The sequence below is a fragment of the Necator americanus genome, chromosome I (assembly GCF_031761385.1).
Source record: "Necator americanus strain Aroian chromosome I, whole genome shotgun sequence".
Lineage (NCBI taxonomy): Eukaryota > Metazoa > Nematoda > Chromadorea > Rhabditida > Ancylostomatidae > Necator > Necator americanus.
The window spans coordinates 17,428,446-17,553,142 of NC_087371.1; the positions used below are offsets into that span (position 1 = coordinate 17,428,446).

Sequence of the window (124,697 nt, forward strand, 5' to 3'; positions counted from 1 at the left end):
CCTTTCTCTCACAACCATACTTATTTCGATTGAACCACCATAAGTCCAACATCGGAAGCCGTCGTTTTCCAAGCAAAACATTTCCATTCGTGTTACAGTAATCCAAATAGTGCTGATAGCCCGTCTGACACTCGCCCTTTTGCAGGATTCGGCGGCTGTAGCGTCCACCTCGTTAAACTTGCCATCGTCACGTGATTTTACCAATTTGTATCAAGCAGCAGCAGCACGTCATACCGTACCCTAATGTATCAAAGTGGACATGCACTTCTACAGTAATCTAATATTCCTGTTATATTTATTACCATACAATGTGCTACCGGTATCGACTCCACGACAATTGCCATTGCAAGGTAGGTTGTTTTCTTTCTGAAGGAATTTGTATAGATATTTTTATGTATTCAAAAGCAATAAAAATGCATCTCGAGAGAGAATTCAGTGCCGATAAACCTCTTGCCCAAAATGGGAGTTGGACCCACATCTTTCATTTTATCTCAATATCTCAATATCCGAGAAGAATTCCTGGGTGTCTCCTAGTTTTTTCTGTCTATTAGACACCTTCTGCATCAACACCCAACTCTTAGGCTCTCAAGGTAATTCCTGCCTTTGTGGAAGTGGAAGAATCCTGCTGCTATTTGCTTAATCTTCCACCTCTCCTCTCTCCTCACCCAACATTCCATTTCTTGTAAATTTTCCAGAAATTCTCCCGTCCTTCTTCAGTGCGGATAATCCGAAACCATTCAGCGATCCTACGTTTTTTTCCACCTTAATGCTCGCTATTTCGTCGCACCGGTCAAGGTTACAGCCGGGTTTGGTAATTACACAACGATATCGATCGTCGTGTCTGTTCCTCAGTGTGGATTCGAATGATTACTGGACATTGATCGATCGATAACGTCGAAAAGGACATTTTATGCGGGCGTTTAATGTGGTTCCACTTGAATTCGTTTGGTGTCGAATGGGCAGAGGTAATTGACCGATGTGGGTGATATGGGGCGAAATCGACCGCTACTGGATTTTGGATGGATATGACTCTTTGATAAGGTGACTATAGTGGTGGGGTAGCAGAAAAAACAAGCGAATCAGAGAACCACAAATATGCCCATTTGGCGGAGGAAGAGAGAACGGTCAATGCGGTTGTCTTTGAAAGCACATTCAAATAGTAGTAAATTTTGTGGCCGAAACATTGTCTCCTGCTAAAATGAGGTTTTATGGTTTCATTTTCTCATTTGAGGGCGGATGTGGCGCAGTCGGTTAGAGGTCCGTTGTAGCTACACGGTCGAGGGTTCGGAACGCCCTTGTGCAAACCAAGCCTCTCATCCCTCCGGGGTCGATAAATTGGTACCAGACTTGTCTGGGAGGATAAAAACACTGACTTGATCATCGGCTGGCCCCCGCAAGTCATTGTGTAGGCCAACACGCGTTCCAAAACCTCAACGATTACGAATTCCAGTAAAACGCGTTGGCGCATCCCAAGTGGATTGATACGTCTGTGACTTTATCCTTTTCATCTTTTCTCATTTGAAATCGCTGAATTGCTCATTTCATATATTAATTTTCTTAAAAAAAAATTTTAACATATTTTTGATAGTCTTATATGCAGAACTAAAATTCTAATTGTTTCCCCGTACTCCTCTGGTTGGTTTGGAGACCATCTCATATGTTCCAAAAATTGTTCAAGAACTGAAACCGTGACTCCTGCCTGGAAATCATGTACTAACAAGGAGCTACTTCCTCCAACTCATCAATAAGTTCTAAAAGGTGTCTCTGACATTGCGATTATTCAACAAATCAGTGAAAAAAAATGTTCCCAGTTTTTTTTTGCTGTGTCCTCTGTTTTTTGTTTCTGTACTTTCAATTATTTTCCTTTGCGATTTTGTGTTTTGCACCTCTCAGCAGTAATTTCAAGTAGTCTAGGGCCATAAAACATGATAAAATTGAGCACGCAGCCGTCTTTCTCTAGTTATGCGAATTCTATTTGAAAAATGATTTTGGAATAAATCCTCGGAATGCTACAGAATACTGCTTTTTCGTGCGGTTCTTCACTCAGTTTTCTGCAAAGTTTTCTGTTTCTTGCGAAGTATGGAAATTTCTGAGGGATGCTACGTTTGGTATCACAGCGAACAGTTAACGTACATTTGTATGCAGCTGCTGGCAAGTCCCATCAATTCGGCAGACAGGCCCACTGCTTGTCGGCACTACTTGCAGAGCTTGGAGAAAGTAAATGTGAAGACTTACATACTTCCACGTTTGACTTTGTCTAAGGTTGGAACATTTTCCCCATCAATCTTATCGATGAAGCACTTCCACCTTTCTTTTTTGATTTTCTTCTCTTTATTCTTTAATTAGACGAACTTGATGTTTTCTTTCTGTGTAGAAAATATCGAGTTCGTCTAATAATCGAGCAGGTAAAGACCAATGTCTTATGAGAACAGTTCTTTTAGTACGGTTACACCATTTAATATAACATCTCGTAAATTTCACTTGTTTGAAGACTAAGCTCGTACAAAGCAGAAGAAACCGGTTGTGAGAGAACTCAGTCGAAAAAGTATTCCAATGCACAGTTTTAGGCCGTTCTGCGCAGTTTCAAGTACGACCCAATGAAATTTATCAAAATTACGAAAAATAATTATGAAAATGTATGAAAAAATGGATGCATATTTGTGAGATATGTAGTGCAGGAAGTTGAAATATTTTAAGATTCCTTATGCGAGCTTATACGTACATCCTCAGTGCTGATTTCTCAAAATTGAATGAATTCACAAAATTTTACAAAGCACAACCATATTAACGAATTCGTCACAAGAGAAACGTTGACTTGCCGCACTTGCCGAGTATCCCTTTGCATTCATTCACTGCACTGTTCATTGCCTCCTACCGTAACCCCTGTGTATTTTTTACAAGGTTTTTTTTTCACTGATGGGGTCCTGAAGGAAAAATCAATCTTCTATTTCGACACCATAATAAACAAGTAAACTACGATGAACACGGCATGAAGTCGAAAGATCTCATAGTCCGACTGAAGGTGTTATTCATGTTTAGATGATGTAGAGACGAAAAAGTCGAGTCGGCTTCATACTACCCTATTTGATTTCCTGATCTCTACGTCATTTAGTCTGCAGTCCAACAGCGGTAGCCGTATCCAGCACGATGAACTCGTTTCGTCTGTGATTTCTTCGTGCTTTGTTTTTTCCACTGTTTACAGGCTCAGTTAGAGGGTTTTAACGTACAGGGTTGATCCACTAAAGAAGAAGAACGCGGTGTAAAGAAGTCAGGCTAGTCGATGTTGGTTCCGACGTGAATAATACCTGCTAGTTCTTAGAAAACGTGCTTCTAACTACCAAACGATTGACTACTGGCCATGTTGTGATTATGACTGAAGAACAGACAATAGCCGGTCGACAGGTGATCCGTCATCTTTGCATAACTGGCTTGGATCTTTTTATATTGCTTTTGCTTTTGGCCTGTTTACGGACGCTCATAGAAAAGTAACCGTGGTGCTCTCAAGAATATCTCATAAGAATAATGTGCAGCATCCCTGTTTGTAGCGCAGTCGGTAAGAGGTTCCGTTGTGTCTGCACGATCGATCGGTGGTTCGAATCCGCGCTAGTGCTCACTAAGCCTTTCATATCTCCGGGGTCGATAAATTAGTACCAGACTCGTCTGGGAGGATAAAAACGCTGACTTGACATCGCAAGCCCCCGCAAGTCATTGTGTAGGCCAGTTACACGTCCACAAGAATCGTTATGAGCAGGATTTGAGTAGGACGGGCATTTTATGTTGTTTTTGAGACACATTTCTTTTCCAAAGACTTCCTCTGACTTCCACTTATATTAAATTATCTTTAGACAGAATGATTGCGATTTTCCTGCCTTTTTTTTCGCATACTTTGGAATTTAACTGAAAATAGACAACTGATTAGGAGGAAGCAGAACTCCTCGGCAGCAACTCAAGATTTCCTAATTTTAAAAACATGCCCTAGGCCCAACTGCACATGGATCTTCAAGGACATTCTCCTTTAATCGAAGTTTTGGTAATTTTTGCACAAATAATTCCAAAGATTTCTCCTTTGACGGGAATTCTTTGTTATGTCTATTTCTTACCTAATCAATGGTCACAGTAGGCACAAGCAGAAGTACAAGTTGGTATTTTCTCCAGTTATTTTTCGTCAGAGTGCAGAAAAGAGAATTTTTTCAAAATCTTCGCGTTAGGTTGATTAGTGACTTCGTTTATTCCTTTAGTTGCGTCGTCACTCTTTCTTTCGGAGTATCAGTCAAACACTGACGTCAAAAGAATTTCCTTGAGAAATCTCCGAACGCTACGTAGAAGTTAATCAATGTAGAGGGGCAAGAGAGGATTTTTGGCTTGGGAATTTTTGCCCTGCAATTTCTATTTCCATTCTCTACCTGAAACTATTTGAAGGGACAAACAGTTTCTTTGCCACGTCCTCAATTTCTCCTCATTTCGTATACATTTCTTCGATGAAAAACAATCTTCTCCCCTTCGAGATTGGCAGCAAAATGTCGAAGCCAAAAGAGAACACTTGTCAGCACGTATCTTCATTAGGAACACCTGAAGTCTTAGGCGCATCTGGTTTTGAACAGCAGAACAAATGCGTCGAAGCGGGGAAAAAAATTGATACTAAGGATTTTAAGCCCTTACCAAGGCCTCATTTAATTGTCGTTGCGACATTTTTGTACCAGCCCACATGAAACTGCACCATTTCGCCACTAACTCGTTTCTCAATGGACTTAAGAGCTTCCCACATGCTGTGACCGGTGCATAACCTGGAAGTTACGCGTAGAACATGGGAAATGTCAATTCCCATGTTCTACGCATAACTTCCCACGGAAGTCTCGAGGTTTTGGCGAGCATGTAAGGTCGTTTCCCGCGTTTCTCGCCTCACAACGTTCACGTTCATATCGAATGGGAGATGATCAACCTAATATTTGGATGCTTTAGATGAAGTAAAGCATGGATATTAAAGCTTAGATTTCCGACCATGCAGTCTTTAAGCTAGCGTAATATCGGGCACGTTCTCGTACCTTAGCATCTTTACAAAAAAGTAGTCTTCCTAGATTCTTCCTTCAAGAGCGTCGTTGTGTAATTTCCAGGAGAAAAAGATGTTTGGTGATTTTGTTTGTATTTAGTTTGAGTTTGATTACACCGTAGAATTGATCACACTACAGTTACGAAATTACCAGTTTTGAGAACGTCGTTTCCCTTCCGGAAGACATGTTTTCAAGGTTAGAAATGTCTACAAATAACATTCAATCGCGTGATAGTGGTGGAGACCTTTGCCGAATCACATGCATTCTTACCGCATCATAAAAATAAACACAAATCATCGCTTACAAATCGTAGGAAATAACAAATTCTATCGAACGCACGATTGACTCGCGGCGAGTATGGGACAGTTCGTCAGTGCGCAGCATGTGGTCATTTTTTTCCTCGTTTTTGGAGTGGTCGAATTTGAGCGCTCACAAACGCGCTGCGAACAAATTCAACACAAGAGAGGAAGGAAACGATTGCATACGTATGGGCATACATACACAAACATTGTCGGAGTGAAATTTGAACTTCGGAGATGAAAAATGCTCGCGTCCGGATAGATAGAAACAATATTTTTGAACACTCGTTGCAAACGAGACTGGAGAGAGGCAATAGATTTCTGTTACACAATTAAACTCAGTGTTAAATTACAGATGCAATTTTTCTTCCATCACTCTCTTTCCCAATAGACGAAGCTTCATTAGAACTTCTGCCCTTCATTAGAACTGCTCGTCTGGCTTCTTGCTTTTTGTTGATCAAAGTATGTGCACAAGTCGATGTTCACCTTGCTGCCAGCCGTCGGCTACATGTTCAACGACGTTTACTTGCTTTTGCTTTTGTCCGTCTCACCCACTTCATTCACTTCTTTATGACCATTCGTTTTTTTCCCGTCTGTTTTCTCCTCTTTTTATCTTCTTTCTAATTTTGCTTGTATTTACTTTCCCTGATACTTTCAGTTCCGAACAGCAATATCGTGATTTCTTATTCTATCTACTTTAAAGGTTTCCCGTCTTTTGCTTATTTTTTAAAGCAGTTTGTTTATAATTGTTTGTCCACTATCTTCTATTTTTGAACAGGTGTCAGTCCACTGCTTATTTATTGTTCGCCCACAGTTGTCATCTTGTTAGTTTTTCGGTCTGTTTGTCGTTTTACTACACTTTCTCTATATGTACGAACATCCATCCTCTACAGAATATCTATGTCTGTCGATCGACTTTTAAGTATACCTGTCTTTAAAACACCACTTCACACTGTTCGTCTTCACCCACGCAATTGACACAACTATCGCCCAGGGATTTTGTAACTAGACCACTGTGACCGTAGACGTTTATTTTGCTTAGACGATGCATAAATACCTCCTATATAAACATTTGTTTATTCAAACGCATGCCCACTTTCTGTCGCTTCCCGCCTCTCCAATAGGATTCGTTCTTTCGATGCAAAGTCATCCCGAAACGGGTTTCCACGACACAATACAACATCGCGCAGTGCATGGGTCATCCATCCATCTCTCCATTCCCCGGTTGTTCGTTCAGCAGAGGGATCATTTGAAGTGGGTCTTACGAGGAGCGAAAAAGGATTCAGAGGTTCTATGTGGTGCTATCCAGTATCGGCAGGGACACTAATTAAACAGCTTATTCGACCGTAGTCAGGTCGCCGATGGGTTCCAGTCTTAGGACTTTTTCTGCGCACGTCATTCATCATAGCTCGCGCGGACATTTCCGGGCGACGAAACTTTATTGAAGCGTTGTGGACGGACGAGTGGGGATCTTATGGCTTTGTCAGATCACCTTCCAGGAGGCTTGAAGTAAACCATCTAACTCTTTTGAAGTCCAGAGAATAGCTAGGCAATCACGTTGATAACCATGACTCCCATTCTGCTGTAAATTGATCGAGTGGGGTCCAGCAATTCTTTCATGATCAATGTCTAAAGGTGTGCTCAGAAACAGTCCAAAATTAATAACACTATCACTGTTTTCAGTCGACTCTCCCCCATCGATCTCGACGCGAACACGCTCACAACCGTTATCCGCATCGGTGAACAGTGCTTCGACCGTATGCGGGGAGAATGACTTTCGTTGCAATGATGGGAAGTGCATCAGAGCAGAATGGAGGTTGGCGACATAAATTGAGATACTTTTCTCGATCTTTAATGGTGATTCATGGAGGTGCCTCCAACCGTTTGGAGTATGTAGTTCCTCGGAAATGCAGAAATTTTTGAGCAGGAAAAAACCGCTAAATTCCAACGCCGGTAAAGAACCTTATCGATGAATTCCTTATTAGATTTTAGCTCCTTCTTATCTTCTGATTAATGTATATACAGCGAAATCCTAGAGGGAATTAGAAGAGAGAAACGACACTTATTTTGCTTTTTGCAAGAGTACGTGAAATGTTACGTAGAATTTAGTGCTTTAGATGTTTGTTGTTCTGTTGTGTACCGTCGCAAGTACAGAAAAGCGTTCTAATCTGTTTGATATGAATCTAGTTCTACAGACTTTGTGTGGTATGCGGGCACGTCCAAGAAAGAAGTCCACAAAAAAAGGCATTTTAGTCAACAGGGCTGCCAGAAATTTTAGTGGAACCATACACCCTTTATTTTCGATTTTTGATTCTTATTTTTTTAGATTTTTTTTTGCTGCAAAATTAGGTCCAACCACATTTGTAATCTCGGTAAGGCGGATTTCAACGTAACTTTAGCAGAAAGTCCACATTATATTGAAAGAGAATTTCTATTCCTGAACGGATAACTGGAATTCACCTTCTCCTTCTCCAAAAAATCGCTCAAATACTCAGTTGCAATTCACCTTCCCACTTTAGGTGTGACGGATCCGGTGATTGTTCGGACGGGGAGGACGAGAAAGACTGCCGTGAGTTACGATTTCTCCATTTCCATTTCATTGTCAACTCCTCTTCTCTTTCGTTGTCTTATAGAGCATTATTAGCGCAAGGATATTCCACTCGTTAGTGCTTACTGCTCGTGACTGTTCAGTTTTCTCTCCCAGACTTTCTAATAAATGTAATTATGAAGTGCGAGTAACTTATAATGCTCCCGTCTAATTCCTTTATTAGCCGTCCAAAATCTCCTACATAGTAGTAATTTGAATCATTGGAAACTTTACCTTTCTGTTTTACACAGAATCATCCAATATTTCACTGACCGATGAAGGCTTCCAAACGAATTTGATCCACATAACTTTCTCCTAGCACTGAATTTCGCTCCAAACATTTTCTTCCACTATCTGTGTTCGATCTACAAACGGGAAATCTGAAGAAGAAAACTCGAGCTGGTTGCACCGTTGACCTTCAGAACCACCATGTGAATAGCTATTATTCACTAGATATGCTGCAGTATTACTGTACATTTTGGTGTGAAATAATTTATGACTACGTGGTTACGGGCAACAGTTAGTGCAGGGATTGAAAGGTGACCTCATTAAGTGGTTTGCGAGCAACGAGCGCTACTATGGGATTATCGGGCGCTTCAAGAGACTCTCAAAAAAGTGACCTCCATAAACTGGTTAGCAACTTACCATGCATGGTTTAGCTCATCCCGGATGTAAGGCTGATCAATGGCAATGCGATAAATACGAATGGCATAGTGTCTCGTGTATCGCTGAATACCAACGATGTGACAACATTACCGATTGCGCGGATGGATCTGATGAGAAGGATTGCCGTGAGTTTGTTGGCAGCACCATCGTAGCACAATCTCATAACAGTAGCAGCCTTTCCGAAACATCAATACTGTCCGCTCTGCACCACATAGAATTCTGGGTTTCTGTTCCTCAAAATTTTTAGAGGCGATACATTCATAAACCGTTATAAACCTCTAATAAGTTAGTGCATCCCAATTTCAGCAGCCAACCCTGTAGACTGCGATAATCACGACGGAAGTGTGTTCATGTGTGCAGATGGACGTCAATGCTTCGATGTCTCCAAGAAATGCGACGGGAAATACGACTGCCGTGATTTGAGTGATGAAAAGGTAATCACACAATTTTTCCACCTAGAAGACCTGGACCGGCCGATCTAAAGGGATTAGAGGATTGAAGGATGAGTGCAGCTCTCACTTACTTCGTCGTCACGCAGGCTAATGTTTCACATCTCTATTGGCAAAATAGTAGATGAGCAACACAACCGCATGTGATAATAGCAGAATGGGGATAGGGAAAAATGTATTTGGGGGTGGCACTCAGTGGCGCCGTTATTTCTGGAAATCAATAACCAAATCAGTTGGAGCGCTAAGACCTAAGCATTAGTCTTATAATATCTATATAAGCTAAAGTTACTAAGAGAAAAAAATAAGAACTAGAGCGTACAGAAAGAAGGGCACTACTGAGTGCCCTCCCGCTCCCCAACTACAATTACCATGGGGATCTCAGGAACAAGTCTCCTGGTGTGCACCACGACTGATAGACGGGAATGTTTGGCGATTTTCAAAATTGTCAATATAAGTTGTGGAAAATAACCATTTCCATCTGCGATTCTCTATGTTCTAAAGAATTTGGGTGCTATCCAAATAATGAAGTTTGCTTAGCACCTGAAAGAACTAGGAGCACCTTGTTGTTCGTGCTAAACTACTACATACTGTTATAATTTGCAAAATTTTTACGTAGCTTGGCAATCGACGTGTATAATTTTGTGCTTAGTGATTACTAATAGAACTCCTTGGCGTAGAATGCCGGCTGGGTGTTGATCCTACCGTACCTTCGCTACTCAACAAGAAAGACTCCCAGATCTAAGGAGCACAACAGATCTAAAGAGTCTGAGTCGTGTACTTATCAAAAACCTGTTTGCTGCGATGTTATTTATGTTCTTCAGCGAAGTAAGTGGTAGATTGAGAAGCAGTAGCAGGAAGAGTGTTATCTTGATGCTTCCGAGGGAGCGGTTTGACAGAGAAAACCTCATTCAGTATTTTGTCTTCCTTATCCAAAATTTCTGGATGTATGAACTACTTGTAAAATTTTTCTGGTCCTTGAATCATTTTACAATTTCCCGGAATGATTTGCACTCCTAGGATTCATGCTCTCGAAATCACACAGCCTGCTTCCAATACCAATTCCGATGTGCCGACCAATCACAATGCGTCCAGAAATCATGGGTTTGCGATGGATCTAAGGATTGCGCGGATGGGTCGGACGAACCCGATACGTGCGGTCAGCTCTAACATTCTCTTCTTTCAGTTTTCAAATAAAGGCCGAGACTTCTCATTTCAAAAACTTGTAGCACTGGTGGATCAAATCTATGGTTGACAATTTTTAGAGTTCAAACAATGCTCTGCTAGCGAGTTTCAATGCAAAAACAAGAGATGCCAACCGAGGAAATTTAAGTGCGACTACTACGATGACTGCGGTATGTTTATACCTAAGAACATTAGGCGACATCACATTTCTAGAAATCTTAGGAAATTAAATCACTTGGATTATATTGGATTTTTCATCCAGTACATTCCGGTTTACTCCCATTTCTTCACCTCTCAGCGATCACCACCATCCCAACCCTCAACAAAAGGGCTAGTTAACAATAGTCGACTTTATGTACGCGTCCACATTCGCATTTTGAAAACCACACAATGTCATCCCTCTCCTATAACCATGTTGCTCTCTCCACTTTTCGAAGGCTCTTGTGAGGAAATTTCATTCTAGGTGATAATTCGGACGAAGAGGACTGTGGCGAGTACCGCTGCCCACCTGGAAAGTGGCACTGCAATGGAACGGGACATTGCATCGACGAGTTGCGTCTCTGTGATGGTGTCAAGGATTGCGCTGATGGCGCCGACGAGGAGCACTGCTGTTAGTACTGCGATCTTAAATTTCACAATTTTGCAAGGCTCTTGATGAGGTTTTAAGGATTCTAACGGCTTTCACGATCTTACGAGTTACATATTTCATTTTTTCAGTAGTTTTTCTTCTAGTATTAGGCATTACTTGCACATAATTTTCCACATCGATGTAGGTAGAAAACTACTAGCAGTTATTTTTCTTATAACTAGAAAAATGTTGTACTGATTTCAGCCCAGAATCTCTGCCCTTCCCTAGGATGCCAAGCAGGCTGCCATGCTTCACCGCATGGAGGGGTCTGCACATGTCCAAATGGGTATAGGCTGGATGAGAGGTTCCACAGGACTTGTTCAGGCAAGCTATACATTCACCTTGTTTGTTTACCTTATTGCCTTCTTTATTTGCTCATTTATTCCTTCTCTCGTCTCTGCACTCACTCTTCTTGGATTATTCATTCTTTCCATTCATTTGTTTATTCCGCTACTTGATAACTCTAACCAAACTCGCTGTTCGTGGCAGCAGTTACCGCTGCTATGCTGAAAGACTTTTCCTCGTGAAAACGGAGGATTTGCGAGTAGAAGACGACAATCAACGTGTAGCTTCTTACTGTGTTTGAACCAGATGAATATTCAGGGAAAAATCGATCGCGAAAATTTCCCTTTTTTGTCATATACAGTGTCCTGGTAAGTCTTCTTCCTACACGATCTTTGATCTTGTTCAGACATCAACGAGTGCGCTGAATTCGGCTATTGCGACCAGCTGTGCGCCAATCACCGCCCCGGCTTCACATGTTCCTGCATCGGAGAATGCTACACATTGATGGTAAACGAGTGCTGTCGATGGCGGACCGACGCAGTTAGACTCAGTGCTCTGCTCATTCAGATGCTTCACGGGCCCGGTCAAGATAATCTCACAACGCGAGGCTACTGTGTGTCCCAGAATGCTGAGAAGATGAAGCTGTTCGTGGCACGAAGAGAGGGGCTTTACAAGTAAGCGAATAACTTCCCGTGTCCGATTTACCAGACAACAATCGATATCCGTTCAGGCTTGATCCTACTGGACCTAACACTGAGCCTAAACGATTGGCTTCCGGGGAATTTATTTATGGCATCGATTTTGATTACGGAGATCGCAAAGTAGGATGTGATAAATATTCTCTCTTGAAAACTTCAGCTTTCTCAATTCGTCTTCAGTCCTCTCAGTAGTTCTCCTGCTCAACCTGACAGAAATGTACACATCCCCTACGTTTTTTTGAATGAAGGAGAGGAATTGGAAATGGAAAAGCTACACAAACAGATTTTTTCAAAGGACCTACAATTTTTTCTGACATTTTTCCTATATAAGAGTGAGACATTCAAAATTTATTTTTGAAATGAAAACCTGACCTTTTTGCACCGATTGCCCTAAATCTTTAAATTGTATATTTTTTGGCAGACCTGAACAGAAACTACTGCACTGGTTTTCTTTCCAGCAAAACCGTAGGACGCTGACTTAAACTCCGTTCATACGTGTCATATTCAAATCGGGTATTGGACGATCGATTCGCACTCACAAAAGACAAAAATTTCCCCCCCCCCCCCTCCGGTCATCCATATCGGATGTGTCGCACTCCTTCCCGATGCTTTCTGCGCCCCACCAACGTGGATGCATGTTTTGATGGCGGATTCTTTAAAATCAGCAAATCCTAATACTTTAAGGAAACTAGGTCTGAAATCATTGGTATATCCCCGATCTCTGGCGGTGGATTGGATTACCAACACGCTGTACATAATCGAATCTGGTAAGCTTTTTGCCCCGCAGTTTTATTGTAAGTCACAGCATCGCAGTGGGTTCACCACTTATAGATTATAATGAACAAAAAGCCACTTCTCCACTTTTCCAAGATTAAAAATCACGGGGAATTTTCCAAACAGTAAAATTGAAGCAGAGTACAGTTTTGAGTGGGAGCACACAACAATGGTGAACAGTAATCTGCACAAGTTGAGCCTCTGAGGTTGCTGCACCTCTTCAAATTCTCACACTCGGCCAGATTTGGATGATATCCAGGCTTCTTCATCTTTGGTTATGCCACAAATTCAGTCAGCTCTTCCTGCAGCACCGTAAAAGCTAAAATTCCGATGTCTCCCGGACTAGAATTGTATACGCTGGCATGCTTAAATGCCTAAATTCTTCTTTTCTGACTTCCACTTTTCCCGATTTTTGTGAATGTTTAGGATCACGAAGAATCGACGTCTCTTCCTACGACGGTGACCGTCGCACGGTCCTTCTCGCCGATGGCCTCACCCTGCCCCTGGATATCGCTTTGGATCCACTGAGAGGGTGAGGCTTTTGCTTTTTCGCGATTTTGTAAAATTAATGCGTTTTTAGAGAGAAAAAACTCTAGTATGTCCGTGAGTTTTCTTTCGAGTTGTTACCGTTTTTGTTGTTGTGGTATTTTGTTGTTGTTGGTGGTGAAGTTCTTATTTCTCCTAACATTTTATTAATTGAATGGTATATTGCAGGGAAATGTTCTTCACGAATCAGTTCAAAGTCGAGGGTGCTGCCATGGATGGATCGAGACGGCGTACTCTTATTAACACTCACACTCATCAGGTATGTAGACAAGTGCTTTTTTGATTTCTGACAGTGTGTACCACCCTTGATTCATAACCATGATTAAAAGACCCAAATTCGTAGGTCTCTGGAATCGTTGTGGATATTCCGGCAAGACGAGTCTACTGGGTAGATCCGAAAGTGGACAGAGTGGAGAGTATGGATTATCAGGTGAAAATGTCCTTCATAACAAATGTCTAGGAAATTAAATGAAATGAAAAATTAAATGAAAAAAGGAGACAAAAAATGTTCTCTCCATATCTTGTTTTTCCTCCTGTTTTAAAATTTCTGAAAGTATAAGTGCTTCAATTCGTCGTTCTAAATGATCTTCTTTTTTGCCTGCTTGTGTAAGCAAAAAAAGAGAAATTACAAATCAGGGAAATTTCTTAGTGATTTTTGAAGACATTATTATTAGACAGAATATTTCTCTGAGAACAATTTTTGAGCGTTCTTCCGAAAATCTTATCACAAAAAATGTTTTGAACCTACCACGCAGTTAGATTATGGTAATTTTGCGTAGTGGATTTCCCACGCAACGTTCCCGTCGCTATATCCTCTTACGCTCTGTATTTTCTCCATCATTTTTCTTCTAACTTTGGAGTCCCTACTAGCTTGGGGATCACAATTACTGACTAGATATTTCTTGTTTATTCTTATAGGGTAACGACCGTCGTATCGTTTCTCAAGGCATGAACAATGTCCCCCATCCATTCGGATTAGCCCTTTTCGATCAATACTTGTACTGGTCAGATTGGACTCGCCTCGGTGTGGTAAAAATCGAGAAATTCGGTTCTCCATCAGAGATTATTTGGTAAGTGCTTACTCCTATTCAAATAAATACTCCGCATTTCCTGCGTGCAGAACAAATTGCTTGTGTAGTCTTGCTCGTAGTGTCGCGATAACCCACATGTAGATTACGTATTGATGCTTGAAGCAATTTAAAGATTACGTTTTTTTGGAGCAGTTCTGTTGATCCAATTAACGAAAAATTATACATCTTTTCCTTCTTCAGTTGTTACGAATTTTGCAGGTCCAATAAGGAAAACAATGTGTTCCCTATGGGTATTTCCGCCTATCATCCTATGGCTCAGCCAGGTGAGCAAAACTTTTTTGGACTTTGTTCTTTGCTGTATTCTATGGACACCGTGGGCAACTTCGATTGCATATTTTACTAGCCATTCTATGAACTAATCCAGTACAAAGTCTAGGTCAAGTGAGAATCTTTGAATAGCTTGTATCCTCAGAGGAATGAGCACTGTAGCGATGGTCAGTACGTACATCGTAGAGATATTTATTCTTAATGTTGTAGCATAGTCATTATGTTCGGCACCATCCATGGTTGTGGGAACCCAGCGCTACATAAACATGTAAATTACGGATTAGAACGATTACTGTAGAGCACTTTGCCGAATCGTGATGTGTTCTGCTAAGGATGCAAATACTGCTCTTACGAAAACATTTCCTACAAAACTAACAGTTCAACAATTTTGAAGGGCCAGGCCAAAGTGACTGCCTAGCACAAAAAATCGAAAATCCATGTGCAACAGCTGATTGTGAGGGAATGTGTGTGTTGTCAAAGGATGCCGGTGGCTTTGGAGTCGGCTATAGATGTACCTGTCCCATTGGCCAGGTGCTGTAGATATATTTATTCGATGAAACTTATCATTGCTTTATCTATCGGCGTTTTTGTTTTCAGAAACTCGTAGAAGGTAAAAAGTGTGTTGATTCTATCGATTATCTTCTATTCTCGAGCAACAAAATCGTGCGGGGAATCTTTCCTGACCAGGTGACTTCTATGGAGGACCTGGAAATTTCTTTATTTCCTTTTGTCTTTTCCATGCATTCTTCTGCCTATGCTTTAACATTCACATCGCTTCCGTTTAGGTTCAAAACTCGCTTTCTGAGGCGATACTCCCTATTTCGCCGATATCCCAACGAAGAATTGGCATGTACTTTGAGGTGGAGTGTGATGTTCATGGAAATAGCTTCTTTTATGCTGATATAATGGATAATACGGTATATCGGTGAGTTATTGAGCAGTTCTACTCGCAGTAACTACTTTATGAAGCACACTGAAATTTTTCCCAGTAATTTCCAGCAATTTTCTTAAGCGAAAGAAATGGTAGGTAGCTGAGCAGAACGATAGACGCGCAACAATTGGTTAAATAAGGTGCCGTACATAGTTGAAGTGACTTTGCTGGGGAAATAAACTCCTGTTTTCTTCTTATTTCTGACTCTTTTCATTATTCTCATGTCATTATTCTTTCTTAAATCCTTATTTTTACGAAAATTAAATTATTCTCTAGTTTATAAAGAAAGCTGTTGGACTACGGATCTAATTTCAACAATGGTTTGCTAAAACAGATTAACAATCAAGTCTTGAGATTTTTCAAGATCTGCGAAAGTTGTTCTCAATTTCTTCTTTCTTTTTTTTATTCCTTTCCTTTATTCTTTCTTTTCATTTGTTCTATTTCCTTTTATTGCTGTCATCTTCTCTGTTCCTATATTTTCCCAAAAGATATCGCTCTGCTAGCTCAACGTTCGTTGTCTTTGGAATAGTATCCACATTCTCGTCCGTTGAAAGAGTTTTTTTCATCGAAAATAGTTTCTGATCAAGCTTTGCCACGTGATTTTGAAGACTCCCAATGAAACTGCTACTGCAAAAAACCAGCCAGTAATTTCACTGATTTTCAGCATTCGCCCTGATGGTGAAGGAGCTGCCCCAGTTCTTGTGACCCACAATGATGGCTTAGTCTCCATGTCATTCGATTGGATCAGCAAACAACTCTACTACATCGACAATATTAGAAATAGCCTTGAGGTATTTTTGACTACTACGGCTTGCCGAAGTTGCAAGGTGACCAACACCACCTATTTGTCAGGTGGTGAAGATCTCGGACACCGGACTCGTTCATCCGGATCAACTAACTCACCGGCAACTGTTGAAAAACCTTCGAGATCCTGTATCAGTGGTCATACATCCATGGAAAGGTTATATGTTCTATGCAGAGGCGCAGAGACCGGCTAAGATCTACAGGTAGGAAGATCAATTAGTGCATTTTCTCCCTATGTCAAACTACTTCATCTTCTCATTAACGACAGAACTTTCCATTATAATTGTAGGTATTACAATGTTACACTTCTTCGCTTATTATCTAGCTAGCCTAATTATCCCTTTTTCTTTCTTGATTCTTCTTTTCTCTTTTTTCTTTCCCTTTTTTCTCTGTGTCCCGAAAAACACCAACGCATTTATTTTGAGGAATCTAACAGTGCTGAGGTTTGTTTTTAAATTCTTTACATCTGAAGGTTGCTAATTTCCATTTAGAATAATTTTTTTCTGCAAAGAAAATGTGAAAAGGTAAGAATTTTCAAAAAAAAAAAAAAGCCGGTACTCATAGCTTACATGCAACAAGTTTTCTCTGAAAAACTATATTGGAAACATTTAATGAAGTCTCAGATAAGAATATCTATGACACTATTTTCGAACTGAAAAAACTAAAATTACCGACTGCGTATTGTAGCACTTAAAGGCGGTTCTTTCAAGGAAACTGAAGTAGAAGAAATTCATCACGAAGTCGTAAATCTTTTATTTTGTAGGCCTTTACATCAACAGAAACAATGCAGCGGTAACCACTCGTTTGTTACTTCTTTTCCTTCTTTTCTATGAATACACAGTTGTCGAACAAACCAATTCTGCACTTGGGCCACTCTGCAGACACGTTTCTCTTTAAGGCTTACACTGTTAAGTCGGCCTGAAGCTCCTCTCCATTCCGCGAGGAAAGAAAGAAACAAAGAGATAGAGCTATGAAGAATATCATTCCAACAATCCTGTATCTTTCCCTTCCTAGAAGGAAGTACAATTTTCTGCTTCGCTGTCCTATTGTAGTTTCTCGAATAGCAATTGCTTTAGTTTTGAACGCAGAGTTTCAGATGTCATATGGACGGCACAAACTGTGTGATGATCCGTAACACTACTCTTGGGAGACCGTCAGAGATGGCAATCGATTTCGAACAGGATCGATTATGCTGGGGAGATACGCTCCTAAAAATGATTAGTTGCATGAATTTTGATGGATCCAAGGTAGTGCAGCCTGTAGTTTTAGGTTACTACTTCTGAGGCGACCTTTCCTTCCAGGTTGCTGTTCTACCTGTCGATAATCCTATCCCCGTGGCGCTTGCTGTTATGGGAGACCATCTCTACTACGTGCATCAGCGCCCGTATTCAATCCGCCGCATCAGCAAACGTAACGGTGGTACTGGGCGAGTTATCCGTGAATTTTCTGGAGAGGAGAGAAGTATATTTAGTCTGAAAGGTGAGTGTGAACGCGAATTATTTCGATTTCTTCAGCCATCAGTGGGACATTCAGCTTGCACCCGATCGAACCAACCAATTCCGGAGGACTCACAAGATCATCCGTGTCACGCCTCGAACTGTGCACAGCTCTGTTTCGCCGTCCCGAACAACTCGTCCTCAAACGACGCACCAGCTTTGGTGGCTCAGTGTGCTTGTCGACAGGGTTTGTATTGTTGCGTAAGAAATTCCAGTCTGCGAATTCCTTATTTGGGTTTGGCAGGAAGTACATTTTACGTAAATTCTAGGGCTAAGAGCATGTTAGCGTTTAGCATATAAACGTATGTAGCTTGGTTACCCAGTTGAACACATGCTTGACTTCTGCGTTCACAACATTCTAGTTACTCTTGCACTGTTACAGCAAGCAGTATAACAGTAACTAGGAAGCTTTTTCTAAAGGCGTGGCCAGGTACCTCGAGTGACATCAGTTGCTAAGCGTCTATTCTTCTTACTGTGCCTATGATTCTGCTCACTTTTTTAAAGTGGAAAAATGTTCAGCAAGTTGAATTTGCATTTTCCAAGAAAAATTATATCTTCCATGCAGTCACATTGACGATAAGACCGCAACATATTGTTAGGTTAGGGTTTTAATTCTTCAACACGTCTTTGTATTCCGAAACGAACTATTATTGACCCGAGTAAGAAATGTAAAAAAAAAATACTTTTTTAGGATTCAAGATCAATCCGGAAACTGGTCACACTTGTCAAAAAGATAGCACTGAACAAGTCGAACCACTTTGCACTTCGAATGCGACACAATTCCAGGTGGATTGTCTTAACTAAAAACTACTCTGTGGTTCTTAGAGGATAAAGAAAGCGATTTGTTGTAATCCCGTCAAGCCACGACAGAAAGAATTGGTTTTAGTGCAAAAACGGACGTTGCATACCAAGAGAATGGAAATGTGACGGCGAAGACGACTGCTTGGATGGCTCGGATGAAGTGGATGCGGCTGGTAACAAGTGCTACCATGAGGTAAGCAATACTGTGAATAAAAATTTGGTTTTGTTCGTACTGGAAGAGGTATAAGAATTTCGTGCAGTGCCTAGGTCTTCTACTCAAATCTTGAGGACGTTCTTGGAACTTGAGGAGAATGTTTTCTTTTCTGACTCTTTCTGAGGTTTCAGACGGACTGCCCAGAAAACACAATCCGCTGCAAAAACACCAAGAAATGCATCCCGTCACAGTACGGATGTGATGGCGACAACGACTGCGGTGACTACTCTGACGAGGATGCGCAGTACTGTAAAGATGGCCAGAAACCTGTATGCTCAGCGAAGAAGTTCCAGTGCGACAATCACAGGTATGAAAAACTACTCCAACACTGCAATGATGATAAGCCTCTCCATTTCAGATGCATCCCAGAACAATGGAAATGCGATTCGGACAACGACTGCGGCGATGGTTCCGATGAAAAGCTTGAATTCTGTGCGAATTCTACGTGTGCTGTTAACCAGGTTTGACATTGCCGGTATACTGTGAAGCGTAGTAGCTAAAAGCGCATTCATTTAGTTCTCGTGTGCAAATGGGCGCTGCATACCGATTTACTGGCTTTGTGACGGCGATAATGACTGTTATGATGGCACTGATGAGGACAAAGAGAGATGCCCACCGATGCAGTGCAGAAGCGATCAGTTTAGGTACGTTTTTCAGTGGAATAATCACAAAACAGGATCTCTTAGGACATTTCTATAAGCCGCATACGTTTTTTTGTTGAGAACTTAGAACTGTTATACATGCAGCAAATGATAATTTGTCAGTTCACATTTGATCTCCAGATGTGCTAGTGGACGTCAATGTGTTGCGCTACGTAATCACTGTGATGGCCAAAGTGATTGCGAAGATGGCTCCGATGAGGATAGTTGCCTGATACAGGTTCGACAAGCTTCTTTTCTTTACAATTTTTGTCAGTAATATCCCAACACTAGATTTATTTTTTGTTTTTACATTCAGTAATAGTGTCCATCTTATGTAAAACTCTTTTTTAGAAAATTTTTCGTGATAATTTCGTAACAGAGATTCCAATTCATTCAAATCTTAAATACTGTGTTCAAATTTCCGAAGAAAAGGACATTTATCTGAATTATTGCTTGAGATTTGCAGCCTAACAGCTGCACTTCTGATCATTTCCAATGCAAATCTAGCGGTCTTTGTATACCTGCTTCGTGGAAGTGTGACGGACAGAGGGTATGATATTCAAAGAGAAACCTCTCAGAAGGTTCTAGAAAATTCTTCAATTTGTTAGGATTGCGATGACGGATCCGATGAGCCAGCGTTTGGATGCAGCGCAAACACGTGCAAGGAGGATCACTTCAGGTGTAACAACGGACGGTGCATTCTTAATGTTAGTAGTTGGTTCTTGTTAGTTTTCGCTGATTTATTTACTGTATTATACCTTTTGCTATGATATACTTCTTTGTGTTCTACTTATTGAATTTAAAAAAATAGTCTTGAAGTTGCTCTCAGAGTCACATTTTGTTATCTTGAGGTTCAAAATTTTGGCTTCTGAAATTTGCAGCTGCGCATGTTTACAAATGAAAACCAGCTGTGTTCATGTCAATTAAAGGAAAACGCAATGCTTTGTCATATACAAACTGGATTAGCCAGGGAATTAATGCTTTCAGCCAAATTCTCTTACGTCTCTCGACATTTCTTCCCTTTCGGGTTCTTCCTTTGCTGGAATTGCAGATTCAGATTTTGGAAACAATTTCTTATAGTCGTGGTTATGCGATGGCGAGAATGACTGCGGCGATGGCTCAGACGAGTCTGCTGAGCATGGATGCAAGAGATCGCAACCAGCAAAACGATGTCCGTTTGAGCACGTGAGTTCTCGCATGTTCTATTTTGCGTTTACTCAACCTTTCGTACTCCCTTCAACAAATACTTGTTCAAAATCTATATTTTACCAAAAATGTTCATCCCATGTTAAGGTAGCATGCGAAGACGCACCTGAAACCTGCATACCAATTCATGAGCTTTGTGATGGGAAGGAGCAATGTCCAGGTGGTAGCGATGAAGGTGGAAGGTATCCTATTATCCCTGATTACGTTCTATACCTATATTGCACACTATCGTCTATAATGGTGTAGATGCGCACGGGATCTGTGCTCAGCTGATCGCGCGGGTTGTGACTACAAATGCCATAATAGCCCGAATGGGCCGTTGTGCAGTTGTCCATACGGAGAACAGGTACAATCATCGATCTCTTCAAAATAAGTCAACAACTGCTTGCTTCTGTAAACATTCTGATTTCAGCTAGTGAATAAGACCAAATGTGAGCCTGAAAATGAATGTTTGGATGCTAGTTCATGTTCACAAAGATGCACAGATGAGAAGCATGGCTTTAGTTGCAGGTGCGTTGTTTTTCCATAGGATCGCAACTAGGGACCTAATGGGACATTCACTTTACTCGTTTTTTTTTAACAAACCGCTTTTCCCTTTTCCAGCTATTTAACATTTTAATAAGTGGTTTGGGAATTTTCTCCCAGTAGTATTGCTTTTTAGTTGTGAAGACGGTTACACCCTTGATGCTGACAAGAGGACGTGTAAAGTTACTGATGGCAGTCAAGATATGCGTGTCTATATTTCAAATCGTAACAGGTAGAAATATAATACTTTTGAAATCAAATATTGCACGACCGTGGGGATTTTCTGTGCTTTATTTTAAAAGAAGAGATATAATTATTATGGATGAATAAGAACGCTTATTTTCTAGCATCATGAAATATTTGATTTTTGAAAAGTGACTTCATCTGTTTCACCATGCTTCTGAGAATATCTTCATCTTTTCCGATCCACCCTTTTATCCCCTAAAACACACATCCCAAATAGTTTTGGAACAGTAAGTACAATGAGTGTTAAAGGATTTACTGGAGCGACAACCACCTGGACAATTGGCGAACTTTTGCTGCGGCAGTAGAAAATGCCATAGCTATTGCTTGGGACAGCGTGACGGATAGGATATATTGGTGAGTTTATTCACTGCTTCCAAATAATTTGCTTATTATTCGCAACCTTCTACTTACATTCTTTTGTAATTGCACAGTAGGGGCATTCTGCAATTTTCTTCTTTTTTCCTTTTATCAATCCAGACTATCAAAGCTCGCCTAGATTCAACCGACCGAATATATTTAGGTCCGATATCCGTGAAAAGAAAATCTTCTCCGCCACCAGAAATGGAACCAACGTCACTACATTCGTTGGCGACGGTCTCGATATTACCGAAGGAATCGCTCTCGATTGGGTTGGAAGAAACTTGTATTGGGTGGATTCGAGCCTTAACACCATTGAGGTAGGTGTTGTGACCCAACTATCTTTTTCCTTGAGTAAATTTTTATTTTAGGTTGCAAATCTTGAAAATCCATCAGCTCGCGCTTTGTTGGTGCACGAGAATATTAGTCAACCTCGCGGTATTGCTGTTGACCCAAGAAAAGGATTAATGTTTTGGACAGATTGGGGGCAGGTACTGTAGCCTCATCCTGTTACTTCTATTAATCTAGTATTATTTGTTGTTCAGAATCCTCACATCGAAAGAGCAAATATGGACGGTACGGATCGTAAGATTATCGTGAGCACCAAGATCTACTGGCCGAATACAATAGCTTTGGATCTAACTACTGATCGAGTGTACTTCGCAGATTCCAAACTGGATTACATCGATTTTGTCAACTACGACGGAACTGGTATGTTTCGCTGTTATGACGTACACTACTTAGTGAGGCCCGGATTCTTTTCAGGACGTACACAGGTCTTATCATCCTCCAAATTTGTCCAGCACCCCCATGCGTTAGCGATTTTCGAAGACTATATGTACTATTCGGATCGTCGCCTGCAACGGTTACAAGTCTATCCTAAATACGCGAATGGAACAACTGGAGATTATCCAAGCCACACATTTAGCAAGGTAAACGCAGAGGCAAGAAGGGGCTTCCAGGGCTTCCTTCTAGCGCTGACGCGCACCTGCGGGGTATAAAACCCCCGGTGCGCATCAGCGGGGTATAGAACTGAATTATATTGGTGTGGTGGTAGATGATAAATTTTAGGCTCTTGGAGTAGCTGCAGTTCATCCAGTTCTCCAACCCAAAGTAGATAATAATCCATGCGGACACAATCCATGTTCGCACATTTGCTTGCTCTCTTCTAAGGTTCGTGATTTTCTGTAATTCTGCGGAAAAAGTGAAGTTGTCCGGATCTCAGTAAGTCTCACTGATCTCATTGAAGGGTTTCTCGTGTGGATGTCCTATGGGCAAGCGGCTGGATGCTTCTGGAAGAAACTGCGTTGTCGATCAAAAACCGTTCCTGTTGTTAATCCAAAAGACCAATGTATTCGGCGTGGAAATGACACAGAGGTAAGGTTTTCTTCCGGAAACAATCAAATGTACCTATTGGTTCTGGACATCGAGAATCTTTTTAGTTGATCTAAAACTCCCTTGATCGGCTTCTGGTCATATCTGTAGACGTATTTTTAAAATTTCCTTACTGTGTCTGTTTAAAAAACTCTGAACAATTAATCAGCGATACCAAAAACAACAACGTCAAAAATGCCATATATTTAGAAGAAGTCAAGTTGTTCCCTAAGTTCATCTTGAAAATCACTATCTTATTGTCAGACAGTTAAGAAAATTGATATTTTGAAACAGCAGGAAGCTTATTCAACTTTTATAAGTTTGGAAAACTGCTGAGTTTAGAGGAAACAGCACGCCGTCGCTATCCGGAATGATCCCGTTGGCTGGACTAGCAAATGCTTTCGATGCTGGTTATGATGCTGATTCGGGAGACGTAAGTTTTACTAATGAATCTGTCAAGATATATGGTTTACGTTGAACTTGAAAAACAATCATAGTATCCGTTCTACCACAATGTTCTCTGTTTTTCATGAGCCTATTTCTTCTGCAAGAAAGTATTTGACTAATTTAAAGGTATCACCCCACGAAGTCAAGTTTCAAGTGGGTTATGCCTATATGAGGTAGTAGATTGTGGGGAAGAGGGTGATTCCGTCCATTTTTCCTAATTGCCGTAAAAAACGGTCTGGAAGATGCGGCGCGGGCGCAAGGCTGGCGCGCTGCAAACCAACACTTCGTAGACGAAAGCGCCCTGGAACGGTCGAAGCCGCTTCTTCCGGACCGTTTTTACGGCAGTTAGGAAGAAGTGGACGGAATCACCCTCTTCCCCACAATCTGCGAACCCGTATAGGCATAACCCACCTGAAACCCGTACCACCCCAGATTCGTGGGGTGATACCTTTAAAACAAAAAAGTGCAAAATCAAATATCAAAGCATAAGATAAAATATAAACTATCAACCAGGAATTACCATACCACTCTTCCAGCTGTTCGTTCTGGAGCACACTAACATTGCTCGAACACTCACACAAGTGTCCACAGATGCAGCCATCTACAAGTCATCGGTCAACGCTGGAAACAAGGTGAGTTGACTCTCAACCCGAACGTAGTTTTGGGCGAAGTAATTCTGCTCAGACTTATTAACAACACTGTTCGGACAACTACTTGAGCAACCTAAAAGTGTTCAAAACCTGAGTTAAGACCCAACTGTACTCTTCGCAAATTCCCGACGATCCTTACTGTATGGCATTTGACTGGAATGGTCGTAATCTTTACGTGGGAAACAAGATCTCACAAACAATTGAAGTGGTGCGCACGATGGGAACTCAGGTTGGTCGCTTCTGCACCGCTCAAGGCGCCGGAGTTGGGACGGTTTTACAAGTTTTTTACAGTATCGCGCAGTAGTACTATCGAACGATCAGACACCGACAGCAGTTGTGACACCAGTTTCTATTGCGGTGGATTCTGACAGAGGATTGTTGTTTTGGCTGGACAGGTCTGCCTATGGAGTCCTTTGTTATGTTTTACCCTTTGTTTGGTGTAAATTTGTTTTTAATTGGGTTCATTTTGGCATATAGAGGAATTCTTACCGCATAGGAAAACACACTCCCGTTTGCTATTACACTGAAATTTTCCAGATGGAAACGTTGAAATCGTCGACTTAAGTATAAGGGAAAGTTGTTCTAAGGCTAGAAATAGCGTAAATCAATTCAATGATCCTGGGAGGCCATTATTGATATCTTCCTGATTTTTCAAATTTGTAGGAAATTAAGCAAAACTTATCGCATTTTTTTTTACTGGGAAAGTGGCGTATTTCTGGTCATTGGGCGATCAATCTGATTTTAATTGTTTCCACATGCACCCACATATTTCACGTAGATGTAAGATTGTGTCATATTACAGACGTTCGTTCGAGATCATGGACTTCGCTACTGAGCTTGATGAGACTCTTTCATTTATTAATTACCAGCCACAACACTACAAGCCTTAAACTTCAGGCTTTTTCGTGTCCGCTTCGCTCGCCTTCACGGTCAATAAGAAATAACAGCAGCCACATTTTTTTTAGAAATTTAGAATTGCTTTTTTTTCTATCAGCGCTTTCTTCAATTTTTTTTACCCGAAAATTTAAGCATAGATGAAATATTTTATAGTTTTTTCCTAAACGCTCAGTTCTATATTTGGAGAGCAATCCAGCTTAATTTTACATCTATGTGTTTCTCAAACCTCCACAATTTGGAAACATTATTCGAAGTATGAGTTTCCTTCGTTCTCAACTATTAACTACCAACACACACACACACACACACACACACACACACACACACACACACACACACACACACACACACACACACACACACACACACACACACACACACACACACACACACACACACACACACACACACACACACACACACACACACACACACACACACACACACGAACTAAGCGCGTTATTATATACCATGGTTTTAATATACGTTACAGAGGAGGTGGTGCTGCTGACGTCAAAGTAGCTCGAGCTAATCTGGATGGAACAAATGTCTTGGTAATTGCTAGCAATGACCTGTCCGAGTTGGATCATATCGCTCTTGATATCACCAATCAGCGAGTGTATTTTAGCGAAGCAAAGGCTGGACGAGTGAGTATGGTTGCTTGAGCAGACATCCCCTGCAACATCCGCTACATTGAAATGAGTGCGTTCTTTAGATCACATCAGTTACTTATGATGGTCAAGATCGTCATTATGTCTTGAACGATCCTGGAAAACAACCAAATGGCGTAGCTTTCTTCAGCGACAGGTATGTCTGCTGAATTTTTCAAGCTCCACAGCCGTCTTGCAAAGAACGTTCATAACCTTTAGATTATTCTATTCTGACTCCGCCTTCGACTCGATTGACGTGGCGACCATTGTAGGCGATGGACAGCCACCGCAATTCATCCATTTCAAAAGAGATGTGGAGAACCTAGTAAACATCAAAGTGTTGCAACCTAGAGCATGTCAGTACACCCTACAGTTTTACTATTAAATTGGGGGTGGTTTCCACATCATTCACCGTCGGTATGTTCCAGTCGTTATCACAACTCTAGTATTCCAAAATTTAGCATCAGTCAGCCATCCATGCCGAACGGATAATGGCAATTGCAAACACATATGTGTACCGCAACAGTTCAGTCAACATACTTGCATCTGCGCTACAGGATACGCAAAGGTACGATTGAACTTTCGGACACTTTTGAAGACGCACTCCAGAACTTCTTTCTAACATTTCGTTTTCAAAACGTCAAATTTAGGATGGCCCAACAAGCTGTAAACTTTTTGATGAGTCGTTTGTAATGATTGCGACAAAAAACAAAGTAGTTGCGTATCCGTGAGTTACCGGATTTCTTGCCACAAAGACATCAATCTTTTATTGATAGATGCTTTAAGACTGGATGAAACTCATCAGAAAGGTGTAGCAATGGACCCCATCGGTGGACTATCGATTACATCTATTGACTTCGAATTTGAAAGTCGGTCCATCTTCGTGGCTGAAGCGTCTGGCATCAATAAGGGTATCACAGGGTGAGTGTACAAGTGTATTCAAACCTGCTTATTTTGCCAACTTCGCTTATTTTATCTATGTTTTAGCTACACAATTGGCGAATCAGCGCCACGTCCGATTGTCCGTGATACATTTGGGTCGATGACGATTCGCAGTATCGCTGTCGACTGGATCAATTTCAACTTATACTTTATTAACCAAGATTCTGAAAGAACAAATATTGAAGTTTGCAAACTAGACGGACAGTACAGGTTAGAACAACTGCTTGATAATTATGGATACTCAGCGGGTTCGCACCACCTCGTAATATCCAGATCCTGTTGTGGCTGCCATCTGCCCCAAAATGAGAGTTTTGGATACATTTTCAATCACTGTTTTTTTTAAGAAAGATTCTATTCACAACTAAGACGGAAACGCCAAGCTCAATTGCTGTTGATCCAATTGGCCGATACATTTATTGGGCGGATCAAGGGCAGAAGCCTAGCATTCAGGTCAGTATTTCATCGCCCACACAACTCCTTTTTGAGTTACTCGTAAAGGCACCATACCACAAATCTGACGTGGTGAAAGAATCAGCGGGAAAATCTAAGGTATGGGTTGTAGATTGCTGGATGAGGGGTGGTTCAGCCCATCCCTCCTGATTGTTGTGAGGAACGGCGTGGAAGACGACAAATAAAACCGCTGAATAGGCTGCTATGGGGACTGGGACGTGCGCATAGAGGAGCATTCTAACCTCATAACAACCGAAGTGATTCCCACGTCGCTTCTTACGACGACTAGGGAGAGATGAGCGGAACCACCCTGAACTCACCATCTACACACTATCTCTAGCTTTTTCCGCAGATTCGTTCACCATATTCAGATTCGTGGTATGCTGCCTTAAAAGGTGATATATTTCATGTGCAGCACTTTACCATATTAATTATTTTTGACTCTTGCTCTTAAGCGCGCATTCCTGGATGGGACCCGCCGAGAGCTTGTAGTTGGCGCTGAACATGTCGCAGAACCTACGGATGTTATTGTCGATCCATCCAGCCGTATGGTGTACTGGGCGGATGCAAAGAAGGATGGTATTTATAGGTATGCACATTTATCGATTACATTAGGGATAATGTTAGGTTGGATGAGTTATCAGAAGTTCTCTCCCTATTGTTGTTTTTCTTTTTTTCCCAGCATGAGTTTAAGGATTCGTCCTAGCGGTGGAGCGCCAGAATTAGTGAGACCAGATATTGCCTCTGCAGCGGGTATATCGCTGATTGGCCAACAGATGTATTGGACCGACAACAGGCTCGAGAAGGTGTTCCGAGCATCAAGGTTAGTTCCTGCCAATAACTCCGATGATACCCTCTCCTCTACGTTCTGTTCAGTAAACCAAACCAGACTTCGTTGCTCTTGTCACCAACCACGGTAGCAGCTGCTCTCAAAGACCTCGGCGATGTTGTGGTGTTCGCCTCAGATAATCAGCCAAAAGGATCATCACCTTGCCAAATTACAGATAATCTTAGAAAGAGTCCATGTCCACAATTGTGCTTCTCCTCTCCAGGCACTCAGAGTCCAAGTTGCGCATGTGCTAGAGGTGAGACGTTTCCACCTTTCAGAAAGTTGTGTTTTTGGGACTTACACTACAAAAAAGACGAATTCTCGATCCTAGGTCACTCATAGCGACTTTACTACCTTCATATTTCCCATTATATACTTATACCAGTCTGAACGTCCGGCTAAAGCCGGACTTCAGACTTTCTATAGTGTTCGCTTCGCTCCCCTTCACTGATGGATAGAAATTTATAGGTGTGGTATTTTCTGTGAGATTAGATTTGTATTATTAAAACAACGCTTTCTTCCTCTTTTTAATAACGAATGAAGACAGTTACGTAGTTTTCTTTCTAAACGGGTCAGTTCCACATTTGGAAAATATTCAAAATTTAGTTCCAAACACTCTTTCAATACCAATGTAATATAGACACGAATTGAGAGCATTTCTCGAAGTCTGGGTTTTCCTCCTGATTTCCCCCAACAGTTATCACAGAATGATGTTTTGACATAAAATGACGTGAACAACATTATCGTACTGATAAAGATAACGCTCCACATTACACATGTAAACTGTTGGCTACTAGTTAAGCAGCCGTTTGCATAGGTTTTTCCACTTTTTGAAGAAGGCGTGTTACGAAACTGAGGCAAACGTGCAAGGAGATAGGCATGCAGAGTCATAGAGGTGAAATGGAACGCCGGCAGTGGCCACCGCTACGAAACAGCTGTAACACCATCCACCTTTCGCGACATACACACGAAGTTATTGCGCAACAATCCGACGCCATTGGACCCGTCTCAACCTATTTTATAGCTATATGGCGTCGACGCACCAATCCGACGCCGTGGAACTCTCTCATCCTATTTTATAGCTATCTGGCGTCGTTGCACCAATCCAACACCATAGGACCCGTCGCAACACATTTTATAGCTATCTGGCGCCGGCGCACCAAACTGACTTCGTGGACACGTCGCACCCCCTTTGTCGAATTTCGTGACACGCAGAAACACGCAAACAAACAAACAAACAAACAAACAAACAAACACACACACGGACTAAGCGCGTTATTATATAGCATGATATTTAAAATGGATATGGAAAAGAGAAAGAAACCATAATTAACGCTGTAATGAAAAAAACTATAGCTACATTGTTTCGGCAGCCAGAAATAACCTCCAGCTGTCTCTTGTGGAACGTAGGCCAATCCTAAACATGATGAGGAAATAGGAACTACCATTCGTCCCAATCTATGCCCTTCTGAATTACAGGTGTCTTGAAAGGAAGAATCTGTGAAGAACCTGATACATATCTGATGTTTGCCGATGGCGACAAAATAATTGACACCTCGATTGAACCGGACATCAAGGCTAGCAGACCGCTCAAAGTATGGTTTGTCACTTGTACGAGTAATCCTGCGCTTTTACTGACTGATTTCACTGCAGGATCCATTCCCAGCGATCGATAACCTACAAGTATTCGATGTAGATGTTAATCTAAGACGTATATACTACGTGACGGAATCACCTATAGGAGTGAATATCAGTTGGTTCAGCATGAACAACGCAGAGAACCCAAGAATGATCCTGGGTGGAGCAAAGCAAAAAGTTAGATTCTGATATTTCTTAGATAAACTGCGAAATGATAAAGTAATCAAAGACAAATGTGCTCTAAGAAATACGTTGCGTTTCAGCATGCCACCGAAATACGCCACATTTCCGACATGAAACTCGACTGGATCACGCAGAAAGTATATTTCACCACTGGCCGTGCCGGTAAAGTGATGGCAATCGATTCACAAGGAGAACACCTAAGCACTGTAATAACCTTATCGATTTCGTCATTCATATTTGACCTCTGCGGCGGTTTGCTTTTCTTCAGATCGCTACCGGTGATTGGACATACGCCTTAGCTTTGGATCCATGTAGCGCCTTGATATTCTGGAGTGACAGCGGGTACAAGACATCAGGAGGTTCGTTATTGATAATGTATTTGATTTATTCTTTGACTTTCGGATATCTTCTGATCCAGGACTCTATGAACCACGAATTGAGCGGTCAAATATGGCTGGTGGGAACAGAAAAGTCATTGTTAGTGAGAGCGTTTCTTTGCCAGCTGCTATCGCGGTGGATTTCAGGTGAGTCTGATTCATCTCTACTTCAAAAGTTTTCTGCGTAACGTTCGAGCGAAAGGAAATTTTTAGAGAAACGAGAATCTATTGGGCGGACGTAAATCGTTTGAACATAGAGAGTAGTGACTATGATGGAGGTAATAGGAAGGTGAGCATCGAATAGCACTTCCTTCTATTACTGATTTATTGGTTAGTTCTACTAGGTGATTGGAGTCGGTTATCGTGCTAAATCGCTGGATCTTTGGGACAATTGGCTGTACATGACTGATCCATTAAGCAATGGAGTATTCAGACTTAACAAGGTAGTACATGCTGCATTCTTTGACCTTCTCAGCTTCTGAAGATCTGTCAATCCCAGGATTCTGGCGGTAGCATCGAAACAGTGGTTGGAGATCGTCGTGTGCCTGGAACTCTCAGGGTGTTCGCATCGGAAAGTGACGTCAGAACCAGGAACCAAATCTGCAATGCTATTACGTCGTCATTGTGTAAGACTGACAATGGAGGATGTGATCAGGTAAGGTCTTTGACACGCATTATTTAGTGTCTCGAGATATGATCTCAATGGAGATTTGAAGCACGATTCTACAGCAATTGATGCGGCATGATTATCGCACAATAGTTCACGTGATTTAAATATTGACAAGCACAAGGTTTTCTTTTGCTTCACAGTTATAGTCGGGTCAAGACGTCTTGAAGATCGGTGCAGTTGTAAACATAGGCGCGATTGGGAAAAGCCGGACCCTGCTCAGGTCGCAGCTCAAGTGAAGGGGGTCCCTTCGCCAACCGTCCAAAAGTGAAGGGGGTAATTTCCCTAACCGTTCAAAAGTGAAAGGAGTCATGGCAGCGGCTCCAAATATCGCATCTATGGTTGCAAAAGCGGCTGGGGAAATTTTGGTAGCACTATTCTTCTTTGCAATTTGCGATGTTCTCGCCTCGACTTCAGCTCCACCGCGCCGCCTCGATCGTAACCGCTTACGTAACTGCACGGAGTGTCATGTCGCATTGACCCGGGTGTATACACATTACGGTGCGTGGCATATCATGCTGAAAGTGCCGTAACGCTGGCTCAAAAATCCTTGCATTACTACTATTTCCGTATGACGGAAGCAGCGTTTGACTGACAGATTGTCACATGTATTATGGTAAATAGCGGTTACTTTAGTTAGTTTTTGAAGGAAAAAAAAAGATTCAATTGGAACCGCACGTGCTCTCAAGGTAAAACAAAACCCTAGGGTGGAGGATAGTTGGAGACGGAAAAGTGAGCAGACCAAGGCACTGGCCAGCCATTATTCAGCAGCTCGTGGTAAGAATTCCGAAGTCATGGGTGGGCCCTTGACTATCACAACGTTTGCCTTCAGTAGTAAGCAGTAGGTATCGGTAATAATAGTGCGCAAACATAATCAGCAACACCACTCTTTATGTGTTCAGAAGAAATGTACACAGGGATGAGACATAATAAAGTTAACAAACAAATAATTCAGATAAAGAGACCATGTATGAAGTTTGAAAGACGATGGGGTCATTCAATGTATTGGAGCTGTCGTAACTACATTAAATGTCACAAAGTTATTCGCACCAAAAACGTATAGTAAGGTCAAAACCACATGAAGCACGTACGCAATTGCGCTCGAAGCGTTGGAGCATAACAGCTAGGATTGAGGGAGTATCCTTAATAGAATCGTTCCTCTCTGCGATTCCAAACGCTTTCTCAACCGCGCTGCTACCGTGATGCATGTCGTTTTAACCCTATTGTATGTCCCCAGCTGCACAGGTCGGTTGGTGGTTGCGGTTTAGATTTCTCAATGTAATTATTACTATTTTGCTACTCAATAGTTTGGTAAAATGTGGGACCTTTCGGAACACTGAACCTGGTGCGAACTGTCCTAAGAACATATCTGACACAGCACCTACATTTTTTGACTGTGTTGTAACTGCGGGGAGACGTCTCATTGCGGTGCTAGGCGGATTTTATATCTTGACAAAATAAGTGTGTTTTCCAGATCTGTAACGTGGTTGCTGATGAGGTCGGTCTTGCTGCCAGCCGGGTTCAGTGTTCATGCAATGACACCTATGAATTAGTACAAGAACCAGGAAAGGTGAGTCTTTCCGTCAGCTAGAGGTGGTCCTTAATCAACTAGTAAATGGTATTATAGGACATTCCAACTCAATGTATCCTGCGGATCGGCTCGGACTCTTCAATGCCTAAGGACTGTCAGCCTCCTTACAACTTCCAGTGTGGTGATGGCTCTTGTGTGTCACTTGGGGTCACATGTAATGGGAAACCGGACTGCACAGACGCTTCAGATGAAAACCCCAACTATTGCAGTGAGTTGCTAATTTAGTGGTTTCCAGGTTTGCGCTCTATTTTGTTCCTTCATGTCAATGATGGTTGTTTCTTTCTTAGGGTTGAAGAAAATGAAAGGCATTTTTAGGTGGAACTGAAAGTGACAACCTGTAAGTTAGGGAGTAAATGTGACCGCTACACTGCTTGGAAACTTATTCGAAATATTAATGCGAATAGAGAACCATAAGTAGATCGTGCACACCACCTTTGCCAAACTACTGCGAAAATTATTTTCTTTTGAACGCGTTTTTTTTCAGCTTTCCGGAATCAAACCATTCTGTCGGTGCCCCCTGTTCTCAGAGCACAATTTCTGTTCTCAGCCTGGCGGCATTTCCTAGGTTGATGTGGGGGGGCATTCGCAGCACTGCGTGACGAAACGGATGTTAATCGCCAAAGATTTAATGTCCTCTCATGGACCTGGACCTATCAGGTCCATTGGCTGTGCTACTGCACTAAACAACAACTTCTTGCGATATAGGGGACTTGCCGCCGTACAAAAATGCAGGTTATGTAGCTCTTCCGCTACCAAAGCGCATAACCGACTGCCTGATTGTGTTCAGTATAAGCAGGCTTCTATACCTGCTCCTCGTATGACTTTAAAAATCAAGAAGATGGTGAAATAATGCATTTTTTGTTTGCATGTAATAATATAAAATCGAGTCACAAGATTTTTCTATGGTGAAAGGCGAAAGCGGTATGTATAGTATTCACCTGTAGATATCTGGCGTCGGTGGATTTTTCGGAAGCTCACATACTGCGTTGATTCTGTGGCAAACAGGGAATGCTTCATTGACTGATGATGATACTTGCTCCTTTTCAGACACACGCTCTTGTCCTGAGAACTACTTTCTCTGCACAAATAGAAGATGTATCGATGATGTTAAACGGTGGGTTGCATTTGCTGTCACACTGTATTAGACTGCTGTGAGAACTTACTGCATGTTTTTGCTTCAATTTCCAATCGGTAACTTTATCTATCTTATAGCTGCAACCATATTGACGACTGCGGGGACGCTTCAGATGAATTGGACTGCGCCGCTTCAGTCACATGCGCTTCGGGATCGTTCGCTTGCGGAAATGGGCATTGTATTAACCAAACTAAGGTGAGAGATGTACAGGTTCACAAACGTGCGAACCAAATTAACGTGCTCATTTGAATACTGCTCGATTCATCGCCGAATGCACCTGAATATCTAACATATTAGATTGTTGCAAAAATCATCAGCGTTTTTCGTTGCCTTATCTTGACGATTTTTTTTTCAGTTACACTCTTCTTTAATATTAGGAACCGTATAGCGTTCCGTAGCGTATTTCGTTGTGGTTATTAGTGCTGAAGTGATTCTTAACGAGAATCAGTATTTGGTCAGTACCAAGACTTAGAAGATAATATGTCCAGGCATAATTTTATCGTTGCGGGCGTGAGAAATGGATCCTTCACGACAACAGGAAAGAGTGGTCAGTGGAAAGACAAGGATGAAGGATCCTGCTCAGTGGAAAGACAAGAATGAAGTTCTACTGTAGTACTGCGAGGAAATGGACGAAATGCACCGGTAACTTCTCCGCCCGGCGTTAGTGAACAGAAAGGGCATGGTTCTCCTACATGACAATGCTCAGCCGCACATTTCAAAGATGACGCTGCTGAAGTGGAACGAGACCCTGTCACACCAACTATATTTGCCAGAAAACCTACTACCAATTTTTAAACCATCTGGGCAGCTGCCTAAGTGGTAAGATCTTCCAAAACCAACGTGAAAACCACTTCCGGAAGTTCGTGGAATCCAAAAACTCGGACTTTTATGCAGCGGGAATAACCAAACTTGCGTTTCGTTGACACAGATGTGTGGGCTGTAATGGTTTTTTTTTTTTGGTTGATGAGGTTGATTTCGAAGCGAGTTATAGCATCTCGAAGTCAATGTTTGAAAACGCGCATTATTTTTGCACCAATTTAATGTAATTCTAATTCCCTAGGTATGTGACGGCCACAATGACTGCCATGATGAAGGTGTCTCTGATGAATCTAAGGAAACTTGTCCTGGTCTGCCAATAGATTGTCGTGGTGTTAAGATACGGTGAGATCGTTTTCCTTTAGTTGCGCTGCGTAAGTATTGTTTTCTGTTTCGAACTCGCAGTTCTGAAAATCTTTTCTTCTATTTCTATAACTCTCACTGTTGTGGATTTTATTGGCACCTTTCCTCTTTTTTTTATTCGTTCTTACATGTCCATCTGCTATGCAGAATTTTTTTATTTTCATTTCAGTTGTCCCAATACAAACATCTGTATTCAACCAGCTGATCTTTGCGATGGGTACGATGACTGTGGTGACAAAGCTGACGAAAACAAGTTGTTCTGCATGAATCAGCAATGCGCCCAACACTAGTGGGTTTGCTCTTAAATTCAGTTGCTTCATCCCTTCGATGCCATCTTTCTCTCCATTCAAACTGACAAATTATTGTTAAGCATTTTGCGAGAGCACATTTCACATACATGTACCTAACTATGAGAGGGCTGGCTAAAGAATGCGCTTCTACACATTTGCACTATCAAAAGTTCATGATGTACATAACTCTTTTTGAAGTCTTTCATGAGACTACTTTTCGCACAATTATGGAAGCGGTTCGCTGGATGATGTTCGAAGCATTTTAGTGTGCGTTGTCCTTCTGGGAGGTGCATACCAGAAACATGGCAATGTGACGGTGACAATGACTGCTCGGATGGTTGGGATGAGACGCACACAAATTGCACAGATCCTACTGGAAAACGTATTTGTGTGGGAGAGTATTTGTTCCAGGTAAGTTTCTCCTGTATCTATTCTTTATCATGGTGCAGATCATAATGAGTACTCTGTTTCCCAACAGCTCACTATTTCCTAAAAAAATCATTTTAAAACAATTTTGGAGCATTACTTCCTCGAAAAGATTCTGCTTCTTCAGTGCGACAATGGCAAATGCATCTCCCGCGCTTTCATCTGCGATGGCGAAGATGACTGTGGAGATAGTTCCGACGAACACACGAGGCACAGCTGCGGTAATCGCACATGTACTGACCAGGAATTCCATTGTATTTCAAATGCACGACTCGCGCAACCGAAGTATGAGTGTATCCCGAAAGCCTGGCTTTGCGACGGTGATGTCACTTGCGCAGGAGGTGAAGATGAAGCGGCTGATCTGTGCAAAACGGAAAAGAAGGTAAAATTCATATCGACGTAATTCTGCGAATCATTTCATTAGATATAGGAGACTGCAAGAGGAGGATGGCAAAGTGTTGGAAAATTAATACGTTGTAGGAATGCAACAAGGGTGAATTCCGCTGTCAGAATCAACACTGTATTCATCAAAGTTGGGAATGTGATGGTGACAATGACTGTCTGGATGGCTCTGATGAACACGCTAACTGCAGTGAGTCGCAAACTCGGATGTGCTTCTATATTGCTGTGAAATTGAAGGATGGAATATCCAGTGAAAAAAAAAGACGCAATTCCTAAACATTCATGGACAGCTGTATGTGAACGATTAAAATCTACCAATTGCTAAAGAAAAGTGTTTCCTTTCTGTCTTTCTGCAACTGAGCACCAACTTACACTCTTTAATGGATGAATTGGTAATCCACAAATAATTCTTGTTCGCTTTCGTGTTGTTCCTGTTGTTGCTACTCGGTACGCATAGATTTGAGAATGCAAACATTTATAGTAGTTCGAATGTTCTTTTTTCTTGAAACCTCGGCATATTCTGTCTGTGTTTTGCTATAGTGTGCCTGCGAGGTTTTTAGATGGAACCTTTATTTGCCTGACGTTTCGGCTTTTTCGCCGTCTTCAGAGGCCTAAATAGAGGATGACTGGAACAATGCTACGTTTATCCCGTCAAGTGCCACACCACCCTGGGTCAGTGTTTCGATAATATTATATTATCAAAACACTGACCCAGGGTGGTCCTCTATTTAGGCCTCTGAAGACGGCGAAAAAGCCGAAACGTCAGGCAAATAAAGGTTCCATCTAAAAACCTCGCAGGCACACTATAGCAAAACGCAAACATTTATGTTTCTTTTCACCATGTTTTGAGTTCAGCCCAGTATTCAGCAAATGAACATCCCAAATTTTTGAACTGTTCAATAACACTTATTTTTAGCCTACTCGTCCTGTCAAGCAGAGTTCTGGCAATGTGCCAATCATAAATGTATTCCTAATTCATGGCGCTGCGATGGAAATGATGATTGCGATGATGGCTCTGATGAGAAAGAATGCGCTCAGTCTCAAAAGGTAGTTTTTTTTTTTTTTTTTTTTTTTTTTGAAGGTAGGACGGCTAAACACGTCGAAACTAATTGTGTCTACATGAGCTATGATCTTTCTCTCTTGTTCCAGGAAATGGGTACAGGTCATGCCCTCTGTCCGAAAGGCCAATATCAGTGCCTCTCAGGACAATGCATCGACGAGAAAAAAGTTAGTGGTCACCTCTGACGACTTTTTTTCATTACTCACTCACGTCTGCTCGTTTACAGGTTTGCGACCGCAACTACGACTGTCCCGACCGAAGTGATGAAAGCACACAATGCTGTGCGTTTTTGTGCAGAAAAGTACTTTTGACAAGTAAAGAAGTGTTAAAGTCTATTTGTGAAGTTTTTAGTCATTGATGAGTGTGCTCAAGCAGACAAACCACTCTGTGAACAGAAATGCGTAGATTTACCTATCGGCTATCGCTGCGACTGTTTCGAAGGATTTGCGATCGACATGGATGACAAGAAGAGCTGTCATAATGTCAATGAATGTTACGGTAGGTGTTATTTCTCTGCTCTTTCTTTCCCTCCCTTTTTTCCTTGCAATTTTGTTATGTTTTAGAAGGCATTTCTGGATGTAGTCAAACTTGCGAGGATAAAATTGGGTCTTACAAGTGTGGTTGTGTGGATGGTTACCAACTAAGCAGGGACGATCATAGTTGTAAGAGGACCCAAGCAGTGAGTTTCCGACCTGCTTTTCTCTCTACCTGGCAGCTCCTGTTCCAGTTATCTATCATCAGCGCTTATTCGTACATCTTTTCAGGAACCTGAACCTTGGCTTATGCTTGCCAATAAGCACTACATTCGTAAGATATCCATCGATGGGAACAAGTACGAGATGGCAGCGCAAGGATTTGATAATGTGGTGTCCCTCGATGTTGATCTCACTGAAAATAAGGCAATATTATAATTCCGTTACCATTATTAGTGGTCAACACAGCGACCATCTTGGATTTCAGGTGTATCTTGTTGATCAAGGAAAACTGAGATTGCTCCGTGTTGATATCGAAGAGATGGATGATCCGGTGTCCGGGTATGAAACTGTTCTGAGGCATAACATTTTCGGCATTGAAGGTATGTAGTGACAACAAACAAATAAAATACAGATTCATATCAATTTATTTGCGAAAAAAGCATAAACGTTGGAAAGATTACAAATAGATGGAGAAACAAATATTTCTACACACGAAGAGAGCCATTATGGAGGACCGAGAATTTATTGGTCTTACATGCTTGCAGTATATAGCGCAAGACAGTTTTGAGCTGTCGAGAACTGCCAGCGCATTTAGCTCCAAGCAGCAGCTCCCGTAGCCGAATATGTTAAGCAAAGAGCAGATTTTCTGCAGGTAGACATTAGAGATGGTGAATAGTTGTCAACGTTGCCGTTGAGAAGAAATTTACTTAGTACTTGACCAGAAAAATTGGGTAACGCGATCAAAAGGGAGCAAGGTGTTGACGACTATTTGTAATGCTCAAGCAAAGTAAAGCGATAAATATCGTCGTTGCTCTATAGGTCCTTAGTTTTAATCAAACCGTTATACTTAAACAGTTTTGTCACAGTTCCTGTTGGATTAATTTACTCCATTTCATTGTTGGCACGAAATCTTGAAGTTAATGGTGATAGTGAACAAAATCACCAGTTTTTGTAACTCTCCATACTCTTGTTATACTTCGCGTATTCTGCTAATAAAATCACTCTCCCTTTCTATTTCTCTCTTGTTGTACTTCATGCCCAACATATCTACCCTCTCTATTAAATCAGCACACGTAATGGTGCACGATCTGTTCTTTGGAACTACAACCAAATTCCATCATATCAGTGATATTCAACATATTCGAAACTTTTTTTTAGGATTTGCCATTGACTGGGTCGGCCGTAAGATCTACATGTTGAACCGCCAAGAGAAATCAATTCGTGTATGTGAACTAGACGGCCGTTTCTGCAAGACCCTGATTAGGGATAGGATTTCGCAGCCGAAAGTTTGTGTTCCCCCTTTCTTTGTTCTTTCATTCCGTTATTTTTTTTCCTGATTGAACTCATTTGCTTTTAGAAAAAATAATTTGCATCTCTTCAATTGATTGTTGTGTAGGCTATCGTTGTCCATCCTGGGAAAGGTTACCTGTTCTTCACCGAGTGGAGTCTCCAGCCATACATCGGACGAATGGCATTGGATGGCTCTCCAGAGCTAGCAGATCCTGTAGTAAAGTTGGCTGAGAATGATCTCGGTTGGCCAAATGCGCTCACCATCGACTACTACTCTAACAGGTAAATGATCTCTGATTTCTCTTTTTTCAATCCTTATCGATTTCGTTAGGCTGTTCTGGGGAGATGCCCATCTGAATGAGATCGGCTTCATGGATTTGGACGGCGGAGGTAGACGACATATACCTGCAATGAGAACCAGTCATGTATCCAGCATGGTGAGAGATGCATTGCTTCAAATGCAAATCCTCAGTAGATAATTCAGACATTTAGGTGGTATTCGACGACTACTTGTACTGGTCTGATTGGAATTTGCGCGAGGTTATCCGCTGCGATAAATGGACCGGAAAGAATGAGACGGTGCTGAAAAAGACAATCCAGCTGCCTAATGACCTTCGGGTTAGTGGATAGAATGAAGGGTTTTGAGCGAGGGTAATATTTCTAATAATTCAGTCTAATTTAAGGTAATTCATCCTCTGCGTCAGCCAGCGTATCCAAATCCATGCGGTGCGAACAACGGCGGTTGCTCTCATCTTTGCCTGATTGGAGGTGGAGGAAATGGCTACTCATGCGCTTGTCCGGACCAGTTTGTCTTGCTTGGAGATAATAAGGTAGAGGATTTCAGCACTTCATTCTACTTGGACTATTGTTGTTAATCTTTTCAAATAACACTAGCGAGACTCACTTCCTCAAGAGTTTTTTTTATTTGCCCTTTTTCTTGTGATAAAGCTATGCTAGATTCATCGGGGAGTAGTGTACTTTTTCTTTACAATTATCGTTATGTGGAAGCTTGTTTTTGTGAGAATACTCTCAAGCGAATAGTCACACTTGAAAACTCTTCCTAACGATTGTAATGTTCTCGATTTGAAGTTAAGAAAGTTTGTTGAATGTTGCGATACATACCTTTGAAACCAAAAATCGTAAACGCAGCTTGCTTTCCGAACAGCCTAATATTTTTGTTCTTTCTTTCCAGACATGCGAGCCTAACTGCACGGATCGCCAGTTTGCATGTGGCGGCGACGATGCTAAGTGCATTCCTAAACTTTGGTACTGTGACGGAGAACTCGACTGCAGAGATGGCAGCGACGAGCCAGGAAAGGACATCTGCGGTAAGTATCCACATTTCTTGTCATGGAACGATCTTTCTGTCATTTTTTCTGTGTTTCCTCTATCTTCCATCTGCTCTTTTTCTCTTACATACTGCTCTACTTATTTCACCAGGCTCTGTATGAGAAAATAAATTGGTTCTAGTTTTTTCTCTTCTAAAGGTGTCTTTTCGAACTGAGGATGTCTCCATTGTGAGCATTGGTTCAACACGGTCGTTTTGCTAATCATATTCGTGAAGTCTTGATTCCTTGCAGGAGTCCGCATATGCCCAGTCGGCGAATTCCAGTGTGCGAATCATAACTGCACAAGGCCATTCCAACTTTGTGATGGTTCGTATTCATTTCCTTCCTCCAATTGTTACAAATTTTATTTTGAAGTTCAACATCACCTCTCTGTTTCAAGTGATGTTCTCTTGGGAATTTTTATTATTTTGGAGCGTTTTGTTCGGGATTATTCACTGAAGTTCAGGAAATGATGACTGTGGTGATGGCTCTGATGAACAAGAGTGCGATAAACCATGTGATCCGTGGATGTTCAAGGTATAATAAGTCACTATCAACTTTGTGCTTTAACTTGAAAGAACACAGCCTAAGGATTACTCTGTAACTTTGTGTATGTTTTAAACTGAACTTAGAATTTAGTGCGCTGCAACTGGCAAATGTATTCCAAAGAGATTCACGTGTGACGGAGATGACGATTGCGGTGATAGGTCGGATGAGGCTGATACTCTTTGTAGTAAGTTAATAACTAGTGTATGGTGTATCGATACTCCCGATCTCTCTTCTACTCCGAGAAAAACCTGATTTATATTCGTTTAGAAGTCTCTTCGGTGACATATTTTTTTGTATTTAAAAGACTTTTCGTCTTAGTGAGCCCCGATCGCAACTGTACGGCTGAAGAGTTCCGTTGCAATAACAACAAGTGTATTGCGAAGGCATGGCGTTGTGATAATGATGATGATTGTGGAGATGGTTCGGATGAGACACCGGATTGTGCACAGATGGATTGCCGAAGAGGGTGGACCAGATGTGCCAGTTCCTATAGGTCAGCTTTTCTCCTTTTTTGGTTGGTCTAGAGTTTGTGTAATATTCATATTCTGGAATGGGTTGGTTTTCTCTTGGATATGCTTTTTGTCAACATCTTTGGCGGCTGTATCATCTTGCCTAAAAATTGTTGCTCATTTGACCATCCGACACTTCTTTTGCTTACCTTAACAAGCTGTATCATTAATTTTTCTGCCGTTCCAGCATTTTTTTAACATTCTGTTTCACTGGGATTCATCTGATTTGAAACACATCTCATCTACTTGCACTCGTCCCTTTATTTTATATTATCTGGTTAAAGACTAATTACAGCTTAGAATGTTTCTTTTTTTCCGTTTCAATTCTGCGTAAGACTGTCACCTACAAGAATAACATGAATGTATCTCATCCTATCTTCTGTACGTTTAGATGCATACCTAACTGGGCGTTCTGCAACGGCCAGGACGACTGCCGCGACAACTCGGATGAAAACAGAGAACGATGCCCGACTTGTGACGACATTGGTATTTCCTAATAGCATCTTGCTTCTAATAAATATTTCTAGATTATCATTCCTTTTTCAGGAGAGTTCCGGTGTGCCACCACAGGTAAATGTATTCCACGACGATGGATGTGTGATAGTGAGAACGACTGCGGTGATAACTCTGATGAAGTCGATCCCAGCTGCGGTGGAACTAGTAGACCATGCTCAGAAAGCGAATTCCGCTGTAACGACGGCAAGTGCATACCGGGCAGCAAGGTAATTTTTTCTCCTCTTTTTTCATCCTCTGCTGGGGTGGTCACACTTTGAAATTAAGGTCTGTGACGGTACGGTGCAGTGCAGTGACGGATTGGATGAGTCGCAGTGTACCCTCCGGAAGTGTGCGTCAGGACACCGTCAGTGTGATGATGGAACTTGTATTGTGGAACATAAGTGGTGCGATCGGCGCAAGGATTGCCCGAATGCAGCAGATGAAACTAACTGTTCACATGTGGTATGTTTGCAACTGTTTGCATCGTGTTTTTCGTCGTTCGTTCTTCCTCTTGTTAATCTCGACGAGCTTTTATTGGCCTACTTTTACATCTGCTCCCTACACCTCATTCTTTTTTTCTTTTGCACTTTTCGTCCATTTTATGCAGCTTTATACGTCTAATTGATCGCGAAAGAGACATTTGCTTTCAGCATTGAGAACTTCTGGGAAATGATTCATTTTTTCTTGATTTTAAAATGAAGGGAGTTTGGAGGAGTCTTATCAGGGTGTTCTGAAACTACATGCGATGTCATTTGCTTCTTTAATCAAATGTTAATTTAAGGAGCGCCGTCCTTGCTCACCGTTCGAGTTCGAATGCGCAAATTCCGTATGCATTCCACGCAAGTTCATGTGCGATGGAGATAACGACTGTGGTGACAACTCAGACGAAACCTCGACCGAATGTCGCTCTGCCCAGTGCGACCCACCTCTTCGATTCCGTTGTGCTCATTCAAGGCTTTGCCTTAATATTCTGCAGGTAACCACGTCACCTCTTCGAACCTGTTTTGTTTGAGTAACTCTCTTCTTTGTCAGCTTTGTAATGGTTTCAATGACTGCGGTCCGAACGATTATTCTGATGAACATCTTTCGATGTGCTCGAGCTTCTCCGAGTACGGCGACTGCACTTTGGATCAATTCAAAGTGAGTGTTGGGTCAGATATCCAGGTACCACATTTCTTGCTCATTGTTAAATACCTAGTGTGCAAATGGAAAATGTATTAACGGAACGTTGGCTTGCGATCGCAATGACGACTGTGGTGATGCTTCGGATGAAATAGGATGTGGTGAGTTTCTGTGTCTACAAATGCTTATTGTAATCAGAAGAATTCAAAATGAGTAGCTCATTTGGGCCACATATTCCCAGAATATAATCAGTTGTTTGAAAGATTAATTATTGAATCTTAAAGGAAGTGGTGGGGTATCACCACACTACGCATGTACGTAACATACATAATAACATGATGCAGACGTATATATCGTATTCATAAATGTATATGTATATTCTTCTATTTTCCTTCTAGCTCTAATAACGGAAAAAGACTTGTAGTATCGTGTTATTGCTACATGTTATTTTCACTTTTCAGCCAAGAAAAGCGGAAAAACTTGCGAATCCCACAGTGATAATGGAGGATGCAAACATCTCTGCACAGGTTCGTTTAGGTACCCTCGTTTTTTTGGTACATGAATAATGGAAAAACTTAATTGCAGATGTGCGTGAAGGTTACTACTGTCACTGTCGCGACGGCTTCAAGCCAGATCCTCAGAATCCCTTTGACTGTGTGGACATCGACGAATGCGCTGGAAACAACACATGTACCCAACTGTGCCTTAACACTAAAGGGTCATATTTATGCAGATGTCATGAAGATTACGAGAACAACGTCGTTGTTGGAGCAATGACTGGAAAAGATTGCAGAGCAAAAGTCAGTGTAACGTATCCATGGGAGTCTTCGGGGTTTCTTTAAGCTTCCATCAAAATATTACTAGAAGAACCCCATTGAATCATATTCTCGTCTTGAGGATGGAGAAAAGAGAACTTGTATGCTTCTGGTAGGTACAATAAAGTTTCAAAGATTTCAGGGAGATCCAGCTAATATTATTGTTGCATCTGACGACGAATTGGTACAAGTTTCCTTGCACGGAGCTGGGGTGAATAGACATGCTACTGCACACGTAAGTTCCAGAAATGTTCACTTATAGCTGTTTGATGCACGCGAATATGATTCTTTGTTTCGGATTCCGTGACGTAATTATCCTGAATTTTCTCTATATCTTCGCAATTCTAGGCGGATGAAGAGGACAACGATATCATCGCAATTGCATTTGATCCAAGACGTGCCCTGCAATTCTGGATCGATGGAAGCAACTATGCAGTGTACAGGTCATCTGAACCAAGCGGAAACCAATCTCATGTTGGGCAAAAGCTTGATCTTGACTTTGAATCAGCTGGCGTTACGCCAACTAACCTGGCTGTCGACTATTTGACAGGGTGGGTATCAGTTGATTTTTGTCTTTGCAACTGTCATCCTTATCGTGCCTTACAGCAATATCTTCATTACAACGGTCGCAAATATCGAAACCCTTGGCATGCCGGCAGCAAGAAAGAGACGAATGAGCGAGCCGATTCATAATACTAACACAGGAGGAGTTTATGTGGCGCTCTCTGATGGTCGATATCTGAAGAAAATCATTGGCGGTAAATATGTTACATACTCTCTGAAAGGGAACTTATTCCCAATGATGGATTCTTTCAGGTCATCTACAAATGCCTACGGCAATAGTAACCTTACCATCTATCGGAAGGATTTGCTATGCTGATGCTGGTCTACACGCAAAAATCGAGTGTGCCGACATGGACGGAACTCATAGAGAAGTTAGTGTTTATTCACTATGACAAACTTCTGTGGCTTCTGAGATTTTCTCCATTACAGTTTTCCAAAATTTTGTCGCAGTAGATTGGCTGAGAGTGCATTGTCCAGTCTTATTTCCTCTGTTAAGTCTTTGCGAGTAAAAGAAGCTTGAACGCAAATCTGCATATTTGCTGCAGTCATGTTGCTTTCAACACCAGTAACTTTCTAAGTGAAATCACAAACGTTTGTAAAATAAGATTTTTGTGAATGTCACATATTATTAGGACATTCGAAGTGATTTTCTTTCACTTCTTGGTCATTTCGAAGTTGTTGATGTTAAAATGTTTCAGATAATCGTGAAAGACCTAGTTTTCTCGCCCTCTTCTATGGCTGTCGACGAAGGCAAAGGCAATCGCATCTATTGGGCGGATCCGAAATACCGAAAAGTGGACTCAGTGAATCCAGACGGTATGTTCTGCTAATTTCTTCCTTCAATTTCATTCATAAAACTGTTAACTATCGCATTTATTTGATGTATGGACCTCTTTAGGCTCTGACAGGCAGACTGTGGTTCGGGACAGAAATACACCGTGGGCCATCGATGTCTTTGAAAATCATCTGTACTGGGTGTCGCGCGATACGAAGACGCTCTACGTGCAGGACAAGTTCGGCCGAGGACGCGTGTCCGTGCTTGCATCGAATCTGGAGGATGTACACGCTGTGAGAGTTAGTCAAAGGTAAAATTAATTTTTTTCCCCCAGATTTACCTCTTATACGATGTGGGTTCTTACGGATTAGTTGAATTAAATAACTATTAGCTCGAGAAGTCCATAAGATAAAGCTGATGTTTTGAGATATGCTCGAGATTCCACAAGGGCAAAAAGCTCGTGTTCGGAGGCACGATGCAGCCACATCTGCGTGCAGTTGCCCAATGACGGTTTTGCCTGCCTCTGCCCCGATAGTGCATTCCCAGGGACTGTGAGTCTATGGTTTTTCTTGTCAAATATCTTTTCTTTTTGTAATGTTTTTTTTTCAAATGGAAGAGTGACGTAAGTGTGTCAAATACTTCGTGTTTTTCCTTTACTTAGTAGATTAGTTTTTAGGTAGTTATTTTGCTACCTAAAAATTATGAAAGATGAATCCAATTACAGTATAAGGATGGAATTTGTCTGCAATAGAGTCGACAAATCAATGATTTGCTACTGATTTCTAACTCATGAGAAAGTTTTAAGGATGGTTCTTGTGGATCTGCCCGTGTGGACGCACTCATTATGCCCAAGCAATGTAAATGCACGAACGGCGGCAAATGTAGGTTAGATGGAAGCTGTGAGTGCGCTCCCGACTTTGAAGGAGAAAATTGCCAGAAGTCGAGTACTGTGAGCAGAAAGGTGGGCTATTGTGTCTCACTCATAATGGGTTACCATTGCTAGGTCAATGTCATTTATGCTTCAGCTGATTGGCCGAATATCCGAGAATCTCCTCTTGGCATTGTTCTTGTTGTTGGTGTTGTTTGCCTGCATTGGATTGGTTGCGTTCTTCGGTGTTAACTTGTATAGGTGAGCGGTTTTTTTCCTTCTAATTTCTATTGACTCGCAAAAAAAAATCGTCTTTTTTTAAGGAAGCGGGTTCTTTTGTCCAAGAAGAACGAAGCAGCTGACAGCAGTGTGTCATTCCATGGAAATGTGATATCATTCAGTAACCCAGCTTTGGAAAATAAACAGGTGAATCCACTTAAACTTGGAGCAACCCTTATGAACGAACTCTTTCTCTCAGTCCAGGATCCCCACCCAATCGAATATAACATGCACCAAATCAATGCAGTTGATGCGGGATCAACAACATTCTCAAATCCTGTGTATGATCTTGAAACGGACGGTACAGAGATGATGACACTTGAGAACACACCATCCACATCGAGAGCAACGAGCTTTCACTCACAACGGACCGGTGATGACGTAATAGGTAAGCGATTAATGTTATTCATCCGTCCATTCATTCATTCATTCAAATGTTTGTACTCCAGCTACGAACGCGGAGATCACAATGAAGCCCGCTGTTCCTCCGCGACCGAATAAGGCCGAGAAGGACAAGAACATTTTAGTTGAGAATCCAGTGTTCGAAGTTCATCCAGACGAAATCTCGGATGTATAGAGTCGTAAATGTTTCATTTTTGCTAACATATTTGCCTTTCCACATCATCCCGGAGTCTTGAAGATATGTGATAAGTAGAACTCTATAGTGCAACTACTTAATTTCTATTTGCTGTTTCTGTAATGTTAGTACATATTTTGTCCGTTTTCCTGTGTTTATCGTTTGTCCAACAAATAGTGCCTGATGATGCATGTTGCTCACGCCGAAAGTCAATTTTCTTTGTGGTTAATTTTTTAATTTATGAGTCTTTTTGAACGGTACGATCGTATTATCATTGGATCGTACCGCGTGAACGTGCATTGGTTGTGTATGTTCGCGCTCTCCTTGTTTATGCTCTAGTGATTCGCGTGCATGTTGTGTAGTTCTGCTGTGTCTGCTCTGAAATGAGCACGGTTGTCCATTCCAAACGAGTATGATAAAGATTTCTAAAATCGTCATTTTCTTCTGCATGCAGCGTTCAATCCTATATTTTCTAAAATCTGAAATTGCAGCGTAGTAGCTGCTGTGAATATGTCGTTCAGTTTCTCCGCACCCATGTGAGAGCATTTTGCAATGTCTTCCAAGGGTTTTGATTGGTTGAGTTGTATCCAAGATTCGTAATGATCCTTATCAATTAACAGCTAACTTTGAAGTCTATTGACTTCAAAGTTACGTTGTAACGTCTATACGAATATTTCGAACGATGTCGCGTTGCGGGCTGTTCACGAACTGCTCACACAGCAGCGTATAGGCTTCATTAAAGGCATCACCCCACGAATCTGAGGTGGTGCAGATTTCAGGTGGAGTATTCGTATACGGGATGAGAGACTACGAAGAGGGAGGTGATTCCGTCCATTTCTTGCTAATTGCCGTAAAAAACGGCCCGGAAGATACGGCTTCAATCGTTTTGGCGCACCATTTTGTACAAGAGGTTCGATTGGAGCGCGCCAGTCTTGTGCGGCGCCACCTGAAATCTGCACCACCTCAGATTCGTGGGGTGATGCCTTTAAACCTATACGGATTGAGCATTAGTATTGTAAAATCATGGCGCTGACAAATAAGTGCCTAAATTCCTCCGTTATTAGTGGGTCGAAACAATACTAGCTACAAGTTAGAAGTGTGGTTCTGGGACAAGGGCTGGGACCAACTCTGGCCATTGTCTTCATGTTCAAAATCGAAAATACTATAATAGACGGCAAACAACTGGTGCAAAAGCCTGTAGATGACTGATTTATTATCTTGGATGTGCACATCTATTCGGGATGGGATCTGGAAGACTACGTGATTTCGAAAACTCAGTAGCAAAAATATCTTAGTCCACTATCTTTCAGCACATCCCATCAAAATGAAAAACATTATAGATAACGTGTATAGGACGGCAAGTTTCGCATCGAGCAGCCAGTAAAAAACATGGTCTGTAAACCTGGCTCACAAAGCGGTTATATGTCATGGGTACTAGAGATGGTGTTACTTGACAGACATTACTTCCCTCACGAAGACCCAACTAGGTGGTCAACCCTGAAGAGATTCCAGTCTGTCTACCTTACATATCTGATGATATGAGCAGAGCAGTTCGGAGTTGTCTACACCGAGGGGGTCCACAGAATGACGAGAGGATTGTGGATATACCACCAGCGAACCTTAAAGGCATCACCCCATGAATCTGAGGTGGTACGGTATTCACGTGGAGCATTCGTATACGGGACCGTAGATTATGAAGAGAGGGGTGATCCCGTCCATTTCTCCCTAATTGCCGTAAAAAACGGCCAGGAAGATACGGCTTCGGGCATTCCGGCACGCTATTTTCTACAATGAGTTCGATTGGAGCGCGCCAGCCCTGTGCACGCGCGCATCTTCCGGGCCGTTTTTTACGGCAATTAGGAAGAAGTGGACGGAATCACACCTCTCTCCATAATCCACGACCCCATATATACTCCATCTGAAATCCGTACCACCTCAGATTCGTGGGGTGATGCCTTTAAACGAGAGAGAGAGAGTTGATTCTTCTCTAGGATGTGTTGAAATTTGAATAGGAAGGGAGGTAAAAGTGAATACGGAAAATTACTCGACTAATAAAGAAGGGTACAGTCAATGTCTCACGGCGCAACCTCGCCGTATGACTCATGCCCACTGCTGATCGATCGACGCGTGTACTGAAAACAAGTCGTTCATAGCAACACTTTCCACATCACTTTCTCTTTTATTTTCACTTCGTTTTTCCTGCTAGCAACTCACTCGATCTAGTTAATTGTGATCCAATCATTCTGGTGCTGTTCGAAATATTGAGGATCCTCTCCACGTTTGCGAAGAGAACCATTTTTTTGGATACGCGCACTTGCTAGACGTAAAGGATGCCACATTGTTGAAACAATGATAATGGAAAATGAGGGAAGATAGGGACAATGATCCAGGAGTATCGCGTTGTGCAAGCAAGCAGTGTGCATCGCTTTCGGTTTCTTGGATCCTGACCGCCACGCTCCTCCGCGCCGCTTCGAGCCAAACAGTACAACTGTCCTCATGTCGTTTTGAGCCGATTTTAACCACTGAAAATGTGCCAAAATCGCCGAGACGCAAGTTTGCGCAAGAATTTCGTTTTACGTTTTCGTGAAGGGAGACGCACAGGAATTTTTCCCCGTACCTAAAGTGCGTAATTCTTCCATACTAGGAGTGAAGGTTTCTAAAGAAAAGATTGCAAAATCAAACAGCTTATCTACCTGCTTTCTTGACCTAAAGCCGGCATACGGTTTTGCGAGCCGCTGATGACTAGGCATGAGGTGGCGACGTCGCTTGAGAAAAAGTACAGCCTTCTCAGACGTTTACCGAGTGAATCGCGCTCTTGCATCGACGAGTCAGCGGATAGAGTTAGAGGAGGGCAAATAACTACTGCTCTTACTCTCGCTCACGGTTCACAGTTTACATTCGCATCAACACGAACTATTTTAATAATAAGCCGAGCAGTAAAAAAAATCGTTCTAGACCACATGAAGTGGAATTAATCCGAATGACGTCACTCAGCCGTTAAATACGTATTGCTTATGTTATTATTCTATTGGTGAGGTGCATGTGTAGTATTGTATTTTTCTTCCCTTCTTCTTTCCTCTCTCCATCAGCCTTTGCTTTTTTTCAAGTATTTCTACCCATATCCCCCTGTTCACCATATCCGATTTCTATTTATGAGCTTTCATATCTTTTTTGAAGCGGATACTCCTGATCTTTTTTTGTCCAGGAAAACTCTGCCCTTATTATTTCATGCCATAATGACTTTTTTCCTTTACCATAAACTCTTCTTTATCTAATACTGCCTTTGGCAGCTATTGGGTTGGTGCTGGTTAAAATATCTGTGTTGTTGAAATCAAAAATGCCCAAACTACATAGTTTGGTTTTCCTTCCACATCATTCTGCTTGGTCTAAGTGGAAATTCCACTTCTTTCCCTTTTTCGTACATTTTCAAGTATTATTTGTGAGAAACATTTGATCTTAAAGACGAATACTTTATTCATCTTCTTCTTTTAATGGATTCTTTTCTGTAAAAATTGAGAAGCAATTGTTGAGTAATGTGGTCAGATTCCGTTCTTTTCGGCTCATAAATTCCTCGAACTCTTTTTATTTAGGAAAAGAAATTATTTTGCTGTGGATCTTCTGAAAGGATCGAAACTTGAGCTTAAAAACTCGATTTGCTGAGGAAGAGTTTTCTTTTTGCTGAGGAACTATAAATATGAACTAGATCCTCACAGTCGGTCCAAGGTCAGATAAGCTAGATTCAGTCATCTGCACCCTTTCTGCCCAGTTGCTGCACAACCGAATGAGAAAATTGCGAATTTATCGATAGTCCTTTCGATTTCGTGAACTTTTTTTTTAAAAATAACTTTGACATAAACGTTTCTTCAGTCGAAATGCGCAATATGAAACTATGTATAGAGCCGATAAAACTTTGTACCTCCGACTACATAGTTTACATGTAAGGAATGATTTTTTAAAAGTCAAACTGTCTTTTTTTCTTTCAGTCACTACTTCATGATGTAATTCAGACTCGTTAACGGTTAATTTCAGAAATTATTTCGTGGAAAGAATTTTTTACTTTACAGTTATGGAAGAAGAAGCGGACCCTATGGAGTGTTTCGATGTTGACGTGTTTGAAAGCAAATTCATTCGTTGGGGTGAGCTGCCGCCGCACATAAAAATCACTGTTCTACAAAATCTTCCATATCCAACACTCAGAAACTTCATGTTCCTCAGCAAGGAAAGCTATGCACTAGCATCGACTGTGGTTACAGATGCTTACGGTGTTTATCTTCTCGACATGAACTTCCTCGCCGGTCTGCGAGATGATGTACGTCGCTGTTAAATCCATATTCTGGTAGAGTTGACGTCGTATTTATTCACCGCGATGCTTCTGTCGCAACGCATGATCCCTCTCTGTTTGACACACATTCTTCTCTCCATCTTCCTTTTCTTAATCAGCTCTTTGCGGTCGTCCGGTGACGTCACCTGCAGCACATGCCGATTTTTTATTCAATTCGGTTTGTTCTAAGCATAATGAAATGTTTTGAGCAACGATCAATGCCACCGTATCACGAAGATGTTGGGATATCTCAACGAATGGGTGAAGGTAAGTGTGCAGTTCAAGCTAAGGGTATGAGTGCGATCACACATTACTCCCCGTTTCTTCTGTCGTGAACTTCACGTTTCCAGAAAAAGACATGTGAAACAGCTTTCGTCTCCCCTGCGATACAACTTATCACGGGTAGTAGAGCACTGGCAATCAGCAGTGCGTTCATGATTTTGTATGTTAGGCAGTTTCTGCTTCTTATTTGAGTCATATCAGTTGAATTTCGGACGATGGCGGACGACCAAATCGCCCGCGTTCTATCTCGTGCTAAGTCGCATCGTTGAGAAGATAGGGTCACAGGCTGTTTGATACGGTGGACTTTTCTGGATTGTTCTGAGGTAAATTGATTGTGGTCACGCACATTATCTTTAACCACACCTTCACCCATTCATAGAGAGTTCCCAACACCGCAAATTTAGTGATATGCTTCCTCTGGAGCAAAAAAAGCGCACATACCTTTGTGCTGTTTGGATCAGATATTGGTTTTGAAGTGACTGGATTTTGCATCTATAGCAGTATATTCAGCTCAGCTAGGTATTGTTCAACCTCTTCAGCGCACCCGCGAGAATTCACATAATTTTTACGCTCGACCAGAAAACTCCATGTATTAGCAAGAGATTAATGGAAAGTGGCATACTAGGATACTGTCGATATTCCCACGGGCTACGTTAAGAAGCACGATCGTAGTTTGGCCACGGTAGCTCAGAAAAATTCATGAACACCAACCCAGTGTGAGGATACGTATACCCTATAGGATACGATACGTCTCCAACTCTCTAACTATGAGAACTGCGCAGGCTTCTTCTGACCTAATTAGGATCTTCTATGCATTTTTAGACCCACTATATAGCCTCTGGGAGAGCCTTTATAGCTTCAGCTGTACTACGCATAACCCTAGCGATTGGATGCTGATACGTAGTTCCCATCTTCACCGAAACCTTGCCTATGTCGAAAGCGCGCATCGGTCGCCCAGGAAAACCTAAGCGCTATCATTTGTATTTCACCATCTCGTTCATGGGCATTTTAGCAGTATTTTTCGCGAATCCGTCACTCCAGCATGAAGTGCTACTCCTTTCCGTCGCAGCCAGTACTAGCATCTTTTTGAATTAGTAATAGAGGTGTTAAAGATTGCTGCAGATGCCTTCGAAATACATAGCAGCTCAAGACTTGAAGAATGAAAAAATTGTTGAAATAAGAATAAAGTGAACTTTGAATTGTATCAAACTGCGGTAATGAGTCAACGACAGACGAATGACAGCAGTAATTTCCGCAACATTTTTCGGCAGGATCCAGAAGAAAATTCTGTGGAACTTAATATTTACTACATACCACCTGAAAAGAAAGGTATACCGAATTCCCATAAACCATACCGTATATCTTTTGTGGAAGATTCGAACGGAGGATGTTCAGTGAGAAGGTATGTAAGAGGAGAGTTGCCCTCTTAAACAATCAGGATACGATCAGACCACGTTTTCAGGCTAGTAGAAAAGAAAGGAAGGAAATACGACAGGAATGGGGTACGGTACACTGATGAAACATATGCTTGTGCTGCAACGCGTGTATTTTTCCAAATTACAAAATCTATCAAAGCAAAAGAAATAACATTCGAAATGGTAATTTGAGTTGTCCTTTCTTTCAGATTTTTTTTCAAGTTGAGTGGTTTTAGTAGCCTACGACGGAAAATGACTTTACAGAATCCTATGCGGCCAGAGGTCGAACGTGTGCTAAAGGAACACCCAACAACAAGGAAATTTTTATGCGAAGAATTTCTTATTCGAACAGAAGATCGAGCGCTGCCTCCGCTTTTGTTGCGTTTTTTATCCCCTGGCACTAAGTTGGATGTGTACAGTAACCCATTCCCTGAACCTGGTGATATTTTCATTGATACTGCGTTTTTCGACTCCGATGTGGTAATATTTCCATCGTTTCTTTGATGAGAACTACAAAGTGCATTTTTCCCGTCAGGTCCGAGCAGCACCAAAATTTGACACAGAGGCCCTCACAGGAGTCACAGAGGAACAATTCGTTTTACTCCAAGCAGATGAGCTTTCTATGAAAGCTCCCCATATTTCATCCAAAGCCATTAATCGGATACTTCTGGTGTGTATAATTACTCATTCGCAGTGTACCTACAGCCGGCACAAAAGTGTTGCTTCTGCGTGACGCATGGCGTCCACGGTGGATGCATTCAGCGCCACATGCTCGTAGGAACTCCCTTCTTTTTTTCGTAGTTCTCCTTCTTCGTATAATAAAGCCTTGGCAACAGGTAAGACTAGTGGAAAAGCCCCTGTCTTTTTTCACTAGTCCTACCGTTTGCTTCGGTGTTAGGACGCCTGCAGGACTTTATTTTAAAGGAGTTGAATCTTGGGCAAGTGAAAGTGAGGAGGGGGCACTCAACACTGCTCGTATCGAACTTCACTGAAACTGCACTTAGACCGCAAAAATCACTGTTAGAGCACAAAAACTGTTCTTAGTTGTCAAGTGGTATCTTCTTCTGAGAAAGCGATAGTTCACCAATCGACTGATCATCACCGGAAGTGAATCGCTGTTTCAGTCCGAATCCAATAACCTAAAGATTAGTCTCCAAGGATCCATGACATGTAGACTAAGGGTACTAGGAGAAAAAAGGAAGACAGAACTAGAATTACAAATGTTTTATCATCACCAAACGTTCCAAACCGGCTTACTAGAGTTGAATAGGTACCTAAGTCATATCATATAGTACTCTCAACTAATAAAAAAAACGAAAATGGCCTGTGAGATTGCTTTCCCGGAATCCGTATTTGCCGGTTAAGGACGGCTATTGTGCTCTAAAAGCGATCTTTGCTCTCCAGGTGCAGTTCGATTAAAGCAGTGTTGAGTGCCCCCACCTCCACCCACCCTAACTAATTTTTAGAATTTAATATCTCTGAATATATTTCTATGTGACTTGGTAGCACAACTCATCGCTGCATTTCGCGATGGTCTCACGTCGATGTAAGTCGCCATCTCCACGTGCCGCTTACACAATTGCACCGCGTTTCATGCCGCTTTGACCCGACTATATTTGGCGTTTTCTGTAGTCGTAGACGTAGTGAACCCGCAAAATATTTGTCAAAAGAATGCTGGATATACATGATTTCACGAAAAGTGGTGGCAGAAATCTAATCGCTATAAGATGTTGTCTTCGAAAAAAAGAAAAAGAAAAAAAAAGAAAGATTAACAGCAATTACACATGAAGTAACGGGACAGAAGTTAGATTCGCACAAACAAAGATTTTAAAGGCGCTCTAGGAGAAAAGATAGCGCCAGATTTAATGGAAAATTACTTCATTGGTCGTGGTTGTTATACGAGACCACGGATCTCCCTCACTAGAGGGATCACAGCCGGTTAGTCGCGAGACTACATGGCGCGTCCCCGGGTGGCGGATAGGGGGCTAATCGCGGACCAAAAGCGACCTTGTGCTTGCCCAGAGACGCAGGTGGATTCAGGGGATGGACTCCCTGTTTCTGCTGAGCCAGGACTGACTCATGACAACCTTGTATCCCGCACGTCAGTTCGGCCAAAAGCCTGTAATCAAGTGACTGGGAGGTACAAGGGAGGCGGTTTGGAGTCGCCTCCAACAAATAAGCTCCACATGTCCACTCCGGGAGAGCGGAAGTTCTCCCAGAAACTCATAGGACTAGAGGCTTGCAACCTGCCCGTGGGTTTTAAAATTTTATGCAAAACACAGTAATAGAAAAGAGTCTCCTGATTCCGAAGGAAAGCCTGGTACGGTAGCGCCAGGTGGGACGGGGTTGCAGGAGTCATGTAGGCTGCCGAAACGGAAAAGGACTAGGATGACGATCTGTACTTATAACGCACGTACGCTTGCATCGGAAGCAGCCATCGAAGAGCTGATGATGCAAGCCAAGAAGATCAAGTACGACGTCATCGGACTGACCGAGACGAGACGACGTCACCCTCTCAACGCCGTATATGAAACTGGAGAAGAACTGTTCTTAGGAACATGCGACTGTAGAGGTGTTGGTGGAGTTCGCGTCCTCGTCAACACGAGAACGGCAAAGAACATCGACTCTTTCGAACAACTTACGACCCGAATCGGACGTCTGCGGATAAGAAGATGTGGTCCAATACCAGCTTTGACTATCTTCGTCGCTTACGCTCCAACATCAAGCTACGAAGAACAAGAAATCGAAGCTTTCTATATGGACGTAGAGAAGCTCTACAGAGAAGATCATACTTTCTATAAGGCCGTAATTGGTGATTTCAACGCCAAAGTTGGCCCCAGAAGAACGCCTGGAGAATTTCACACCGGAACACATGACCTTCAGTGGGATGAGCAGGGAGAGAGGCTTTCAGAGTTCATCATGACGAATAAGACCATCCATGGGAACTCGCAATTCCAGAAGCCCTCCTCTCTACGTTGGACGTGGGAGTCACCCGGTGGAGGGTACCGTAATGAAATAGACCACATCATTGTCAATAAAAGGTTCTGCCTGACGGACGTCGCTGTTGTACCAAAGTTCAATACGGGATCGGACCATCGCCTCCTTCGAGGCAGATTTTCCTTCACAAGGAGAGCAGAGAAAGCCGCCAAGTTCAGAGGGAGAAATCCCAGGACTATCATCAACTGGGATCTCTTCGCTACGTTAGCCGGCTTTTGGGAAGATTCTGCAATGGACAACATCGACGAGGAATGTGACCGGCTCGTTGAACACCTTCACGACTGTGCGAAGAAGGCTGAGAGTTTTAAAACCACCAAGAGACGCCTGTCTCTTGAAGCTCTTGAGCTGATACGCCAGCGTGGAGCAGCACGAACCGCAGGGAACCAAGCACTCACGTACGAGCTCGCAAGGCTTTGCAGAGAGGCGATAAAGGAAGACCTTAAAGAGAGAAGAGCAGAAGTGCTGGCTGAAGCTGCAGAGGCGGGGAAAAGCGTCCGCTATGCCCGTCGGGACTTCGCCAGTCACAAGACGAGGATGACTGCTCTCCGGAACCCAAAGGGAACAGCCATTGCGTCGAGAAGGGGGATGGAGAAAATCATCTACGACTTCTACTCTGATCTCTTCGACAGCCATGTCCACTTGCCTCCTCACCGCCTGAGGGAAGATGGACAAGTCATTCCAGAGGTTCTCCCGTCCGAAATACGACATGCTATCATGTCGGTAAGAAATCGTACGGCACCCGGTCCCGACAGAATAAGACCAGAACACCTGAAGAGCCTTCCGCCAGTACTCACCAACACCCTGGCGAGGCTCTTTACACGTTATCTGTCGGAATGCAAGGTTCCTAAACAGTGGAAGACCAACAAGACCGTGTTGTTGTATAAAAAAGGAGATCCACATGACATCGGCAACTATCGTCCAATCTGCCTACTGTCCGTCATCTATAAGCTCTTTACAAGAGTGGTCCTTAATAGGATTGAAAAAGTCCTGGATGAAGGACAGCCATGCGAGCAAGCAGGGTTTCGAAAAGGATTCAGCACGATTGACCACATTCACACTGTTTCGAAACTCATCGAGGTATCACGAGAGTACAAGATGCTGCTCTGTCTCACCTTCATCGACTTGAAGAAGGCCTTTGATTTAATTGAGACGGAAGCGGTCGTGGAAGCCTTGGACAACCAAGGCGTCCCTACTCAGTACATAAAGGTACTTCGAGAGTTGTACAGTAACTTCGCGACCGGAATTTCGCCATTCTACAAGAACATCATCATTGACGTGAAGAGGGAGGGTCCGACAGGGTGATACGATTTCACCCAAAATATTCGCAGCCACCCTCGAGAATGCGAAAGTTGGAATGGGACAACATGGGAGTGAAGGTTGATGGTCGGCAGCTACACCATTTGCGCTTTGCTGATGACATCGTACTGATAACACCTAGCATCAGCCAAACGGAAGCGGAAGCGGACCGAATTCGACGAAACATGTGGATGCATCGGTCTTCAGCTGAAGACCATGTTACATGGCTGGCTACAAAAGACCATGTTCATGCGGAACGGATGGGTCTCGGATGCCCCATTCACGCTCAACGGAACGAACATATCCGAATGCACCAGCTACGTTTATTTGGGTCGGGAACTAAACATAATGAACGACCTGGCCCGCGAGCTGGGCAGGAGGAGACGAGCAGCTTGGGGAGCGTACAAGAGCATCGAGGATGTAGTAAAGAAGACCAGGAACACCCGGCTCCGTGCTCACCTCTTCAACACCACCGTACTTCCTGCACCGACCTATGCTTCGGAAACCTGGGCATTTCGCAAGCAGGAAGAAAACGCAGTGAGCGTCATTGAACGCGCAATTGAGAGACTGATGCTAGGAGTATCCCGTTTCACGGAAGTGAGGGACAGGATTCGAAGTCCTCTCCTACGTCAACGATCGACGCCGCCGCGTTTGCCAAGGAAAGTACAATAAGTGTGCCGGACACGTGATGCGCTTTAATGACAACCGTTGGACCAGAGCCGTGAGCGACTGGGTTCCCCGCGATATCAAGCGCACTACAGGAAGACCGCCGACCCGATGGTCAGATTTCTTCACGAAGTCCTTGAAAGAAAAATATGATGCTCTTCGTGTCCCACGCGAAAGGAGGAACCACTGGGCTACTCTGGCACGCGATCGGGACAAATGGAAGAATTACTGGCGCCCGCTCGACCAGTTCGAAGATCAACGGGTGTCAAGGTAATCAAGGTAATCAAGGTTATACGAGAAGGAGTGAAAGACCATGAAAAAGAAGAAGAAGACAGTTCGCTGGAACTTGTCGCGCGTTGCTGAGAAGGAGAAGTCAATTCTGGAGAATATTCATGCAAATGTAACACACTTGCTCAAAATTCATCGCTGATATCTCAAAACAGTCTATTACTGTGCATAGATATGCAACATTTCAATGCGTTTTTCGAAAACACTTTAGCTTTGACCAAGTTTGTAGCTTGTGTAATTCTCTTGTGGAATTACGAACGGCGACTTAGCATCATACACCTACAGTTACAACAAAAGAGTCATGAATAACTCCTTATTTGATGCGGTAGTAATCGAGGGGAATTTTTGGGTTTTTTCACTGAAAAAAGATCACTAAAACGTCATTCCAGTTAGAATTTTCATTCTCAAGGTATTGTTAAATTTGGTGAGACTTTTCTACGTAATGCTATTCCTGGAGTTGGCAAAGATGAGATTAAGAGGGGAAGAGAGGGAGAGAAAAAGGCCATTAAGCGCTGTAGATATGATCACTCTTGAACGTGTGCAGCCGGACGAGCGCAACGCGTCTGCGGCGCTCAACGCGCTCTCTCTCTTTCTCTCAGCGCTTGCGAGCACTTCCTTTCCTCTCCTCTATTCTCCAATCAAAAGTAATGCGGTTAAACGCGTTCGGCGCCGACTTCATTTTGGAAAATATATCAAATGCACCACTCAATGTAATGCTTTGATACTCTCTGACCGTTGTTTTATTTATTAGGTTATTAGGCTGGGGCGTAATTAATTTCTTAAACGGACCGCATGCTTCAAATTGCTATAACTCAGCTTAAACCCAACTCTATTAATCGGAATAAAATGTATCAGGATCCACATATCTTTTCCAGGGAAATTCTAATAAACTTAAGCCTTTAATATAAAAAATGAAATTACAGGAATCAACAAAATTATGGAAAGCACTTTCAACATCGTCTGAATTAGTGAACTGTCGCTGACACAAATGTGAATCAAGAGCTCGAAAAAAGCGATGATTTGTTGGGGAAACGTCTGGGGAATACGTTGAGTGAGGGAGAACCCAAATGGGTTAATTTTTGCCGGGTTATTTGTGCGGTATGTGGCCTTGCGTTGTCTTACAGCAGAATCGGCCCTCCTCTGTTCACCGGCCACAATTTTTGCAACTTTTCACATATATGCTCTAAATCACAGCAGAAGAAATCTGCTGTAATTTCTGGCCTCCTTGCATGAAATTGTAGCATCATCAAACTGTAAGCATGACTTTTTGGGGTGAAGACCGGGGTCAGGAAAAGTGTTTGGAGGAGCATCTTCATCTATCCACACAAATCCACGTTTCCTATTATCTTAAAGAACCCACTTTTCGTGACATTTTCACCTAGCCAATTTCCGCCAAATGTCTAACTGCTGTATTGTGATGCACCGCCCAGGTCTTCTGCTAACTTCCGTTTGTTAGTCTCCGGATTTGCTTCCACGGCTCTCTCCAGATCTTCATTATCAAACGACGACCTGCGACCGCGACCTGGTTTTCCTTCGAGATCAAAATCGCTAGGAGCGAATTTTTTAAATGAGAGCTCCACTGTCCGTTCGCAAGGACAGTCTGACCCAAAAGCTCCGCCAAGGTCACGAGATGCTTCTGCCGCTTAGTGTACCAGTTTAAATTCGGAAAGCTAGTAAGACTCGATAGTCACGTCGGTCGGAAAAGGCCGCTGAAAAAATTAGAGCGACAGCTAAATATATATTTGAAGGAGCAGAAAAAACCTACAAAACGGTATGTGTTGTCTGCCTTGAGATGAAATAATTTGGGATAAAAAATTGTTTTATTTGCACATACCTCGAAAGTGAAATTAATTTTGCACCAACCTAATATTATTCACTGATTTTAAAGAAATGTTTTCAAGTTATTTGTTATACTTGAGGTTTTTACGATTTCGTTTCCTTTCAGCAGTGGCTTGAAGGTAAACGTAAGATCGAGCTTGTATCGCTGAGAAAGACGCAACCTCTTAGCCACAGTGTGGTTCTTGAAGGTATAGACCCCTCAAACATTATTTCTCGGGATGATGCGCTAAAAATGTAAGCTGCTCCTTTTGGTAATAATGACATTAAAGTGAGCCGCACGAACAGCTGCTGACTTTCAGACCGTCTATCCGAGAATGGTGGGAAGGTGACACTATGGCTGGATTTCATACTGTAATTCGTAACAAAGAAGATATTTTGGTTCTGATTCGGATAGGTAGTGACTTTTGCGATTTGGTGGATGCAATAAGTCTAGAGTGACGAGTTGTTTTCTATGTACATTTGTTTCAATAGTTTTTTTGAAGGATCTTGCTCAGTAAGTTGTTAACTATAAACATCTGTTGAATAAATTTGAAACATAACCGATGTATGCAACTGTTCAAAATATAAGATAGGTGGATACTGAGGGAAAACGACACGTCGTTACTTTGTCACCAACATTGCCCATTATGTATGTTGTGTTGCTGCAATATAGGATAGGTAGTACAGAGCAGGAACTGCGTTGAGCAGAAGTTCCGCTCTGATCTTTGTGGGCTCGTCGCAGAAAATTGTAGAAACTGTGACGGTGTTTGTAGTCTAGGAAGATGTCAAAATTAATGAAAGATTTCGCTAGTACAACATAACAATATTTATCTACCACATACTAAAAAAAATGAAGAAAATTGATCCAAGGCGCTTTTTGCTTACTGTAGAGGCGAGTCAGTGCATTCCGTCACTGAAGACGCGTCGCTTCAGTACGATACAACCCACTCGACGCCGACAGCAGCTGTTTTAGGGTCAAAACAACATGAAGCAGGCTGCGGCTTCTTTCGATGTGGAGCGTCGCGATTACGAGCGCACTGGAACTCTTGCTGGCACCATCCACCGCTGCAGTTTTCGATGGTCCCACCTTTGTTCCAACTGCTGTCTCCACAGCAGCGTTTCGAGCGCGTACGCAAATGCACAGTGCTTCATGTCGTTTGGACCCAACTAGAATCTTATTTCTCGTAGAGTTAGAAAATTGAGGGATTCTTGGAGCACTTGTGATCTACAATACAAGGTGGAGACTTTGTATTAGTGCATAGTCGGACCAAAACGACGTGAAGCACGGTGCACTTGCGTAAGCAACTGAACTCAAAGCAGTGAAGCGTAACGGTTGGGATCAAGTGATTACCCCTGCCACTACCGTTCATTGCTGCACTTCGCGATTCGCATCTCGATTCCAACCGCCATTTCCACTGCGCCGCTTAGAGCACAACTGAACCGTGGTTCATGTCGTTTTGACTCTACTAAAATGACTATGCGTGCTCTATATGCAAACTACTGATTTCATCCAAAGCGCTGGTTCGTTTATGGATTGTATCAGGCTAATGCACTGTACTCGTACTCCAGACGTGCCAAAACCTAGCCGTCTGCGACCTTTGGATTTTCGATTGTAATAATGTAATAGAATACCGGTTCTATCTATTCCTTGACATTGACTTTTGCGCACTTTCTGCCTAGTGTTAGCAAATAAAGTTCTGAAAACTAAAACAACACTCGAGGTTGGGACATCGTTCAAGTAGGATCAAACCGACATACAGCACGGTGCAGCTGCCGGTGTAGCTCGTGTCAGTGCACTGCAATCTACCTACCACCTACGGTATTGTACAAGCCTAAAGTACTATGTACGACCCCTGCAACGGACCAATCAAGTTGCTGCTTCTCCACCCACGAGCCATCCCCATTCCTACTGCGAACCATCTATCAGTCACGCATCCTACAAGCATAATACCAAGTAAAATTTTCTTTTATACGATTATACAACCTGGTGGAGGAGTTTGGATCAACGTCGTCAAGATGTGAATTTGTACGATTGCGGGATCGCAGAAGACTCGAAATCTGGATCCCTGTTCCGACCCGCATCCCTGATGTCTTGCGGAGACAGCAGAGGACCACAATAAGAACGCGTTTTATGATGAACTCAATACGTTGGTATCAAAGATACCAAACCAGCAGGCGGTAATTGTCGGAATTGACGCAAATGCAAAGAAGGGACCTGAACAACAATCCGATGTGCTTGGAAAAATGGCTCTCTCACATAGATCAGACATAGGACAACTGAAATCGCCTGAATGACCTTGCGAACAGACGAATCTCATCAATGCATCCACGTTTAAGATGAATCATTGACGTCACCAGCTCACCGGCGAAGGACAACACCGTTAACGTCAGAAGAGTAGCGAAAACGGAAGATGCCGACTCTTACGCTTCACCTAGATTACGTTCTAATGAAGAACATATTTTTGTAAGATATCCGAAAATCCAGAGCTGTCTGGGACGTCGCATTCGATTCCGACACACCGCCCAGTTCTTCTCAGCTTAATGGTACAGTTCCAGAAAAGGTATCGGGGAGCTCAACATCAACCGAAGTTCGATTTGGCAGGTCTGAAAAACGAGGAATGCAGAAAGAAGTTCCTCCATCGAATGTCGATCAGTGGACCAATAAACGAGGGAACAACGCTAACTCTTTCACCTAATGCATGCAGGATGCTGAAAAGAAAACGGTCCCGACTTTGCACCGAGTTTGCAGAGTTTACACACTATTTGCATCTGCGGACATTCAAGCACTTTGCTGAACCAATAAGCGCCGTCAGTCCTTGAACTCGTACACGCCCAAAGACAGACATACATCACGGTCAGCGAAGAGTCACCGACGGAGTCGAGGGGCTAGTCTGTATTCCAAAAATGAAGAATGGAAAATCTGGCGGAGGCGATGGAGTTAGTGCAGAGATGCTGAAATCTCTTCCTCCTGGGATTTGCGAGATGACGAAGATCATTCGTTCAATATGGATTTGCGAAAGGCTTCCTGAATCGTGAAGACCCGTTATTATAACTCCTCTCCACAAGAAGCTATTCGTTGCGGAACCCGGTGATTACCGAGAAATATCACTGCAGCGTGCAATGTGCAAGGTGTTGGAGCGGATCATCCTAGATCGACTAATCCGACATCGCGAAGAAACGACCCGTGACGAACAAGCCGGCTTTCTCTCCTCGACTCTCCTCACCGAGGAAGTCTACTCAATGCGCTTCGCGCCGATGGAGTTCCAGAAAAATTCATACGCCTAATAAACATAATGAATAGAAGAACAACTGCTGCGGTCCGAACACCAGCTGGATGTACTACACCGTTCGAAGTGGAATATGAGACAAGAAGCCGTGGCGACACCCTATCTGTTCAATTTTGCCATCGATGACATAATGCGGAGAACAGTTGAGCAGTGTCCCACTGATGTCATTTTAGCACGTTCCGCACGTCCCTCGGTGGATCTCGAGTACGCTAACGATGTAGTAACATTCGCTTCTAGCAGTGCGAAGTTACAACATGTTGTGAACCTTGTATCGAAATTAGCTTCAGCATACGGACTGTGACTCCGCCATGATAAATGCAAGCAGTTGAGGGTCTCGAGGAGACGGGAATCAGGGTGGACGGACAACCTATCGAACTCGTGGATGAGTTCTGTTATTTGGGCTGTATGCTGAAAAACGATGGCAACTACGAGAGAGATATTCAGCAAAGATTTGCTGGAGCTAACTCGGCATTCAACTCACTGACCAAGTGCCTGTGGTCGACCTCCATCGCTACAAGTCAAGCTACAAGTCTTCCTATCCGCAATTCGACCTATCACATTGTACAGATCGGAGACTTGGGCAGCGCCGGCGACAGTGATGGAGAAGCTTGATTGCGTAGAGAGAAAACTGTTTAGACGACTGGTAGGCTACTTTTGACCGTTTTATGCCATAACGAACGAACGCTGACACGTGAAAAACGTCAATATCTGCCCGGCCTTCTAAAGTAGTCATGGAAAACCGTCTCCGCTTCTTTGGCCACGTTATGAGGAGACCGTCTGATCGTTTTGTCAAAGTTGTCCTAAGGATCCTTCTAGATCCTAATTGGAAGAGGCCTTCTGGTCATAAATGAACGTTCTGGGGGGGGGGGGGGGGGAAAGGTGGTGGTGAAGGAAGATCTGAGGATGCTTTTCGTTGGTGGGCAGTTCAGACTAGACGTGAAATTCCGCCGCTTATGATACAGCGACGGATGAGTAGATTCTGTGCAATCTCTAGCTGAAGATCGAACAGGATGGGCTCGGATATGTTCAAGGACGACATACCCGCGTTAGGCCGTAACACCCGGCCGCCGGTCAAGTCAAGTAAGTAAAACTCTTCTTTTAAAAACCACAATTCCCAGCTTCCGAAAATTATTAACGAAAACCTCTTGACTATGTTTGTCCAAAAATTGCGGGCTGTTTTGATACCATCTTCGAAAAACTATGGTGTTCCCCAGACTGCAAAAAACTTCATACATTTTTGGAAATAATGGAAGTGAAGGTCTTATGAATTTTCTTGAACAATTTAATGAGGCAAAATCATTAAGTTGTTCAAGAAAATTCATAACACGTTCGGGCAGAATTACCGGCTCAGTTAAAGGGAGTGGCAAAAGAGGTTTAATAGTTTCCCTAACCTTGAAAAACAAAACAGATGTAAGAAGTCGATAAGTGGACAGTTATAGTCTTGTGAAAACACCTGAAGCTTGGTGAAAGCAGTTATGCTTTAAGCGATGTGGTGAGTTGACTTTTGTGGCTGATTCATATCTGCAGTCCGAATGGAGTTGTAGTAGCGTCAAAACGACATGAAACACTATGCAAATGCGTAAGTGGCCGCGCTCGCTCGAGATGTGTAGGTGTTCAACCATCATGATCCACAGGTACTAATGCTGGTAGCAAGGGGCCTTCCTCGATCTTAACCGCGCCGCTTCGAGCGCAGCCGCTTATGCAGCTGTACCGTGCCATGTGTCGTTTTGATCCTACTTGAACGATGTCCCAACCTCGAATGTTGTTTTAGTTTTTAGAACTTTATTTGCTAACACTAGGTAGAAAGTGCACAAAAGTCAATGTCAAGGAATCGATAGAATCGGTATTCTATTACATTATTATTATGATCAAGATTCCAAAAGTCCCAGGCGGCTAGGCTTTGGCGCGTCTAGGATACGACTGCAGTGCATTAGTGTGACACAATCCATGAACGAACCAGCACTTTGGTTGAAATCAGTACTTTGCATGTAGAGCACGCATAGTCATTTTAGTAGGGTTAAAACGACATGAACCACGGTTCAGTTGTGCTTTGAGCAGCGCAGTGGAGGTAGCGGTTGGAGTCGAGATGGGACCATCGCGAAAAGTAGCGATGGGTGGTGCCAGCAAGGCTCGTTACCGCGACGCTGCACCGCACCGCCTCGAGAGAAGCCGCGTACGCAATCGCACCGTGCTTCCTGTTGTTTTGACCCTAAAATAGCTGCAGTCGGCTTCAAGTGATTACCTTTTGTTTGAAATCGTACTGACGCGACGCGCCTTCAGTGAAGGGATGCACTGACTCGTCTCTACAGTAAGCAAAAAGCGCCCTGGATCGCTTTTGTTAATTTTTTTTGATGCTAGATAAATATTGTTACGTAGTACTAGCAAAATCTTCTTCCATTAATTTTACCTTTTGTTTTGAAAAGAGTGTTTCGCTAAGATCTTAGCTAGCGAGGATTTAATCTCTGCCAAGTGTTTTGTGTTGTGGAGATGGCTAATTGTGCGCAGCTACACAAAAGAGTTAGGAGGAAATCCAAGTAGTACAAACTGAAGTCTTTAAGCAAATGCCCCAAAACCAGAATTAACCATTAAATAGGCGAAAAGGAATTTTCTTAGTACTACACTATGAAAGATAGCAATCGTGCATAAATACACAAAAAAATGAGACAGAAATTAAATCTTTACAAACCTAAACCTTAGTGGTACTGTAAGACTAAAACAAACGATGAAAGTGACGGTAAAGGAATTTGATAATTCTACATGATTCTTTCTGTGTAATACATAAGAAAAACTAATGAAAAGTGCAACGAGCAACAGTGTTGCAATTCCGGATTGTATTGAACGATGCAAAGTCAAATGAGTCTATTTAAATCCCCAAACAATAAGAGTCTCTTCTTCGTTCACTTTTGATCCCCTTTTCATTAACAATGTGGTTAAGATCTTCAACCAGTCGTCCAGATATAAACAGAAAAAAGGGTCCGACGCTTCAGACAGTCCGCCGTACTCCATATTTTCCGACCTGCATACCTTCCCTCGAAAATGAGAACCTTATGAATCCAAGAAAGAATCGTGGGAAGTATATTTTTACTAAAGCCGATGGCATTTGAATTTCGCAAGATCCGGGAGAATTTCGCGCTCCACAACAGCGTGCGCGCAATAACCACCAAAACCGCAGAGCTGCCAAACAGCGCCCGCGCGGCTTTGGACTCTGCGGGCATCCTAATGCGCCGCGAAATTCGAAATGGTACAACGGAGGACGAGGTACAAAGTTGTACTTGGTACAAGTACAACGATTATGAAGAGAATTTGGTTTCCCTTTCTGTTTCTCCAACTAGTTGAACAATAGCAGAAAACTGCTCTTCCAAAGACACCAAAGATTTAGTTTTTTAGTATTATATTTTAGAAAATATTTAAGAATTGAAACTTCAAATGTTTTTTAGTATTATATTTCAAAAAATATTTGCGAGTTGAAACTCCAAGTAAAGTCTGAAAACGCTACAGTAGGCACGATAATTCTTCTAAAAAAAAAACAAGAAAACGCGGATCCGCGCTTTTTTCGTTCTTCTATTACTCGCCTCAATGTGATCTCTGTTATTATATCTGGGCATCAATCATCATCAAGTGAGGATGTGCTCTTTCGATTGGATATAATTGGAACTCTCAACACTTACCATTGAGAAAAGTCCTGAAAAAATTACTTGCTTCTAGAACAACGTTAAGAAGAAAGAGTGAAGAAAACAAAGAAATTGAGGCTAGAACCTAAAATAGACATAAAACCTAGAAAGGACACAAAAATACAACTTTAAAAGACAGAGGAACAAGATAAAATGATCACAGTCATGATAAGAGAATAAGGGAAAACAATAAGACAGAGAAACAATAAAAGTATAGTGGAGAAACAAGACAAGTAGGACAGAGATGATGCAAAAGATGGAAGAAAATGAAAATTAAATTAAAGGCACAATACAACGACTCTGACGCAGTGAGAAAACCACTGGACAAGCTAGAAATGAGGTTGTAAAATGCGAGATCAAGGGTGGTTCCGCTCATCTCTCCCTGATCTTCGTAAGAGACAGCGTCAAAAACTCCTTTTTTCACGACGATTTTAGTTGCAACACGCCACCCTTGTACACGCGCCGCATCCAGCTGCGCAGCCGTCGAAAGCCAGTGAGTTGTCCTCGATTTCCTATTCAAGTGAAATTAAGGAATAGGTCGCTAGACGACCAGAACGTATACACAGAGGAGAGTTCCAACGTTCTTCGTGGGAACTAAAGCGATTTCCACGCTTTTCTAGGACGATGCGAGACGGAGGGGCGGGACCTTCCTTGATCCCGCAATCTACAGCCCCATCTCTAGCTTTCCTCACCCGTCAGATTCGAAGTATGCTGCCTTTAAATAAGGAAAGCAATGCAAGAGCGAACGGAAAAAGAGAAGAAATCTGAAAAGGATAGTAAAAGATGTTACCTATGCACTTACCTGAGGTAATCGTCGTTAGCTGCATGATAAGGATCAAAAACCCCAAATTCCACTTTCATCCCTTACACAGTTTAAAATTTGGAGACCATTCTTCCTTTCTTTCTTGGATTACGGTTTATTGTGATATTCTCTTCGTTTGTTTTATGGTAAGAGATCGTGAAGCTCGTGAAGCACCGTAAAGCACTGGTCTTCTAGCTTTTCCTAAGGTTAACTTTCTGATACAGCACAGAAAGTAGTTACTCACTTTACTTATTTAGATACTTAGATGGCCCGTCTTCACTGGGCGTGCGGGCTCCAGCATCTTTTTCACTCTTTTGGTTCCTTCGTCATTATCATCCAAGATATTCTCAAAATTCGTGAGTGAAGTTGACGAGGTCCTCGAGCCGTATCCACTGAGCTCTTAACAGCACAGAGGTCTATTCGAATGGCGAGCACACCACCCCATCTCGTTGGCGGCCTCCTTCGAGGGAGTTCAGCATTTCTTGGAGCCGCTCTAGCGTTCTTTTAGTACATCGGCGATTCTTCTCAAAATGTGACCGGCCCATCTATGCTTTGCCTCGATATATATTCCGCTGAGTCGCGAAAGCGGGTCATTGCTTTTAAGTCGGAGAGGCTAGGTGTTGTGTGCCCCGGTTAGACTTCGAAAGACATCTCTCAAGGGCTCTTTGGGTAGTAAGTAGCTTCCTAGACGTGGGAACAGTGTCTGCCTAAGTCTTCACTGCGTAACAGAACGCAGAAGAGTTGTGGAGTCAAACAGATGGGCACAGAGGTTTGAGTCTATCAGTTGATCCTCCCTGACAGGTGAAATGCTGCCCACGCTGTTCTCATCTTTCTGTTCACTTCTCCTTTTTAATCGTTTTCCATACACATAGAACATTCAAGGTAGACGTACGACGAAGTTTCCACGATCTGGGGCCTTCAAGTTGCACTCCTCCTCGAAGAAGACGTTCTTCATGAACTGTTTCTTCTTTCGGTTTATTTGCAATCCTGTTTCCTCATCTGCTTCGTTCAAATCCTTGAGCGTCGTCTCCTCTTCATTGATACTTTTCTAGAAAGGAACGATGTCGTCGGCAAAGCGAAGGCTTGAGAGGAATCTTTCGTCAACACGTACGCCCCTTTCTCCTCAAGGAAAAGACTTCATTGCTCATTGTAATGCACCCACGAACAGCGTCGGGGACACAGTATCGCCTCGTCGTACTGGATTTCCAATTTTCCTTTTCCAATATCCAGTGGGTATGGTGAAGATGGTGGAAAAGTTGTACCGTAGTGGCGCATCGATCATAATAGTTGGCTAATGTCCTCACATATGACGCGTCGACTTTCGCTCAGCTTGATCGACTATCGCTGACAGTATTGAATTCGTCTCTACGCTGTCGAAAGCTTTCTCATAGTCGACGACGTTGGGACAAGGGCAGGAGGTATTCGCGGCAAACCTCTGACCCTCGATACGGTCTATATGTGGTCAACGCAGCTAAAACTTGATGGAATCTAGCTTACTCTTGTTCTTGATTGGCATTTCGGACGGTAGTTCGCCGCTAGAATTACGTGCAGCCCATGAACCACCATCCTGAAGAAAGTAACCTGCTAACGGAATATGATATTTGCGGAAATCCGTGGGCCACTACTTTAGAATTGATCTTCTTTGCGCTGTTTCCAGAATATTCTGCCTGTGTTTAGGATGGTCCTCTTCCAAAAGTTTTCTGCAGCTAGTGCTTGCTGCTAACCACTCCATGTGCAGTGCATTCGGATCGACCCTCAAAGTCCTTCTTCTTTCCAACAATTTCTTGGTGGTCTTCGAAATTCAGGATTTAAGTCCGTCGTGCGCGGCCTCGAAGCACGTTCACATAATCTCGGAATCCTCTGAGCAGCAGGTCGTAGCCCACGTTTGGGTCCTCATCGACATGCCAGTCACTTTGGGATAAAAAATCCTCGATTATGCAATCGTCATATACGATTTCTTTCTTTCTTCGCTGCCGACAGCACATGCTCTTTTCGCGCGAAGGAGGCGGTGATCAGAATCACTAGAGAAGGTTTTTACTACCGAGAAGTCAAGTAGACAGCACTTCCGGTTGGTGAGTATGTGGTCGATCTCTGCGCGAATCGTGCCTTGTACGATTCCCATGATTCCCGATGATCTTTCTTTATGGAAAGAGAGTTCTCATGACCGAAGCGAGTGGCAGACAACAGTACAGCGAGGCTGTTGTTGTTTTTATTGGAAGGAATAAACCTGGTCAATTCTCTAAACTGTTCATTTCATTAATCATTGCTTTGAATGAGATAGAATACAACTTGGCTGAAAAATGCCTGCCCTTTGCAGCTAAGTGTTCGGGAATATTTTGATGATTTTCCCTTCCTTCACTATGTGATGTTGATGGAGGGCTCGTATTCGGAAGTTACCATTATTTTTAGTATACTTCCCATACTGGGCAGGCCAAGCAAGAGCTGGTTTCGAAGTCTACTCTGATCAAACTACGATCTGACTTGAATTTTCTGGTACCTCGTCTCACTTCCATGTGACTCGTAACATTGACTTTCGCTACAGCCCATGTAACAGGCGGTTTGTTTGTGTTTCATCGCAATCGCTACTTCAGAAGTGTTTTGCTTTTTTTAAATCACACTACTCTTTTCACTCGGCATTGTTCAACTACAATTAGGCTGTGTTGCTTCGTTTTAATTGAGTTGGAAGAAGAAACAGCAATGTGCAGCATCTATAAAAAGTAAAGATAGTGAATGGAGAAGAGGATAGAGTGATAAGGAGCAAGTGAAAAAGGAAGAACGAGAGAAAGAAAAGGAAGAGAGGGTGAAAAGAAAGATTGTTTTGCCATACATTTTTTGGAAGTTACTTTGCTACAGCTACTATAGTTTAATGTTAGTTCCCTATCGTTCTGTGATGTGAAAATCGTGATGCGTTCTTTGTGGCATGTTTGAGAACACTCCACTGTCTGCTTATAATGAATACAAGTTATTGGACTTCAGCGATATTTCTAACGTTCAGGGCAGAAAATCAGTAAGCGGATATGCTAAAGCGTTGCCAGGTGCTGTCCACGACGCATTCTTTTCACGTCCTTTCTGATTTCCTTGGATATTACGCCAAAGACAGAGAATTTCGCTCCAAGTTTGTTCGTAAATTGTTGCTTCAACACGCATCCTGTGCTCAGTGTCGCTCAGGTTGGCCGGATCCAATTAGCTTCCCTATCATAGCTAGAGAAAATATCGAGTAAAGATGAAAATTCAGCTGTTATTGTTCTCCACTGTTATTTAACTACATATTTTATATTCTCTTTTTTTCATATGTATTTACTATCAACAGATCTTTATTTCCATACTTTAGAAGATTTAATGTAAACTAGATTTAATGTAAATTGAGATTTATAGATAATATTATGCATACTGCAAATTTTATCACGTTAAAAAGTGGCTATTCGTATAAAACATTGTGCACGATATCATCTGCATAGCAAATTCGAAAGAACGCAGGCTTTCCTGTTTTGTTTTTTTTTTTGTTTGGCTACACAGCCTAACCTTCGTTAGGGTGCCGATATTTCCAGTTCCTTAGGGACCTTACCCCTAGAGTTGTTTAGGTGTGCACTTAACGCCTTCTAATTTTTTCCGGCGTGGATCAATGTTCAAAACGTTCAAAGTTAGAAAATATTTTCCTGAGGTACTTCTCCTCTTATTTAGATAAGACCGATAAACAAGTTCTCTGATTTAATCGAGTGCTTATTTGGAAAGTCAGCGAGTTCAGACTTCTCTCCTTACTTCCACCGTGTTTTTCGAGGAAGACGGCAGTTTGGTGCCAAGTCTACGTCCTGATGGTCAAATGCAACTCGACAAAAAGAACGGCTCAATTAGTGCTGGGTTTTTCGGCCGTCTATTCAAACGTAATTACTTATCGAAATCTTTTAAGAGACCTCCATACCCGATATGATTGTTTATGAACTGTTTATTTGTCAACAACATGGTTTTTTTCGGCAATAGGACGTTTTATCTTGCATTCTCTGGCCCATTTCACATACATTCTTGATACTATGCGCTCCTTCGGCCATCTTTTGTAGAAAAAGTGTGCCACCTTGTTTTTCGATTTTCCCTGCAATCAAAATCACATTTATGGTCACAGGAGGATTTGAGGAGAGCAGAAATGAGGGCGAAACATACCATTAAATGATAAAATGACACCATCTTATGTTGAAGATTCGTAAGCATATATCCTTCTATTAACAGTTTGAATTCCTGTGATCTCTGAATTTGAGCATTTCAGCACAAAAGCTTACGTAGTTTTTGTGAGATATCTGAAGTGTTCGTTCTCGGGGAACTTAGATGACTAAACAATTTTTCTCCAGCTAGTTTTCTTTCTAAAAACAAAGTAAAACTTCTACATAGAAAGCACAAAGCGCAGATACAAGATTTATGTGGACATTTCTGAATCAGTCACTAGAGTAGTTTGTACATTAAAGGCATCACCTCACGAATCTGAGGTGGTACGGATTTTAGGTGGAGCATTCGTATACGGGGTCGTAGATTATCGGGAGGAGGGTGATTCCGTCCACTTCTTCCTAATCGCCGTAAAGAACGGCCCGGAAGATGCGGCGCGTACGCAGGGCTTTCGCGCTCCAATCGAAATCGTTGTAGAAAGTAGCGCCGGAACGCTCAAAGCCGTATTTTCCGAGCCAATTAGCAAGAAATGGAATCACCCACCTCTCCATAATCTACGATCCCGTATACGAATACTCCAGCTGAAATCCGTACCACCTCAGATTCAAGGGGCGATGCCTTTAATGTGTTGGTGGTTGTTAAGCGGTTTAAGTGGATTTTTCATAGCATTATTTTAATAATTTCGTTGTAGCCGTTTTAAGAATTTTTAGGTTGAAGTCATAGTATTAGTCTGTTAGAAATTCTAATGCACTTCGGAAACAAAAATAGGTAATGAATCCACATTGCAGGAGCATTTTCATAGTTTGTTTAGAGTTTGTGCTGGTCTCACCTTCAAACTTGTGTCATCTTGAAAAAAAAGAGAAACGTGGACGTCTAAACCGAATTTTGTCAAACCTTGGAGAGTGTGTGACATCCAAAAACGTTCTTAGGTGAGGCAGAGATCCAAAAAATATTATGTCAGATCATGCAAACTTTGGAAGGAGAAAAAAAAACAGCATGGGTCTGATCTGTCATAGGGCCAAAAAGTGATGAGTGCTGTCAAATTTTGAGCAGAATTAACACCAACCATGACGTGCGCGAAAGTTTCTCTCTCGAACGGGGATCCGAGCCTCCTCAAGACTGCGATATGTTCGTCCCATGGTGGTTCTATCAGCCTTGTCGACTTAAACCTAGCACCGAACGAAAACAGTTGCGTCCTTTGACATTTCGGAGCTGATTTAATGAGGACAACCAATGTTGAGATGACAATAATCTTCATCTGCAAAAAAGTGTCAAATTAAAAGGTACTGGAAAACTAAAGTGAACATTTGTACACAATTCCATCGATGGGATACAGTAGTGGGCACGGCTTTTTTGGAGAGAGAAACTCAAGGAACATAAGATTGTAGTATTATAAAGGATAAGAAGGATCAAGCGCTCAGCGTTGGGTGACCATTTTCAAATACGTCAATGCGCTGGACCTCAATGAATGAAAAATCGTAGAGGTTCATGAACGCTTGCGTGCCTGTGCGCTTAGGTGAGTCTGCTACCAATTTATTTGGACCTTTGAGGGATGAAAAGTTTGGTTGATGTTTGGTGGTATATAAATTATAAGGGCCAGTCTTGTTGGATGCAAGACTGGGGAGCCGAGAGGAGAAAACGAGTGTCTGACTGCAGTGACGCAGCGACACTTAAATGCTGACAGCTACTGCGCGGAATGCCAAAGTTGTCATGAGAAGAGTTCAGAGCTGCGACAATGATTACATCTAAGATTTCTTAGAGATTTCAATGGAATGACAAACTATCGAAAGTTGTTGATAGACGAGTTCTTCGAGAACTTTTGATCCTCTGGTTCCTCTACCTATCATTTCGAGAAATGATGAAGTGTTTTCGTGACTTACATAGCACGCCTGCACATATGTATCTTTTTGAATGTAGACGCAATTTTAGTTTTTGTTCTCGTCCTACATATGCAACTAATAACGGAGCCTTCATAAGTAAAATGAGAGTTGTTGTTTATACGAAACTGGAGGGGAATTCTCAGAGTGCTACTTTTTGCTATGGCAAGTACAACAGATGAAAATTTGCCTCAACGATTTTCAGTGAAACCACTTTCTTTTAAGTGTCAGTTCTAATCGTCTAAGGGAAAAAAGGAACTGGTTCTTTTTCTGGCTTTGAACAAAACTGCAAGGACACCAGTGGAAAGAAAATGGCGCTTCTCACGAGACGCCACACGAGCAGTAGGAAAAATGTCCTGGAAGTGCGAAACTTTCCAGTGTGAAGTGGCTTTCAAAGGTCAATTGAATGTGGAACCCCTTTTATAGTTGTAATACCGTATGAAACTATGGGCGTGCTTATAACAGTCGTCTCAAAAAGAGGACAGTAATAAATTCATCTTCCAACATGAGTATTTCACACTTACAGACCAAATACCCCTAACAAATAAATAGCTGATTAGTGTAAGAGCATTGTAAATAACTTCTACTAGGTCAAAAACTTAGTTATTTGCATGTGTAATCACGGCTATTCCTAGCTTTCTTGCGGTACTTATTACCTGAAAACACTTTCGAAACCTACTTTGTCGGAAGAGAAAAGAAGTAAAGCTGCATTGCGTATTTAACATTGCCGAAAGCGAATCGAATCGAGTAACGAATCTTCAGCTAAATGAAGTCAATGGGTCACGATTTAACTTTGTTCTAATCGTAGTTTCAAGGAGAGTAAGAATGACTGCTGTTCTTAAACTGCTTCCTTTGACTAGAAAATCCTATAACAAATATTCTTTAGTACTTTTAAATAATATTATATTTCTTCCATAGGCTCTATAAATAAGGCAGTTCTTCTAGTTCTAATTCTTTAACATATGAGGTTGGTGATGGATTCGTTGCTTTGATGTTTCGAAGAATTCCGATTCTTCAACCTTAGTTTGCTTAGTCGAAGGCCGATATGAATTTTTAAATTCTTTCCGGGCTCCTGGGCAGAAAAAGTTTTTGATTCTCTTTCAATCTGTAGCTGTGATGTAGCCAACCAACAAGCATAACCTGAAATTGATCGGAGATTTGGGTGAGCAGTAAGGGTAACATCGACACAAAAACATTATTATTTGCTACTACAGATTGATTTCTCCTCTCCGATGCAGTAGTGTATCTTCTACTCCTTGAAACCCAGGGAAAACGAGATGGTGAAGCAGTAAGCAAATAGTAGTGCAGATTAAACTACGGTATACTGAACACTACTCCACCGATCTATAGTAGGGTCAACGCTGGAAGCACGGTGCAGTTGCGTAAGTGTCTGCGCTCGAAACGGCGTGATGGAGCATAGCGGTTAAGATCGTGGTAGAGTCCTTGCTGGGACCACCTATCGCTGCAGTTCGCAGTGGTCCCACATCGATTTCAACTGCTGAGTCAACCGCGCCGCTTCGAGCGCCGCTTACGCAATTGCACCGTGCTTCATGTCGTTTTGACCCGACTATACTTCATAAGAAGCACGATATTATCGTGAACTTCTCTATTATTCGCCATTGCGTTTCTCCTTTTCGTTCGTCTTTCGAAACTAATGGTTTTTTTCTGTTTCTTAGGAGCGGGTGATCTCTATGCTCACGACTGTGGCCGGAGTGGGAAGGGTAGGTGTGGTGGTGGGCACGAGCGTCTTGGATACGACTCCCCTCCCTCCCTCACTTCCTCCCTCTCTCGTTTCTCTTCTCCTCTTCCTCCTCTTTCAACGTTCCTGCAACAGTTCTAGGTTGCTGCCAATTCAATATGTATATTCAAATGTGAAATTTGGTAGCTGACAGAATAAAAAAACACCAAGTAGTAGAAGAAACAAATTTCTTTTTTCATTTTTGTTCTATTCTATTTTCATTTTTCTTAAGATGAAATTCTACTTTTGTTCCAAAATCTATGAAATATTTTCAAATACTGACTAAAAGACAAAATACGACGAAAAAAAAGAGGAGTCAGATGCATACGTTGAATTACAGAGGAAAGTCAAAAAAAAAAACACACGAGAAAATCAACATTTTGTTACTACAATGTGACAATGGGACGACGACGTAGGTTCGACACACCGCTGAGTCAAAACTTTGTAAAAGAGTTAGAAAATTGAAATCACTTCTTGCTTAGTTTGCAGCAGTTTAAAAGTGGATTTTATGGAATTCAATGAGCAAAAAAGCTCAGATTCTGTGTACACTGTCTGAGAGATCGCGAATAGAAAAAATTCAGGTAGTTTTTCAGAGAAGAGGGTTTGCCCTAAAAACAATCATATCGCTGTTTTTTTTCCATCTGCTACCTTTTTTGGAATTTTGATGGGACACAATATACAATGTCCCGACTATTTTTGGATTTGTCCCATCTAAATTTTAAGAGAATCAGGCGGTTCGGGAAGGAGAAATTTTGCTCATAAGGGTTTCCTTAGTCCCCTTATTCGATTACATGAGTGTTCTTGAAACACCGTCTAATGTTTCCGAAATGGAAAAATATGCCAAAATCCCAATTTTTGCTCGCGCGTCGAAAAGTGTGATCTTGAATAAAACTCAACAACTCAGAGTAACTTGGAGTGAAGCAAATCATCTTCCAAGGGTTTTTTTTTTGAGGATTTTCTCAATCGGATGGTACACCACTTGACTTCCAAGGCCTCGCAAATTATCGAACCGAACCGAATCAATTTACCGAACCCGAAAAAATGAAGGGCTTGGTTTGCACAAGGGCGGTTTCGAATCCTCGATCGTGTGGCTACAACGGACGTCAAACCCACTGCGCCACACCCACCCTGTAATATTTTATATATTATGTAATTACCTAGTACTATTTAATATTTTGTTCTAGTTATCATGCTATCCTTCACTCAGTACAGCCCACCGTACTCCCCCTTGCGACCCCATTCCCTTGCAATCCCCTACCTTTAGGAGCCCTGATTGGAAAATCCTATCACACACCTGGCCGTCGGTGCCGGCCGTTGGTGAGTCTGTAGGAAAGAAAAAGACTTTGTCGTGAGAAAATCAAGTAATCAACACTTCTCTCCTGATGCTTACATTATTTTATGTGAACAGAACAAATTCTTCGAGTTCGTCAACGAACTACTACTTATGAAAGTGGAACAGTCAGAATATGTCACGGCATTAATTTAAATTCATTATTCTTCCTCGGACACGCAAAATATCGTCGTAGATTGTGAGAATTTTGATACTTATCTCATCTGTTACATACATGCAAGAACTTATACGGCTGGCTGCTTCAGATTCCTCCCAAATACAATTTATCACGACTGTTCCAGTGCACGCAGCATGTTTTCGAAGAAATAGTGCTGCACACCGTCTACACTTTTTTTGATAAAGCGGGTGCAGTTCTGGTGTTAACTTTGCTGTTTGGGCGCGTCTAGGATTTTGGTTTGTAGGGCATGAGTTTCTCTTCAACGTCTAGGTGTAATTGCAACACGAATACCGTTTTTCTTAAGTCATACCTATAGTGGACTCCCTAAATCAGTCTTAGAAGTGCGCTAGCCATGAACAGTTATATGAAAGTGCCACAGCAATTCAATTCCTAAGCACTCGAGTTCTTGAGATGCTCTGACATCAGAGGAAACTATCAGACGAGGGAAAAAGGAATGTCCTCATTATTAGGACTATGAAGAGTTCTAGTCGTGCATAATCACACAAAAAATGGGGGAAATATTAAATCCCTACAGGTTAAAATCTTACAGCCTGTCTTATAGTCATAGTAGGTTCAAAAGGACATTAACCAGGCTGCAGTTGCATAGGCGTCTGCGCTCGAAGCGAAGAGGTGGAGCGTAGGTAGCGGTTAGGATCGAGGACCCTTGGTAGTTGAATCATAATTTTTGCTGGTAGCTTCTACACCAAAGTTATTATCAAATAATTCAATTATAATCAATCAAATTTGATTAAAGATTTGAATTTTGTTCCCGATAATCCCGGAAAACTTCATTCGCTTCTTTCTCATTTTTATGGATAAGACAAATATTCATTTCCTGTGGTAAGTTGTGGTTGGAGTTTGTTGTTGAAGTTCAGTAATGGAGCGAAATTTGATCACGTATAAGTGAACGTAAAGGATAATATGATATGATTCAAATGTCGTTTTAGACTAGCTTACCACCGCCAGTGCTCATGAAGCAAACTCATTGCCAGTGATAGCTCAAAGCAGGCCTGAGAACCTCAAGTCGTTCACGACAACGAAAAACATTCTGCACCGCCTGCAAACACACTGCCTGCAGGGAGAAATACTAGATCATGCACGGAAGTTTCCTGTTTTTTCTTTACATCTAGCTCTTGTACCTACAGCACCGCAATTTCCATCCACTTGTAAATCACTGGAGGCACATAATTGCAGTGGAGATACGTAGTTGGCTAGATCCGTTCTTATGGGCGGAGTCAATGGAGGATCCTACTGTAGACTCGTCCTCATTTTCTAGACCTTACTAAAACTATAAGGATGTTCCTGGGTTCTGTTCGCAAAGATGTTCGCAAAGATTCTACGCCACATTAATTGTAGTGATAAGCGAAGGTCATTGGTCTGGCATATTGTATCACTGCTGATCAGGATACTCCTGTGTGTATGTGAGATATACAACCTTCTAAAATCAGAAGTACTTCACAGAACACTTCATTTTTGAAATAACCGGCTATAATGTTTATGAAGGTGTGAGAATTTATATCATCAGTAGTGAGAAGTTGTAGAAAAAATTAAGGCAGCTCATATCAAGGAAATGAGTATGTACAACATGTGAATGAAAGACAAAATAATACGAAAGCTAGAACTTGGAAGCTCTGTAGGAGTCAGGACGACGATCCCCTGGTGTGGCAGAAGATGAATAATAACGGTCTTCAGCAGTATAGATGACATTCCCGCCGCCTGAGTAGTCGCGGCTACGAGATGGGAGAGGCGATTCTTGGACGTGGATAGGATGAGAAACCACATTTCCGTTAAGAGGTGGAGACGCTAAACTGAAGTTAAAGTGAATACAAGGTTAGTCCAAGTTAATCACTCGTCAAAGCACACCTTGATTGCTGTGGCGCATGCTGGTTGCTGCTCGTTGACGACGACGCTGACGAATTCCAAACCATCCGAGGAACCAGATGCCGGCGATGCATACGCATGGAAGGCAGCAACACAATAGCAGTAGTGACACACCCAATATGATACCGAGTATACGGCCTGCGTACCAGAAATCTCCATCACTGAAGAGCTCAGGAAAATCGTCGAGAAACTTCCGTAAAAACTTGTTACTCCTTCAATACTATACTTAGAAGCCTTGTAAACCCAAACTTAGAGAAGGGTGGGCAACTTTTGTACGATAAATTTTGGGAGTAGGTCAAACATGGAAAATATAACTTTATAGTTGGGTCAAACCGCATAAAACACGGACAACACGGACGGTTGCGTTAGCGGCTGCGCTCGAAGCGGCGCGGTGAAGCGTAGCGGTTGGGATCGTGGGAGGATCCCCGCTACCGCTACCTACTCTGCAGTTTGCCACAGTCCCATCTCGATTTCAACCGCTTTTCTAGGGCAGCCGCTTACGCAACTGTCAGCGCTTCATTTCGCTTTGATCCGACCATGGAAAAAGAAAGAATGTGCGTTTTAGTGATGTTGTATAGGAATCATGAGATGTCAAATCATTCTATATAATAACGCGCTTAGTCCGCGTGTCTATGTGTGGGTGTGTGTGCATTTGTCCGTGTGTTACCAAAATACTCCACAATGATGCAAAATCTGCACCGTTGAGGTACCGAACCATAGCCATGCACCTGATAGGCGAGGACTCTGCCTTTTATCCATTGTCCAAAGCTATGTAGTCATCTATATTGGGTTTGATAAGGAAAGTTAGTTTCGCTCATATGTTAGTGAGGGTAAATAAACTTTCATGTGAATGTATACTTCCGAATTTGCAAACTGTCATGCTGTGTAATAACGGGTTTATTCTGTCACGTGCGTGCGTCTGTGTATGCGTGTGCGTCAGTCAAGAAATTCCAAAAAAAGAGGGGAACGGACACTATGGCGTCACTTTGGTGCACTAGAACCTCAACGCGGTAAAGTTTGGGTGAGACGGGTCGCACGGGGTCGAATTCGTGTCCCGGAGCCAGATAGCTGTAAAATGGGGTGCGACGGGTCCACGGGGTCGGAATGGTGCGCCGGTGCCAGAAAGTTATAGAGTGGGGAGAGACGGGTTCTACTCCACTGCGTCGGATTGGTGCGCGGGAGCCCCAACGCAGTGGAATGGGTTTCTGTGGTTCACATATCTATTTCCCAGCATGTCTCCCTAACGCTGCTAACATTCTTTTTTCAAAAGGAGGAAACACACGTGCGAGCGGCTGCTTAAATACAATACATAGTAGCCAACGGTTTACGTAATCTGACGTAGAACGTTATTTTTATCACTACGATAGTGATATTCATGTCTTCATGTTAACATATCGTTCTTTGCTAGTAGTTGAGAAGGAAAAAAACCCATACTTTCAATAACGTTTCCAAATTGTGGAGGTTTGAAAGGAACATAGATGTAAAATCAAGTTTGATTGTTTTCCAAATATAGAACTGATGCGTCTAGGGAAAAACCATAAAATCTTTCATCTATGCTTAAAGTTTCGAGTAAAAAAATCGAAGAAAACGTTGACAGAAAAAAACAATTTTAATTTTACAAAAGTGTCGCTACTGTTATTTTTTATTGATTGGTGAAGGCAAGCGAAGCGAACACCAAAAAAGGCCTGAATTCCGGCTAAAGCCGGACTTCAGGCTGGTATGTTCATATTTGTCTTCACTCTTATGTGAGCTAAGATAACACTCTGCTGTTCTGATTCTAATTGTTGTGAAAAATCCAACGTACACGCCGTATCCGTAGTCGTAGCCGTAGTAACTCCGCTTTACTCTGCTCACTCCTTCTGCCGCCACTGATGCCACCGTTACAGCCGTAAACATCAACAGCAACAAAGATCTCATCCTAAATATAACTTACAACCCTTTATAATAAGATAGTAGTTCAGAAAGGTATTCGAACCAACTGTGGAGGAGCGACAGGGTGGTCATAAAAAGGGTGAGGCAAACACTCATGACATCGATTTGTTACGCTTGAAAAGGTACGAGTGTGAACCGGGCAAACAAGCCGTTAGTCAGAAGGTGAATAAGGAAAAGAGGAAGTTCGACGCATGGTTAGCTCATAATTTGTAGAAGGCATTGCAAAGACGGCAGTACGTGATGCAAGAACTTTGTTGGAACCATGTAAGTTGCAGATTACTGAGAATGAAAAGGATGTTTATTTAATTACTCAGAAGTCGGGGATTGTCGCCGCATTATTCTATGAGCAGTCGATTGCTGCTAACCAAAAACGTCATTCGTATCCCGACCAGGTGTGTTAGCTCGATACATACTGCTAATTCTTGGTGAGGGTGGGTCATTATCCTCAAAATGCTAAAAATTCCCCAAAAATGCGCGAAGCAGCAATAATTGATAATTTAGCTGATGGGTCGATTTCCCTGCAGGTTACTCTGGATGCTAGTGCACCTGTAACAGAAGGTAAAGCGTAGATCTGAAAGATTTTTTAATTTTAATTGGGGAATAATCCACCATCTCGATTTCATTGGTGGATTTTTGAGACGAAGTCCAAAGAAGAACTATGTGCTTAAGCACTGTTTCGATTAGTAATGTTTCATCAGTGTGCCACAGTGCTTGTTTTTTCCACGATTTTTGGAAAAGATGGCTAAAAACGAAACTCGATAGTCTTTTGAACAAATCTTTTGGATTTCTAAACTGCCACATTCAAGTTTTGCAAGTACAAGTCAGCGTAAGAAGGATCAGGATAAGAAAGGTTAATGATGTTACTGGGTGAAGAAGATCTTTCGTCTGGATGTTGTCAGTTGCATTTCTTCTAAAAAGTTCCTTTGTCGACAAAAAAAACACCTGTAAAAAAACCTGCGAAGAAATAACTACAAATCTGCGTAGTGCCAAGAAATTGTCGATGTTGGTGAGGATTGGAGAAGCTAATAATCAGAACATCTAGAACTGCATGTGAACCTGGTAGGAAGGCAGACGAAGGCGAATTGTGTTGGGATAGCAAAAAAGACGAAGGTGCGGTTCGAAGGTATTTTATGGCAGTAAACATGCCTCTGGAACGAAAAACGATGACTCAACCATGCAGAAGAATGTGAGAATGATGAGCAGCAGCACCTTTTGTGTCTGATCTCCTGTGACTTGTAAAGGGAATTCTCCTTTGTTGAAAAAGAAGCAGAGAGAAGTAGGAAGCAACGCGAACCTCCACTTTCCCGCCAAATTTGGCGGGGTTTCGCTCGTTGTCGCCACCTCCTCATACTCTCCCTACCAAAACACATCCAGAAATATCCTTAGCACATATTATTCGTCTGCCCTTTAGTAGCCTCTGCCTTATTCGTCAAGGGTCTGCCCTTTAGTAGCATCGCATAGAAAAAGCAGACCATCTAAAGCACTTCGTAAGGTACCGTTTCATGAGTGTGCCAGCAATTAGCATGGGATAGAACGAGTCTATATTGGGCAATCCCGAAAACTGCTGATCTCCTGCAGGAGGGATTAGTGCATCTTATGAACTGCTCACTAGATGTTGACCGTTACACGTGCTCAAAATACACCACGTATCAGGATGGCATTTTCTACAATTTTCCATTCTGGAGCACTTTCGATGGTCCGAGCGCGCTCCTGACCAATCAAGTCCTCCATTTGTCCGAGTGAATAAACAGGTGCTAACCTTGTTCGAAAAAAGAACACTGGCCAGATGTATCGGTTGGCATTTGCAGGTTACAGTACAGCCCGCATACGCATTCATAAATCTCAAACGATTCTGGATTGAAGTTGAAAGCTTGATTGATTGATAAGCTGCGAAGAGAATCACTAGCACTACCAGCTTAGCACTTTTTAAAATCAGGCTACAGCTAATGATGCTCTACTGGTGCGGAAGAATGCCTCTACCGCACGACGTTACATTTCTTCTGAGCAGAGGTTCACCAACCGAATCTATGAGCACAGCGGAGATCTCAAATAGCCTCTCGAATTTGATTCGTAACTCTATTTTCACCATTATGGAGTACAGTATCAGTTTAGCTAGGAAATTTTTCCCTTCCGACGTCAAATAGACTTGTGAGCGGGTTTGGTGTTGTGAACTGGTCTCAATCTAAAGGCTAACTATGTTCGATTTACAAGGAATGAGTTTGGTGTCAGTTTTCACGTATGCGGGTCTTGGATTTGGTTGTTACCTCAGCAATCTTCTTATTTGAGGATCTGCAGAAATGAGGTATACCCTTCTTATGGACCTGGTAATAAAAAAAAACGCTATTTTTCTGCCGTCTCGTCGATTCGTTCGCGCTATAAACCTTCCAGGACGAAGAATTTGGCCTATCCAAAAGAAATATAGCATCAATTGAATGATGATTTTTTTTACCATGGTTACAATGTGTTTTTAAGAAGGAAATCACGAAGACATATGCGAGAATTTCTAGAAAAGCTCCGCTATTTGATGCGTTTTTTTGTTTTGCTCAATCAAACGAATGAAAAGACTGACTATAATAATAATTGAATGCTTGTTTTCAAATCTTCCAGAAGATATCGACAAATGGTAAAGGCAGGGTATATAAGATTTCCAGTTACTAAACAGAAAATTCATATCCATTTTCTGCCTCGAATTCGTTGTGCGTGTTTTCTTTTTTTTCAGATCGTGCACTAACTTCCCTGTAACTTTCCTCTTCTTTTCGGTCTACTGTATCTAAGGAATTTTGTCCCCATCTGCGAGGGAGTACATGTGAAAGGCAAAAGTTGAGCAAAAGAAAATTCTCTTTTCATTGTATATTTCTATTTTCTACAGCTTAGGCGGACAATGACCACTAGGGAATTCAATCCTCAGCCCCCTCGAACTTGTACGAGTCATGAGCATGTCTTGGAAATCACATCCGGATCCGTCCACCCGCTTATGAGTTTTTTTAAACCGTGCACCTGTTGATTAGATGTCCCTAGAAGAGTCGGTCTATTAGTTCTTACAGATGCTGAAGAGCCCACAAAGTTCTGCTGAAGAGCAACGTAGGCCGGAGGAGAGGGAAAACATCATTCAGGATTATGGGGGTTGGTTAATGGTCCCTGGTGAAGCGCAAAGAGTTGTCTTTCTGTTACTCGCGTGGAACACCGCTAATATGAACTTCTCTAAGCTGTTTGGGTGTTTCAAAATCCTCTTCATGCAGAAACATAACCTATGGGATTTTTCAGACTTCCTTCTCAAATTTCAAACAAAATATTTACACTCACATTAATTTTGTTTCAAAAGGGGGAGCGGAAATATGTATATTCATGCATTTCTATGTTTGAACATTATAAGTGACCTTCTAATTAGTTCATGCTACTTCTCATAGCTTGATCACAAAAATTTGCATAACTCAGTTATCTATTTCCATTGTGATTTATTTTAAGAGCAAGAGGACGATTCCACTACTATGAGTGCGCCAACGTTCCAGACCCCTTTTTTCTGTAGAATTTCTTCCAACCCTCTCTTTTTGATCAGGATGATCAGCAACGCTGAAAGACGATAAGAGTAGAGGAAATGCAAAGAACATCATGCAAGCTTGTGAAGAATTCAGAAACTCAGGCAAAGGATTGTTTTCTTTTGTTATAGAATTTCTTTTACCTATGAAAATTTTCTAGTTATTAGGTGAGATAAACCAGAGCAGAGGAAACCAAGGGGAGTATAGGTGCAATGAGAAGAAGAACAATCAAATTGAGCTAGATAGGTTGCAGAGGAGTAGCAGAAAATGGCTTTTTGCCGAGCCCGATGCCAGACAAAGGAGTCTGCCCAGTACGGCCAGCTCTCCGTGAAAGGGAACGGTCCGGTTGGCGGCGTCGAGTTTTCATTTCGAGAGCACTTGACGATGGTGAGCAACAATTGCTCAGCACAGAAAACTTCCATACCGGATCTGTGTGAGGGAAATTTGAATATTTGACGACTACGGTAGCTTCTCAGTTGCATTTGCACAAAAACGTCATATAAAAACTGTTACAGTTACACATTGGAGCGCCTGCAGAGTTTAGAGCGCATCGAATGTTCCGAATTCAGGAAATATCAGAATTTTGCCGTCTAAAGGCATCACCCCACGCATCTGAGGTGGTACGGATTTCAGGTGGAGTATTCGTATACGGCATAGTAGATTCTAGAGAGAAGGGTGGTTTCGTCCATTTCTTTCTATTTGCCGTAAAAAAAACGACCCGGAAGATGCGGTCGGCACGTGCACAAGGCTAGCGCGCTCCAATCGAACTCGTTGTAGAAAATAGCGCTTTGGAACGCTCGAAACCGTATCTTCCGGTCCGTTTTTTTCCATAATCTACGATTCCATATACGAATACTCCACCTGAAATCCGTATAACCTCAGATTCTTGGGGTGATGCCTTTACGCTTCAGCAATCATGTGACTGCTTCGGAAAAATGTGCGCTGGACTAACACCTTTTCTCTCTTCGAGGGCTTCATCTCTCTACTCAAGCACTCTCCTCTCAAATTGCCCACCTTGTTTCCGCATTTTACGTTCTCCTGGTTTCGTTTCCCAGCTGTACTCGTTCGGTGATAAACAATTTTTGGCTCTTTGCTTCCACAGTGTGAGTTTTTCTACGAATTACACTGCATTTCCTTTGCATTTTCTTTACTGGATGTTATGAATATGATTTAAAGCGGTGAAGAGTTCTTGAACTGGAAGAAATAGAATGCTAATTTCAAGATTAGAAATTGGGTTGTTGCTAATATCAGTTGTAGCATATGAACTGCAATGTGTGCAGTGACTTCAGCGTTGTATGTTCGATGGTGGTATTAGAGATAGCGATCATTATTTTACGGATGGTTGAAAGGAATTGCTTCAGATTCTGCGAGAGAAATCAACGTATTCATCTTGTCGATCACCTCTGTTTCGGTCCCACAGACAGACAGATTCTCCCTTGAGAGCCCGTTTGACAACTTACCTTTCCTTTTTAAATTAGCTGCAACTCAAGAAAAATTTCATCAGCTCTTTTTTTGATTTTTCCCTCCCGTTTTTTCATTTCGTCTCCAACGTTTTATTGGTAAACTTTAGTTTTTTTTTGGGAGAGGGGGGGGGGGGGTTTATTCTCTCTTAGTCATTTGTTTTTTTAGAGTCCTTATCCACACACTTTCTTCTAGTTTTCTTTGAATGATTCTCACTACTTTTAACCCTATCTTTTTTTAGTTGCTAACTTCATTTGCACCTTCCAACCATTTCCTTGCTGCCCTCCTTTTCCTAGCTACCGGTCAGCTCTTCTTCCTCATTCCCATTCTCTGTTCCCAAAAATCTGCTCGTATTTTGTTCTTAGAGTCGATTGTCATATTTTTCTTATCATAGAATTTCTCAAAAGATTACTTCATAGATCACAGCGTTATAGATCATTCGGTGTTGCATACAAGTGCGAGCTCAACTCGTTAGCATCCATTAATTCGCCCAGTACTTTTGCAGCGTTTTTATCAGAGCTCATTAGTGAATACCAACGTTGTCGCGAGACCTCTTGTCTTCATAAATTCACGGTTTGGCTCCAGTGATAGGGTCCGATTCATTGTCTTAATCATTTTTTGAGATATGTTTATTTCTAGATAATTTTTTCTAATCTACTTCACCTTCATCGGTTCCCACTATCGGGATATGTAGTATCGACCACGGAATTTTGAAAACATGGAAAGTTTCCCGCAATTCTGCGCCTTCACAGTTGTGGATTTCACCTTAACCCATCGATCTTTACAAAACGATCAATTACAGTTGCTAGAAAGGGACCACGCGGACGAGGAGGACTGCCCTCACAAGACGGTGTATCGAATAGAAACTGACTGAAAGTGTGATGTTTCCCTAAAGACGGTGATCCAGAAGTTCATTGTTCTCAAGAAATGCATGAACCAGTGCTTCCTATTTATGACAATCTACTGAGAACAGATGTCCTACTATTCGCCTGGCTCACTTCAAGAGAGATACGCACAAGTATTTAGAGGAACTGACGCACGGAAAAGAACTCTTCGCACAATTTTTGCATCTGATCACCGAATAGCACCTTCTACCTCGGTTCACTGCCAGACTTTGAACTACTCTAATGCCAAAGTGAGCGTGTAATTGGATTGCGATGAGCAACGAACTTGTTACGCTTTGCTGAACAAAGTGCTGCTCCGGTGATGGTATTTCCGCATTTGAGCGGAGGTAGTTTTTTCGTAGATTGCTCAAAACAACTACGAAGTGTCTACCAAATATCTTCAATTTGCTCAGTTTTTCCTCAGTATTTTGTTTTATTTTTTTTTCAATTTAATACTTCTGATACGGAATATATAAGGTGCTCAGTCCTATCAAAAAGTTTAAAGTTTTTTTTTGAATTTTTTCACTATTACTCATTGTTCTCGCGCTTGATCTCTTCCTGAGCATTGTTTGCATCTTCTTCTGGTACTTCTTTCCTAATCACAGGTAAATAATCACAGATGCCCAGGAAGACGTAGTCATCGAAGAACAGAAGAGTAGAAAGGCCGAGCAATAAGCTTGAAGATTAACCACGCAGTCGCAGTCTTCGTCCGCTGCAAATTTTTCTTCTGGTGCCTTTGGAGTTAGAAGAACGAGAGGTGGCTGTTCATCTGAAACACTTTCTTTTCGCCTACGTTAGAGAATTCTGTAAGGCTGGATGAGTTACGCGAAGTGCACCGGATACTTCTTTTCCTGGTTTCTTTCGTTATTTCAAGGTTGAGGGTGGTGCGAATTGTTTCGCTCATTACGTTTATGGCCCGCTCTAAAAAAAGATGTGCATGGATAGGAAATACGACGATAATAGAAGATTGTTCAGGCGGGAGAAGAGGATGTTGCCTGCCTTCAAACGACAGTGACCGCCAAAGTCCTCTTGATGTTGTCGTCAACTGCACTTGTCTTTTTTGGCTTTTATTTTGGCTTTCTTCTCGATGCCGTACCTGCTAGTAACACAGCCGGTATGACTAGTGGAATCATATACACAGTGGGTCTATCGCGCAAGATAGGAGATGCTAGTCACTATGGCGACGAATTTCGAAGTGGGACCAAATCACCGTCACACAGCTCCATGGTGCAGTGCTGGAGTGTGTTGCAGCAGTAGCTGTTTGTCATTGAAGAAGCAAGAGGTCAAGGATAGTATTCTACCATTTTTGTGTTTGAGGGCAGTGACAAGAGCAAAGTTTCAATGACTTATTCCCTATGGTTAAACAAAGAAATTTCAGATATTCAAGTAACTTGCTAAAATGCTTTTTAGGGATTCTGTTGATGTTGGTTTTCTATTGTTCATTTGAAGCTAAGTACGATATTTATTCACTTGAATGCATCAAAGGCTGTGCTACCCATGGAGGAGAGAAAAAATAGAATCGAGTGCTGTTTCGGATTTCTATGAAGAAGATGACTTTTTTCCTTACAAAATTTTGTGCTGTTTTGTAGAGAAATTTGGGCGTCGTTAAAGCGTATGTTTGGTTGCGACCAGCAACTGCTCTGTTGCTGGTTGTGGTCTGAGATTAAGTTCTTCATTGTGTCTGCCTCTGTTTACGCCACACTTTTCTCTTTTTCTGCGCCCCTTAAATTGTTCACCAACATTCAGTCGCAGAACGCGAACAATGAACGCACTACAACTGTTTGTATTTAAGGCGAAGTTTTTGATTTTCAAGACTTAATGCACTTACTGGAAAATATCCCTATGCTCGCTCTCAGCTGGCTTGTTGCGAGAAAGTTAAAATAAACATAGTACGTTCAAACATTGAAACCTTTGTGTATTCGCGTGGCCCACACGTTGATGATATCTGACACATTTGAGGATGATTAATTGAAGTGGAATTCATTTATTGCTATTTCCGACAAATGTCATCTTTCGCGCTGAAAAATAAAGTTCTTTGTGCTACATGCTGTCTAAAATGCAATGCTGTCACTTGCTCTATAAATAACTACGGCTAGCCGATTCGAAGTTATTTGAAACTCACATAATGCTTTTCTCTTCGCATTAATTTCTAATGTTATGAATTTGGTTTCTAGCTGATTGTTTTTTCACATGTAGATAAACAGCTGAGTATTCATGGTGTCCAAGGATCATCATCATGGGAACGCCTATTCGACGATTTACCATACACATATCTCAATGTTTAATTACTTTTGCCTTCAGTATCCACAGAAGATCATTGCACATCCGAATGGAGCGTTTTCACGGTGTTTTTGTAGAGATGCTGCTGATCTCTGCCGGGGATTTTACAGATCGGTTCTATCGAATAATTTCTCGAGGTCTATGCTCAAATACCTGGGAACTATGGAAAAAGAGTTTTTTCCCAGCACATTGTGGAACGTATTTAGGCTACTAATTCTTCTGCGATTGCTGCAATATATTTCAGCTGTATCCAGTATTTTCGTGTAGAGAGCAGGGCTGGGGAGTTTTTGCAGGTCCAGAGTCTTTTCGGCCGCTTGCGTTTAAAATTAGATTCTTGGTCAATATATTTTTCACTCGTTTCGTTTTGCACGTGGTGAAAGCTGTAATTGGAAATAAGACTGAGTTAGTTTGTTCAAGGCGAAATCCTAGCTTTCAAACATCTCTCGTAGGATCGACGGTGATCTTCAGCGCGCTTGGCTTGAGCAAATTTCGGTTCAAGATTTTTCAAACTTGTGGAAGGAAATACCAGCTAAGAAATTGACATTCCACCCCTCCCCGCCCCTGTTCGCGTCAAATTTGCCTTTCGTTATGGATTGCTGCTCACTAAGCTTATTTTTTAAATCAATCTATTAGTTGCATGTCCCATTAATTTTCTTCGTCGAGATACGTCAATGTGAATACCATACAATTTTTTGCTGATCATAAAAAAAATCAGCATTCTACCACACATTTTATAAATAATATGAAACGTGTCGATTTCTATGCAAATGAAATACAGTAGATTTCTTGAAGGAAAAAAGAAAATGAAAGGAACGAGCAATTTTCGAGAATTGGAGAGGCATTCTTTAATTGTTGGTAGTTTTTTCCTGAGCGCACTTTAACCTCGCCTTTTATGTTTTCTTCCCGTTTTGTTCTATTCTGCAGGAGATGTGGGAGATTTGTGTCTAAGTACTGATTGCTTGCAATCAGTACACTACTTGATCATTATTACTACAGTAGTTTTTTTTTTGGAATTCATCGAAAATATTTTAGACTAAGTTAAGGATTGCTGCACAGCTTCCGCTCCTTGGCTTTTTTCTTTTCGAAAGTTAACAGAATCATTCGAATGCATTTCTCGAGAAAATGTGTCGTATTTTTACTGGTAGCACCATTATGCACTCTCTCAATTTGCTACGAAGAAACTTTTTTCAATCCTTGTTCCCCACCATCTTCAATAGAGCTCTTCGCAGCACTTTCAGCTTTGTCTCTTTTTTTTTTCGACATTCCGTGAGTAAAAAGCGGAAAGTGATTTCATTGCGAGCTTTCTAAAAATATAATTTAATTATGGGCGCACTCAAGGCTTCTTTATATTGGAATGGAAACAAAGTAAGTACCACTTCTTTCTTCCCTTTCTTTGCTATCAGAAAAAAATCTGCTATATATCGGTTTTAAAGGCAAACACAATAGGGGATGAAATGTAAAAAGCGCATGCAGGAGCCCTCGTGAAACACACGCCTCGACGGCCTCATTAAAGAGAGCAGGGAACTTTTGTTCCCCACCTTCACCGTGGAATCTTGAGGATGAAAACAGTAGGCTAGGGTGAGATAAGTATTTTTTTTTTGTTTTTTTTCAATTGAACGATTATATAAATGCGTATTTACATTGTTTATTAATATTCGGTCGTTGGCGACTAACACTTATGAGGTCACTTAACAAAAGTAAAACTAGACCAGAAAACACTACCTAGCATATATTTATTGATAGCTCGAAGGGATGGCGTCTTTTGGACCAAATACCACAAATACTACATTTATATTATGCAGTTTATATTTTGATCTCAGATAGTCGGTTCCCACCCTCTCCTTTTCCTCCCTCATCCTATCCTCTTCTCTCCATTCTCCATTAAAAGTGCAGTACCTTGGCAGTCTAGAAATTCACTCTAGATACTTGCTATCCACCTATTCAGTCTGATTCTGCATTTTATTTGCGTAGTTGCACTTCTATCTATCTACAACATTTAATACAATTTCTATTTCTGCCCATACCCAAACTTGGGGCATAAGGATTTTAAAAGAAGAACACTGATTTAATCGTCCCTTTTTTGAGGAGGCGAAGAAAAGGCTACTCTGCTTATGATTAGAAAGCGCAAAAGTTGGAGCGAGTACCAATTTGATGATAACTGTGCTTATTTCATCCTATTTCCGGCTCTTGCCTATTTTTGAATGATTTTTTTCCGTACGCAGTATGCTTTTTTGTTAGAATTGATTGGGTTTCGTTTTACAACATAGTCAGAAATCAATTTCTATTTAATGGCAGCATAGCACGAATGGTGAGAGTGGTGAGGGAATTTGTAAAAGCTAGAGATGGGGTTGTAGATCTCGGGATCAGGAGTGGTTCCGCTCATCTCTTCCTGACCGTCGAAAAAAATGGCATGCAAGACGCCGTTCTTCACCACGATTTCAGTAGAAACGTCCCACGCTTGTTCCCGTTTTCACGTCAGATTCGTGGTATGCTGCCTTTAGATTGGAAAAAGATAGTTTGGAAGTAAATAGTGCCGCATATGCATCAATTCTGCAAATGGTAGTTCGATTTCAAAATCTACGAAAGGCATTGAAAGCTTACAGGATTAAAAATGAAATATCCGTGTTTGTTTTCAGCGGAACGATTTCCATGTGTCGAACAGAATTAACTTTCTTTTTTGGGAGGCAGCGGGTGAGACAGACATCTTTTTTTCCTTTTTTATGAATTTCCTTCTCTTCGTCTCCTGCAAACTACAAAATCTCATTTCTATAGAACTCTTTCCATGAGGCAATTATAATTTGCTAATGGAAAATTGCTCGGTTCCGTGAGGCAGCAAAAGCAAGCGTGAATTGTTTGCAAATTCTTTGCTGCACGAGCCTGCACCTTCTTGGGGGTCCTAGGGAAAAGTTCACGGAATGAACTCTTTTAAAATGACATGGCAAAGAACGAAATAAATCATATGATAGATCCGAGCCGTAAATCAAGTAGGAAAGCCTAACAAAACGTTCTGTTTCTCGGTTTTTGCTGATCAGCTGAGACATCAGTCACTCAGAAGTTTTAAATCAGTTTTTTTTTCCGAACTTTTGGATTGTCTAACGCTCTCGTTGGAAGATTTCGAAATTCAATAGTAAATCGTTGTGAAAAATTACTTCCCGAAGCTTTTGCAACCTAGATTTCTCTCCATCTCAAAACTGGTAATGCTCTCCATACGAAGTTTTCTTTCGAAACATGAAATAATGACTAGAATACACATTTGCAGCGGATTTCCATGTATTTGTAGTACGTAGAAGGCCTTGCATAATTTTATGACCTGAATACCTATAACTAATTAAAAGAGCGTGCAATTGTGGCTTTTGCTTGACTCCATAGCATCAGCCACATCAAACCGAAAAGAGATGTACTCCTTTCTTCTGGCACTTCATACTCTATATTCGCACTTTCGTTTTTGCATTACCCGAGGAGGGCAGGCAATTTTTCTCCTCTTCCAACGACCACGCTAAAGTGTGGCTCTTCTTAAGAATTTCCTCTAGAAAAGAAAATGGTGGATTAAGTTAATCACACCTCGCAATTCATTTGTTTCTGCACTGATCTTGCAAGAAGTAGAGGAATGTGAAAGTGTCATTAGAGAAGATTTCCCGTGTTTCGAGAAAATTTCAACTATTACACTCTCGCAAGGGTTGGAATCTTTTTGAAGTACCGGAAATTGTCCTGTTTTTGAAATTGGCCTCTATTCCCCTGGTTTCCTTACGTTAATTATGGGGGATAGATCCAGTTGAATAGCGCCGTCTTCGCCAACGTAATACGAGAGTGCAGTTCTGAATTTTGGAAGTGTTGTATGTTTCGAGAGTCTTGTCCTCAAGACGTATGCTATAACCAGTCCTCGTTTGTTTGGTTTCTATCTTTCCTCACTATAATCTCAAATTTGAATCCTTAAAATAGTTCAAAGAACTTCTTTCTCTGATAACTTTCAAAAAGAGATTATTGTTGCACTTCTTGACGGTACGAAAACTCCACACTCGAGTGCACTTATGAATTTCACAAAGTTCTTAGGTTTTCAAATATTTCTTCCTTTCAATTCTTTTCTAGAGAATAACTTACATGCTTATTTCCTCAGATCAAAAGCATGTGTGACTGAATGATGACGGTAGCACTGAATTCATCCCTTTTGAAAGGTTCCGGAGAAATTTCTCACGAAGTTTCTTCCAAGAAATAATTCGTTTGTTCCGTCCAGGATTTTTATTAGTCGAATTATATTATTGCTTATCACTTCTGTTTTTTTTTGTTGTTTGTTACTTTGGATCTCAAATTTGCTGCTACTTCGCCACAATCGTTTCTCTGTTTCTACTTGCGAAACGGTTCTTTTTTCAAACTTTTACTGCCTACGATTGCTAAGAGTACACATGTAGGTACCTCGTTTAGCTATTCTGAAGCTCCTTCTCTATATAATTCCATGTAGCAATAAATAGTGAGTAAAATATTAAACGCATAGGTTTACTTCCCACAAATAACAAAAATTTCTTTGGAAAGGGACAAAATGAAGAGTAGAGGAGTCCCTCTCCTAGGGTACTTTCCTGTGATGAAATATTTTGCGGCACAATTGCTGAGTTAAGAAACGGAAATCGCTTAGAATCCAAAGACTTTTAGTATTTCTGTCAGATATATTTCTACTGTTTACTGCTGTTTTTGTTGACTTGACTTGTAATCATGTTGAATTCGTTATTACATTGGCTTAGTAATTTAACAAGTGATGCGATGTCAACAGCTGTCTTTCTTCACATTCTTTGTTTATTTGTTCCTGTAATATCACTCGGGCGATCGTTTTGTTCTTTTTTTGTTTGCAAAACATTTACCAGCCGATGAAGGTGCTATCATGCCTGTTCTCATTCCTGAGACACAAAATAAAGCTATTTTATCTAAATTTCAGCTCATTCGAACAATTTAGTCAAAGCAAGCATGTGCCAATAGCTTGTTCTCATCATACGCTCTTATCCAGTATTATTACCCTTCCCTTCTTCCGTTGTACCATCATATTTTACGACGGGGTTTCTTTCTTTTCATTAGTAGTTTGTTAAACGCTTTTCTCCTATAAACAGCAAGTACCCAAAGAGAACAACAAGAACTTTGACGCACACTTGGACTTCTACGAGTTGGTAACTATTGACAGCGCCCGCTGGTTTGTGTCTTCTGGGAAAAAGCCTTCAGAATGCAGCTGAAAGTGCGGGCCGCAATTCCGGCTGCGATCTCGGGTAGCTGGCTCAAGTGAACAGGATGGCCCAAATGTCCTTAGCCAGAAACGGCCATGACGATACGACTGTACTGGCGGAGAGATAGACTTCCAGCGTAGCTGTTTTCGGACAGTTCGTGACGGAACGCAGAGTTGCCCGACGAAGCCATGCGAACTCCACATCCAGCGAACCTCGTAGACGTTCAGTACGGGTCGGTTGGATCACCACATCATCTAGATATCCAGCAACAAGAGCGATTTATTTCAAACGGAACGTGCAATTATTTTCTTAACCATTATTTTCGTATTCTAAAGAAGTAGAGAACGTTACAACGTGCGAACACGTGACATGTGTGTCAAGGATTTGTATGAAAAATAATAATAAATAATATAGTAAGTATAATAATATATAATATCATGATATAATATAATAAAATAATAAATATAGTTGTATATATGCAGTTTTTCCAATAGTATTAATTGCGGTGCCGCAAAATCAAAGTAAACACAAGTTCCACCGAGATACGAGGGATGAGTGGTGGAAATTAAACGTTTTTATCATGCATGCCACAAGAGCTGTCAAATTATGCCGCACTTTAGGCAAAGGATGTTATCACAGAAAATGTGGACGGCGTTCTCAGGTACCGACTTTGAAATCCGTGGGTAGGTTTCATTCCTTTTTTCATCACGCTGTCACAATGGAGATGCGAGGTTGTATTCATGCAAAATCCCCATGACTTTTTTAATTGTTCCCACACCGGGATGAAATATGGGTCGAAATGAATGCAACGCGCAATATCGGCCTGAATCCTGGCATATTGCAACAGTAGTGGAAACATGAATCGTTACATCAGGACCTTACAAAATTCAGTTCAACTACGCAACTAACAGAAATTTGTTTCCATTTTGGCTCTTTACGGTTTTTTCCGATTTAGTGGATCTTTTTTGTGCAAGACTCTCACTTCATAATTTTCTGACCGCACAGACAGTAGAAGTTCGTTCTAGAAAGTCAATCATTGTTGATTTGGTGAATTTCTAATGGTTAGGAGATTTATTTTGCCTGACACACAATAACGCTGCAATGCAGTAAAGTGGCAAATTATTCAAAACGTCGTTTCTCAAGAAATATCATATGTTCGTGTCATAACCTTGCCCATGAACGGTAGATTTCTGACATCCAGAAAAATTAAAAGAAATGTGAATCGCTCGACCACTAGACACTTTGTTCTTTTGAGTTTTTCTGTGGATTTACTAAACAATTCTGACAAAGAGTCAACGAAATGTTCGTCGACGAACTAAATCCCACTACACCCTCTGCTTATTTCAAGACCAATCTAAACGTCAGACTAAAGCCGGACTTCAGACTTTTCCTGATATTCACTCGGCTCGCCTTCACTGATAATAGAAACAGAAATTAATAGTGGTGGTATTTTCCGTAAAACTAGAATTGTGTTTTCTAACAACACTTCCTTCTTTTCTTATATATTTAGACGAAAAATTTCAAACTCATGTTTTTCACCGTGTAAGTTCTGCACTTGGAGAACATTCAAACTTCAGCTTCAAAACTCCTTCCTTACCAACATAGTATAGACACAATTGAGAGCATTACTCAAAGTATGCGGGTTTTCCTCCCGTTTTCCCCAACAGTCACCACCGAATGATGGTTTAACGTAACATGGCATGGACGACATCATCGTGCTGACAAAGATAACGTTCCACGACAGATCGTGTAAGCTGCTTGCTACTATTTGAGCAGCCGGCTTCATTCGTGTTTCCACTCTGAGAAAGGAATGTTACCAACTTGAGGCAAACGTGCAAAGAAACAGGCACGCGGAGGAGTCGGAGAGGTCCGATGCAACACAGGCAGCGGCCAACGCTGCGAAACGGTTGCACCTACCTTTACTTTTTGGGACATGAGCACAAAGTTATTGGCAGAACAAATACGGCAACACCACGGCACACCGATTGGACACCGTGGGACCAGTCTTCTGCTCTCTGGAATTTCGTTATATATATATATATATATATATATATATATATATATATATATATATATAATGCACTCTTTCATCCATCTTTCTTGACGAAAAAGACGCATCGTCGTCATCCGAATGCAAAATTGTGCACTAATTCCACTCCAACCAGTACGACCCCAATTTTTCAAGAAACTTTAGCGATTTAAACAATCTTATTGAGGAGGTATGAATCGTGTGTAATCACAGTTGGACATGCTCTGAAAGATGTATGGATGTGTACCGCACAATTAATGGCACTGATCGAAGAGTACACGGCCTTTCATTTTTGTCGGATACATTTTCGAAAGCTAGCTGTACGCAATGCTAGAACGGATGGATGAAGCGAGTGTTAAGTCGCCTAGTTGCTCCGGCCGGTCAGCAAGTTAATGTGGAATGTTTTGATAAATTTCACAAGTTCCCAATAATGTTCCGAAGCACCGCTTACTCGAATTCGTTGAGTTGGGGTTGTAACCAGCACCAGGGAGAGGAGCTGAAAAAGATTTTTTAAAAATTAAATTTTAAATCTTAAATTAAAATTACTAAATAATCGAAATAAAAAAACTCATTATAACAACTGGAAAAATTTTTCTTTCCTGGAAAAAAAGATTAGACGTACATAACAGTAGGGAAGTTTAAGAAAGCCGGGTGACCTTTCAGAGTGCTAGTATCAGTTTCTTGGCTATGGTCTCGTCACTTGGTTCTTCTTTATGTTTTGTCGGGTTGCTTTTCAGTTACTGGTCGAAAATCATTTTTTCTATTCAGATTGCGAGTGCATATGTCGCTGCGGCCAAATTAGGCACATTCAGTAGCGAATTCGTCTGAACACACACATTCTACTACTTACTCTTCTTATGGTTTGCCGTAGCTAAGTTTATTTCATTCTGTAGCAAAGCAGCAGTTCGGTTTTACTCCTCACAAGGAATGTGTCCAATCCAATCCTATCATAGAAATCCAAGTTCAGTCCTACGCTCCTCGCTTCGTCTCATGTCTGTCTTTGATCTGAGATCTCCTTAGCCATTTAATGAATGTAGGTGGAACCAGAGATAGCATAGCATCAAGCACTCGTCTGAAGCTCGGAGCTCCCTCTAGACCCTGACTGGAGAACTATTCAAACTCTCCAGTTTATAAAACATTGCCTCAGATTATGTTTCCTAGTAGATTAACGGAAAAAAATGAATTTTAGGATTCGAGTAGTATTCAGATACAGCGTGTTCCTGTCCAGACTCAAATGAAGCAGGAAAAGAAGGTCCGGGCAAAAAGTACGCGAATGGGAAATTATGCAGATATCCCGCTTGATCTCTTCTCAGTATATGCGAAGGGAGGTTATTGTGTAGCCTACGTTTGGTAGTAAAGGATAAAGGATAAAGTGTCTGGTCAGTTCGCTTGGGACGCGTCCCCACACACACACACACACTTCAATTCAGAATCGTTTGAGGTTTACGAAAGTGTAACTGCCCTATACAACGACTGGCGGTGCCTAGCCGATGTGTCAAGTCAGTGTTTCTATCCTCCCAGATAAGTCAGGTACCAATTTGTCGACCCCGGTGGGGTGAAATGCTTGGTGAACACAAGGGCGGATTCGAACCTCAGATCGATCGTGAATGAAGCCGAACCTCTAACCGGCTGCGCTACACCCGCCCTACGTTTACTAGTAGGAGCAGTCTTTTCGAAAAAGAAATTTTAAGTGCACAGCTACAGAGGAAAATTCCTTTCAGTGAAAACATGCAGGCGAATAGAGCTCAGAGAAATGAGCTGGGCTTTTGACTTAATCGGACTGCATTTAAGTAGCGGAACAAATTTGTTTACCGTGTTTTGAATCAGCTAGTGATGTTGTCTTATAGAATGGTGAAGTTCATTATTACTGCTTCTTTAATTCATCACTCATTATACGCTTCTTTTTTACGCATCCGCGAAATGTATGTTAAAAGAAGAAAGTGAGACAGTTGCTGTGGTATGACCTTTTTTGTTCTGGTACCTGATACTGTCATGGTGCTAAGTAGGTTATCTTTTGCTCGGAGTATGCTTTTTTTATGCTGTTGTGAGTGTATTTTCTGGGTTTTCTACTCAATTGAATTGTGGATTCTCTGCGATTTCTCTCGAAATTGGCCTAGTCCCGCTAAACCCTCATAGTTACTTGCCAACGAGCTTTTGTTTCCAACCCCTTTAAGAATATTGGAATGTAGCAGCACAATGGTTTTTGGTTAGTTAGCCACGAGTTTCTTCTTTACATCCTTTAGGTGAGCTTTCCCACGCCATTCCCTTTTGACGATTGTTTACTTATACTTAAGATCTATGCAAAAATATGGTTGCAGTTCGTTCGGCAGGAATTGTTAGTTTTAGTTTTTTTTGTTGCATATTCTTGAAGAACACATATCTTCAACAGAAAAAAACTGCAAGAGGGAATACTGTGGCAAACATTTCCGGTATTTCTGGCAAATCCCTGTGCTCTTGTTGTAACACCGACAAAGTCTATGATTGCTGTAGTCAAAGTTTTCCGAAGCGCCTCTCTGAATGACCTCGGTATGATTAGTGTGGCCCGACAGCAGTTCTAGATACGTCGAGGAACCAATTCCGTACTTATCCGCTTCAATTTTTCATTCTGAAGAATCATGGAACTTTAAGAACATTTTCTGTTCTCTGTGGTCTTCTATTTTTATTTCGAAGCAACCAGGCCTGCCTTCTGTCTCCTTTTACGTACATAATGATTACTGCAGATGTTTTCTCATGTACTCTCCCACGGATATTTGTACGTAGTGGAATTTTCGCTGTTGTTGACTGGTGAAGACGTTGCGGGAAGTGCTGCCTCAGCCTCGGCGGGATCACATCGTGAATCGCCTCCTCACTGTTGCAACTCTTTCGTTGTCTACAATTATAATTTAAGAAATGTTAGGCTTTTGGTTACTCGTGACATACTTGGATTTGAATTAGTTTGTGTCGTAGGTGCTTCATGCATTTGGTGGAAACGAACCGAAAGTTTGATTTGCTGTACCGTTCCACTGCTAGGGTGGGTCTAGGGCAGTGATAAGAGCTTCGAATAGTTTGACTTCGCCGAATAAATCGGCAACAATTTCACCCTCACTGAGGCGATACCTAGCTTCGGGCTTCTCTTTGATATGGACTTAGTGCACACGTCTACCCCCACCTCTTTCGCTCCACTTAGGGCATTGCATAAATGCAGACCTCTGCGATTCTAGATTGAAGCTGGACGCGTTGGCGCATCCCAAAGGAGCTGATCAGCATCAGGTCTTCAACTTTTGACCTTTTTGAACTCAATGAAGCGTTAGCAATGATGAGATTTAATGATCGGCGGTCATTTCATCCAGTTCGCAGATATTACTGGATGCCACTTGGAACACTTCATTTTTCACTTTCCGCTGCCGGTTCAGTTGTTGTATCCCCCGCCTGCCTCTTCCAACCAACTGCGTCGTGAGCCCAGTTTCAAAATTTCAAGTCTACTTCTACTCGTCCTTTGTGTCAGTCTACGCTTGGGAGAGCAATTCTTCAAGCGTCACGTTGTCGAAACATTGTCATAAGACTTTGTGGAATCATTAAGATCATCGCTGAAAACACATCCATGGTCGCAGTAGAATGTTCGGGCAACTAAGTATGTCTATTCTTGCAATATTCTCAGAATTTTCTGGGCTTTTTCATTAAAGGTGAATGCGGCGGCAATTGCAGCTGTTCTCACGTCTTCGAGCTTTTTAAAACCAACTTTTTGGGAACTTCTGGGAACCTCCATTCACGCAAATATACTTTTTTTTAACATAACTACTGTAATTTAGCACGTAACACCGTTTTCAGGGAATGCCTCAAATAGCGACGGTACGTGCCATTTGCGTGTCTTTGTAGATTAACACTAACAACACTCCTTTTATCATTAGGAACAGTTATACGCTTACACAAATATTTGGGAAAGATTACATCGTATCGGCAAAGAAGCAGAAATCTTCTTGAAAGAGGTTCAGATCTCAGGAACGCCTCAATTTTTGAAACTTTTCTGATATTTTCGATCAGATCGCTTAAATTCAAAAAACACCAATCTGCCTGGTCTACTGTTTATTCCATTAAGATATAAGATGTCGTTTGGGAGCTATTCAGCGCGAGACGCTTTTATCTCGTCTAAGAAGCGTGTTATGTTTTTCTAAAGGACCCCATTGCTCAGCCCATAAAGCTGATGTTTGATTCTGTTCCCAAATGACCCTCAATTCCTCGATTCTTTCACGAGACTAGTCATTTTGACTTTAACACCATGTTTGTGGGATTAACATCATCTTTGACATTTGCAAAATTCTTACATCTTTGCAAAAGGAGGTCTCGTGCTGACAAATACAGAATTACTGATGTGTTGTTTTTTTCGATTTTTTGAGGCTCGCTCTGGCTGTGCTCCAAGGAGTTCTAGCATGCGCTATGTGGCGAGCATGAGTAGCTTTCACACGAAAATATTCCTCCAACACTGCCCTCAAAATGACAGTCGGTCTAATAATGCTCTTGAAAAAAGTAATGCACTGATACTTGCTCACCAAGGGAAAATTCCTTCTCACGGAATTCGCAAATACGCATACTTGCATTGGAGCATGATCCCACAAACCTTGACAGCGCTGCACTTTCCAGGCGAATAGATAGCTGTAGCCTTTTCGCTTTACCCCGCCCACGTATGCGTAAATGAACATCTCGTCATCGCGGGTTTGTAACGTTGCTCCTTTCCTCCCTGACTCCTCATTATCATCACAGCTCAATGTTTGTAACAAGTAAATTACTCTAAGCTTCCAGGTATAACAGGGGAAGTAGTAATGCAACTAAGCGTCGATATGTCGTTAATAAACGTCGACGTTTTTGACCGTCATCCAATGTTGAAATTGCTGTGTCCGACTCTGAACGAATCACTGCATTATCGTGACTTGGTACATATTGTTTCTGACCTGGAACGCTCTCGAGGTTGTCAAGACGAGCGGGCGCCAGTGATACTTCTTCTTGTCCCGACCACGTGATGATACACGAAAAACATTAAACCATTCTCTAAGAGTCTTCGTGGCGTTAGTGGTACTACCGAATTTTTAAAATTTTCTTTTCTTAAAAATTCTTTTTCTTTGACCACTCTGGATGTTCGGCTGAGCTCGGGGTTCAAACTTCTTGTGGCACTCGTTTCGCTTGCTTTCAGTGATAAATGAAAATTTGAAACTTTTGTTTTTCTAACAAATTCTCTCTTATTCGCTCGCCTTTTTAAAATTTTTTTTCTTAAAAATCCTTTTTCTTTTTTTCTTGTTCTTTTTCTTCTTAAAAATTCTTTTTTTTAAATGAGTATTGAAAGAAAATTTCATCAATGTCCCTTTGTAGTCTTCTTGCTAAAGATGTTATCGTCAAATTTATAGAATATTCAAACTTGATTTAACACTTATATTCTTTCGATACGATTTGAATACTTGAGTTTGAAATTTTAATTTGAAAATATTTCACGAAGTATTGGACTAAAATCTTCTCTCGTTTCTTCCCAGCAGTTAGTATACAAAGTCGCCCTTAACTTCTGTACCGATGTCCGTCTCCAACGGATTAATCCGCCAAAAACCCTCGGAATCGGTGGGAGTGAGCAAAATTAAATCACACCGCATCATTTACTTTTTGTCAAAACTGCTTGGAGTTATTGCTCGCTGTAGCGCACCAAAAACAACACTGATCTCAATTTCTAGCACCGGTATGATGAGAGTAGTGCACTCTCATTTTACCGGTTTCTGAAGACGATGTTCAATGCCGTGGGGAAAGCCTCACTGTTTTCTGTTTTCTGGAATATTGCCGTATACACATAAACACACACCTGAGATTTAATGGTAACTCAGATGTTGATAATTTTCCTACCCATAAATCTCCAAATCGTAAACTTTACTTTAACCCCATACCCGTAAATTACAGAAATTAACTGAGCCACGCCATCGCAACAGAACTCATTGCACCAAGAAGTTTTTCCTTTCAAGATGCTAACTTACTACAAATTCGATACATCTCTGTGGTGATGCATGTTTTGAGACTTCCGAACAGATTTTGAGAGAATTTATAAGTTTAGGAATTCTCAGTAGAGTCAATCATGGATTTCTCTCCAGCAGGTAAACATATGGAAAAATGCATATTCATGATGCGGTAATAACTGGAGCGGCAGCAAAGCAGTTTATGTAGCGTCGAATCCACAAATCGAATTCTCATTTTTTATGGATCATAACATATCAGAAGTTATTGGTTCCACAGGAACAAAAACTCGTTTGTAGCTGCATTTTTACCCCTTGATTGTTTTTAAAGGAATAATGCTCCTCTCAAAATTCAATTTCTTACTGCACGGAGATGTAGAGTGTGAAAGCAGTGCATAATGAAATTGACGACATCGGGATCTCCGCGGATTGGTGGTGGTGGGAGAGCAGCCTGCGAATATGAACGTGCTCACCCTCAATTCTGTTTATTAGTCCACAAAAAGGCGTGTATGGTAGAGGTGGGTGGCTTCGTCTCACCAACTACGAAACGTGTTACGCGACAGATAGCGGGCAACTTTGCCGTCGTCCTGAATCCAACTTATCTAACCCAAATTAGCAGCAAGACCTGTCACTCTTCGTGGCCCGTAACGAGTGGCATCGTTGGGCGACAAGATCACACACTGCTCTTTCGCACTTCCTTTTCTTTACCGATGGTGAGACTTTAGCGTGATCACACTCGCACTGAATCAAGCCTAGCCCTACCTTTCCGGGTAGAGATCGGAATATCGTCGGTTCCGTGGTACGCAGCCGTCAATAGTATTGGAGTTATAGTTGAATCACAGACAGATCAACAGCCGGAACTGCAATGCATCGCTGTTGTATACACAGCTGGGCTCACATGTTATGCACCGGATGAAATGGGTTCCATTTCTGTGCGCTATGGATATTGGTTCTCCGCTCCCGCGTGCACTAACATTTATGCCGCTTGCGACTTTTACGCAAGTAAAGTGAAGTCGAGAGATACTCTCAACAAAAATGTCTTAGCTCCGATTTTGATGATTTGTGAGAAGATTGCATTCTTATTTACTATTTTTCAATGGTTTTTTTTCACTTTTCACCGAAGAATTCTTCTGATTTTGAGTTATTAGAACCCTTTTCAGTTATCAGACCTTTTTTGATGTTCCCGATGAGGAAGAACTATCTGCACCCACAACGTTAAACGGGATAAAAGTCACGCCATAGCCGAAGGTTCAGCACCTTTTTCTAGTTCGGTCCTATAATCTTCAGTTTTTGCCCCCCACCTCCTTGCAGTTAAGATTCCATCAATTTACTCGCTCTGAAGAGGAAATGAGATACTTGGGCTCTTTGCTCGATAATGGGCTATCGATTCTCCTCGCAGATAGCAGAGATATCGCTGCTGCACCAATGCCAGTACCGATCCAGTGTACCTACTCTGTAAACAAAATCGAACTTCAGACCTTTGTGTTGCAAATTTTTCCCTCGACACACTACGTTTGGTCTTCGCTCGTCCACAAGCAGTTATGGTGCCTCTAAAACGCTCACCCACTGTTCTCAATATGCATACATACGGATTCTGGTTATGGTTCTTCTTCCGGAACGAGGTCATTCTCCTACCCTATTTATGTTTTCAGCATCGGAAACAGCTAAAAATGTATTTATATGTATAGGTCATGTATTTTTACAATTTTTGCTTTTTGCTGCAAAAAATTGTGAATGAAATTGAAGGATTAAGTTTTATTATTGTTTCATTAGGGCGGGTGTGGCGCAGTCGGTAAGAAGTTCCGCTGCCTGCACGATCGAGGTTCGAATCCGCTCTAGTGCCCACCAAGCCTTTCATCCCTTTGGGGTCTATGAATTAGTACCAGACTTGTCTGGGAGGATAAAAACACTGACTTGGCACATCGGTTAGCCATCGCAAGTCATTATATTGGTCAGCTACACGTTCGTAAACCCGAAAACGATTCTGAATTGGACTGAACGTGGTGGCACATCCCTAGTGGCTTTATTTTTCCACTACTTTATTAAAGTTAATTTGAGCTCTGAAAATATGGTTTGATTGAAACTTACAAAGTTTATGATTATGTGAAACTCATGGAATGTGTTCTTTAAACCAATTTGTAGTCATCATGATTCACAAAAGTCTGGAATATCATAACTTTTAGACAACAAAGTGGTCTCACTTCTTCTTTAAAAAATGTCAAAGAACTTCCATTTCTTCGAATATCTCCTTAAAATCAGAGTACCGAACAGACATCTGAGGAATGTGCTTATTTCTTGATTTGCGCCACATTTCAATGTATATGCATCTACGGATTGTAATCTCAGGAATTTGTTGCCGTTGAGCAAGTGGGATGACATTCCGGAAATGTTTCTTATTTTATGTGTCAGTGCCGCCAGAATTTCGCCGCATTTATCGCGATAGCTCTAAAAACAAATAGAAAGAAAACAATAATACGAAAGTGCCGCCCTCCACTTCGTTACAAAGGCAATCGTTGTGGTTTTGTATGGAATCACAGCACCGCTTTATTATCCATTCCTGGATGCTTCTTGTAATGTCTTTCAAATTCCAAGGCTGAAGTAATGGCATGAGGGAACAATGCTAGGGGTTTTGAATATTTTGTGATAAATGTCATCCAGAATACTTCAAAAAAGATGCCCACATTGTGAGAACGAGTGCCTGAGGAAACTGCTGAAGGAGCATGTGCATTTTCGGAGAAATCCCGTCAACCCTTTTTGCCCTTTTCAAAGCGGAATTTATTTGAGAACGGATTTTGTCATAGATTTCTAGCGTTCAAGCTCGTTCTCACAGACCTTTCAAAATCTCTTCCTATTGTTCAACTTTTACCATCTCTTTATTTACATCCTTTGTGAAATGGATTTCCTCCGCCTCCACCATCAAAGCACGGTGTTTCCTCGAGGCAAAAACCTTATTTAGGTTCTCACGTCGTCCCCGGCAACTAGGGACATCGCTCACACAAATGTACTCAATCCCCAAGAAGGCTTCATGTTCACACCACGAGCATGAAGCAGATGTTTTAAAAATCGTTTCAAAACTTCGCAAAATCTTCTTATTGGTTTTTTTCTTGAGAATTGCTACTACTGCGATTTTCAACGAAGACTTTTTTATTCCGCATTTCGTTGTGTGATGTAAATATTCGTAAGAACTCGTAGTGGTCGAGTCTCTTTTGACGGAAACCTCAGGCCACTGACGTGATCAACACTGACAAATTTGCACTTTGAAAGAGATCACTTGAGGTCGTGTTGTAAAACTCGGCTGCAGGGTCTGCAACTGAGGAGGAGAGACCGAACGGGATTGGCGGAGCCTCCATCTCCACATGTCCTCCTGATAGACGCTCTCGTGGAGTGACATTCATCTGTCAAGAGTTTATGTCCGAAATTGCCGGCTCCTGTCGGATCGTGCCACTGAAACGTCACTACAACATTACTTTCGAGCAGCTGATGTGAAATCTCCAAGGTCCTATGAAACCTACGATGTTTTTGAGAATAGCAGCACCCAAAAATACGAACAACAAAATCGTTAAATTTCATTGTTGTTAGTAAAGTGGTTCTCGTTATTCTGGATTTTGGACACTTTGATTTCTGATGAGGAGGAATTTAGTGTGAAACAAAACCGTTGATTTCCCATTTCTTCTGGGCAGATTAAGCATCTTGAAAAATTATCAAGTTAATTTTAAGTATGTTTTCTCTTACTCAAAATACACACCAAAATAAGTTTAAGAGGTTGAAGAGTTTCCTTCAAAATCCTTTTAAACTCGTTAGGAATATGTGTCGGTCCCTTTTTAGGTCCCCATTCTCACTGGTATTTTCAAGTACCTAATCTTAATATTTGATATTTTTATTCAATTCCATAAATGGACTCCTGAAAACATGCCACTTTCAGCCGCTCCTTCCCCTTTTCTGCCGTGCGTTCCCCTGAGAAGAAATGTTAGTGGTCGTTATAGGTACTCATTATTCTAAGAGACAGTTAATGATATTTTCGCACCTGCCGCATTGAAGCATTTCGAATTAGCTCTAGTGAGCCAGTTTCGTCAAAGCTGTTCGTTTTGTACTCCGTGAATGGCGCCATTCCAGGTTTCAAATTGGAGAGGATGTCCTTATATTTTTAGGGGCCACTAAGAAGAACTATCCTCCTTTCAACGAGGGATTACGAAGAATGTTTGGAAGGCGGTTCCAGAAACTTACATTTGATTCACTTCCAATTTTTCATAGATATTTTATTTCCTTCATTTGTTGCGTTTTTTTCGTCAACTCCAAGAAGAATTTCTGCGGTTTCCATTTCTAGCTGATCTACGGTTTCAGCCACTACGTGATATAAGGAACGCAGTAGGAGTCTCAGCTGAGAGACTAATTCACTCGAGATCCCGGCGCTTTCTAACGCTTTTTTACTGGAATGTGAGCTCATTCGCCCATTCAATCGACAAAAATACGACGGAAATGTCAAGCGACTGGAGAGAAGAATGGCTTTTCCAGTATTCTCCAAAACGTGCACCATATCACTATTTTAATTGTTGTTAATCCAAGAACGTCTTCAACAGCTTCCATGATTCTTTGAAGAATCGTGCTGCACCATTTTTCGAAAGAATTCTGGCTGCAAAAAGCATGCATCATTGGAGATAGTAACTTGGCAGGAAATTTTCACCATACATCCTCAGTTTGACGTGCGGCAGATGGATTCAGTTGATGATAACATTTTCACAGTTTATTTAACAGAATACTTTTCGGAGGACGCTATCTTTTCTGCACAACAGATTGATCCCCACGTACATCTGTGAGTACACTTCATAACCTCTCTGGTCTGCCGTGTTATTAGCTGTGTGCCTCAATGTTCTCGTGTCCGAGTTCTCTCACTTATACTCATTCAGCCTGTCTTTTGTCTCTGCTTTCGGGCGACTCTTCAGACAGCCTGTCCATGAAATGTTTGATATGTCATCTCCGGCTCATTGTACTTCAGCTGATGATCATTGCAAGATCAGTTGAGAGATCAAATGCTCTGTTCCTCATCCCTGCTCCATTGAGCGTCGTTCAGTCTCATTTGTTTTCACTAATATTTGCTGTTTTTTTTTGGAAATACGTTGCTAAGAGCTTGAAGAATGTAGTTGAAGGAATTGTAGTCAGTGTTTGAATACATAGAACTAGTGCTGAGCACTTTTCTGAGCAGTCGTGGGTATACATCTTCACGTTCTCCTGCATCCCTTACCTCGCTAAAGTCAGTTTTATACCTTATATTAAATAAAGATACAAATATCTTTGTGGTTAATTTGCTTGTACGCAATATCAACATAAATCGCAACGATATATTGTAATTTTTCTTCTTACTACTACTTTTTTGAACCTTGCCTTGCCCTTAGAAAAAAACGCGTTAGTTGTTAAGCAAAAACAAAACGAAGAAAAAAGAAATAGCTTTTTTGGTTGCAGCATGTGCTGAGTATGTGGCAGCTCATATTGAGCAGAGGTCTGGGGATCTTTCAGTTCACTATTCTACCAGAATAGCTGCAAATTTTATGTGAGATGAATAGGGTAAATTTATCTCCATGTCTTCGTTGATTTTATTTATACTGCCAGCGGAGTTACGTGTAAAACTGAGGGATTATTTAAGAAGTTTCTGATGCTCACATACAGTAATGTAAAATACGCAGTTGTGTCTCTGAGCTCATATCTTGATCCATAATACATTATTCCTTCTGCATGCATCCGATTAATGTCGTGAAAATCAGCAAAGGTAATGTACTTCGGGGAAGCATTCATGATTATTCGTAAGAAATGTTTGTAAGAAATGTGGATGAGTTTTGCTGTTTTTGCTATGCAGCAGAAGGTTATGTCTCATGAAATGGCTTTAACTCGGTTGAGAAAAATAAATTATAGACAGCTTATCACGAAGTCCTTGAAGTTTCCATTTCCTTGAAGTCGTGTGTGTAGTGAGGAAACCTCGTGGAAAAAATAAAGTTAAGTGTGGATTACGAGTGTGCCCAATTTCCCCTATTCGTTCCTGAATGAACGGCATGGGAAAGGGCGCTAGTTCCTACGAGGTTACTTAGGAGGCGTCTCCATTTTGGATCCACGAGCGAGCGGTCCACAACCAACGAGGTCTCTTCAGCACCCTGTTTGGGTAAAACAAGTAAACAGACTGTTACGAAGCCGGAGCGTGCACAAGGACGGCGCGTTCTAACGTACTTCGTAGGAAAAAGCACCATTCCCACGGCGTTTCCAACGTCGATTAGGAGGCAACGCTCGTACTCGTCATCTACGCTCGAACTCGGTGTTTTTGGACTCAGCTGTTTGTTTTTGTTTGTTGTCTTTGTTTTTCAGGTTTCCACACTACTTCAGATTCATGATTCGCCGTCTTGAACTCATCGTACAAGTTTCCTCCACCACTGCATCGCCACCTTCACATGCAATACATTCTCGCTACATGTACAGACATATAAAAATGCTGATGAGCAGTGCTTTGCACTCGTGGGTGAAAATTAATTCATCCCTTTTCTGACATTCATTCCCAGATCCATCCATTGTCCTAGTTGCTGTAGTAGTCATTGTTGTAGAAGAGCATCATGTTTACTTTCTCCACTGTAATTAAAACTATCAATGCCTACTCTACTGCTAAGGGGTGGTTTCTTGTAGACGGCACCTTTATTTTTAATTACTTTGGTAGAAGTGCTGCTTCGAAGGATATTTTGAAGGAATTTGACGTAAACTAAAAGTAATTTTCTGCATTAGGACTCCTTTACCCAGCTACTAACTTCTTCGAATAGCAGATTGCTACATAAGGTGTATCCGTTCTCTAAAAATTGGTAATCTATGGTTCATTCTGAAACAATTTGCCAAGCACATGTTTTCTCCAAAGAACGGTGGCGGTAATGCGTCTCCGTGGCAAATTCCTCGTCTCTAACACAACAATTTGTGTGAAATTTGTGCAAGATGCATACTAGGTGGTTTATTCCCGAGCATTTCAGCAAATTCGATTTGGCCCCGATGTTGGGCGTCACTTTTAAGCGGTCTAGGAATAGTAGCGAACTCGACAGTCTCCGCTAAGCCAGCTCTCCTTCTGCTACACGCTCCTTTAGCAAATTTCAGCTCAGAGTTCTGTTGTATCTTGTTTTTCATTAAATTGCTCAGATACATGGCAACTTCTACCACCTTTTTTTACTATCCTTCTCTTGTTATCCTCACCAAAAGACATTTCATAAAAGTGTGCTGCCGCGGAACGTTTTCTAGCTTTGGTACCCTTACTCTCTAGTTTCCTTGATCCAATGATTTCCATGTTTTTATTTTTAATCTTCACCAAGCTATGTAAGATATTAGAAGACTAAGAAAGTGGCATAAAGATGCTTTTGATCAAACTCTGGTGCAAACTTCTTAGGGGTTTCATCTCGTTTTCCTTTCGCTTCTGGATTCTTTTTCTTACCATTAAAAAATTCTTTTTAATTCGTGATTCTGCGTTGTAAAGCTGACTCCGTTTTCCTCTCAATTTCTTCTCATGAATTTCTTTCTCGCCCTTTCTTTTGTTGATTTGTATTTCTTTTTGTGTAGGATGAAAAAATATGTGCATGTAGAAAAACTCTTCCATGTCTAAATATTGACCTAGACTTATGCCATTGGAAGGCCTCTACGAGAAGTTTTTTTTTTAAATTTTTTCCCCTGTTTTTCCTCTTTTCAGTCGTGTGCCAGATATTGGACAATAGGATTATAGTAATTTTCCCCTTTTCAGGAGTAATCAATTTTCACAATTGCCAGACTGCGTTTTTCATTACCGTGTTAGTTGTAGTTTTGCTTTTCTCGTTACGTTCTTTCCGTATCACCACTCACGTGATAAAACTTAGATTAAATAGTTATTTAATTTCTTTGTTACCAATCTTGCTGCAGCCGATTAATCGCATTGAACGTCGCATGATTTCTTCTCGCAGACTTTCAGTGCGGCTATATTGTTTATTTTCTTTTTCAACTAAAAGTTTTATTTGCTGATCCTAAAGCAGGTTTCGGCTAAGCTGGTTTCAAAAAATCATTTGTGTAAACCTCAAACATTGATGTAAATTTACGTCATTTACCAAACATTAAAAGCATCGACGCCACCGTTCATTTGATACACTTTTCCTGTTATTTTTCATCGTTTCCAGCATCAAGGATTCCACTTTTTCCACATTTTTCCAAAAATTCCGAGCTGTATCTTTCCAGCTGGTGCTCTTTGGCACCAATCTACGCGCGGCACCAGACTACTATGTCATTGTAGCCAGTCCCTGTTGTATAGAATTTCATCTTTCTTGTCTTTTTTCCCCCGGCGTTTCTTTCTCAACGAGGTCAAACCCATACTGGATCTGTTCAAATTCTAGTGTGAGTTAGGATTTCTCAAAAATTGCTACCTTAACCTCATTTATGTAACATTTGTGAGGAGCATTCCATTTCCAACCGGTGCATTTGTTTCTTTTCGCCTCGCTACACATATTTTACGGGCAACGGATATATCGAATATAATGTCCCCTTGTTTTGTTCTCCAGGGCTCGGTCCATAAGGATTTCTTGCTGTGCAGATTTGAGTGAGGAGTTTGTAAGATTTCGCTAGCAAGCTTATTACGTTTACCACAGAAAACATCTACTACAGAGATAATTAGCGGACTGATAGCTGTACAATGAGAATATACCAAGGAACATGGGATATTGTATAGCTGAGTAGAGAACTGGAGGGATCACTCACCGGGCAATGAAGCCTGAGCTTCAAAGCTTCAATTAAAGCATCAGAACCACACGTTTCGGAACGATAACTCTCGTGAATCCCTTCCTTGACGTCATAACTGCGACGAAATTGAATGACGTTGACAAAAAAGGACTGAGACAGACTGAACTCTGCACGTCGCACATTCCAAGGCTTTTTCCTAGTGCTCTGCAGTGTTGGTAGGTTGGTCTGACTTGGTATCAGCATATATAAATTCAGTATTAGTTTCTTTTTAACTTAAAATGCACTAAAAACCGCTGATAATTCACTAGTACAAAAGAAGCTACAAAAAAGTTTTTTGTGTGACTTTTTTCGTCTCAAGATGTACTTTTCGTACTTCATTATCCTACCGTACGCTACTACGAACATTGTTTGTGATTCCGTAACTCAGCAAAACGAACGTGATGCACTTTAAAATTGAGAGCAGCGGTTTTTTTTGCGTGTATGAAGAGGTTTTTGTTGGCTGCGCGTCGATACGCGAGGAGTTTCCTTTCCTTCATTACCCATTCGTTCTGTCAGGGTCTGTCTCCGTCAGCCCCTGTGGAGTACACAATTAGGCGGTGTTTTAGCCGAGGCGTGTCAGCTTCGGTTTTTTTCTTGCTGTGTGCGGTTCGGTTGAATGAGTACATTTGTTGTTAATTTTTGTCGAAAGAGTTGAACTTATTCCAAGAATTGATTCGTCAATTTATCTGTATTGTTCTATTTTATTCCTTAAATTCTTCTATTAGAAAGGGTTTATTCTTTCAAATTTCTTGTGTTAGCTAGTCTGTATAGGTTACGGAAAATACCGTTTGAAAGTCTCTCAAATTGATAGGAGCCTAAAAGTCCTTTGAAACTTCGCTGCATGGATGATTTTAAGGTTTAAGGTTATGCAATTGCACACGTTGATCTGCACACACGACGCGCCTACGACGTCACTGATGATGTGAAATCGCTGTCCGAGTAGTTGTATTGCATAGTTCTCATTTTTCGGCAATCATGTCTCGTTCAATTCCACATTAATCCACATAACCTTTTTGGTGTCCGCAGTCAGGTTTATAACGTTGCTCTTTTCTTTTCCTTTCTCCCAAACATTTACTGTAACATTTTTCTTTTTTCTTCAAATCAGTTTTTCTACAATTTTTCAAATTATTTTGGTGGCTACACCACTCGTCAGAATTTTTTTTGAAAAACTAAATGTATCTGAATATTCAGAAAAAAAAATCGTTTGCTTCAAAAGCAAACGATTTTTTTACGATGGTTCTTCTCAAATATTGAAATGATTTAATCCTGATCTGATTAAGTAGTGTCACAGTTTTCTTATTTCAAATTAAGGGCTTGGTCCATGTTTTCTCCATAGTCGTCCAATATCTAACTAAAAAAAGAATCACATGCGAATATTAAGGAACGAGGTGAAATTTGCGCAAGCTGATACTAACTAGCGCTATTCTTGGCTCCTATGTTTGCACAAGAATTTGAAGAGGTATGTATTAGTGCATTAACGGAGCAAACTTTTTTCCCGGAAACCTCTCATAATACGTCAATGGTTCCCCAGCACTTATTTTTGTTCTTCGGTAAACTTTTCTTGCTGTGATTCCTGAGGGAGTTATTGGTTTTTTTTTTCAAGAGCGCTCCTTAAGCTTCGTCCATTAAGTCTACGGCTCAGAGTGCCTGCGCAAGGTTTAGTGAAATCATCGAAACAACAACGATTGTCGTTCTTTGTGATAAGTTTCTCGAAAGGACTTAACAGTTTACAAATCACATTACATATATACACAATTATGTATCTATTTATTTTTAGTGACTCTGCGGCGATTGATTCAATTAACTCCTTTCTTTCCTTCTAATATGACCGCTTTCTAATATGCTTTCTGATATGACCAGAATTCCCCGAATTGTTATATATGTATGTATTTTACATGTGACTGCCGTTGTTTCAATAAGCATGGGCGAAACTGTCTGTGCATATAAAAACAGCATCGACAATACATTTGGACACATAATAATTCCAGCCAACGCAATTCGAGCCAAAGAGAGTATTCGAGATAAATTGCCTATGTTTGCTCTCTCGGTAGTTCCCGGATTCATGAGGATGACCGCCTCGTTCGAAAACGCAACTTGTTACAGCCGTGCGAAGCGTGAAACGTGAGCGCGAAAAGTGAGTTTCCTCACTCGCATGGGTGCGGAGGGTCATACTGGCCACTCTGGTGCCAATGATCCACATGATTTCTTGATTTCGAAGGCGTGCCTCACATATTCTTTATGACAATCGCAAACTCCATACCCTATCTGCTCAACATTGAAAACCTTCTGCTGCACAGCTTCTAACGATGAAGGTCCTTATTTTAAGTCACTTAGCAGTTTCGAATTCCCAGCTTAGGGATCTGCTTCAGGATTAAGAAAGAAACTATGGGACATTACTGCAACAGAGGAATAAAAAGCGCCACGACGATACTTGCTCGGAGTTAGCCGAACGTGATGCGGTCCCCTCTGCACATGTTCGTTGGTATACCTTTTCAGAAATGTGGATTGGTTCCTATGTTTGGACATTGTTAGTGTTGATGAGCACGTCCTTCAGAGTTCGTCCGTACTATCGTAGCGCGCAAACGCTGGGATTGCTTCAAACCACGGTTTAGGGACAGTGCATAAGGGATATATGTATCCTACGCAGAGGAAGATAGCGCCTAAATCGGAGCAGAGTCACATGTGGGGCAGCCGTGGTCTATCCACATATCCAGCCACATCTCAGAGCTTAGCCTTGAAAGTCTATACTATGAGAATTTCCTAGACTTTTTCAATCGTGCAGCGCTCTGCTCTGTGAGAGGTTGACATTCTACATTCTCCATTACAGATCCGCACATTTGCTGCTATCAATACTGCAACTTAACGTTCCTACAAACCCTCGGTTCAATCTCGAAAAAGAGGGAATCTAAAAAGTTGTCAGGTGACTAGGAGTCTATAGACACGTTTGTTCAGCTTCCAAGAAAAGTGTTCTAGACTAAACCCGTCAGCCATTCTCTATTCTCTTCGCTTTCTATTGTCAAAGCTTTTTCCCACGCAAACTTCTGAGGAAGGCGATTTGTCCATATTCCCTTTTACTGCGAGAGACTCTCAGCGACGACGACGTGGACGCGGTGATCTCATTTGTTTGGGGAAGTGGCAATGAGATGAGTCGGCGAGTGTAAAAGGAAAACCCTTGAAGTGGAAAGATACGTAACGCATTACGTTAATCAACACCAGCTGAGATGAAAGCTCTGTGTTGCAATTCGGTCGTAAATGAAAGGAAACGAAGCGAAAGAAAAAACGAAGGATAGGTGACATTACGAAGAAAATGCTCGAGATAGCTGCGTTGAAATATGCACTGTGGGCTCCGTGAGCAAAGAGGGAAACCGAAGGGCTCATGCAACAGTACAGGCTGAGCTCAGTGGTGAGGAGGAGAACTGGGAACGAAAGCACCGCTCGTAGAGGAAATTTTCATCAACCTCTGGTTTGCGTGGCCTTTCTACGGCAGTGCGCCGACCGCCCGCCGCATTCAATTTGCTTTGCATTTCATTCGAGTAATATGCGTCCGCAAGTAGAAAGCCGGCGCAGTTGATGTTTCCGATGCAGTATGTGCGTATTTGCTGAGAAAATCTAAGGGCTTTCCATTTAAAAAAATTTCCTAGCAAAATTGCATCACCACTTCTGATCAGCGTTGTAGTTGGATTTTCCTTTTTTCCGTGTATTTTCGCTTTCGACTTTTCTATATCGAACATTGTCGTCCATGTACCGTAATTTTTTTGCGAGCTACCACACTTTTTACAAGAATGCTATCCCCACCTTATCGGATCCGTCACATCTATGACCACTCATAACTCACGTACGTACGATTTTGCTCCGTAAATACAGCTGCAACTGTGCACGTTCATCCTATGTTTTGTTACCGTTATGTTGCCAGAACAAACACATTGGTGATCCCTCGGTGGGTCCTGTTTTTCGAGCGCTGAAGGTTTATTTCAATACTTACCGCTGCTGGTTTTCCGGATTTTCCCAGAACACGTCAAAACAGCAGAAAATTCCAGGCAAATGATGACCTTAGTGATTTTTTGTAGTCCTGCCACGTGAACGACGGCGAACGTGAGGAACGTGCGCTTTTTCCTGAAGGACATTCCAAAAAACCGAATAACAAATTAGCCCTAGCACTGGGTTGCTGCAGCAGTCTGGTCGCCGACTACACAAGAGGGAACTTCTGGAGAGTTTTAAGAACCTTTTTTTATTGAAATGTGGATTGTTTTTAAGCTCACTGTATCTTAAAACAAAAATGTGAAATTGAATCTGAAAATTTGATAAGATGACTGGTTGCAACTATTTGGTTACATGCTAATTATTCACTGGTTATTAATATTTGATAGCGTAGCAGATTCAAATTTAAAGCTCAAAAGATAAGCAACGCGTGTGATGCTCCAATGATTTTGAAAAAATGTATTGAAGTGTTTGCGTTCTCTCTTTTTCTGATAGCGAAACTCTTTTTTATATTACTTTATCAGACAATTTTAGTTAATTCAATAGTTCCTTTCTCAGAGATTACCATTCCAATCCTTTTTTCTTTTCTAGAAAAGTGTCGTTTGGAACCACTTTTTCTCGAGAACTAAATCACACTCTAGTGCAATAACAAATGAAAATTATTTTAAACAAAAAACAGTAAACATTATAATGGCGGCTACATTTATCTCTATCGATACGTCATGATAACGTCTATATCTCGCTCCAGAAGTTTTCACTGCTTTTCGAAGAAACCACAGTAGGTGCATAGCTATCATTTAAGGATTGATGACACCACATAAGTAGGTCAAAGGGATTTTGGTGCTAAAAATTGAAAATTGACTTTCATCCTACTGGTCTTCCCATGTTTTACTTGAGTTGGAAAACACCAGTTTTCTTGTTCATGTAGGGAGGGAGAGACTATTGATTAATTTGAGAAAAAAATGAATATCTCAACATCTTACATGAGACTTTCATCGTTATCCAAACATGCTGAGCTTGCCTAAACGTTATCTTAATATTTATATGTCGGTTGAGGTCAACTAATCCCACACTGAGCTTAGCATCCAAGACTTCACTACGTGATTGTGAAGCATCCAGGTTGTCATGACATGCGGATCTTCCTACACCTACATTTGATGAGGAAGATTAGAAAAGAGTAGAAAAGAATGATGTTGGGGCTTTGAGAACGACCTACAACACATTGAATGAGCCGAAAAACTCCTTATTTTTCCACCGTAGTCGGAACTCGCCTCATCGCTTTCAATGCCAATCTCACTCCTAAAGTAGTAGTCAGTATTTCTTTGACTGCAGACACATGCCATGACAAAGATCTGTGGTTTTTCTTTCTGCTTCTCCTTCAACTTGGAGTAGCGTTTGTTGAACTACATATGGATAGCTGGTACTCATTCGAGGGAATTTTCTTTCTCTCTACGTCCCGGGGAAAAAAACTGGAATTGAATAATAAAAGCGGAATATTGAATGAATTTGATGTCGACAAAAAAGGCTTTCCTCCATTCTCCTAACTCCCGGCTCCTGCGATTAATGAAGTTTTCATTGTTTTCTGGAATTCCTGGATTCCACTTACCTAAATTGATCTTTCTTCGGACTCGTGCTAAGAGCACTTTTTGGCATTCGCCTTGAATTGCTTTGTATTAGGTTGGTGCAAAATTAATTTCAGTTTCGAGGCATGTGCAATTAAAACAATTTTTTATCCCAAATTATTTCGTCTCAAGGCAGACAACACATACCGTTTTGTAGGTTTTTTCTGCTCCTTCAAATACATATTTAGCTGTCGCTATAATTTTTTCAGCGGCCTTTTCCGACGCGACTATCGAGTCTTACTAGCTTTACGAATTTAAACTGGTACACTCCGCGGCAGAAGCATCTCGTGACCTTGGCGGAGCTTTTGGGTCAGACTGCCCTTGCGAACGGACAGTGGAGCTCTCATTTAAAAAATTCGCTCCTAGCGATTTTGAATTCGAAGGAAAACCAGGTCGCGGTCGCAGGTCGTCGCTTGATAATGAAGATCTGGAGAGAGCCGTGGAAGCAAATCCGGAGACTAACAAACGGAAGTTAGCAGAAGACCTGGGCGGTGCATCACAATACAGTAGTTAGACATTTGGCGGAAATTGGCTAGGTGAAGATGTCAAAGTGGGTGTTTCACGAGCTGACCGAAAAGCAGCGTTTGGCACGTTACAGCAGTGTTCTAACCTTCTGATTCGGTTGAAAAATGAGCCCTTTCTTAGTCGCATTATAATTGTAGACGAAAAGTGGGTTCTTTAACATAATAGGAAACGTGGATTTGTGGGTAGATGAAAACACTCCTCCTCCAAACACTTTTCCTGACCCCGGTCTTCACCCCAAAAAGTCATGCTTACAGTTTGGTGATGCTGTAAGGGTTTAATCCACTACAATTTCATGCAAGCAGACCAGAAATTACGGCAGAGTTCTACTGTGATTTAGAGCATATGTATGAAAAGTTGCAAAAACTGTGGCCGGCAATGGTGAACAGAGGAGGGCCGATTCTGCTGCAAGACAACGCAAGGCCACACACCGCACAAATAACCCGGCAAAAATTAACCCATTTGGGTATAGGAGTTCTCCTTCGCTCACCGTATTCCCCAGACTTTTCCCCAACAAATTATCGCTTTTTTCGAGCTCTTGATTCACATTTGTGTCAGCGACAGCTCACCAATTCAGACGACGTTGAAAGTGTATCCCATGATTTTGCTGATTCCTGTAATCTCAGTTTTTATAGTAAAGGCTCGAATTTACTAGCAGTTCATTGGAAAAGATGTGTGGATCCAGATACCTTTTATTTCGATTAATAGAGTTGTGTTTAAGCTGAGTTATAGCAATAGCAAACAAAGCCAACCTGATACTAAGTGTGATACAGTTGCTCTGCAATTTTCTTTTTTCTTCTACGTAGCCAACGCTTGCAAATTATCTCCGTCCGTCTACTTTTGGTATCGAGATTGCATTGAGTAAAATATGTATGCCTTTGCCAAAAATAGACAGGCTATGCATGAGGACTGGAGATGGATAAAATATATTTTTAACATCTTGATGCTCCCCAATAGGTTTTGAATTGTCTTCAACGGAACCAAGCGGCTGTTGGATCATAGGTTATCGTTGGGTACTATATCTGTCACCTTTGGCCTTCACCAACTTATTGCAAATTGTTACACGTTTTTTAGACTCATTTTTTATCTAGTAAATCTCCCTCGTTCTAAGCTTCGCGTTTATTTTTTTTTCGATGAAACGTATAGGAAATGAAACCGAAGAAAACGTTCGTAAGGATTTTGCTTCTGAGAATGCGTCATCAGGTTTTTCCACTTTCTGCTATCAGCTTTTCCACTTAACTTCGTACCAATTTTGCTCTAGATTTCCTTTTGCGTGTTGCACATTGTGCATAGTTTTTGCAGTACTTTTGGTTTTTGTTTGTGATCCTACAGAGCAGTGAATCAGAGCTTAGTTGTCTGTCCTTTTAGGATTTTTTCTTAGAAAGAACAGCATTTCCACGAATGTCCACGCCCCAGATCATCTTATACCCAAGAAAATGTATATCTTTCTCGTCTCATCTAGTACCGCTCCGGATTGCTTGTAAAAATTTCTGAATTACCTACAGTTCACTTTTTTGCTTTGACGCTCCTCTCGGCAAATTGTTACGTATTAATCTATCTATTGATCGCTCAGAAGGGCTTTGAAATCAATGTCCGCCGCAAATTCTTCTGCCGTTGCCCAGGTATATGATCCGCATTGCATGTCGCTGGTTTTTCCTGAGATTAGCTGGATTGTTCCATATATACGTCGTCAACGGTGTGAGACATCGTTTTCGTCAGCGTATTTTTTCCTGCTCAACGACCTTCTCGGCAAAGAGGGCACGTCATAACAACGAATTCTTCGCACGAATTCTTCCGTTCATTGCCAGTTACTTCCAGCGGCAGCTATCCGACAGCTGGCAATTTCCGGGATATTAGTTAATATTGCCTATCTAAACAGTCATATGCGTGATCGTCGAGGTCAAATCCAAAGTGAATGAGCAGTGCCGACTTAGATCGGCAAGAAAATCCAAGGTCACTTCATGGAAAATTTACAATTCCGGTCACCTCAGCTGAGAATGGAAAATATTTTCTAGATTTTCAGACAAAATCTAGAAGATACTATTACCTACAGTTTCAATATGCTTGTAATCTTTGCAAACCATTCTTTTTAATCAACATTTGACAAAATCCATGAAGTACTCATGGATTTCTGGTGAATAGCTGTTCGACTGCAAATGAATTTGTCTGCGATTCCTTTGTTCATTGGTATGACTCTTGTCAGAGACGTTCAGCGTTCTTCTATATTTTGTCGCTGATCACTTCGCTTGTGTATGCGTTGTTTATGTGGCTCCCAGACAATGGCTGGATTCCTCACAAGAACTTCTAGTCAAACGAAGTGTCCACCACCCAAAATAAACTGCACATGCAATCGCCAAGTAGTTGCTTGTTTTTTCCGAAATCTTCATGGTTCCGCATGCTATTTATGTGTCGGCTTCAAATTCCTTGGTGCCACACTCCACCGTCAGCCTTCTGTCTTTCGTGTAGGATGAACGACCAAGTATAAGTGACACCTTCAGCTGAAACTTGTTCTTGAAATGACCAACTTTTGACGATCGACCTGCGACATCTTGCTCTTCACTTCAATATTTGCCGAGGGCTAAATGCTGGTTTTTTTCGGAACAATTATCTCTTTCAATCAAATGCAGTTCTTTCTGACCTTAGCGATATGCACCTTCAAGCTGTGGAACCTTTTTGTCTATTTTGGATCCGGAACTCATGAACTTTTCGATTCACTCTCAGTGGACATTTGATCTCTCCCTATGTCGGATACGACAGTATTCTATTTATTCTATTCCACATATTCCTTTCTCCCTACAAACATACCCATTAATCTTTGGTAGGTTGTCATTACATAAAAAATAATGTCATACTTCCATAGTATTATCACACCTACAAAATACTTTACGCCCATTACATCGCTGGGACGTAATTTTTATCTTACGTTTCTGACGCTTTTTTTGCTGCACTCGAGCCCTTTCAATAAAAGTGGAGAAAATTAAATCAACTAGTACGACAGCTCCAGTTTGTCCTTGCACCTCTTTACAGCTGCATAGGCGGCTAAGGCTGAGAAACACTTCGATATTTTGTTAGGATGCCCCTAGCATGATGTTATGATATTTTCCCTCGTGAACCAAAATGAAGGATGTGTACATAGCCCACTTTTCATATTTCATTCGGAAGCTGTTTCTTTACCCACCAAGATTTCGATACACTCAGATATTAAGTCGTTTCAGAATTCATTATCAAATCCTCTCGCGAAAGAAATGCAGCTGTTTATACTTCAGCATGTGTCTAAATTACATGCCTGGAGGAAATATTTGGTGCGAATAGCGATCACTTAACTCTTAGGAAGATTCACTCATAAATCTACAGCGAATGAGAGTTGAAAAGGGCTAGTACCAAAATATGGAGCGCGGCTTCTCAAATTTCTGTGGTAAAGAGTTTCTATTTCTAGTATTTCTATAGTTCTGGCTATTTTTCAATGGTCACTTTGCTCTTCTTGATGTTTATGAACCTCCATGAAACACGGAAGTGTCGGGAAAGGCTGGCGTCCTTAAAACCACGAATAAGTATGGTCGTAGATGACTTTCTTTTCTTGTGTGACTTGCTTTCTGTAGAAGACTGGCTGATAATATCTACTTGGTGAACTTGTACTAGTTACGGCCAGGATCAAGCGTGTGATAGGCTTTCCCATTTGGGGGCCGTAAAGCGAGAGGGCTGTAAGGGAAGCGAGTCGTGAGGAAGTGTGCGGTGGCCAGTCGTGGACTGAGGATAGCATGATAACCAGCACAAAACATTACGTAATAGTTAAGTAATTACATACATTACAAAATATTACAGTGAATAGTACTAAATGATTACGGGCGTAGGACAGTAAAACGGAAGCATTAACATTTCGTTTTGACAATGCCCAATGTGTTCACAATGTAATAATGAGACCACGCAGGTTCGACACCCCATTGAGGCGTGTTTTTGTAAAAGAGATGGAAACTCGAAACAACTTCTAAAAGAAGAATTTAATTTTACGTAGTATGCAGCAGTTCAAATGTTAATTTAACAAAAATTAATGGACAAAAAAGATCAGATTCTGTGCACATTGTTAAGTCTGGGAGATCGCGAATAACTTTGTTATAAGAGAACTGGAAGAAGAAGTTAAGGTAGTTTTTAAAAGAAGACTGTTTGCCCCAAGAAACAGTCGCATCGCTGTTCTTTCCCGCCTCCTAGTCTTTTTGGAATTTTGATGGGGCAGAGATTGGAAAAATGGGACTTTTCCCATTTTTGTCCCATCAAAAATTTGAAAAAAGCCGGCGAGGCCGTTGAGATAGTTTGACGCAACATCTGATAGAGAAAATTCTCGGCTACGGCACGCCCGGAAGATACGGCTTCGAGCGTTCCGGCGAGCTATTTTCTACAACGAATCCGACTGGAGCACGGCAGCCTTGTGCACGCGCTGCATCTTCCGGGCCCTTTTTTACGCCAATTAGCAAGAAAAAGGGGAAAAAGGGGTAAAAAAGGGTTCGAAAGGGTCGTGTCCCATCACCACGCTTATTCAGGTATTTCGTCGCGAAACTCAAATGTTGCGCTGTTTGCAATTCTTATAAACAGTTTATCATTTACGGTTACTTTTATGCGGTTGTCCAGTTCTTCCAGTTGAATGTCAATTGTATGGTAATTTTCGTAAGTTCTAATTTTCGTGTTGATGATGTTTCATAGCGTTTACGAAGTGAAAAGTTGTCCATAAAGTAGGGTTAGGACGTCAAACATCCTGGAGACACCGCATTACCACACGAATAAAGATGGAGTACGTGATGAGGGATGTCCTCTCTGAGAAAATGAATTGCGATTTACAACGAACTCGGCGATATTGGCAACAAATCCGTCATTTGAATCAACTACGACTCCTGGACACAATCCAAGTTGATGGATTTCTGCTTTTCCAATGAGATTATCTTCTTCCTAGACAAAGATGACAATCCTGAAGGATCCAATCTTCGCATGAGATTCTTTAGGTTTATCTACCTTGGTTAAACAGCTACAACTGCTACCTCAACAAATGGCGGAGGCAAATTAGTAAACCTGAAAACGTCTTGCTTATCAATTACATCTTCGCTGGTGCAATAACATCATGGCATTTTTGTTTTGAATTCTATTCTTTTTGCCTGCTTTCTGGCATTCGCTATTCATTGGAAACACTTTTTTGCCTTGTTACGCTGCCGATTTCCATTTGTGATTGGAATTCCTGCGGATTACGAAGGCAACGAAAGTGCTTACGACTTCCATTCAGTATCGTACTTTCAATTCGCAAGGGATCCACCTTTTGTACCCAAAAAATTTGAGAGTTTTCTCTTGAGACTCTCGCCCCTAGCAGTTACTTGAAGACGTGACCATGAACGCGACAGTCGTACAGCACATTTTGGGGCACCATCTTTTTTTGGGCATTGCACCATTCGTTTTGTTGGAAAAGGTTACCTTCTCCGAGCAACCACTTTCCCTCGCAAACGAGCCTCAGAGTAAGTCATAAAGATGACTAGTAGCAATACTTCTGCCGCACATGTCACTTCTAGAACAGATTTCTCCATCACTCTTTGAACCTCTCCTCCCTCTTGAGGTTCTTTTCGTGCTCCACTTTGTGCAAGTTTAAATGAAGGGTCAACTTTCCAGCGTGTGCTGTAGAAACTCAACTTTTCAAACCACTTTCAATTCTGCTAGCCATCCCACGCGAGAAACTTGTGAATTCACCAAAGGAAAACTGTCATTTTTTAATGGAGCTCTAGCTTTTTCCTTCCATGCACTTCCTATATTAGCAAGCTAGACAAGAGAGAATTCACTGAAATTCTAATGAAATTTATTTCTGTGAACTGAAGAACGTGAATTTTGTTGTGTTTTTCATTTTTTGGTTCCCTTCTGCTGAGAGCTCACAACATACAGCATTTTCCGTAGAGTATAGATTTTCCTGTCAGAAACACTAATTTGGACAGTCTTTTTTTGCACCGATGTTGTTTTAAAATTTGGCAATCTCAAACTTGCTCAGCGTTCCAATTTTTCACAAAAATTTTATTCCTGAAACACTACAGAACATCACAACGCCTGTCACTTTGTTTATTCTTTCTCCACGGATACAAATTGTTCATCCTGCCTGTATAGCAATAACCACGAACCAACCGTTTTAGCTGTTTCTGAGCTTATTTTGTTGCCTCGAACGAAACGAGGGCGACACACTTGTCAATCGCCCTGTCACTAACCCTCCGTAGTCGCTCGCGCCTTTTACTGCCGTTGGCATCCATGAATCTTTTATCGCTAGCGTATGTTTGCAATTATTCTCCTATATTGGCTTTCTTGGTCTCATTAGGCGCTCTGCCACACGTGTCACCTGATGGATCCTAAAAATACTCGGATATCACTCTTGGCCTTTTCCGTTGTAGAAAATCTTTTTCTCTATTTTGGACTCGGTGATTGGATCGGACTCGTGTTGATGAGGTTCACCTGCACTGTATTTGTGTTCAAAAATCTGCAAAAAAAGAAGGAAGAGGAAGAATCTGAACTTAAAGGCAGCATACCAGGTATCTGAGGTGGTGCGGATTTCTGTCTGAGGTAGAGTGTTCGTATACGGAATAGTAGATTATGGAGAAGGGTGTGGTTCTGTCCATTTGCTCCTAATTGCCGTAAAAAATGACCTGGAAGATGCGGCACCGCACAGGGCTGGCGCGCTCCAGTCGAACTCTTTGTAGAAAATAGTGCGCCGGAACGCTCGAAGCCGTATCTTCTGGGCCTTTTTCTACGGCAATTAGGAAGAAATGAATGCAATCACCCTCCTCCCCATAATCTACAACCCAGCATACGAATCCGTACCACTCCAGATTCGTTGGGTGATGCCTTTAAAACCATGCATATTTCAATTGACCTCCGAATCACATTCAGACTCATGTCTAATAGTGAGTTCATATGCATTGTCATCATCTAGCGCCTCGAGCGGACACCCGTAAAGTTCCCATTCGTTCCTGTCGCGCTTGCCTTAGTTACCCACATGATTGTTTCTATTTATTCGAGTCATATGTAGAACATCACACTTTAATTCTGAACGATTTCCTTAAAAGACCTACCCATAGGGCATGTGGTCCTTTGTTTTTTTTTACTCGTATAACCAAACCGCAAAAATTATCCTCTGATTCTCGTAACAAAATCAACACCCGTTTGGAATTCCTAATTTACCATCTCCTCGTGATAGCATTGCATTCGTCAACCTAATTGTTGAGATATTATGGGACCCCGAGTACCGATTTACTTTTCCCAATTAAAGACTTGCTGATAACCGAAACGTGTCTTTTTTCACAAATGAAGGAAGCATTTATTTCAAAAAAAAATCCCTGGACTGGTGATTACCCAACGAATCCAAGACTTTGCTGTGTTTTCCTTGCGCTCTTCGCAGCGGATGAGTCGTTTCACAAAAGTGAAACAAGAGTTATTCAGAGAACTTGAGTTTCGTTCAGTTAAAAGCATTCGGACCTGGTCCCGCTACCTCAAGGTTCAAATCAACATCAATTCGAAATGAAAAGTGAATTGCGCCTCGAGTAATCTTAGAGCATTCTCGCTTCCTTTGTGATCCCGCCCATCTCCAATTGCAGCCTGCACCATTCCTGTAGCGGATCCTCCTCCTCTCTAGCATCTTCCATCAATTCCCTTTAGTGCTTGTCTTTTCCCCTTAAATACCGCTCCATAGTTAAATTACCTTCTGCAGGAATGTGTAATTAGAAGACCAATAATTTTTT

General features: G+C 41.6%; 13 protein-coding genes across 20 annotated transcripts; 11 read left to right on the forward strand and 2 right to left on the reverse strand.

Moving 5' to 3' along the window:
- Nucleotides 1–259: 259 nt before the first annotated feature.
- On the forward strand, nt 260–46,794 carry RB195_005945 (uncharacterized protein; the record flags this gene model as incomplete). Its single annotated transcript, XM_064178765.1, has 115 exons — nt 260–350; nt 7,031–7,163; nt 7,867–7,916; nt 8,594–8,725; nt 8,907–9,034; nt 10,067–10,205; nt 10,312–10,401; nt 10,695–10,841; nt 11,064–11,183; nt 11,551–11,651; nt 11,712–11,818; nt 11,875–12,030; nt 12,527–12,609; nt 13,043–13,148; nt 13,331–13,421; nt 13,506–13,592; nt 14,081–14,232; nt 14,452–14,516; nt 14,915–15,051; nt 15,118–15,207; nt 15,306–15,445; nt 16,116–16,242; nt 16,304–16,458; nt 17,352–17,502; nt 17,557–17,734; nt 17,789–17,938; nt 18,443–18,537; nt 18,638–18,745; nt 18,898–19,073; nt 19,125–19,227; nt 19,283–19,410; nt 19,549–19,645; nt 19,874–19,957; nt 20,016–20,114; nt 20,488–20,592; nt 20,701–20,795; nt 20,860–20,959; nt 21,026–21,123; nt 21,275–21,370; nt 21,634–21,738; nt 21,905–22,061; nt 22,113–22,232; nt 22,287–22,452; nt 22,507–22,673; nt 22,813–22,914; nt 22,991–23,118; nt 23,458–23,548; nt 24,099–24,194; nt 24,313–24,441; nt 24,504–24,607; nt 25,603–25,756; nt 25,825–25,916; nt 25,979–26,115; nt 26,221–26,327; nt 26,410–26,486; nt 26,546–26,680; nt 26,747–26,911; nt 27,046–27,151; nt 27,607–27,740; nt 27,846–27,974; nt 28,028–28,236; nt 29,460–29,575; nt 29,634–29,795; nt 29,882–30,007; nt 30,070–30,160; nt 30,220–30,325; nt 30,392–30,467; nt 30,523–30,621; nt 30,678–30,833; nt 32,320–32,415; nt 32,473–32,644; nt 33,484–33,550; nt 33,649–33,766; nt 34,632–34,732; nt 34,920–35,039; nt 35,307–35,451; nt 35,594–35,848; nt 35,947–36,058; nt 36,785–36,915; nt 37,018–37,095; nt 37,155–37,209; nt 37,280–37,426; nt 37,492–37,607; nt 37,693–37,827; nt 37,889–38,003; nt 38,782–38,909; nt 39,020–39,195; nt 39,245–39,350; nt 39,406–39,531; nt 39,597–39,743; nt 40,106–40,241; nt 40,494–40,568; nt 40,708–40,778; nt 40,881–40,974; nt 41,109–41,283; nt 41,691–41,785; nt 41,846–42,021; nt 42,080–42,256; nt 42,576–42,770; nt 42,827–42,934; nt 42,993–43,077; nt 43,378–43,443; nt 43,502–43,716; nt 43,874–43,966; nt 44,080–44,282; nt 44,338–44,489; nt 44,548–44,666; nt 44,994–45,111; nt 45,194–45,380; nt 45,498–45,621; nt 45,876–46,031; nt 46,096–46,199; nt 46,262–46,364; nt 46,422–46,605; nt 46,667–46,794. 115 exons carry the CDS (start codon nt 260–262, stop codon nt 46,792–46,794), a joined length of 14,217 nt encoding a protein of 4,738 aa, XP_064035778.1.
- A 4,066-nt stretch (nt 46,795–50,860) lies between these two features.
- On the forward strand, nt 50,861–53,804 carry RB195_005946 (uncharacterized protein; the record flags this gene model as incomplete). 3 transcript variants are annotated; one of them, XM_013440447.2, is made up of 6 exons in its annotated part: nt 51,074–51,103; nt 52,669–52,799; nt 52,860–52,995; nt 53,077–53,292; nt 53,348–53,482; nt 53,649–53,804. In XM_013440447.2, the coding sequence occupies 6 exons, from the start codon at nt 51,074–51,076 to the stop codon at nt 53,802–53,804; spliced, it is 804 nt and encodes a 267-aa protein (XP_013295901.2). The 3 variants fall into 3 exon arrangements, with proteins under 3 accessions (XP_013295902.2, XP_013295901.2, XP_064035779.1); XM_064178766.1 differs by lacking the exon at nt 51,074–51,103 and adding an exon at nt 51,353–51,382; XM_013440448.2 differs by lacking the exons at nt 52,669–52,799; nt 52,860–52,995; nt 53,077–53,292; nt 53,348–53,482; nt 53,649–53,804 and having other exon boundaries at nt 50,861–51,118.
- Nucleotides 53,805–54,767: 963 nt separating this feature from the next.
- RB195_005947 (uncharacterized protein) lies at nt 54,768–55,097 on the forward strand (the record flags this gene model as incomplete). The annotated part of the gene is made up of 1 exon (XM_064178767.1): nt 54,768–55,097. One exon carries the CDS (start codon nt 54,768–54,770, stop codon nt 55,095–55,097), a length of 330 nt encoding a protein of 109 aa, XP_064035780.1.
- A 103-nt stretch (nt 55,098–55,200) lies between these two features.
- Nucleotides 55,201–57,111, forward strand: RB195_005948 (uncharacterized protein; the record flags this gene model as incomplete). Of its 2 annotated transcripts, none has more annotated exons than XM_064178768.1 (1): nt 55,201–57,111. In XM_064178768.1, the coding sequence occupies one exon, from the start codon at nt 55,201–55,203 to the stop codon at nt 57,109–57,111; it is 1,911 nt and encodes a 636-aa protein (XP_064035781.1). The 2 variants fall into 2 exon arrangements, with proteins under 2 accessions (XP_064035781.1, XP_064035782.1); XM_064178769.1 differs by having other exon boundaries at nt 56,905–57,111.
- Nucleotides 57,112–57,149: 38 nt separating this feature from the next.
- Nucleotides 57,150–57,656, forward strand: RB195_005949 (uncharacterized protein; the record flags this gene model as incomplete). The annotated part of the gene is made up of 1 exon (XM_064178770.1): nt 57,150–57,656. The coding sequence occupies one exon, from the start codon at nt 57,150–57,152 to the stop codon at nt 57,654–57,656; it is 507 nt and encodes a 168-aa protein (XP_064035783.1).
- A 137-nt stretch (nt 57,657–57,793) lies between these two features.
- On the forward strand, nt 57,794–60,336 carry RB195_005950 (uncharacterized protein; the record flags this gene model as incomplete). Of its 2 annotated transcripts, none has more annotated exons than XM_064178772.1 (3): nt 57,794–58,033; nt 60,005–60,132; nt 60,198–60,336. In XM_064178772.1, the coding sequence occupies 3 exons, from the start codon at nt 57,794–57,796 to the stop codon at nt 60,334–60,336; spliced, it is 507 nt and encodes a 168-aa protein (XP_064035784.1). The 2 variants fall into 2 exon arrangements, with proteins under 2 accessions (XP_064035784.1, XP_064035785.1); XM_064178771.1 differs by having other exon boundaries at nt 57,988–58,050.
- A 2,901-nt stretch (nt 60,337–63,237) lies between these two features.
- On the forward strand, nt 63,238–63,465 carry RB195_005951 (uncharacterized protein; the record flags this gene model as incomplete). Its single annotated transcript, XM_064178773.1, has 1 exon — nt 63,238–63,465. One exon carries the CDS (start codon nt 63,238–63,240, stop codon nt 63,463–63,465), a length of 228 nt encoding a protein of 75 aa, XP_064035786.1.
- A 14-nt stretch (nt 63,466–63,479) lies between these two features.
- On the forward strand, nt 63,480–63,776 carry RB195_005952 (uncharacterized protein; the record flags this gene model as incomplete). The annotated part of the gene is made up of 1 exon (XM_064178774.1): nt 63,480–63,776. One exon carries the CDS (start codon nt 63,480–63,482, stop codon nt 63,774–63,776), a length of 297 nt encoding a protein of 98 aa, XP_064035787.1.
- A 398-nt stretch (nt 63,777–64,174) lies between these two features.
- On the forward strand, nt 64,175–65,382 carry RB195_005953 (uncharacterized protein; the record flags this gene model as incomplete). Its single annotated transcript, XM_064178775.1, has 2 exons — nt 64,175–64,244; nt 65,177–65,382. 2 exons carry the CDS (start codon nt 64,175–64,177, stop codon nt 65,380–65,382), a joined length of 276 nt encoding a protein of 91 aa, XP_064035788.1.
- Nucleotides 65,383–68,514: 3,132 nt separating this feature from the next.
- On the reverse strand, nt 68,515–73,047 carry RB195_005954 (uncharacterized protein; the record flags this gene model as incomplete). 3 transcript variants are annotated; one of them, XM_064178777.1, is made up of 5 exons in its annotated part: nt 68,515–68,685; nt 69,135–69,204; nt 71,654–71,724; nt 71,793–71,876; nt 72,856–73,047. In XM_064178777.1, 5 exons carry the CDS (start codon nt 73,045–73,047, stop codon nt 68,515–68,517), a joined length of 588 nt encoding a protein of 195 aa, XP_064035789.1. The 3 variants fall into 3 exon arrangements, with proteins under 3 accessions (XP_064035789.1, XP_064035790.1, XP_064035791.1); XM_064178779.1 differs by lacking the exons at nt 68,515–68,685; nt 69,135–69,204 and having other exon boundaries at nt 71,581–71,724; XM_064178778.1 differs by lacking the exons at nt 69,135–69,204; nt 71,654–71,724; nt 71,793–71,876; nt 72,856–73,047 and adding an exon at nt 68,800–68,919.
- Nucleotides 73,048–78,527: 5,480 nt separating this feature from the next.
- RB195_005955 (uncharacterized protein) lies at nt 78,528–80,710 on the reverse strand (the record flags this gene model as incomplete). 2 transcript variants are annotated; one of them, XM_064178781.1, is made up of 4 exons in its annotated part: nt 78,528–78,720; nt 78,776–78,821; nt 78,908–78,954; nt 80,598–80,710. In XM_064178781.1, 4 exons carry the CDS (start codon nt 80,708–80,710, stop codon nt 78,528–78,530), a joined length of 399 nt encoding a protein of 132 aa, XP_064035792.1. The 2 variants fall into 2 exon arrangements, with proteins under 2 accessions (XP_064035792.1, XP_064035793.1); XM_064178780.1 differs by having other exon boundaries at nt 78,528–78,715; nt 78,776–78,954.
- A 3,838-nt stretch (nt 80,711–84,548) lies between these two features.
- On the forward strand, nt 84,549–93,021 carry RB195_005956 (uncharacterized protein; the record flags this gene model as incomplete). Its single annotated transcript, XM_064178782.1, has 4 exons — nt 84,549–84,694; nt 90,360–90,464; nt 91,523–91,577; nt 93,001–93,021. 4 exons carry the CDS (start codon nt 84,549–84,551, stop codon nt 93,019–93,021), a joined length of 327 nt encoding a protein of 108 aa, XP_064035794.1.
- A 10,405-nt stretch (nt 93,022–103,426) lies between these two features.
- Nucleotides 103,427–105,565, forward strand: RB195_005957 (uncharacterized protein; the record flags this gene model as incomplete). The annotated part of the gene is made up of 2 exons (XM_064178783.1): nt 103,427–103,523; nt 105,381–105,565. 2 exons carry the CDS (start codon nt 103,427–103,429, stop codon nt 105,563–105,565), a joined length of 282 nt encoding a protein of 93 aa, XP_064035795.1.
- Nucleotides 105,566–124,697: the final 19,132 nt, after the last annotated feature.